The sequence below is a fragment of the Leptidea sinapis genome, chromosome 27, assembly GCF_905404315.1.
Source record: "Leptidea sinapis chromosome 27, ilLepSina1.1, whole genome shotgun sequence".
Lineage (NCBI taxonomy): Eukaryota > Metazoa > Arthropoda > Insecta > Lepidoptera > Pieridae > Leptidea > Leptidea sinapis.
The window spans coordinates 6501102-6624782 of record NC_066291.1 but is presented as its reverse complement, the minus strand read 5'-3'; the positions used below and the strand labels follow the sequence as shown (position 1 = coordinate 6624782).

The window sequence follows — 123681 nt, the reverse complement described above, 5'->3', positions numbered from 1 at the left end:
GGACGAAGCGAAACAAGTATGTAAGGATCGTAAGCAAGTGGAGAGAAGTGGTCTCTGCCTACCTCTACGGGAAAGAGGCCTGATTTTATGTATGTATGTATGTTAAGGAGTAACAAATATACAAACTTTCGCCTTTATAATACGAGTGTGATATTTGGTAAAAAAACCTCCGACAGAAAAGATCAGAAAATAGGGATAGACTGACAAACGTAAAACAATCCTCTTTTTCGTCAGAGTAAAAAAATTACTTAACTGCTACTCCATTGATGTCACAATCCAAATCGGGTTCTAAGTTCAACATACATAGCATTAATATTTTAAACAACTGAAATAAACACAGTTTTTTAAAATATTAAATATAGCCAAATTATAGCCTTTATCTGCAAATTGGTATTTTAAACAACACAGTTGGAGGTCGATGAAGAACATTGATGTCCAACAAGCTCAAGACAGCAGGACACTCAATTTAGCTGTTTATTATTTTGCACAGAAAAGTCGTAACTAAGTATAAACGGCGGTATTTTAATGATATGATTTGAAAATGATGCAGACGATCGTTATATCTTATATATGCCTTTCAATCCTGTCACTGTCGATATAGTCAGGGCACCATACTTGGAAACAGTGTTCCAACTTAGATCACCGCCACTACAGTTATTAAAAAGGACTGTTATTGTGGATTTTTTTCTAAAATCTTTGCTGTTTCTAATTACAAATCCCAGAGGCTGATGCAAGATGTTATCAACATGCTCAATAAAATTAAGTTTAGAGGGCTACACCCAAATCTCGTTTGCTTTAGACTTTAGTGATTGGTTTATTTAGGATACTGTATTACCTACTTATTGGATTGATCTTGCGCGTATACAATATGTGGAAGTAATAGGTTGTATTGACACTCGAATTGCATTGATTGAAACTCTAGAGTCTACAACGCTTTGCGACTGTAGCAGCTACTGGATGCATGAGAACCACTCCATCATCTGCGCTTGAACACCTACAGTTCTACGGTACAGGAAGAGCCAAAGGCAACCGCCTTAAGTCTAAGGGCAAATGGTCTATTTAAACCAAACATAGAAACCACTAGCTCCAAAGTTCTAAAGGGAATCTTGAAGGAAATACTACTTCTTGATGCATCCATGGACTTGTGTCCACCACCATGCCACCATGTATTCGATCGAAGATACAATATTCAACTTATACGATTTCTGGTATCTATGAAGTCAGAATATATACAGACGGATCTAAATTCGTACACGGCACTGGAGTCTTTTCAAATGACAAATATAAAAATATTAACAAAACTAGACAACTTAAACACAATTATAATTTTAATCACAGTTATAGAAACAATTTTCTTTGTTTTATATTGTATACTAACTAGTCGACCAGGCAAGCGTTGTTTTGCCATATAAATTATTTTTAGAGTTAAACCGAGTTGGACAATGCAACATTACTTTATTTTTATAAAATAAAATAATTTTTCTAAAATAAACGTAGCCTAAGTTACTCCTTATTACATCAGCTACCTGCCAATAAAAGTGCCGTCAAAATCGGTCCAGCCATTTCAGAGATTAGCCAAAATTAGAACAAACAGACAGACAAAAATTTAAAAAAAATTTATTTTGGTATTTGTACATACATACATATAATCATGCCTCTTTCCCGTAGGGGTAGGCAGAGACCACTTCTCTCCACTTGCTACGATCCTTACATACTTGTTTCGCTTCGTCCACTTTCAATATTCCTTTCATACATGCTCTTCGGTTTAGGGTACTCTTGACCTGGCATTTTTTCAAGACGTCCCTTATTTATTCCCGAAACGTCCGGCTAGGTCTACCCTTTCGAACACCTTCATTCACACTGGCCTTAAACACTTTATTCGTCAATCGTTCTTCATTAATTATCTCGACATGTCCAAACCATCTCACCATACCTTTCTCAATTTTTGTCACGACATCTTCTTTCAGACCACAACGTTTCCTTATCTCACTATTTCTTATCCTATCACTCAGTTAAACTCCTATCATACTTCTCGACGCTCTCATCTCAACTGCATTTATTCTGCATTCTTGTTTCTTCTGCCATACCCAACTTTCACTTCCGTACATGAGTGTTGGAACCAACACTCATGCACAGCCAAACGAGCCTTATTAGACACATTCTGCCTGTTCATAAAGGAGTGCAGAGCTCCATTCACACTTTTTCCTGCATTCACTCTTCTTTCAATATCACTCTCATACTTTCCATCTCTTGTAAATTTAGAAGCCAGATACACAAACTCATTCACCTGTTCAATTTTTTCATCTCCAATCACCATATTACAGTCTATCACTACCTCATCTCTTTCAAACACCATCACTTTCGTCTTCTTTACATTCATCTTCATTCCCTTTCTACCAAAAGCTCTATTCATAGCAGTTACCATCTCCAGCAACTCCTCGGCTGAAGATGCAAGTAATACTTGGTCATCAGCATACAGAAAACATTTGACGAGTAACTCATTCATTCTCAACCCACTTTCATTCTCTTTTAAATCTGTCAAGCAATTGTTCATGAACAGATTAAACAGCCACGGTGACGCTACACATCCCTGTCTAACACCTTTTTCGATATTAAACCATTCAGTGTATGCTCCGTTTATCCTTACACAAGCACTAGAATCTCTATAAAGAGATTGCAATGCTCGTATGACGACACTGCTCACACCGTTCGCGGACACTGCTGACCACAATTCATTCCTCACCACTCTATCATAGGCCTTTTATAGATCCACGAACGCACAATAGACCTTCTTGTTTTTAGCCAAAAACTTTTCGGCTATATATGGCTGGTATATGTACCATATATATATTCATATATACGTAGTAAAAAACGGTTATTTCAATATAACAAACAGACACTCCAATTTTATTTATATTTATAGATTATATTTTAGGTTATTGAGGTAGAAAATTGGCTCCAAATCGTAGGCGTAACGATACACGGCACACTGGGTCGTCCATTTTCTTGCATTTTGCTTGAATTTAGCTTGACACGCAAGCGCGTGTCTGAGTAAAGTTTATCAATTGGCTGACCAGTTTATAACTTTTAGGAATGGTACGATTCAAATGAGAAATATACATAGGTACGATGGCGCCTGACCGAAAATTAATATGCAAGACCCCTTGAAGACACCCCATAATTACACCCGCATACGACAGAAAACAAATAAAATAAAACTACGTTTTAAAAACCGACTTCAAAAACTGAAAAGTATGAAATAACTAAAAATTTAATTTAATAGGTACACCTTTACGTTTAATATTAATAAAATGCTATTTTGAAGTAGGTTTTTAAGACGTAGTTTTTTATTTTATTTTTTACATTTTAGTGTCAGTCCATAATTATAATATATAATCAACCGGAATGAAAAAAGCCGTACACAAAAAACAATTATATCATCGAGGTAGACAAATATTTTCATTAAAATTGTTCATAAAATGAAAAGTACTGGGCCAAACCATATAAATTTTTATGGGATCTATAGCCTAGATCTAGCCAAATGGCATCTATTCTGCATCGAACTATCGAAAAATAACGTAAATCGCATCATAGATCGAATTGATAACCTCCTCCTTTTTGAAGTCGGTTAAAAAATAATAAAATATTCTAAAACGATCCATTTCCTAGAGAACATTCGTTCAACGAACTTTTCAATACCAATCATCCCTTTCTCCATTTTTAAACTCATTCATTATTAATTAATTTGGAAATAAACTCATTTATTAAAATTAATTTCCAATTTCCCATCTGTCCTATGCAATATACAGTTCGTTCCCATCCAACAAAACAGCGAACTCTATTTACATTAATACAAAAGGAAGATAAATTATTTTGTTTATTTGGGAGATGCATTTTTCAAATAAATATATTAACAGATAAATGATGCTGGAATGTAATTATTCTTTATTAAGTGAGATTTTTGCAGTAGTCGAGGAAGAGTATAAGTTTGGAACGTTTCAGTAATATTCAGTTTCAGAGTCAGTGTCGGCTCTGTCGAGGCTCGCTACGGTTGTCGGAAATGTTCTGCGATGAGATTATGTTGGAATAGTGAAGAGATCGGCTTCGAGAGGTCGTGGTGAGTTCTGATACCTGATACCAAAACATAGTGTACAACAGTGAATTATTATTGTGATTTATAATTCATGATATTTAAGAAAACTTTTTTGGACTTAATATTCAAAGTTGCGGTAAGTTTTAATCGTGTGAGTATTTTAATTTTAATAGCGTCATAGTAATTTTTTTAAGTATTAATAACGACAATTTGCAATGAGTTATTTAATGTTTATCTCTAATAATAAGTAATTGTTTGTAATGAACACTTTGCAGTTGTGTGGATATTTTTCAGATTATTCTATTGAATATTTACGGGTACATATACGGGTCTCAAGCATAGAGCTTACACAGTTAAGGGTGATTAAATTGTCACATTATTTAAAATGCAGTTTTGACGCCTCCCGCCTCCAAATCAACTCTAGAAACTTAAACAATATTGAGACCGTTAACGAAAGTTTAAAAAAATTAAGATCACCACCACATATCGAAGTATCTATTTAAATTTTATACTGTTTTTTTAACCGACTTCAAAAAGGTTGAGGTATTCAATCGGTACTTTTTTATGTATGTACACCGATTACGCTGAGATTTATGAACCGATTTACGTGATTCTACTTGAATAGTTTAATGCGCAATTGTTGCCATTTGGTCCCATAGAAATTTCATATAGTTTGGCCCAGCAGTTTTCATTTTATGAACATTTTTTTGAACATTCATGTTTACGTGGATGGTGTTATTGTTTACGTGGGCGATGTAGTTTTATTTTGTGTACAGCTTTTTTAGGAGTTTTCACTTATGTTGATACTATAATATTATTATATACAAACAACAAAACACTAACAAACGTTAACAACGACATTTCATTATCTCACAAGAACTTGAAATAGTTTCGAACGACATTTTTTCGGAGTCGATAAATTTTTCCGTTTCCGTTTATTGGGATCTATATTGTACTAGTGGAACCGACAGACGTCTTAAATTTGAAAAATCAGTCCAGCCGTTAGGAGGAGTTCACTAACATACACATGAGCAGGAGAATTATATTATATGGACGGAATTGAGAATCTAAATCAATCTCAAATTCACTGGAACAACCAAAAACTTCATCAAAATCGGTCCAGCCGTTTAGGAGGTAGTTCAATTGTGAATCTAAACCATTCTCGAATCCACCTGAATACACACAGAAACTTTCATTAGATTCGGTCCAGCCGTCTAGGAGGAGTTCAGTGACATACACACGCACACAAGAATTATATATATAAAGATAAGGCCCACGGCACATTTCGGCCTACCCATAGCTACTTAAATAAATAACCATATAATGTCATGACAAAATAAAGCAACTAAATATGATAGTTTACCTGATGTACCTAGTCGAGAAAAAACCTACTGCGGTTTACAAAAAGTATACAATAACTTAATAAAGATTTAATTTAATACACCTCTTATGCAAAATACCTTAAATATTAATAAAATACTATTATTTATATATGCCACTTATGGATAGGTTTGAAGTCGGTGCCGAGCCAAGTATAATAGTAGGTAGTACCTACACTCGCCACGCGTAACTTTGAGCGGGATAACTTCGTCTACAACAAAACAACCCAAGTGGGCAGCCGTCGTAGATAATTACAGTAAGTATGTTTTTTTTTGTTTGGGACTATAAATAGGTAGCACATACAAATGATAGTATTTTATTAATATTAAAGGTTTAGGTATGCATAAGAGGTGTATTAAATTAAATCTATATTAAGTTACCTTATACTATTTAGTTTTGGAAGTTGACTTTTTTAAACGAGTTTTTTTATTATTATTAAAAATGATTGTACAGAGAGCAAGTCAACCCTTTCTTATTTTTTTCCTTCAGATATTAGATATATAAGAGGCAAATAGAAACAGGTTACTGCCATTTGATAAAAAAAATCTTTTTACTTGTAGTCCTTTTTGGTAGACAGTAGATTAAAATGTATAAAAAGTGAATTAATAAAAGTTGTGTAATCAAGATTATTAATTAATGCACTTAGTATAGAACAATCAAATTTCGTAAATGAATTCTTAAGTAGGAACTAAGTTACAGCTTAACTTAAACTTCCTAACCAGTTAATAAGTAAACAAAAGCAATTATTGTGAGCTAAGGCGACATTTAAAGGCTGTTTGAACTCTAATACCGCCTTAACTTTAGCCTGAGGCTAAGCTACACAAATAAAATTGAAACAAAATTTTATGAACGATGCGGGACTCGAACCCGCGAACACTCACGTTCCGTGCGAGCGCACTTCCAACTGTGTCAACCGTTCGAGTGACGTATCGTTTATAAAATCTTGTATGCTTTGTTTAACTCTCAGGTTGTGGCGAGAGGTCGCGGGTTCGAGTCCCGCATCGTTCAAAAAATTTTGTTTTCAGTTCTATTTGTATAATTAATCCCAGAAGTGAAGGTTATCACTTTAAAAACATAACAAATTGCTTAAAAGCTAAGCTATTAAACCAAGGCTATTTCTCAAAAAACATTAATATTGTTTCCAAGATATGTTGTTTAATCACTGTTTTTACAAAAGTTTTTAAATGGTGTACCTAGGAGTCTATCGCTATTCATCATCGATTAAAAAAAATCGGACAAAGTTGAGTCTGATTAACGAAGCAAGGGTTCCGTAGAACAGTATTCTTTGTTTTATTTTATTTATGACAATAAGGGACTGCGTAGGACGTTCAGATGGTAATTGATACATCCTGTCCAATACAATGCATTGCCGCTCAGGATTCTTGAAAAACCCCAAAAATTCCCAGTGGCACTACAATTGCACCCGTCACCTTGAGACATAAGCTACTAAGTCTCATGTGCCCAGTAATTTTAAAAGCTACGGCGCCCTTCAGACCGAAATACCTTCTTCGTTCCGGTAGTATTCTACGTGGACGGCCAGATCTTTTTCTGTCACAAACAGAGGAAGTCTCATTGTACCTATTAATAGCCCGGTACACAAACATTTTAGTAATACCAAGCTTATGGAGTGGTTTAAAAATTGCATTACGCCCCATACCTACTTTGTGTAATGCAATCACAGCGATTCGGTTCTCTTTATCATCCCACTCCATTTTAATATCGCAAAATATTGTATAATGTATTGGCGCCAAAACGAGAAAACTCAATGAACAATCATATAAAACTGACAGATTCCAAATTCAAATGTAATATTTTGTTTATTTTTAATTGTAGCAGTATTTATGGCAAGACTAGGTATAATAATGAATAAAAAATATCCATAAGACTTCCCTTCGCACGACACGCCACAAATTAGGATATCATCCCCACCATCTGGATGTGTGGCGGTCCTCCACAGTGCGGTTTTCAAGGATCTTTCTTCCTCGTACTATTAAGCTGTGGAATGAGCTTCCTTGTGCGGTGTTTCCGGGACGATACGACATGGGTACCTTCAAAAAAAGTGCGTACAACTTCCTTCCTTCCTTTCCTCTGGTGTTGCAAGAGAATGTGGGCGGCGGTGATCACTTAACACCAGGTGACCGTACGCTCGTTTGTCCTCCTATTCCATAATAAAAAAGACTATAATATAAAAAATTCTATTCTCAATACTTATATCCAAACAAGACGAGGAAGAATCCGAACAAGAAACGATACCACTAGTAATGGAGAGACGAAATTTACTCGTAGTTTTTATGTTGTAAATATTATTAGAAGCACATGTTTTCTGTACATTACACATTATAATGAACATCTGCTCCTACAGTGTAATATTAAAAGATTTTCCATGACGTAAATATAATAAGGAAAATGGAAATTTTCTTTCCCGTCAGACATCGGAACCTCTAGTGACACATTACTGTTCTAAAATTATATTAGAACAAATATTTTTAATTAAATGAGGATTTAGAAATGATTTTGATTGGGCGTTTTAGAAATGAATATCCGGTCGACCGAGCCTTCCTTGGATTTTTAAGAATGTACAAAACTTGAACAAAAGAGAAAAACTAATAGAACATGTGGATTCGAACCGAGGTCTTCTGCTTTCCGGATCACCCAATAGTGGCGAAATTTACCTTTGGATTGTAATGTTATTGTTGCTGTTTCTCATTAAAACACGGATAAAACTTCATTTTTTTAAATTAAAACCTAGCTAGATCGATTGAGTGCTCCCGAAATCACCTGTATACAAAATTTTATGAAAATCGTTGAAGCCGTTTCCGAGATTCAGATTATATATATTCAAGAATTGCTCGTGTAAAGATATAAGACTTAGATTCGGCATAAGAAACTCTTATTCTTTGTCGAAAATTTCACATGAAGTATTAGAAGGTACTCCCTCTCGTAAAAGTACCTAACAGGACTCTCTTCCCCAAGGAGGCCCAATGGGCAGCAGAACCACATTAGCAGGTGATCATAGTTCCATAACAGACATAAACTTATAATGCCAACTACTTGGCTAAGTCGAGTTAGGAAATCTTTTGTGGGGCGTTGTATATGCTTTTACAACAAGATCCCAGAAAATGTTCAAAACAAATGTATTATGATATTCAAAAGAATTGTTTAAAAACGTTAGTGTGGTAAAGGTTACTATATAATAACATAAATGACTTCCTTAATGATACCACAGATTGGGAATGGAGCGACCACCCTCAGGCTATTAAATATTAAGGTTTATTGTATTATTTGTGTAATATTTTTATTTAAAAAATTTCTCAGGTCAGATGCATACTTTTTGGAATGGGTGGTAGTTTTTGACATTCAGTAAGTGATATCACATCCTATTTTGAATAAATATATTTGAATTTGAATTTGCTCCTCTATGGTCATTATAAGTTAAAATTGCAGCAAAAGTACCGAGTAAGTAATCTCGTATTGTCTGTCACCTGAATGTAAGTTATTTGAATATGAATTGCGCGTCATCTGTCCTCAGAGCAACACATAACTCTGAATATTAAATAGAAACTGATTGAACAGAATGTTGTGAGTTGACAATCATTTATTTAAAACTTAATTGTATGTACTGGTAATTAAATTTATTTTATGTATGCAGTATATAAGAATATTTCTTATTATGTCAGTATCAACGATATTTAGAAAGATTCTTCAATACATATTAAAAACAAAGTCGTCCGTCGCGTCTGTCTATTCGCGATAAACTCAAAAACTACTACACCGATTTGCATGCTGTTTTCATCAGTGGATAATGTGGATTTTCGAGGAAGGTTTTAGTATATAAATTGTTGAGTTACATTTTTGTGAATATTAAAATATTTGATGGAGGTGTCGGAAAAAAATAAGCCATCTGCGAGCATTCAATGAAAACGCTCTCTAAGCCCTTTGAGATAAAACTAAATAACGTTTGGTGGAGTTGTATATCTTTTTTTTATGCAAATAAGTGACAAGACGAGCAGGACGTTCAGCTGAAGGTAATTGATATCCATTACAATGTAGTGCCCCTCAGGATTCTTGGAAAACCCAAAAATTCTAAGCGGCAATTGCGCTCGTCGCCTTGAGACATAAGATGTTAAGTCTTATTTGCCCAGTATTTTCACTAGCTACGGCGCCCTTCAGACCAAAACACAGTTATATTTACACATAACTGCTTCACGGCAGAAATAGGCGCCGTTGTGGTACCCATAATCTAGCCGGCTTCCTGTGCAAAGGAGCCTCCTACTAGTATATAGTCCTCCACTTTATATAATACTCCCACTCTTATATAGGTCTACAGAAAAGTCCGCGATGGCATAATATGTCTATATCTTAAGGATAACTTACTATATCCGTGTTAATCCTTTAAAAAAATGATAATTATATACTATATCAATCAATTAACATTTTGAATAAGTTAAATATTTTATTCTTTACACCATATAATTACTATACACGAATCTATCCCCGCACCGTCTTGCCTACTACAAACAAGGAACGGCAGTTGAAGGGTTTGATCATTCAGAAACACGTTTAAATTTCATTTTTAACAAATTAAACAAGATTACACATTTCCGATGCCTTTACGGCCGTTCTCAATATTCAGTCTATCTCTTACTTGAGATAAAAAAGGTAAGTATCGTTGACTTTTCTGTCCAAATAAACTTATCGACGGTAACTCACCTGATCCGTACACGCTGTTTGTCAATAGGACGACGTACCTATAGCTTACTTAACTTTGAAATTGCAATTCACGCGTCCCAATATAAGCCGATAAGAATGACTTATCGGGTATATTGGGACAGCTTCAGATTATTGACGGCTAATTACTGACAGTAGATGGTAGTAATTTATCTCTATTTGTAGATAGTGTATTGGGAACGGCCGTTAGACTACATTATCCCCGAATACTAAAATCATATTTTTTTCTATTGCCAGAACAGCGTCTATCGGTTTAGCTAGTAAAATAATAAAGGAATTATAAATTTATATGAACCATGTGTTCATATAAATTTAGATTTGTTTATGTTACGCCAGGTCCACCAGGTAGGTAGCACCGTTCTTAAGACGACGCATTGACGGTATTGCATCAGGGATTTCAACTTTTTTCAGCAATTACAAAACATTCGGAATTAATATTTTATGTTTTGTGTTGTTCATGAGCTTAACTTCAAATTGGTAATTGGTTTTACACGATTGGTCAACTATTACAGCACAAAAAAAATACTCAAAATCTGCTAAATAAAAACATAGATTTTCACTTTACAACTGAACGGAACCGATTTATGGCTCTTAATTTTATATACATATAAGTATAAACACCCTTTTCAAAATGGTAATTGGAATTTACATAATTACCAATAGTTTTTATTTTATACGAGATATACTGTTTTGGCGCTTACGACTTTTAATTTCAAGCTAGCTATCGCGTTTGTTTGTATGCAGGCGGCCCCCCTCAGTCCGTTTCTGACCATTGTCAGCGTCGGACTTGTGCCAATCGAGCTCCCGAGCATCGATAACCGTATCTTATTCTGAATAAAATATTACAAATTATTAAAAATGGGAAAAAAAAAGTTAAAAGTTTCTAAAATGAAGATGAAAGCTCTGTACATTGAAAAATGTAAGGATATGGTCAAGAAAAGGTAAGTAAACGTGAGATACATATTTCTTTTATTTGAATTATGAATAGTATATAGGCAGGTACCTACTAATTCCTATTCATAATCCACATACCTACTTATGTACTTGTTTACCTAGTTAGAAAGAAGGTAGATACCTAGGATAGGAAGGAACAGGTACATGAACAGTAAAGTACATGCCAAAGTAATGTGTGTGCAGGTACCTACCTACACTGCGTGTGTAGGTTAAAAATTATATAAAGTTTCTTTATAAGATGTGTATTTGGTATCATAAAAAACAGTATTTTGGTACCTAGTAGGTACCTTACCTACTCAGCGACAAAGACAATCACTCACAGAATATTTTTGAAGTATGTAGGTAGGTAATATATTTATATTTTTCATCATAATAAGGTAGGTATTTGCCTATCTACCTTCAGAAAAACCCTGTTCTACCATTCATCATAATTATAATGTTTATTTTGTATATTATTCCTACATGGGTACCTAAAAGTAAAAACCTAATATGAAAATTCTAGGAAACAATTGTCCGAACAAAGAAAAACTATGGAGTCGTCTCTGGATTTAGGCGAAACTGAAACGAATACAATCGATTCTTTAGAAGGGTATGTATGTAATTATCTACTACATATTTATCACACTGTGACTGCATAATAATAAGTTTAATTTATCTTTCAGTTTGAGATGGAATTAGATGATAATGATGCGCCTCCAAATATATCGCAATGCGAATCAGAAGCAATGGTAAACAAAATTTTATTATTCGTTTTATATCGTAGCTTTATTCGAACAAAGTATTTTTACTAGAGTGATTATTTTGGTCATGGGCTAGAATGCAAATAATCAATCATACATTTTTAATTTTTAGACAGAAGAAAATCAATATAAGGAAAAGGACCAGGCTCCAAACGTATTACCTGAAAATCAATGTGAAGAAAGTAATGCATTTCCATATATAGTTGAAGGCACATCTGAAGTAACGGTAAGCATTCTGCTTTTGTAAGATTTACATTGCATGTCCTTACAAAAGTAGGAAGATCATACAAGACCCACAATAAACAAATAAATATTTCTGTATCTTTCAGATGCAGCCTGAAATACAAAACTTGGGGCACCGAATAATAGATTTTAATCATTTCACATCAGAACTTGTAAAAATTTCTCAACACAAATCTCTGTTTAAATGCGGATTATCTACAATGAAATTAATTTCTGAACATCGAATAGGATTGCAATCTGAATACACATATGTATGTATGATGTGTAATTATAAAAATAAAATAAAATCGTCATTGGATGATGTGAACAAAGATGCTGTTGCGGGTATAATGGCCGCAGGTTGTGGTCATGCGCAATTAAAACAATTTTCAGCAGCAGTAGGTTTACCTATTATGTCAGAATATACCTATAATAAAACTCAAAATGATATATGTAGGGATTGGGAGGACACTGCTTGGGACGAAATGAAATTAGCTGGTGAAAGAGAAAGAGAAGAAGCAATTAAAGAAGGAAAAGTCACGAAAGACGGAATACCAATGATTGATGTAATTGTAGATGGGTGCTGGAGTAAACGTTCGTACAGAACAAATTACGCAGCGTTATCAGGAGCTGCAGCCATTATTGGCAGACGTTTCGGCCAAGTCCTGTACATGTGTGTAAAAAACAAATATTGTTGTATTTGCGCCAGAGCTCAAAAGAAACAAGAAAGCCCAAAAGAACACGAGTGCTATAAGAATTTCGATGGAGCTTCTACTGCTATGGAGTCAACTATTATAACCGAAGGGTTCAAGCAATCTATTGATATGCATGGTTGCACAAAGCAAGGAAAATGCTGCGTCAAATATTGTAAATATTTCAGAAGAACCAAAAACAAAAGAAAATTCTGATGATACTGTTGCTGACACGGATAAAACTGCTGATGTCGACAATTTTGCTTTTGTTGACGAAGATGTTGCTGACGCAGACGATGTTTCTGTCGTAGATAGTTCAGAATATATTATGGCTTTTTCTGAATATTGACCGCAAACTACCTACTATGTCCTCAATAATTTGATAACTTATTTAGGTAATCGTTACATTATAATAAGTAACAAAAATTAAATGACAACGAAATTTTTCTTACCTACCTCTTAATTTTGGTTTTTACTTATATATTATTATACTTACCTATGTCAGAATTTTATAATTATACTAAAATCTAATAAGAGCGGAAGCAGTCCTTAATTCTTTATTGCACACAATACAATACATAGGAAAAAGACAGAAATAGAGGACATGTACAAAGGCGAGCAAACAACCCTAACAAGAGTTTTCTTCCAGCAAACCTTTTGAGGCTAGAGAGAGGTGCCTTTAGTGGCAGGTTCGTGTACATACATAAGGTATGAATACAAAGGATTAAATGGAAAATAATTATACTTACTAAAATACATATAATACATAAATATCTATATATATATTTATATATATAAATATATATACTTATATAACAATATAGCAGTGAATATGAGATCCGGCGTTTGTATGTATATAAGTTTGTAGGTAGGTAGGTATGTTTAGTATGTGGGTATTTGTTCATCACTTAATGTTTATCATGCCGTCAAATTATTTTTATCGACATAGTACCACAAAAAATATCAGCTTGTCTACAAAAATTTAAAATATTCAAATCATTATAAAAAACTAAATAGAGGTAAGGCGACTCCACGACGTCTATGTCCCAGCGCGGCAGCGCACGACAGAGTAGCGCGCGAGTTATGACGCGAGACGGGCCGCTCGCGTGGCCCGAGTGCACGATAGCTGCTGCTAAATTACCGGGATATGAACTGATTGCGGGGAGCTCATGGGGGCGTGGCACCCGATTTCAAATAATTGTTTATCAATGCGTCACCTTAATGCTCTGCACTTCAAACAGCTCAATACAATAAATGTGTCAACACAATACCAAGAACCATACTTTTCACAGAGCAGATGACCATCACTGATGAGACCAGCTCTGTGTTTAAGGGGGTTGAACTTGAAAAATGCATGTACATGAACGCAAAGGATTACCTATTATCTACAACATCAATCAATCAATCAATCAATCATATTCTTTATTTGCATATAAACATGGTTATTATTATTATATATACATATATATATATATATATATATATATATATATAGTATATTTGGTATTATGATGGTACAATCTTACAGTTTCACATATTTCGCCAGATTTAAACAGGCATTCAATTTAATTTAAAACAATAATGGTTTAAGTAATTAAACACATAACAACATAAGATTGTGAAATATGTCCGCATGTCAGTGGCAATATTAATTTACATAATAAAAAAAATACATACTCACATTATAATCAAATAATAACAGACTGACATAATAATAAAATAATTAATGGACCACCCTTAACATTGAGGGGGATTAAAAATTTATAACTTAGAATAAAACAAGAATATGCAAAATGTTGACTATCCGCCGTTTTCAATAACCTACCTATCCTTAGTTTAACTTATTAGAGGTAGACAAATCTATCCTATTACGCTTACTTACATTTGAATAACCTATCGACATAAAGCATTGGACTATATTGGACGTAACTATGGATAGAAGTAGTAGGGATTCGCCGGTTCTGGCTCACAGTAGTAGGGATTCGCCGGTTCTGGCCCCTCGATTCTGGCTCACTTGCTCGTGATGCCTACTAAAAAAAAAAAAAAAGAAGTTTGGTGTCAAACTGGGGGTTTTGATGTATTTCCGAGCGATTGCGCTGATCCGTTTTTCGATATCTCTTATAGTTTCAAAGTTAGCTTTTTAAATTAAACAGATCCATAATCATTAATAATCACTGGTCATTTAGCTAATGATTGGTGAGCGACTCAATGTCTAAATTTCCATGAACGTGATACAGGTAATTTACTAATTACCTCTATCACATTCGTTACTACGATTAAAAAGACAGTTTCTGTATTTATTATTTATTTTTAAAACATGATTTAAATAAAGTATATAATAAAACATCATTGCAGATTGTATCATTTTCAAAATATTTGATGAAATCATTCAAACTCTTCTTATTAAACTTAAAGTATAGATACATTATGCAGTACTCGCCACACACTGCGGTATATTCATTCTGTACTCTTGCAGTATTGTAGTTATACATTCTGCAATTCCTTTGTAAAAACATCAGCTGGAATCCCTGAGGTGGACGACCATATGAATCGAAGTATTGTCCAATACCCTGCTCATCAATGTGTATTGCAACCCAGTGAGTGCCTGGCTTATTATCACTATCTAAATTGCTGACAATATAACAGGGCGTTACAACATATATCGGCAATCGGTTTGCAGCGTAAACATTATTTTTAATACTGGGATCGATTTTGTTCAAATAATTCTGTATCTCGATTGTATTCATATTAGTTGAGAACAGGGTCTTGTCAGTTGCGAGGATTGAATAGTTATGTGGATCATAATAACATAAGCACTCAATAAATAAGGCTTTAATGTATCTTATTCATGTATTTAAAACTTATATGGTTACAATAAAACAAAATATCATTACAAGCGATTCAAATATAAATCTATGAAATTATATTTTCATCAATTTTATTATAATATAAAAGCTGATTGAAAACGAACTTTGTACCTACATACTTACGTAGTCATTAGTACAATCTGGAAATGTTGACTCCATTAAACTATCAATAATTGAACTTATCATTTAAGTGCCATTATGTTTCACCACAATATTTGAAAACCAGTACTAATCATAAACAAATTTAGTTTTACGATATTTTAGTATAAAATGCTAGAACTGTTCAGAAACATAATCATTGAAGTGACGTATTCAGTCAAATAATTATATATTTTGTGCGTAGTGTAATTGTTGAGTGATTTGTTACAATGGAGGTAAGTTTTATCTATTATTCACTTTGAAATTTAAAAGTAATATCATTTGATATATTAAGATATGTATGTATAATACTATTCTAAAGCAGTCTTATTGTTGTTGTAGAATGCATTCAACCCAACAATGGAAGAAAATACATATAAAACATTTTACTATCCATTGTCTGAAGATAGTCAGGATTCATTAAAAGTTCCTCAACTTAAATCCTTGAAGAGAGCCAGCTCAAATGAAAATATAGATGCATTATTTGAAGTGAAAAAAAATAAACAAAAGAAAATATCATCATCAATATCCAGAGCACATGAGAATGGAAGTATTTACATTACAACTAATGCAGATGACGGAAGAAATGCATCACATTTGGTTAAAATAGAAATCTATGATCTCAATAAAATAAAAAACACGCCTGCAAAAGAACAATGGAAATGCGCTGATTATAGATTAAAATATTATACGATCGACAATAATGAAAGTTATAAGGAGACAAAAAAGATTTTATACAATGTTACGAAGAAAATTTTAGAAACAGAAAATTATAAGAAATATCATTTTAACAATAAGTAGGTAGCTATGAAAAATACATAAATATTAGTTCAGTTTAGTTATTAGTATATTTATTCTCTCATACAAGTAATATTATCATTTGGAAAATTTAACAACATCAAAATATTATATTAGAAATGCAAATTTATTATGAAGCAATTACGTGTTACAAATAATTTAATTACACATTGCTAATTGTATTAGTGAACAAATTAGGTAATGATCTTATAATTTACGGATTCTTCATATTTAAACTGTGTGTATGGGAACATTATGGTGTCATTTGATTTCTGAGTTCATTGCTAGTATACATACTTACCTCTGTACATACTCTCAGTAAAATGGATAAAAGTAAAATATTGTATAGCAACTTGGATGTTCAACAATGTGAAGTTTGTGAACAAGTTGAATCACGATTGGTTTTTGATGATGATTTTGATGAAGAACTTTGTAATGCTTGTATTCAAGCAGAATTTGAGGATACCCTCGATATGGAACTCTGCCTTGTATGTGATGAGGTTGAAAAAATGATCAAGTGAGTAATTTTCTTTGTAAATTATTTAATATAGATTTTTAATATATTGTTGATGGAATGTGGTTAATATCATTCACTTATGTTGTAGTCAACCTATTCTTCAAAGTGGAGGAGGTTTTAAGAGAAGAAGTGCAGTATTACAAGACAGTGAAGACAATGATACAAGTACAAAGAGAGGAAGACAAGGGGAACCATCCACATCATCGGGGCTCACCAGTGTGAACGATGAAATGGTGAACTGTTCTTTATGTCAAATCTTAATACGGAAAAGATATTATGCAAATCATCTTAGAAGTAACCTCCATAAGAATAACGTAATGCAATTACACAATACTTTAAAAAATGTCACAGTACATGAATCGGCTTTTGGTAATAGAATTATCTCATATAAAATTAAGAGTAAATCCAACCAATTACAAACATTCGAAACACCAGAAATGTTTTTGAATTCTATTAAAAATGAAATTATTTTACTATTTGAGGAATCTGTTCGATTGCTTACAATTTTTAAAGTTAATTTTATTCTGCACGCTAATTTTGTTCAAGAAACAAAAAATATTTCTAATGAATTTGAATTTCAAACATGTAGTTATACTATAATGCAGGGTGAGGATTTAAATTTTTTCTTTTCGTCCTTATGTGATATGTTGATGAGTAAAATTAGCACATTTGAGAAAAAAGATAGTGGTTGGAGTCTTAAGAAAATAAATGCATTAGACATGAATATAAACAAATTCAATCCATTACGTGGAAAATCATACATTGAATTACCTAAAGAAATCAAATTAAAAAAAAGTGTTATAAATGTACAAAACTCGGATGATTTATGCTTTAAATGGGCTTTGCTTTCTGCATTATATCCAGTTACTAAGAACTCTCAGAGAGTTTCATCTTACAGTAAATATTCAAATAAATTAAATTTTGACGGAGTTACGTTTCCTGTTAAAATGACAGATATACAAAAAGTAGAAAGGTTAAATAATTTAAGTGTAAATGTTTTTGGTCTTGAATACAATTGTAAAAAGAAAGTACATGAATTAGTTGGTCCATTGTATTTAACAAAATCACGGAAAATTGTTCATATCAATTTATTATTTATTTCGCACGGAACAATTAATCATTTTTGCTACATTAAAAACCTATCGCGTTTAGTAAGTGGTCAAATTTCAAACCATGAACATGCAATCTACATCTGTGACGGTTGTCTTTTACACTTCTCAACAAATGATAAGTTATCAGCCCATCAATTGAATGATTGTTGTCATATTAAAGTGGAATTGCCTAGTACAGAAAAAACTTTAAAAGATTGGTTTGGACAACCAATTTCAAACAATGTCTTAAAATTTGATACATTTAATAAGATGTTACAAATACCCTTTGTTATATACGCGGACTTTGAAGCTTTCCTTAATCCAATTCAGACATGCTTTAACGATCCATCAAAACCTTATACAACTAATGTTCACAAACATGAAGTTTATAGTTTTGGGTACTATATCAAATGTTCATATGATGATAGTTTATCAAAATATGAAACATATAGTGGTCCTCATTGTACTCATGTCTTTATGAATCAGTTGTATAAAGATTTAGAAGTGATTTGCACAAAGAATTCTTTTGTCATAAGTCCAAAGCCTTTGACTTCCAATGATAATGAAATTATTTCGCAATGTAAAGACTGCTTTATATGTCAATTTAATTTAAATGGTGAATGTGCATTATACTTTGACTCGCATACAGGACATTTTAGAGGAGTTGCGCACGAAGTATGTAAGACAAAGTTTAGAATCCCCTATCACATCCCAGTTTTTTTACACAATCTTAGTCAATATGACTCTCATTTTATTGTTCATGCATTAAATTCTATTGATGGGGAAATTGATATTATTCCACAAACGAAAGAAAAGTACATTTCTTTCACAAAAACGATAAAATTTAATAATCATAAAATTCAATTGAGATTCGTTGATTCGTTTAAATTTTTGCCTTGTAGTTTAGACAAACTTGTTCAAAATTTGAAGGATGAACAATTTCAAACATTAAAATATAATTTTCCAAATAATAATGATTTTTTACGTCTTAGAAAAAAAGGAATTTATCCATATGAATTTATGTCATCACATGATTCCTTAAAACTTTCAGCACTCCCTAGTCGCGATAAATTTTACAATACATTAACCGACACACATATTTCCGATGAAGATTATGAACATGCCAAGGATGTTTGGCAACACTTTCAGTGTCAAAATATGTCAGATTATTCTGATTTATATCTTAAAACCGATGTTTTACTTTTAACAGATGTGTTTGAAAATTTCCGAGCCTTATGTTTGCAAACATATGGTCTAGATCCAGCTCATTATTATACAGCACCTGGGTTAAGTTGGGATGCTATGTTAAAATGCACAAAAATTAAATTAGAATTACTTCAAGACTTTGAACAAATAGCTTTTATTAGATCGGGCATTCGAGGAGGTGTATCTCAATGTAGCAATCGTTATGCCAAAGCTAATAACAAATATATGCGAGAATATGATAAAGACACACCAAACTCATTTTTAACTTATCTTGATGCTAATAACCTTTACGGATGGGCCATGTCTCAATTCCTTCCTACAGGAGGTTTTGAGTGGGTAGATGTCACAACTAATTTTGATGTCCCTGATGATCATGAATATGGTTTTATTTTGGAAGTAGATCTAGAATATCCTATTGAACTGCATGATTTACATTCTGACCTACCCTTATGTCCCGAGAATATATGTATTGGTAATACAAAAGACATAAAATTAGTTCCAAACCTTCGTAATAAAATTAAATATGTGATTCACTACAGAAATTTAAAGCAATGTCTGACAATGGGTTTAAAATTACAAAAAATTCATAGAATTTTAAAATTCAAACAATGCGCATGGTTACAATATTATATAGATTTAAATACAAACATGCGTAAACTAGCCACATCTGATTTCGAAAAAGATTTTTATAAATTAATGAATAACTCAGTGTTTGGAAAAACAATGGAAAATATCGAAAAAAGAGTAAATGTAAAATTATTGAGTCATTGGGAAAATCAGGGTAAAATTCTAGGCGCACAAGATTTAATTGCTAAGCCAGAATTCCATAGTTTATCTATTTTTAATGAAAATTTGGTTGCAGTTCAATTACGAAAGACGAAATTGTTCCATAATAAACCTATTTATCTGGGATTTTGTATATTGGATATTTCTAAAACTCTAATGTACGATTTTCACTATAACTATATGTTTAAAAAGTTTCAAAACAAATTAAAATTATTGTACACAGATACTGATAGTTTAATATATCAAATTTTTACAGATGATTTTTACAGAGATATAAAACCTGATTTACATTTGCGTTTCGATACCTCTGACTATACAGAAAAAAATATATTTGGCTATCCAAAACTCAATAAAAAGAAGTTAGGCTACTTTAAAGATGAAAACAATGGTAACATATTTAATGAATTTGTAGGACTTAGATCTAAAATGTATGCATTAGATGTTGAGGGAAAATTCACAGCTAAAGCTAAGGGGGTTAATAAAAGTGTTACTAAGAATATGAAAATGGATAATTATAAGACTTGCTTATTTGAAAATAAGAACGAATATTGTTCAATGCTTAGATTTAAGTCGATAAAGCATAATATTTTTACTCAAAGAATAAATAAATCTAGTCTGTCATTTAATGATACCAAACGATACATTTTACCGAATAATATTGATACCTTAGCTTGGGGTCATCATAAAATAGAATAAATATTATATTAAATTTTAAGAATAAATTATTATAGTTTTAAAAAACCAAATGAGAGATTATTGTATTTAGATGTATAAGTTGCGGAGTAAAACATGATGTACTGTATATTGTTTCAATTATAGATTTTTCTGTTTAAATAAATGGTGGTTTAATAACAGATTGTTTCATTACTATACTAAACCTTAACACACATAGACGTAGTAGATAATGCATCATTTCAATCATCCATTCACTGCAATTGTTGCTGGTCCAAGTGGATGTGGAAAATCAGTTTTCGTAAATAATTTTATAAAATTTTTGAATGATTTCTGTGATACAAATTTTACCCAAATCACCTGGTGCTTTGATGAAATGCAGCCTTTATATAATCTTAACCACATTAATTATCTTCAAGGTTTACCTGATTTATCTATGTTTGACGGAAAAAATCCTCAACTTGTAATAATTGATGACCTGATGAGGGAATCAGATGGTCGTATTGTTGATATATTCACGAAAGGAAGTCATCATAGAAACTTAAGTGTGTTTTATTTATCTCAAAATTTGTTTCATCAAGGTAAAGGACAAAGAGATATATCACTCAACTCAAGTTATATAATATATTTCAAAAATCCTCGAGATAAAACCCAAATTCGATACTTATCTCGTCAAGTATTCCCTGAAAATCCGAAATATTTGGAAGATTCTTACAGAGATGCTACCAATGAAGCTCATGGTTATTTAATGATTGATTTGAAACAAGAAACAAATGAATTGTGTCGCGTTAAGACAAAGATATTTCCATCCGATGGATATTGCACTGTTTATTTACCCACAAAAGGGTTTAAATATGGTAAGAATCAAGAAATTTCGATCATTTATAAATGATGCATAGACGTTTAAAGACGCATAAAGATTTGTTAATTGCTCTACATAAACTGAAGCCAAAATATCAAAAAGCTTTATTAAAATCATGTAACAAAACAGAAATAAATTACATTTGTGAATGTATTCATAACGTACTGCGGGGTAACGTTGAATTGGCCGAGAAAGAAAAATCTAAATTAAAGAAATATAAAAATATTCTTCGAAAATTGGTAAGAAAAGGTACGAATAAAATTAGAAAAAATATAATTGTACAAAAAGGAGGTTCATTTCTACCGATAATATTGGGTTCTATTCTAAGTGGGTTGATTAATTCATTTATTTAAGAAAATGGATAATGCTAAAAAAATGTTACTTATTGAACCATCGTTATTGGAGAAGTTAAAACAACCCAAAGAAAATGATACGCCAAGATCTCGATTAGATACTGATATGCAAAATATCTTAAACAGTGACATAGAAGATCGAAAGAAATGTATTTTATATTTGCAAACCCTTCAAAGATATCTAAACTTCGTCAAAGAGGATCGACAACCATACCACATACCACTTATAAATGATAATGATTCATATATTGGTTTTAATCAAGGTCATAATGAAATCGATACTGATTATATAAATCATGATGTGAATAAAATAAATGTAGTTCCTTCTCAAACATCAGTGGAGGTTAACAAAAATTTTGGAGAAATATACACGAGCTCTGAAATACTGAAACTAATACCGAAAACATATGCTAAAAAAGGTGAACTTTTACTAAATTTGATTTCCTTGAATAAAAATAAAATAAGCTGGGATGAATCTGGTACCGTGATTATAGATAATGAAAAAATACCTGGGAGTAATATTGTGGACTTGGTGAGTGATACCTTGAGAGCTCTTCAGAAAAGTGAACCTATAGGTTGGGAAAAATTCGCAACAACTTTAAAGGAAATAAAAGTACCACTCACTTATATCGGGAACCCAAAGCGAGTGGATTTTATAAACCATTTGCAATTAAAAGAGGTTGCATCTAAATCAGTACCTGACGAAGAATTTTCTACACCAACAAGTAATAAGTACACAGGGAAACTAAAAAAAAGATCGGACTGGGAAAAATGGACCCCATATTAGAAATAAATAAAATTTATTATGATGCATCACATCCTGCTGGCTACAGCACTATTGATAAATTGTCAAAAGCAATGAAGGGTAAAATGGACAGAAATAGTGTCTTAAAGTGGTTACAATCACAAGAAACATATACATTACATAAACCTGTTCAAAGAAAATTTCCTCGCAACAGATATATTTTGTCTAATATTAATGAGTTATGGCAGGCCGATTTAAGTGATATGAGATCTTATTCTGAATATAATGATGGTTTCAAATACATACTTTGTGTTATTGATGTCTTTAGTAAATATGCGTATGTTCGAGCAATGAAAAAGAAAAACTCTGAAACAGTTAAGGAATGCTTTGAAAGTATTTTTGCTGAAGCTAATACTACACCTACACATATACAGTCTGACAAAGGAACTGAATTTGTTTCCAAATATGTACAAAAATATTTTAAATTAAAAAACATAAATTATTATACAACCAATAATCCAGATATTAAAGCAAGTATTGTCGAAAGATTTCAGAGAACTCTTAAAATGAAAATGTGGCGCTATTTTACACACAAAAATACTCATAAATACATTGATGTTTTACAAGATCTAGTGCATTCATATAATCATAGTTTTCATTCTAGTATAAAAATGTGTCCATGTGATGTTAATAATACAAATATAATGAGTGTATGGCAAAATTTATATGATAGAGAAAGTAAGATAAAAACATCAATTAGTATGGTGAATCCAAGAATTCACGTTGGAGATTATGTTAGAATAACAAAACATAAACATATTTTCCAAAAAGGATATGAATCAAATTGGAGTGACGAAATATTCATCGTATCTACCATAATACACCGATCTCCGTTTGTAGTATTTACTTTAAAGGATTTAGAAGGCGAAGAGATAGTTGGTACTTTTTATGAAAAAGAGTTACAAAAAATCATATTCGACCCCACTACTAAATACAAAATAGATAAAATAATACGCTCTCGATATACCGGTAACAGAAAAGAATTGTTGGTGAAGTGGAGAGGTTATCCAAATAAATTTAATAGCTGGATATTAGCTTCTACTTTGAAAAAAATATGAATAAAGATAGTTTTTATTTAACTTTACTAAGCAATAGTTCTATGGATTATTTTCCTGATAATACAACAACATTATTTTCTACGAAACTGCCAAAACCAACAATACTAGAAGGTGAATGGAGGGTTGGAGTAGTAGAATTTCAGTACCCATGCACTATGTTCACCGTTCAAGAACATGAAAACATTATTTATATAACAAAGTTGATGCAAGTACCCAATGAAAGTAAACCGTCATATGTTTATTACAAGACACATATTCCAGCCACAAATTACGATAACATAAATCATATTTTGACGGCACTGAATAACACTCGTGAAAAAATTAAATTTAAGTGCGATGAGGTTTCAAGGATTGTAGTTGCTACGATAACGGATGAATCCATAAAATCTGTAACTCTATCACCTAAATTATGTCTTCAACTAGGGTTCGAACCAAACAGGAACCTCGTTGAAAAAAATTTTGGAAAGTGTCCAGCTAATTTGCATTTGGGTTTACCGTCTCAATTATTTGTTTATTGTGACATAGTGGAGCCTCAAATCGTTGGAGATGTTATGACACCCCTTTTACGAATAATACCATTGGATCCCTCAAAATACATATATGGAGCGTACAAAATGCACGTTTTCTCTCCTCCCCATTACCTACCTGTGATGCGTAGAGAATTTGATACAATTGAAATAGATATAAGAACAAGCACCGGTCAAAAGATACCATTCCAATTTGGAACAGTGTGCATTAAACTCCACTTTCAAAAATTATAATGTACGGCAAACGTGATAATATTTCATGTCCATATGAACACTATTATACTCACCAGGCCGGATCGGGTATCGGAGTTATTTATAAAGGAGCACCGTATCAAAGAGGTCATGGAATCGGAAGTTTTCTTGGGGGGCTGTTTAGATCTATTTTACCACTACTGTCTAGTGGTGTTCGAACTATTGGTAAAGAAGCATTAAGTACCGGTGTAGGTATATTATCAGATATGGTTAATGCACGCCCCATGGAAGATTCAATAAAAACTCGTCTAAAAGAAGTCAGCTCAAATTTGAAACGAAAAGCTGATGCTAAAATAGATAATATCAACATGTTTGGATCAGGGTATATAACAAAACGAAAACGTCGTTCTGCGATCATTCCATCAGTGACTGCGAAAGCGAAAGCTATTAAGAAATTAAAATTGAATCAAAAACAAATCAAAGATATATTTACTGATTAAATATGTCATTTTTACATAGTCAGTCTTGTGAATGCATTAAGTCCGAATTGGATTTATTTGCATTACCATCAACTCAAACTAGCATTGAAAGTGGACTATGGATTCATTATAAGCCCATTTCATCACTTGCTGATGATGGACCAATAGAATTTCAAGTACCTGGGGCAGGTGATGACTATGTGGATTTATCCCATACTTTACTCCATATAAAAGCTAAAGTTTTGAATCAAGATTATACAAAACTGACAGTACCGACAGTTGTGGCCCCAGTTAATAATTGGTTACATACACTTTTCAGTCAACTTGATGTATATTTAAATCAAAAACTTGTATCGCCACCGAATAATACATATGCATATCGAGCTTATATTGAAACTCTATTGAATTATGCACCTGCTGCAAAAGAATCTCATCTCACTTGTGGTCTATGGTATGAAGATACAGCTGGAAAAATGGATGCAACTGATGAACAAAATAAAGGATTTATTAAAAGACAAGAATTGGCTAGTGAAAGCAAAGAAATAGAAATGATAGGACATTTACATGGAGATTTATTCAACCAAGAAAAATTTTTGATTAATGGCGTTGACATGTGCGTAAAGTTAGTTCGTTCTAGAGAAAATTTCAATCTCATGGCTTCATCAACTGATCATAAATTTAAAGTGTCTATTACAGATGCAACTCTTATTATTCGAAGAGCACGAATCAACCCAACTGTGCTACTTGCACATCAAAAAGTTTTATCATCTACCACAGCAAAATATCCAATCACGCGAGCAGAAGTCAAAGTTTTAACTATACCATCAGGCATTCAGGGGAAAACCCTTGATAACATATTCCTTGGTCAAATACCCAAAAGGTGTATAGTCGGTTTTGTGAATAATGCATCCTTTAATGGTAGTCTCACAAAAAACCCATTCAATTTCGAAAATTATGATATTAATACATTTTGTTTATACATAGATGGACAACAGATACCTTCAAAAGCCTTACAGCCATCGTTTGACAATAATATTTTTACTACGGTCTATCATACGTTATTCTCAGGAACAGGTATACATTTCCTAAATGAAGGCAATGGAGTATCAAGAGAGCAATATGCCAAAGGGTTTTGCTTGCTAGCCTTCGACTTAACACCCGATTTATCAGCAAATTCTTCAAGTCATTGGAATCTTATAAAACATGGTAGTGTAAGATTAGAAGTTCGTTTTGAATCAGCTCTTACACAAACAATTAACTGTATTGTTTATGCGGAATTCGATAATGTTATTGAAATTGATAAAAATCGTAATATTTCTGTAGATTACAGCAGTTAGAATATAATAATTAATGTTTGAATCGTTTGTATCCTTGTGTATTTTTTATGTTGATTAAATACTAGACTACCTTATAAATTTATATAATAAAAAATGTATATAAAATGATATTTTGTTTTATTATGGTGAAACATAATGGCACTTAAATGATAAGTTCAATTATTGATAGTTTAATGGAGTCAACATTTCCAGATTGTACTAATGACTACGTAAGTATGTAGGTACAAAGTTCGTTTTCAATCAGCTTTTATATTATAATAAAATTGATGAAAATATAATTTCATAGATTTATATTTGAATCGCTTGTAATGATATTTTGTTTTATTGTAACCATATAAGTTTTAAATACATGAATAAGATACATTAAAGCCTTATTTATTGAGTGCTTATGTTATTATGATCCACATAACTATTCAATCCTCGCAACTGACAAGACCCTGTTCTCAACTAATATGAATACAATCGAGATACAGAATTATTTGAACAAAATCGATCCCAGTATTAAAAATAATGTTTACGCTGCAAACCGATTGCCGATATATGTTGTAACGCCCTGTTATATTGTCAGCAATTTAGATAGTGATAATAAGCCAGGCACTCACTGGGTTGCAATACACATTGATGAGCAGGGTATTGGACAATACTTCGATTCATATGGTCGTCCACCTCAGGGATTCCAGCTGATGTTTTTACAAAGGAATTGCAGAATGTATAACTACAATACTGCAAGAGTACAGAATGAATATACCGCAGTGTGTGGCGAGTACTGCATAATGTATCTATACTTTAAGTTTAATAAGAAGAGTTTGAATGATTTCATCAAATATTTTGAAAATGATACAATCTGCAATGATGTTTTATTATATACTTTATTTAAATCATGTTTTAAAAATAAATAATAAATACAGAAACTGTCTTTTTAATCGTAGTAACGAATGTGATAGAGGTAATTAGTAAATTACCTGTATCACGTTCATGGAAATTTAGACATTGAGTCGCTCACCAATCATTAGCTAAATGACCAGTGATTATTAATGATTATGGATCTGTTTAATTTAAAAAGCTAACTTTGAAACTATAAGAGATATCGAAAAACGGATCAGCGCAATCGCTCGGAAATACATCAAAACCCCCAGTTTGACACCAAACTTCTTTTTTTTTTTTTTTAGTAGGCATCACGAGCAAGTGAGCCAGAATCGAGGGGCCAGAACCGGCGAATCCCTACTACTGTGAGCCAGAACCGGCGAATCCCTACTACTGATAGATTAGATCTTGTCATTAAACGGTGACAGCAATATATCCGTAACTGTATATTATACTTTAATGATAACGACCGTATATCGCTGACAACACTGTCAATACAATGATAATTCTGAAGATTTCCGAATTTCAGGCTTTGCAAACAATTTGAACGCGAGAAACGTTATACGTCCCAATAAACGCAATCATAAGCAAAATTTCTTTTTATAAACATACTAGCTGACCCGGCAAACGTTGTTTTGCCATATAAAGCATAATTCACGCGATAGTTTTATAAGAAATAAAATATTGCCTATATTATAGCCTGTACATCATTTTGTTCTATTGTCAATAGTTTTTGCAGCGCACGCAAAAATAGGTTTTCGATTTTACACCTTGTGATACAAAATAGCAATTTTATTACGGATCCCTATTTTTGAAAAAAAAAACATAGCCTTCCATAGACTTCCTCGATAAATGGACTACCCAACACTGAAAGAATCATTCAAATCGGACCAGTAGTACCAGAGTATAGCGCGTTCAAACAAACAAACAAACGAACACTGCAGCTTTATAATATTAGTATAGATTATTATTTAATGATGTGATTTTCTTTTGTGATAATTATTATTGATTTATTTTAACGGGCCCGACTTGGAGAGATAAAATGTAATTACAATATCTATGTAAATTATCCTTGGTAACAAATAAAGATCTTACTTACTTACTTACAATGATTATATTTTTAGTTTTTTTTGGGGACGATTAGACAAACGAGCTTACGGTAACCAGTTGTTAAGTGATCACCGCCGCCTGTTTATTGTGTATTTGTGTAATTTTTTAAGAAGATTAGCGAATTGTCCTGAGAAGTGCGTAAAAAGGATTTGTTCATCGTTTGGTTGTACGTGTACGAAAACATTCTCGAATGCCGTACTGTAGAGGAACGTCACATATTCCAATGATGAGGTAATAATAATATCATATCCAAGTTGTTGTGACGTGTTATGTCCAGGGCGTAAATGTGAACAAGCAATCTTTTTTATGAAAATTAGGGACGAGACGAGCAGGATGTTCAGCTGATGGTAAATGATACGAACTGCATGCAGTGCCGCTCAGAATTCTTGAAAAACCCCAATTAGTCTGAGCGACACTACAATTGCGCTCGTCACCATGAGACATAAGATGTCAAGTCTCATTTGCCCAGTAATTTCACCCTTCAGCGCCCTTCAGATCGAAACATAGTAATGTTTATACATTACTGCTTCACAGCAGATATAAGCGCCGTTATGGTAACCATAATCTAGCGGGCATCCTGTGCAAAGGAGCTACCCACTGGTTCCACAGTCCCAGTGCACTGTACAGCTTATATATAGTTCTTGATGCAGAATCTTATGAGGTAACTCTGAGAACATAATTTTGTAACAGTTTTGTATCATTCATCCGTAGACTTATAACATGTTACGATCACTTAAACTTCATTGTTTACGGCCGCAACGATGTCAAGCTGGGTCATCTCCTTTTGTTATACTCAGCCCTTCCTTCCTTCTTCCATCAAATTATATGCGGAATCCGCCTGATGGATAGTCCACGTGTCGACTCGTGCATGGGTGCTGCTTGTGGTGACTGTTCGATCTGTTATAGTTATTTAATCGTGCTTATTTCATGTTATTATTAATTGCGGAAGTAATCAAGATATTAATGTTTACGAATAATCTTTGTTCACAGTCAGTTCAACTTCTATAGTGTGTGTGTCACTACTTATGCTTAACAGTTTTGTTTTTGTCTTATATTTGACATGTAGACATATATCATCTAATCTTGTTATGTGTTATTTACCTTATAATATTTACTGTATTAAATTAATTTGCATGCTTAGTTAAGCCTGGCGTAACATGTGAAACTCTAAGATTATACCATCGTAACATACCATGTTTATATGCAAATAAAGAATTTGATTGATTGATTAAATATCAGGATATTTAAATGCTTTGAACAAAGTGTATCGCATATACTGGATAACCTAACAAACTCATTTGTAATATACTAAGACTTTTTTTTTAAATATTGACACACTTTTACACACATTATCTTGCCCCATAGCATAGCCTGTACTATGGGTACAAGACAACAATATATTTAATACGATATACTTACTTAAACATACATAAATACTTATAAACATCCATGACTCATGAAGAAAACATTCATATTCATCATATAAATGTTTGAACCTACCGCAATTCGAACCCGGGACCTCTAGCTCAGTAGGCAGGTTCACTTACCACTGGGCTACAGGGGTCGTCAAATTTTTCAGAATACTTTCTGATTAAAACGTCAGTGAGTCTGATTTTACATTCACTTTTCAGTAAATAAACTGGAAATTGTAGTGACTGATTAGCACTATTGGACATTGAATTTGATCTCAAGTAATTCATATCATAAGTAGTAATTAAAAAAAATGGCAGTTGTAGAGACTTGACAGAAGTTAAACTGAGAACTTTTAGTGTTCAAATAGTTTGAATTAAAATTATCAACATCAATCTGGTTTTCACATCTATTGACACTCCGAGCAACGCATGCATGCATGCGCATATGCATGTTTATATGATTTTTCATTATCACTACATATTATAAAACAAAGTCCTCCGCCGCATGTGTCTGTTCGCGATAAACTCAAAAATAACAGCACCGATTTTCACGCTGTTTAGACCAATGGATAGCGTGGTCCCCAAAAAAGATTTTGAATACATTTTTGTTTGGGAGCTTTCAACGAAAACCCTGTCTAAGCTTTTTGAGATATAACAAAACAATGTATGATGGAATTGTGTATCTTATATAGGTCTACAGAAAAGTCTGCGATGGCATATATCTATCTATTAAGGATAATATAATATATCCATTTTAATACCTTAAAAATTGCCAATTCAAATGCAGTGATACAAAAGCTGTTTACACATATTTGTGTAAACAGCTTTTGTATCACTGCATAAAGATCGTATTCGATCTTAATCCTAATCATTTAATTACTACAAAATATTATAAAATCTTTTAGAAATACGTTTTAGTTTCATTTTTAACTCATTAACTTTGATTACACATTTCCGATTGCTTTAGACTACATTATTCCCGAATATTTAAATTTTTTTTCTATTGACAGAACAGCGTCTTTCGGGTCACGTACTTTAAATACTTACAATTCAATTGAAATAAGAATTCAATATACAATCATATTATTTATGGATAGTATTTGTAATTACATATATTTAATTTTACATATTTTTTTACCAGATTCCTACCGCCGAATTCCACCTTCGCACGACACGCCACAAGTTAGGATATCATCCCCACCATCTGGATGTGTGGCGGTCCTCCACAGTGCGATTTTCAAGGAACTTTCTTCCGCGTACTACCACGCTGTGGAATGAGCTTCCTTGTGCGGTGTTTCCGGGACGATACGACATGGGTACCTTCAAAAAAAGTGCGTACACCTTCCTTAAAGGCCGGCAACGCTCTTGTGATTCCTCTGGTGTTGCAACAGAATGTGGGCGGCGGTGATCACTTAACACCAGGTGACCCGTACGCTCGTTTGTCCTCCTATTCCTTAAAAAAATACAATAGGCTTAGAGTAACTAAAGAAAGAAATAATAATGTTTGATTGAAATTTATCTAAGTATCGCGTAAAATCCGAATCGATCGTCGGTTTATGATTTGTAGTATTGAATTTTCGATCATTGTACATATTTAAATTAAGTGTTTTTATTTTGAAATTCAATTGGTGGTAGATTAATATTTTAAAATAATTTTAAATAATATAAAATTTAGAACGCCAAATTTAAATACTATGAATATATTTATTTTCTGTTATAAATTTTTTTATGTTAAAATTGTTAGTAGATATATTTATTTAGTACTCATTATTGTACTGCACAATGATTCTACAATTAAACAATTTAAATAATAATTAACACTATTTCAATAATGTACAGTATTTACATATAGAACTTTACACTAATTCCATTAATCTGTATATATTTACGTAATATAATGATAATGGTCTCTTTCAAGCCTATACCACTGATCGTATCGACATGAAACTACCACCATTGATGCGAAATTTATTTGAGATGGTTCATGGCCTTTCTTAGTTCATTTTTTTATTGTTTAATTTATTTCCTTTTAAAATTCGGGAACGGCTAGTTTTCACTTATAAGCCAGCTGTATAGCTAAAGATATACTGCTATAAGCATTTCGGTGACGCGAACTTACGAGGTTTAATCTATCTAAAAAGTGTCTTAGTATATGACTTTACATATTTATATTTTCAATTAGTTATTTACCACGTGTGCCAGTCATGAGCATGTCGGTGATGCGAACGTATAAGATTTTCCCCTACCAAAAATTTCCCAACGCCGATAAGGAAGTTTTCAATTCAAAATAAATTCTATAAATATTCACGTTTCTTACATCTTCAGTAAACATAATTAAACAATTTTTAATCTAACTTTAGTAAAACACCACAAGCTACAAAATCATCTCTACATATTTAGAAAGAAATAAATTTCCTGTCGTAAATAGGTTCAATTAACAAGTTCATTATTAGTTATATAGAGAAGTATTACCATACATTATTATAAAAAGTAAAAAAAACCATAAACACACGTGCAACGTGTGAGTTATAATTAACATATCATCCATTTTTATAGTACAGTTTACTGTGTTTGTTGGCATAACATAAACATGCCCGTGTTTGTAGTACATTCACAGTAAACAAACGAAATAGCACGATTGCACGCGTTTGTATTGAGGTGTGCGAATGTATTAAGGTGTATTTAGCACCTACATATACATTCAAAATATATTGGTGCAGTATAGGCGTGGCCTAAGACCGTTTTTATTTTCTATTGCTCCAAGTCTAACTATGAAAGCATTATATTTTATTGTTTTATAATATTTTTAATTGAATTTGAGCTGTGAACTTAAGCAAAAGGGGAAACGGGCAGGCCAATTAGCAAAGCTTACAGACGAGAGATGGACCAGGCAGGCAACCCGGGGGAGAGGTTTATAAGGAAGTAGAAACAGAAGAGTTCAGTGGGAGGCTCTTTTGCACAGGATGCCAGCTAGATTATGGATACCACAACGGCGCCTATTTGTGCCGGAAGCACTAATGTTTAAGCATTACTGTGTTTCGGTCTGAAGGGCGCCGAAGCTAGTGAAATTACTGAGCAAATTAGACTTCACATCTCAAGGTGACGAGCGCGATTGTAGTATCACTCAGAATCTTTGGGTTTTTTAAGAATCCTGAACGGCATTGCATTGTTATGAACGTCCTTTACTGTCATAAAAAAAGGAGCGGAGGAGGCCAGTGACTAGATGGGACGATAATACCAAACATACCAGAAGAAAAAACTGGTGCCAAATGCGCAATGAACGTCGACTATCTCGGCATCCGCTATCGTTGCTATTAAGGGTCGGTATTAATGTATGGAATGTGCACACGCCGTCAAAGAGGCTTCGATCTCACTCCGTCGGGTAACTCTAGCGTGATCTAATTGGCTTTTAATCAAAGAAAGGCCGTTTCTCTCGACTCGAAAGTTTCAATCTTTTAATTTTTGTTTATGAGAATAAGGGACGAGACGAGCAGGGCGTTACGCCCTACCCATTACAATGCAGTGCCGCTCAGGATTCTTGAAAAACTCAAAAATCCTGAGTGGCACTACAATTGCGCTCGTCACCTTGAGACATAAGATGTTAAGTCTTATTTGCGCAGTAATTTCACTAGCTACGGTGTCCTACAGACCGAAACAAAGTAATGTTTACACATTACTGCTCCACGGCAGAAATAGGCGCTGTTGTGGTACCCATAATCTAGCCGGCTTCCTGTGCAATGGAGCCTCCCACTGGTAATATATCTGCTAGTATTTCTTACAAAACAAACTCCGCTTCATTTTTTTTAAATTAAAGTTTTTATATTATTTTTTAATCGCTTATAAAATTCTCGCATGCCTTTATTTATTAACGGTGTGTGTGGATTGATGTATCAACGGTTGTCAATAACTTTATTAATTCACATTTTTTTTTTACTGTTGTTGTTGATTTGATTTAAAATAGTAGCAATGAGTTTCTTTTCTTGCCAATTCTTCTCATTAAAGCTCAACCTCAACAAGACCTCAACCAAGTGGTAGTGAATGTAAAAATAAAAGTAGCTTTTTATAGAAAACCAGTCCAAAAAACAGAAAATTTATTTTGAAATTTAAAATTAACATCAATTCGTATAGACGATAGATGAAACTTTTGACATAATATTATATAAGTGTCATTTCCTTGACCTACATGAATAAAGTGATTTTGATACATTTTAGGCAAATATATAAATGAAAAGCAGAATCTGCATATTTCATATCTTATATAGACTTTAAGTCTAATTCTAAATTCTAGAATAGCATTTTATATTTCTGAAAATCTGATTATCTTAAGGCATTCGCCCGTTTGTATTTAATATTTAATGTTGGCCGCTTCCTGATACAACTCTATTGTATAATTAAAAGTTACTCTCGAAATCCTGGAGAGGTGATATCGATCTTGTAATACAAAAGTATTATAAAATATCGTAGTAACCAGTTAAATCACTTGTATGGAAATTTAAAATCTATTCATTAGAAATTATTGGTAATTAACCTAATTAACGTAGGTATGTTGGAAGATCACTTATGAATTCGAAGCCGAGTATGAATAGGAAACCGAGGATTGCAAAGCGATTAAACAACGAACAGAGAGTTAAAATACAATGTATTTAGGCCCCCAAGGTTTTGGATTAAGTTTTTCTTATATAGAGGTTGAAAATTTATTCGTCATCAAGAAATTCTGCAAGATAATATGCTTTGTTTCAAAATTACCCCTCCTTTTCCAAGAGACCTCGAGGATGCTCTTTAACTTAAATATAATTAACGGATTAAAATAATATATTACTGACTATAAATATAACTGAATATTATTACAACTTGAAATAAACTTAATTTTTTCCATCGTTTAATAAAATTTGTAAAGATATTTTCATTAAACTAAGTATTAATTCTCGGCTCATTAAAAAGGGTTACCGGGAAACAGGATCTTTTGAGCAGTAACTTTTTTTATGAGAGTAAGGGACGAGACGAGCAGGAATTAATGCTGATGATAATTGATACACCCTTCCCATTACAATGCAGTGCCGCTCGGGATTCATGAAAAAAACCAATAATACTGAGCAGCACTACAATTGTGCTCGTCACCTTGAGACCTTAACACAGTAATGCTTCCAGATTTCTGCATTACGTCAGAAATAGGCGCCGTTGTGGTACCCATAATCTAGCCGGCATCCTGTGCAAAGGAGCATCCCACTGATAAACTACACATACAACTCTATTAATAATACTATTGGTATTATTTTATGTAAGTTAAACAGAAGTAACCTTCAAATTTTGTAAGGCACTGTGGATCTAACAAGTCGTAGTTGAGCTTTGGAATTAGCAAATATTGCTTACTAGGTTCAATATTTAATTAGGTTCATAACAAGGTAGGCTCTGCCTAATTCCATATACGATATCTGTGTGTGTGAGTATGACTTCGACAGAGACTCAGTGTTGTGTTAGTCAGTGCTCACACTCACAGAGACACGACATTCACCCGCAGGCCGCAGGCGGCAGCTCATCACACTGTAAATATAGAAACACGTGGTTGTTGTCGATCGCACCTTGTCATCAACAACTGCTCTTTCATTGTTATCTTTAATGGTTTTCCGTGACGTAAATATAATAAAGATAACTGAATACATATTTCCTTTTGTAAGACGTGGTGTCCTCTACTGGTCTACAATAAGTTTACTTATACTCACGTCATTCTTTCATAACATCTTCATTTTATATTTGATTTCTATATATTTTAAATTATGTAGTACATATTTATTACTAGAAGAGGGCTATTCGATTTCGATTTATAACCTAGGTCCTAAAGAATCATTAAGAAAAAAAATTAATGTTCTGTATGTTCATAAGCACATTGAGGAATTTTCTAGAAACTGTGACATTCATAATGTTAACACGAGAAACAAACATGAACTTGTTATGCCTACTACTCGGTTGGGTCGAGTTAGTAAGTCTTTTGTTGGGCGATGTATCTGCTTCTACAATATGATCCCAGAAAATTTACAAAACAAATGTGTTACGAAATTTAAAAGAATTGTTAAAAAACGTTTGTATGGGAAAGGCTATTATAGCACAAACGATTTTCTTAATGACACCACGGACTGGGAATAAAGCGAACACCCTCAGGCTCTTTAATTATAAATGTTTATTGTACGATATTACATTGTAATCCATATTTTATATTAAAAAAAAAGCCCGCTGAGTTTCTTGCGCCCATTCTTCTCAGGTCTGAGGCAGTCTCTTGTGAATGGGTGGTGGTAGTTTTTGACGTTCAATAAGTGATTTTAAATCCTATTTTGAATAAAAATATTTGAATTTGAACTGTATTACAGTCTTGCCTTAAAAATTCTATTGCAAATAATACTTATTACTTTAACAGTGTGTTTAAATTGAGTTTAATACATAAATATAAAACAATTTAAAATATCAAAAGCTTATTAGAAGTCGTCTTCATTGGCTGCAATACAGTCCTTTAAACGTTGAGGCCACTTATGGAAGTACACACTCTTTCAATGGGAAAATTTTTCACTGCTAATTCGATTTTACCACCCTATTCTTTTTTAAATTATCAGTTTTAGAAATGTCCAGTACGTCACTTATAGGCTGCAAATCCTAGTCATCTTTTGAAATACGCGACATCGTTCTAAGTGCTTCTTCATCTCATATCATGGCAGATCATTTTCTGTCACAAACAGAGGAGGTCTCATTGTACCTATTAATAGCTCGGTACACAAACATTTTACTAATACTAATGGACAGATTTAAAAATTGCATTTGGCTCAATACCTACTTTGTGTAATGCAATCACAGCGATTCGGTTTTCTTTATCATCCCACTCCATTTTAATATCGCAAAATATTGTATAATGTATTGGCGCCAAAATAACAAATCTCAATGAACTTTCATATATAAAATGACAGATTCCAAATTCAAATGTAATATTTTGTTTATTTTTAATTGTCACAGTATTTATGGCCAGACTAAGTATAAAATGTAATACAAAGTATTTTAGTAAATATGGTCTACGAAAAAGAGCACCACGAAAGCAGTATAGAAGAATCAGTATTTATCTGTGAAATGTTTCTTTATTTGGATTGTTGCTGTAGACAACAACACAATTATATTTTTTAATGAATTTCCGTTAAAACACAGATAAAAACACTAAATTTAAAATGCGGTCCAATTTGCCTGGAGACTAATGGACACTGAATTGTTTCATGGTGTTCACCTATTCCGTCTATCACACCTAGGTTTTTATGTAAGGATAGTTATCTCACTATCACACAGGGTTCGTCTATTACGGTAGTATACTAAGTTTATAAGTTGAACATGTATTTATTATGGAAGTTTTCCACATTGTTTTTTTTGTATTTGTTTAATTTTACAATATCTTGCACAGTTATTTATTTATTTTAAGACAGCTAATTATATACGCTATTTTAACGTTATATATATAACGTTATAACGTTAATATGATCTTAATTAATAAATTGATCTTGCTCTACTGTTGCTAAAAAGGACAACTATTAAATCCTTGACATCCAAATACGGTATTGGGCACCTAGACGTCACAATTTTTTTTCGCAGCTTACGTCACATTTATGTTTTTTTGTATTAAATTTAAAAAAGCATCAAATTATTTAATGAGATTAAATCATTTCAACAGAAACACAAATGAAAAATAACATTTTATTAACGTGTTCTTTTTTATACGCCTTATATTAGTTTCACCTCTATTTATGTAATCTTTGAGCACAACTTTCACCCACTTTAAACTATCGGATTGATTTGAAACTTCGCACATTTATAATGACATGATAATAAGAAATTGAAGGTTATATTATTATTAGCACATATAAATATGACGTTGTTATTGAATATTAATAAATATGGCTGTATAGGATTGAACCCTTTGCCTATCCTAATAATGGAAACGAAAACCAAGAACAAATAAATGAATGTCAGAAAATTTCTGAAAAATTTATGTAGTATTTATTGCAATAGTAGTAATAAATAAACAATAAAAACACTTGAAGATTATAAAAAAATATAACTGTGAATAATACAATTTGAAATATTTTTTTAAAACCATTGAATTGTAACGGCTTAAAAAAATATTTCAATTGACGTTTGTACTGAGCGTTACTTCCGTCAGAAAAAAATTCTGAGTTACCCCCAAGTCGCGCCTAAAGAAGTTTTACTTCAAAAATGCATGAGAATTGTTTTGTTTCATTTAATTTCGTAAACGTCCAAAAATATTTAGAATTAGTACTGATGTTATTATCTGGGCGTTGCTCACTGCTAAGAAGACTAATAACATTTTGTTAATGGTCCATGTCTTTATCTACACCCATGCTTTAAATTATCTATTAAAGATTCTGAAACAGTTAGCTTATTGCCAACATTAAAACACCCAATGTTCTAATAACTATTACATCATCCAAAAGAGTGCTGTAATGTTGTACTGAATTTCATAACACTCCTATGTTTTTTTTTATCCCTTCATGCGCAAAGAGTTTCAACATACAGCCACATTCTTATAGCTCGATGCGCGGTATCTGTATGAATTTCAAAAAAAGAACATTTTCATTTACGCGCGCTCCACACTCCCACAACGTCGCGCGCCGTAAAAAAAAGTAGGTTATTCGAATCCCCGCCATTTTTCTTCGATATTTTTATTGTTTTGTTTACAAAAAATGAGCGATTCATTTTAAACGCTGCAAAAGAACATTATATTCGAGTGAATTTTAATTATCGCACTATACAACATATAAATGACTATTAAAATAAATAATTGTTTCATTAATACTTAATTTATTTGTATATAATCATTAATGAATTATATTAGGTTACTACTAGGACTCGTGTTTTAATGTTAGCAGTAAGCTAACTGTTCCAGAATCGTTTAGAGGATTCATATTCTGGGTGTAGATAAAGTCTTGTATGCAACTGTTGATAATTAGGTATTAAAACACTCATGTGATACTATTATCACACTCGGCTTCGCCTCGTGTGATAAATCCACATTCGTGTTTTAATACCCCTTATTACACAACAGTTGCATAAATAACTATTAACACACATTGAACTTTTAATAATAGTGTACCAAGTGTGTACCTATATCTGTAGCAGTGTTAATAAATAAAGATTATTATTATAAACATTAGAAGTATGTACGCGATTAATTCTTAGAAATGTGCATTAAATAGAGAACAGTTGAGACTCAATCCCTAAGACACCATTCACAGTTAATTATAACCGCTGATATATTTGAAGGCGAAGTGATTCAACAATAATAGAACGCCATCCTTTTGTTTACATTGTCACGAACACGTGACATGTTCTAATGAATCTGATTTACATTCCATTGAATACAAGTGGGCTAATACTTCATGTTAATGATATTGACATTGTAAGTTTGTTATAGTATATAGTCGACGTTATTTATTATATACATATAGATTGATTTTTCACAACTGACTTCTACTATATACTATTGGACTGGCGGCTGTCAAAGTGCTTTTGTGCCTGTTTGATATTCGTCATTTTGGCGCTGTTGGCCATGTAGCGAGAGTCTGCGGTACTAAAGCTAGTGATGACAACCTATTGGACAACAAAGACGGTGACAAACTATTTACAAAAAAAAATGTGTACTTTATAATATTGATTCTTGAAGTATAAATAACACGGGAAACGAAGGAAGTTAATTGAAAATGCAAAAATACTTCAGAGTATTGTACGTTACTTCTAGCCATTTGTATTATACGTCAAAATTAGTTCTCTCCAGTGGTATTTATACAGGTCAGAGTTTTTCACCCACTCCTAAATGTTGGATATTAATTCAATTTACGTGTAATATTATTAATTACGAACTTAAGAAGAATCTAAATCTAAAAACATTAAAAAATATAATATGATATCTAAAATTTATTATTAAAAGTTCTTAAGTCAAGGTTCCAAAGATACTGGCAGCGGTCCCCCTTTGAATAGCTAGACTAATTCTTTGTCCGAGGCAGCTGCCAGCTCTTCGGTCTCCTATGATGACTAACCTTTTGGATATTTTCATAAAAAGCCTTATAGGCCTAGGACCCCACGGACCAAGGGTCTCAACACCGAATGGGACAAAATCATATTCGGACCCTTGACCCCTGTAATTGCATGCTTTAGGTTTTTCAGCCGCTTTACAAGGCGCACCAGCTCTGTTGTTGGTTCCATATAAATGGGAAGGGGAATATATTATAATAATATAGCTAAGCATATATTATGAGCTTAGTTGCTCATTATACACGACGCTGTGGGTTGCAGCCTGAGCCGTAGCCGAGGGCGTAAATCAGGCAAGTGTCTAGTGAGCAAGTTGCTCGCGAGTTTCATACGCACTTTTTCAACACACTTGCGAGGAAAATCAAACATGTATAAACAAAACAAATATCTTGAATATTTATACATCCAGATAGACTACGACAGCTGTGAAAAACGTCTAAAACAATTGAGTTTGGAGTTCTCCTCTATTTTGAGCGATTCACGCACACTAACACAAAGTGTCATACAAATCGCGAGTGTAAGATGTTGCTTGTCACGCACACTAAAGTATTAAGCCTGCCCTGTTTTCATCGATTGTCTAACAGCAAGAGGCTCTATCTAGGCGTATAATGTATATAAGACAAATATAAAAGAAAATTATGGGAAATGGCGCGCAAGTATTTTTGCACGCGCCAAATGTAAGGTGATTTATTACCATACAGCATACTTCTAAATTATAATTTTAATGCATACATTTTATAACAAATTATTGTAAATTATGAAAAATCCTACTAATATTATAAATGTGAAAGTTTGTATGTCTGGATGTATGTTTGAACTTCTTTAACGCAAAAACTACTGAATAGATTTTGATGAAACTTTACAATAATATAGCTTACACACCAGAATAACAAATAGGCTATATTTTATAAAACTATAGTGTGAATTATACAAAATATAAAAGAAGTGTGATTGTTACTAATGAATACAACTTGCACAATCTCTTATCAACTAGCAAGCAAAAGATCAATACAATTTATGTGGCAAAACAACGTTTGCCGGGTCAGCTAGTTTAATTATAATACATGGTTTTTTTCTTATCTACACACATTATTTATTTATTCCACAGACACATTTACACATTTGTTTATTCCAAAAATGTCAATGGATTATCAGCGGCATAAAACCTCTTTGCTGTTACAAAAAAAAACTGTATTACCCGGGTAAATTGAAAATGCTCTGTTTACTCTCTTATAATTTGTAGTTAGGTACTAACTTTACTTTGTAGGGAAAATTCTATTATAGTGTGTAATACTATTACGAACTTGTGTGTTATAGGCCCTAAAAACAATGTAATAAGACTCCACTGTACGAGCATGTGTGTTTAAAAATTCATTATAGGACAGATATTAAGGTCAAGTTTCTTCTGAAAGTAAACGAAATATTTGTCTTAAACGCTATTCTGGTGTCTACGTTTCCACGGTTCCGTCCCTTAAAAATAATAAGGGAACCTATAATAGGATTACTCAGGACCTATTCCCATACAAGTATATCAAGGGTAATATTAAATCATATTATTTATCTTTATACTAGCCATACAAAATATTACAATTGTGAAATTCGAAAGTGAAACATTTAACCATTATAGCACTTCGGAAATGGTCCAGCTTAAATACAAGTGGCAAGGCCATTGCCACTCTTATATCGACAGTTATTACAGCTTCATTGTTTAAAAATAATATCTTAACTACGTAGCACGTTCTTTGAAGTTGTACATGTAAAATAATGCCATCAAAAATATAAAATAACGGGTTGCACTCCGGGAACGCCGGCAGAAGTGAAAACTTGAACATTTACGTTGTGCATTTTTGAATACTTTGGAAAAGTTAGGGAATAATTTCGCACGAATTGCTTAATTTGTCAGTATAAAAGTACTAACATTTATGTGTATCAATACAATATTCATTTATTGCGTTATCGTACACAAAAATGACAATTTATATTACATAAATAATTTAACAATAATTATTTAACATTAAAAAGCTTATCTCTCAGAAAAATCAGCTTTCATTTATAATTTCAACGCCTCTTCATTACCAGCATCATCATCGCCAGTCTCTAAAACTTATACAATAGGTTTTAGTGGTAGCTGAAGTAAGAAACTAACAATTTTGATTCGAATCTATTTAAATGTCTAATAAAAACCGTATCAATAGTAGTTTTGTATTTCATAATATGGCTCATAAATTTTTCGCGCGTTTTTTATCCGCTTACCACCGTGCTTTCGTTGTAGCCTCACGCATCAAAAACCTACATGTGCGGTACATGTGCTTATTGTGATGTTATGAAAATACAGGTTAATTAGGAAAAACTATATTAATTTGTCCTTCCGAACGAATAACAATGTCAATCGAATATGTAATGGCAAAGATCGATTAAATAATTCCGAAAAATCTGGCGTTTATAAACTAAGTTGTGACATTTGTAACGGGGTATATATAGGTCAAACAGGTCGAAATTTCGAAATTAGATCAAAGGAGCATATTGCCGCATTTAGGAATAATCATCCCGAAAAATCACACTTAGCGAAACATTTAATTGATACAGGTCACTCACTCGGAAACAATAATAATTTTAACATTTTACATACATGTGAAAAAGGATTTCGCTTAAATGCATCAGAGATTTATTTACATTGTTGAATGAACAAACAAATTTAGTCCCATCACCTTTGTTACGTATCTCTTCCGGGGGTAATACGTCACAACAGCCGATTTATAGGTAAATGATATAAATTATAAACATATTACAAATATTACATCTATAATGCAGGTATAGGTATAGGTACATATATTTTTTTTATAAAGTATCAATCATTTTGACATTATAAGTTCAGGATATATGATTGCTTTTTGCTTAAACGCTTCAATCTGTTGGCTAGGAATTAGATCGGCTTTAAGCCAGTACTTACGTAGTAGCTACGAACCCTCTTATAATAATAATATATATAACTTATAATCATTTTCTTTCACTATCTCTTCGTCACTTTTCAAACTCAAAGTCAAAGTCAAAAAAATCTTTATTCTCTGTAAAACTTTATAAGTTATTTAGTGCAAGTCAGGATGAAGTACAAAAATGTTCGATTTGCTTATTTTTAACACTTTATACATACTAATTTTACAAGTAAACAGATGGGCGAGCGATCAGCAGTCACCATCCGTGGATGCGTGAGACAGGGGGATATTACTTCCTCTCCTACACCACGCCGGCGGTCTACTCTCACTCCTTCTTACGAATCGTCGACCAGGTCACGTGTCCTGACGCGAGTTTGACATTGAATACCCATCCAAAAATGCTCAACGGCGCTACAAAAGTTTTCACATCAAAAACCAAGCCTCGCAACTCAGTTCCTCTACCGTAAAGATTGTGAGATACATGTCGGTCTATTTATTTTGTCCCCACTTGAGGGTCCTCCTGTATTAAGTTATAAGGTAATTAGCTAACCAAATATCATCTTACAGTGGCCTTAATATAATATTAAAAATCTTTTATGGTTTAAATAAATAGATTAACTTAGCCATCGCATGAAAACACAGTATATCTTTTTTATATTTTTCTTTATTAAAAATACACACACAAGTAATACGTATAAACTTAATCAAAACAAATCTTATATATTTACAATACTACGACTACATAAATGAGTCGGGCTTTTGGTTACAAGCCTTGCCTTCTGCGCCGATTGGAACGCTACTTGACAATATGACATTGTCAATATGCGTATCACTCCGGCTAGGTATAAAACTGAATGAACCACATCAATGTAGATGTGGCGTTCAGGTAGATGCTCTTGGACGCCACGGGTTATCCTGCTTAAAATCGGCAGGCTGTATCAGTCGTCACGCCAGCATTAATGAAGTCATCCGTAGGGCATTTGCCGCTCTTAATATACCAGCTGTTTTAGAGCCAAATGGTATTACCCGCCGCGATGGCAAGCGTCGTGATGGAATGACGCTGGTGGCTTGGGCACGGGGAAGGGCGCTGGTGTGGGACGCTACTTGCGTCGACACTCTGGCTCCTTCTCATGTCCAAGTTACGTCAGTTGGTGCTGGGGCTGCTGCTTCGACTGCCGAAGACAGCAAGCGTCGCAAGTATGTGAGTCATACATCTTTGTGCCGTTTGGTGTCGAAACACTTGGCTCGTGAGGCCCAGAGGCGCGGAGAATGTTCAAAATACTATCTTAGCGCCTCAATAAGGCTACTGGAAACCCAAGCGCTGGCAGCTATTTCGGTCAACGGATCAGCCTTGCTATCCAACGCGGTAATGCTGCCAGTATTCTTGGTACGCTTCCACGTAATGATAGTTTCAATTTTATGTAGTAATACGTATTATATTAAATTATATTGTTTAGTTCGATGGCCATCTCTGGTTTTATCCACAACGAAGTTTAGGGGGTCGAAAATGGCCTGGACTATTTTGAGAAAAGGAAGGTACGACCGTGTCGCTTGACTCTCAGATATTCTAAATCAATCCAATCAAAATCAGGCAAATCGATACCTACAAAGTATTTCCCTTTTACTTAGATTCATGATAGGTGAGTTGTTATTCTCAAGTATCACAATTAAGGAAATGAAAACACAAGAATCTGTATTGAATTTCAACTGAATTTTAAAGATTCCAGAATTACAAAACATTCAAAACCAAATTCATGCTCTTTAATTATATTTTTTATAGTATATAACATTCGATCGATATAACACTGTAATCCATATTTTTATAAAAAAGTTTCTTGCCCGTTTATCTCAGGTCTGAGGCACACTATTTTAAATGTGTGATATAGTTTTTGACGTTCAATAAGTGATTTTAAATTCTATTTTGAATAAAAATACTGGAATTTGTGGTACTCGATTTTTACTTGTGTTTAGATGACATCAACACTGGCTTTTTTTTATGAAAATAAGTGATAATACGAGCAGGACGTTCAGCAGTGCCACTCAGGATTCTTGAAACCCCCAAAAATTCTGAGCGGCGCTACAACTGCGCTCGTCACCTTGAGACTATATGTTAAGTCTCTTTGCTCAGTAATTTCACTAGCTACGGCGCCCTTCAGACCGAAACACAGTAATGCTTACACATTACTGCTTCACGACAGAAATAGGCGTCGTTGTGGTACCCATAATCTAGCCGGCATCCTGTGCAGAGGAGCCTCCCACTGGTGGCTTATAGGTTGCGATTGAAATAATTACTATAACTGTTGTATATTATTATGTTTCGTCCCGTATTTGTAACGAGTAAAGTGAAGTGAGGAGCGGGTTACGGTGAGGTGGCGCTAGTGAAGCGGTGTGAAGTGTGACGTGAGTAATGGATGGGTGAGGAGTAAGTAAATTATTCTGTAGTGTTAAAAGTGTTGTTAAATAGTTACGAGAGTATATATTTGAAAGTTGAAAGTTAAAAGTTATAATTGCAAAATCTGTAGAATAGGTAGATGTGATGGAATACTGTTTTTATTTTCCGTGCCTGCTTTACACATTATTGAGTTATCTTCATCTTCGTAAAAGCTGAACGATACACACATTACTGCATCAACAGTATACAAGAATATTGACACACCTTCAGGCCGTTAGGCGGAATCAATATTAATTGCTCTAATCAAGAAGGGCGTATCAATTGTTTGCCGAAATAATTATCTTGTTTGTATTCCCTTGTTTTCATTTTCACATTTTTCCACTGAATATCGTCAGCATTTATATTCAACTTACACAAGTAAAAAATCTTCTATCATTTATGCTTCTGGAACGGTAAACATTGAGTCTATAATAAAATACATCCATTGTCTTCCAAACGAAAGAATGCTTTGAGAGTAATGGTTTGTACATTATCCGAGTTATTCTTGTTAACCATTAAAATGTTTATTCATTCAGTGACGAACATAACGGCCAAGTTCTGTTACGATGTTTTTACGGATATAATTTGACTCAATTTGTCATTTTTCTTTAATTATATAATATGCATCTACATACGAGTATTTCGAGATTTTTTTTTAAACTTATGTATATATTTTACATAAGTTGATTTTGACTTAGCAGAACTTCTTATGTGGAATAGCACAACACATGTGTTAATGTGACGCCAAAGAGTTTAATATGTTCTATGATATAGAGCAGAGAACATATTTTTTTTTTCAATATTCGCATTTGACAGGCGTTTGAAAATTGAATCATTATTTTGAGTTTTTCAATAACCATTAGTCATAAGTGACATAGTAACAGTATTTTAATATTATGATAACAATGTGAGATTTGTTGTCATTATGGATATTTGCATGCAATGTTATTCAATTTCACAATTAATTACCCGAAACTGTACCTGAATTATCAATAAATAAATTGAAATCATTTATTAAACGCAGATTCATGTCGAAGGCTTATTACAATATTAATGGTAATGTAAACGATATTACAATTTGGAATTAAATAGTATTATAGTTGTTAATTTTTACAAATTTTATGGTTCAACCTTGCGTTATTTTACTAGATTGCATTACTTTTAAAATATATATGTATAAACTTTTGTGAAATTAGCATGTATTTAAATTGTGTTGTATTTTTAGTGATCGTCCTTGATGAGCAATCTGTTGATTTTATGTCAATAAAGTATTTTTGACTTTGCCTTTGATTACAATTAATTTGTCATTGTTATTTATCTTTGTATTATCTTTGTGCTGCAGAAGAGGGCTATTCGCGCGATTTATAACCTAGGTCCTAAAGAATCATTAAGAGAAAAATTTAAAGAAATAAACATTTTGACTGTTGATTTCAATACATTTTTGATAATGTTTTGTATGTTCATAAGCACATTGAGGAATTTTCTAGAAACTGTGACATTCATAATGTTAACACGAGGAACAAACATAAACTTGTTATGCCTACTACTCGGTTGGGTCGAGTTAGTAAGTCTTTTGTTGGGCGATGTATATGGTTCTACAATATGATCCCAGAAAATGTACAAAACAAATGTGTTACGAAATTTAAAAGAATTGTTAAAAAACGTTTGTGTGGGAAAGGTTATTATAGCATAAACGATTTTCTTAATGACACCACGGATTGGGATTAAAGCGAACACCCTCAGGCTCTTTAATTATAAATGTTTATTGTACGATATTACATTGTAATCCATATTTTATATAAAAAAAAGCCCGCTGAGTTTCTTGCGCCCATTCTTCTCAGGTATGAGTCTCTTTTGAATGGGTGGTAGATTTTGACGTTCAATAAGTGATTATTAGTCCTATTTTGAATAAAAATATTTGAATTTGAATTTGAATGCAAAACACAGCTATTTTCAGTTATCGCTGAAAACCAATGCCTGAAGAAATGATTATCCGGGCAATCACCGATGGTTCGACGGATACGATTCTGAGCGCCGCTTAAACATTACTTAATAGCCCTAGGATAATTAATTAATAGTACATCACTGCAGTGGCCAGCAAAAGAGGCAGTGACGAACATGTAATTGCAAGTCCATTAATGCCTTGTTGTGGCGAAGGGTTATATAGTTCTCAAATAAATCGCGGAAATAAAGACTAAGCGGCTCTTGCCACCTCTTGAATTTCAGCTAACGTAAAAGTAAGTTCATAACACTCATTATTATCACTTGAACTTATTTTATCGAACACATTTAGGTACTTTTCAATATCAATGACGAACAACGAACAACAAAAACCATTATTATCAAAATGATTTGAGTTTTCTTTAGTGTTAATTCCGTCAATATTTGTCTTTAAACAATTCGACACGTATTTCGCCTCTACACGAGGCATCCTCAGGACGTGTTGACTCGCCAAATTCGGCACGAGAGTCCATTATTTCGATTTATCTCGAGGAATTGTCAAAATAATACTCAGATTCCAAGCATGTTTAAGAAAATAATATACTTATAGCATCGGACAAAATAGCTGTGAATAATATTATTGTAGAAGAGGCTTCTTCATCAATCCTTGAAGAAAAGCCTCCCCGTCGAAGGCAGGGAGCAACGTGGTCACCCTTGGAAAAACCAAGTGCAATGGGATCGGGTCAGCCGGTTTCTCTTAGACCAAGAAGTCTGTAAACGTACCGGGTCAAAGTTAGTTGAGTTCGTTGCCACCGTTAGGTATTCCTGAACTCTAATCGCGATAATACGAAGCTCATTTAATTGAAATTAAAAAATTTAAAGCAATATAACTGCGGGCCGGAAAGGTTTGACGTAACGAAGTCGAATTACACACATCAAAAAAGTCTAAGCAACATGTACTAATTTAAATCTTAGGATGGTTTTTCACATTATAACGTTGCATTTTATTTTTGAAATAATATTTTTAGGGTTCTATGATGTAAAAATAACAGCTGTTGTCTTTATAAGTTCTTTTAATAACAGAAATTAACAATATTAGAATATACTGCAGAAACTAAGGTACATAAGCAACTAAACATTTTTTTAACAAAATGATATTTCTAAAGAAAATGAATTTATTATGAAAGAATAGCATAATTTAATACAAAGTATGGCCTCCTCTGCTATTCAGAACTTGTCGGCAACGATTATTCATTGAATTAATGAGACTGTTTATTTCATCTTGCGGTATTCGCTCCCAATGGAATTGTAGCAAATCCTTTAGCTGTTGGGTTGTTGTCACTCCGTCCAAGTCCTTCAAAACACATCTCTGGAGCATGTCCCATGCATGCTCGATGGGGTTGAGGTCTGGCGATTGTATAGGCCAGGGCAATACCCGGACGTTCTCCGTTGCCAACTATTGACTGGTTCGCCGAGCTGTAGTAAAGGTTTGTGAAAATGGATGGAGATAAGGTCTGAGAATATCCTCAACGTAATTTTCAGCGTTCATTTTTCCATTTACAAAAACGAGCTCAGTTCGCCTGTTCTTCATAATTCCCGCCCATACCATAGCTGTTGATCCGCTGTATGGATGAACTTCCTGAATGCACCTGAGCCTTTCAGTATTTCCGAGCCGACGGTACACTCGGACCCTTCTTGTATCAGGACTAAACCCGAATCGCGACTCATCGGAAAACATAATTTTATCCCATTATTCCTGGGTTCATGTTCTGCGTTCTCTACACCATTCATTTCGACGAGCGCGATTCCCGTGATGTTTCGGTGGGCACCTAATTGGGCTTCGAGCTCGTAGGCCGTACTCATGCAGTTGATTTCGCACAGTTTTGGGGACTTACATCAAAACCACTTGAATTTTGTAGCCTCAAACTTATCTCTCGAGCGGTTAACATCGGCTGGCGTCTTGGAGTCAGTTGTATGTCACCGGTCTTGCCGAGGCCTGAATGCTGTTCAGCGGGTTCCCTTTTATTATTGTAGCGCTGCCAAAGACGACAAATAACACTTCTATGTATGCCAAAATGCCGAGATACCTGAGATTGATTACTTCCCGCTTGCAACATCACTACAGCTCTTTGCATTTCATTTGCCGTCAAATAACGTCACTCCATGACGTAAAGAATATCTAATAATTCAATTTTGTCGCTACCTTTATTTAAATGGTTGGTAAAATTATAAAATCAAGACTAAACGTAGCAATAAAAACGCACTTAAATTCAAAAAAAATCCCTTTCATTTAATTTTATGAAAAATACAAAACATAATTGAATTTTTTTTTACAACCAGCCAGTATGTCATCAATAACAAAAAAGTTTACATATCTATGCACTTTGAGTGAATAAAGACTTAGAAATTAATTAATATGAATGGTAAATTTGTAATATCATGCATGTTGCTCAGACTTTTTTGATGTATGTATGTGTTGTAGTACCTCCCGTAGCAGTGGCGTAGGTGTAGCACAGTGGTGTAGCAGTCAGCGTAGGCGTTGTGAGGTCAGATCTGTAGTAGTCGACTGCTCGACACGGATGTCGAGACAGCAATATGGTGCGGAATGTGGTACCGGGCCTCAATGCCCTAATGAAGTAGACGGGATCCCGGTCGCAGCCGTAGAATGGGAGCACTTTAAGATAGTCAATAATTAATTTGTGTACAATATAATTATACCGTGAGAATGGGAGTCTTTAAAACATTACTCATTTATGTATTTACTATTTACATAGGACATTAACAACGCTTATATATATTATAACGTAGAGAAACTAACAAACTTGTGGACTGTATATTTTATACAATTAAAAACTTGGTTCCGCCCGCAACACCACCGGTGGATTTCATAAGATCTAATGTTCGCCGGCCGGCAACCACAAGAAGAATCACGTGTGAACGAGATAACTCCCATCTCCCTATCGGAGTAAGTCCAAGGTACGTGGGCATAAATTGCTGAGGTATAATTCTGTGGTATTGGTGTTTTCGAGGATTCATCATTAGGAGAATAGTTTAATACTCGAGTTGCCATTAAAATACCATAGTAATCACCTTGTACAAGTGCAACAAGTTATCCCAATTCCGGAAAAAAGTGGTAATTTGTTGTAGCAAGGTCCGGGAAGTGCACGGGATATCACAGACGTTCCAATTCCAGTTCCTCTCGTTTAGCGGCCATCTGCTGTGCAGTGTTTGGTCTAGCGTCGACCTGAAGCAGCAAATGCCAGCCTGGGTTGTTTAGCTGCTAGTTCTTCCATCATGGCTTACAGTTGCTGACTATAAATATCTGCCGTCATCTGTAGTGAAAAATGCCGGCACTAGTCCACCAGACACTCTCAAGTTTTTTTTTCTGAGTCAATTTTTGCTTGGGAAAGGATTTGGCTAGTTATCCCGGATGCAGCCATTCCAACGAGCATTTATAGTACAGTATCCATGTTTCATCGCAGCTAATGATCCAATTTAAAAAGTTGATGAATTTATCGCAGCAGTAGGCACATGTTTGCAGCTTTGCTTTACTCAATTCACGAGGGCCATGAAATGGTAAAAAAGCCTGCTTTTTACCTTCCCGTTTGGCTTCGGGTAGATTATAACAGTTGTATCACTGACAATGAAATTGCAGCCAAATGTGGAGTGGTTTGTGATGGATCCGCTGCCACGATAGAACTCTCACTCGTAAGTTAAACGATATGTCACGTTTTTTACTGTACGGTATGAACGACGCTGTGTGCCGGACAGCAAAGTCAATATACTTAAATAAGAAGATTGTTAATTCAGACGATAAAATTAAAATGACATGGAATATAGTGTAATAGTGAAACAGGTAAATCCAAATTTAGAAATAATGACATAAAATTAAAAATAAATGGTAATATTTTATCCAATGACAGGGATATTGCAGACATATTTGACAGTTACTTTTCTAGTATTCCCAAACTTGTAACACAATCATTGACTTCTTCAGCTTATAAAGCAACTACATTATTGGAAAAAGCAGTTCCAAAATGTGAGACAAATTTCTATTTTAGCTATGTCAGTGAAGACATTATTATTAAAACATTTAAATCACTAAATATCAAAAATAGTGAAGATATAAATGGAATTTCAACCAAAGTCTTGACTGCCATTATTGCTTCTATTGCTCCTTGTCTGGCTGTTATATTTAACAATTGCATTGACAGAGGAGTTTTTCCTGATCTTATGAAATATAGCAAGGTAATCCCTTTATTTAAGTCAGGAAATAATAATGATCCAGCAAATTATAGGCCTATCTCTATTCTGCCCGCTCTAAGTAAAGTCTTTGAAAAACTAATGTTGACTCAGCTTACATCTCACTTCACTACACACGGGCTTCTTCACAACAATCAATTTGGTTTAAGAAGAGGTAGATCAAGAACTGATGCCGGTATCGTGCTTCTTAAACACATACTACAGGCCTGGGATTGTGCGCAAAACGCAATTGGTGTTTTCTGTGATTTGTCAAAGGCATTCGATTGCGTTAGCCATAACACCCTCATAGCTAAGTTAAAACATTATTGAGTTCGAAACAAAGCTCTTGATCTTTTACAATCATACTTATCCAATAGAGTCCAGATTGTAGATGTTGCCGGTGAGGAGTCTTTGGGTTCATGTATTGAGCTGGGTGTTCCACAGGGCTCTATCTTGCGTCCCTTTTTGTTTCTAGTGTATGTAAATAATCTACCATATTACGCTACCAATTTGTGCGACATAGTCCTTTTTGCTGATGACACTTCCTTAATTTTCAAAGTGGATAGATCGAAAGAAAACTTTGATGATGTAAACAAATCACTTTCATGTATATTAAATTGGTTTAACATGAATAATCTTCTGCTAAATGCCGATAAAACAAAATGCATTTAATTTACTATGCCAAATGTGAAACAATTTCCAACTAATATTTAACTCAAGGAGGAATCACTTAGCCTTGTAGATTCTACAGTATTTCTGGGGCTTCACATTGATTCAAAACTAAAATGGTGCCCCCAAATAGAATCACTTGCAGGTAGACTTGCCTCAGCAGCGTATGCGGTTCGAACAATCAGACAACTAACTAACGAATCGACGGCTAGACTTGTGTACTTTACCTCCTTTCATAGTGTTATGACGTATAGGCATTCTGCTATGGGGTAACTCAGCAGATATCCAAACAATCTTTGTTTTACAGAAGAGGGCAATTCGTGCCATATATAATATGAAACCTCGCGACTCATTGCGTAACCGCTTTAAAGATATTAATATATTAACAGTAACTTCCCAATATATTTATGAAAATTTATTGTACACGCATAGAAACAAAGATAATCTGCTGAAAAGAAATTATATACATAACATTAATACAAGATACAAGAATAAATTGTTGATTCCAAGATACCGACTACAAATACTTAACGATTCTTTCATGGGAAACTCTGTGCGTTTCTATAACAAACTCCCAAAATCAATTCGTCATTTCAAATCTTATAATAAAAAACAATTAATTAAGGAAGCCTATTATAGAATAGATGATTTTATAAATGCCAAGATAGCCTGGCCAGATGTCACTCCATCTCGCAATGACAGCTTGACAATACCTTAGGTTCTTGTAAAGCGGTGTAGAGCTATGACTAGTTTTTGTATAATATAGTGCAATAGTATAATTATGGATACAACTTTGTATTTTTGTATATTAGAATAATTTATTTTGTGACGATTCAATGTGATCCTCGAGATTTTATTGAATAAAGATATTCTGGTTCTGATTCATATTAATATTTTGACACAGCGAACTTATCTCGAGATTTAACGAGAGGTATTCAATGAAAGTTTGAAATATACGATGGAACACGCAAATATTTTCCAGAACCATTTATCTTAGATGAGATGTTTACTAAACAATTACTCTGAAAGATTCATGTATTGCAATGTGTCTATTAATAAATAGAAATATATTCCAACTATTTCAAATAAAAGTACATACACAGTTACTCTGTTATTCTTTTACCCGGATAAGTTACGGATTTCAGCACTTGATACGTCATTAGATTCGTCTCCGTAGAGATAGTGACATTGGGTATATTATTTATTTTCTTAACTTTCTCTCACGATATATATTTTATTATTGGTGCCGATATTTCGATCTAATTTCATGATCGTGGCCGCGGCAGAATTGCGGAGGCGGCGAGAAACTCTTGACACATCAAAACTAGACACTTAATAGTAGGTACATCAATCTATAAGATACATAATAGCTTTATGGGTAAATGTATACACTTCTACAATAAAGTCCCAGCCACTGTTCAGGCATTATCTATAAATAAATTTAAATGTTTTATAAAAAAATGGCTCTGTCGTAAATCCTATTACTCCACTGCTGAATATCTAAATGATCGGACAGCCTGGGACTAGATTGTGATTATTTTATACCGATAGAAATGACTACAATATTGTATATTTTTATTGAAAAGAGCGCAAAAAAGAATGCTGCAAGAGTTTCTTGCGCTGCTTCTTCTCTCTCAGAGTGCCATTTGTTTCTGAAGTGGTAGTAGTATCTAGTAGTTATTAGTAATAACATCAAAAAGAATTCTAAAGGAATCAATTTTGAGAAAATAAATGCCTTTTATGCCTTTTATCCACGTGACCTCTAACGGCCGTTCCCAATATTCAGTCTATCTCGTACTTGAGATAAAAATCGTAACTGTCGTTGACTTTTCTAGCCCAATAAACTTGTCGACGGTAACTCGCCTTATCCGTACACGCTGCCTGTCAATGGGACGACGTATACGCTTACCAGCGATAGAAGTTTGTATGGAAATTGCAATTCACGCGTCCCAATATAGGCGATAAGAATGACTCATCGGGTATATTGGGACAGCTTCAGATCATTGACAGCTAATTACTGATGGTAGAAGGTAGTATTTTATCTCTATCTGTAGATAGTATATTGGGAACGGCCGTTAATCGTTTTGGTCTTTGATTACCTAATTAACGACACACTTTACTGACGACGTCCATAATTTCAGGTATTTTGTTGCATTTGTACTGCAATCAAATTAATAAAATATAGATCGGGTACTCACGTCATCATAATAACAAGGGTATATTATTTCCTACGGGAATAGGAATTTATCATCTACTAATTACTAATTCCTCGATCTCAAAACTTCTTTGAAAATGGAAAGTCACAAGTGAGTACTAATAGTATGCTATCCTTTATAGTAATAGTATCAGTTTTTCAGTTTTATAATAAAGTCAAAGTCAAAATAATTTATTGACATACAATCAAACCAGTTACCAGTAATATAGGCACCAGCGATCCACGACCAAAACTTATGTATCCCCTGTATTTTTAAATTTTCGCTATATTGTAATTTTGGTTGTTGGTGAGAAATAAAAGCTATTATTATATACAACACAAGGCTGAACCATATAATCCATAAAAAACATCTATAATACTATTTAATTCTATATTGCAATATCGTTTACGTAATCTTCAATACTGTAATAAGCCTTCGACATAAGTCTGCGTTTAATAAAAGATTTAAAATTATTTATTGATAATATACTCGCTGGCCACCGGTGTGCAAAATGTTAATTGGACGTAGTTCCTGAAAAACTTTCCAAGCCACCAACATCACATTTTAATGAATTCGTGTTTAAAGTTTTGTAAATATTAGTGTATTCCATACATGTGGGTTGGGCTACTAAGTCATGATGTCATACAAAGAGTGACAGTAGGGCTGCCATTTTTTGTCAGTCCGTTAATATGAATCACGTGACCAGTTTGAAAGAAGATATTATGTAGAAAAAGTATAATTTTTTAAAATTACTAATATGATCATAGATAGGTATATGAAAATGAAATTATATTTTATTATTTATTTATATTTTATAATATTAAAAATCTTTTATGCTTTAAATAAGTAGATTAACTTGTCCTTCGCATGAAAACACAGTGTATCTTTTTTATTTAATTTTATTATCTCACAAGTAATGGAAATGGACAGGTCATATGATAAGAGAAAAGACAGAGAAATGGGCAAGACTAATAACTGAATGGCAACCACTAGATAGCAAAAGAAATAGAGGTAAACAGCCTATGAGATGGGAAGACGACATCAAGAAAATAGCGGGGCAACTATGGACTCGTATAGCAAAAGATAGGACAGAATGGAAATCTTTGGAGGAGGCCTATGTCGGAAGACAAGCTGTACCACAATAAAAACCGTTTGCCGATAGCATTTAGAGGCACTTTTTTACTATTTTAGTACCTAGTATGTAAAATTTGTACAGTAATAAAGGCTTTTTTATTTTATTTATTTATTTTTATCTCACAAGTAATACATATTATATTAACCTAGCGGACCCGACAGACGTTGTCCTGTACACACGTGTAAAATTTGAAAAATCGGTTCAGATGTTAGGATATCACTAACATACGCAGGAGAATTACATATGTACTGTATTGAGAATCAAAAATATCATCAATATAGGTCCAACCATTTAGGAGGTAGTTCAATTGTGTATATAAACCATCCTCAAATCCACTTGAACACATACAGAAAAAAAACTGAAAAGTATCAAATAACTAAAAAATTTATTTAATACACCTCTTATGCAAACCTTTACCTTTAATATTAATAAAATACTATTATTTTTTTGTGCTACCTATGGATAGGTTTTAAGTCAGTGCCAAGCCGTAAACAAAATAAAACTTAATATTATAAACAGCTTACTTACTGTAATTATTTAGGTTGTTTGGCCACGCGTGCCTGTCCGCGTGGGTTGTTTTGTTCTAGACGAAGCTATCCCGCTCAAAGTCACGCGTGGCGAGTGTAGGTACCTTTATAATATTTGGCTTGGCACCGACTTCAAAGCTATCAATATGTAGCACATACAATTAATTGTATATTATTAATATTAAAGGTAAAGGTTTGCATAAGAAGATGTATTAAATAATTTTTTTAGTTTTTGAAGTAGGTTAGTAGGTACTCTGGTTTCCCATCAAAACGTATAAATCTTTCGCCTTTTGAAGTAGGTTTTTTTTAACGTAGTTTTTTTATTTTTTTACGTTTTAGTGCCAGTTAATAATAATATATAATCAACCTGAATGAAAAGTCCGAAAAAAAATCGATGACGAAAATTTTCATATAAGTTCATAAAATTAAAACTACGGGTCCAACTATGTAAAATTTTTATGGGACCAAATGGCATCTATTTCGCATCAACCAAAAGAAGAATTACCTAAATCGGATTATAAATCTCAGAGTAATCGGTGTACATACTTAAAAAAGAAATACCGATCGAATTGATAACCTCCTCATTTTTGAAGTCGGTTAAAAATTCAGTCGAATCGTCCCAGCCGTTTAGGAGAACTTCACTGTCAACACATGTACCGAAGACTTATATATAGAAGAATTATATTAGATTGTTTAGTGCAATGGTAAAGTCAATCTATTTATTTAAAACATAAAATATTTTTATTTATTATGTAATAACCTAATACAGAAGGAACCTCAAGTTAAATTTAGTCCCTAAATAAATTGATCGACTTGGTATTACATGGATCTCACAACTTTATACGGTAGAAGAACTGAATTGCGAGACTTGGTTTTTTTACAAGTTATGTTTTTGAAGGCATCTCATTTCTGTTTTCAATTCCACTTTCTTCTATTCAAGACTTGTGACTCACAAAGTGCCACGTAAACTTACAACACACACTAACTAAATAAATAACTTTGTGTTCTCATATGTAATATGTGGGATTACAAAGTTATTATGATAACAGGACCAAAATTGCAAACTATTTTGGTTTTCCCTTGATTAATACACTTAGTATTAATTTTATTCATAATTTGAAGCTTCTATGTCTTCTAAAAGTGCAATACAATGCCTCCTTGTTTACTGAAAATTCAAACATGTAGCTTTCTAAAAGGGTTTCTAAAAAGCTAAAAGTTTTCGAGAAAATAATGGTTCGGCCGTGTCGCTTATTTCTGCTCGACTTGGCTCATTGAAATACTTGATGCCTAAATTAGATTCTCGTCTCTAAAACACATAAACGGCTTCGTATTTATTGTTGTATAGAATACTCAAAACAAAGTGTTAAATTTATACTAAAGATTGCCTTAGTATTTTTTAGAATACCGGATTGTAGTACACATGCCGTATAATTTATAAATTGGAGTGTTCTGGCGCACCCCAGTATCAGCTCGATCTATTTGACTGCGTGCAACGCAGAGCAGCTCGAATTTTCGGGGACCCAGTGCTCCGTGAATGGCTGGATCACTTGGCGTAGCGTAGAGACATCACTTCATTGTGTATCCTTTACCGCATTTATCATGGGGAGTGTTCCGAAGAGCTGTTTTAACTGATTCCTGCCGCCGAATTCCACCTTCGCACGACACGCCACAAGTTAGGATATCATCCCCACCATCTGGATGTGTGGCGGTCCTCCACAGTGCGGCTTTCAAGGAGCTTTCTTCCACGTACTACAAAGCTGTGGAATGAACTTCATTTTGCGGTGTTTCCGGGACGATACGACATGGGTACCTTCAAAAAAAGCGTGTACACCATCCTTAAAGGCCGGCAACGCTCCTGTGATTCCTCTGGTGTTGCAAGAGAATGTGAGCGGCGGTGATCACTTAACACCAGGTACGTTCGTTTGTCCTACTTTTCCATAAAAAAAAATATATAAATAGTTTCTCTTTAACTTCTGAGGTTACTCGTAACAAGACTTAATATCACTACGTAACAAGCTGATGTATTTTTCAAATAAATGTCATGGTATTGGTAAAATACCGTCCGTTCTTTTGGCTATACCAATGATGATGTATCTTTATTAAATCCACAGCTAAATTCCTGGCGATCTTACTTTTACTTTGAAGCAATTTAATTGCATTCCTGTAATATTCATTGAATTGGAAAACTGACACTTTTGTCCTTATCAGCCTTGGTATCGATCGATATGTATATCAAAGAGAATGTAAATACTCCGTAATAAGAGGCGGGATTGCCTAAGTAAAAATTGAAATTTAGTTTAGTATGAAACGTGCAGTAATTTGACATTAGTTTGAAATAGTAGTAATTACAGTATTGCGATCGGCCACGAAGTATAATCTGGCTAAGTTTGAAAGTAAACAGTTGCTTATAATGTAGTGGATCTCCTTTTTTACAAGACTGTAGCCGTAATCTGTTAATCTGTCATTGACTGCACGTTTCATACAATTGAGTGAATCGCTATTTTCTTAGGGCCGTTTTCAATAACGTATCTCCAGTAACGGTAATTATATTAATAATAATTATAGTCCATTGCTTTAGGTCAATAGCTTATTGAAATGTAAGTAAGCGTAAAAGGATAGATTTGTCTATTTGTAAGTTAAACTAAGGATAGATAGGTTATTGAAAACGGCCTTTAGAGAGTTTCGCTAGCCTGATGTATGTATTCTCTTCCTTCAGAAACATTATTTTTACTGGAATTGGTGTTATTGATGTTTTGTTTAATGTCGTATATTATGTGTAACCATTCTGGATCAGTATCGACAATCACGTTTCAACAGTATTGTACACTTAAATTATTTGTCAATATTACTTAGCCAGAGTTCATATCTACAATAAAGCCTTCATTTATTTGGAAATATTTTTTGAAAAATATAGGTCTTTCAGTTGGCCAGTGCCACTACAACTTTCTGAGTGCCCTGATATGGTAATGAGTGAACATTTTGCCTTAGTGGGTGATATAGCCCAATTCAATCAAATCAAATCAAAATTCATGTAAAATCACTTAATTCATGTAGGTCACGGAAATGAGACTTATGAATGTCGAAAAAATAACATTTCTTGTTAAATTTACCGCCACTTCGTAAAGGTTTGAGCTGATGAGAAGAAGAGACTCACTGCTACTCTTTTAAATCATTTCAATTACAAAATAATTAAGCGGTACTTTAAACATGTCGTAAATATTGTTTCAGCATTCGATAAGTAGAGTTACTAAAATAATTTAATGGTAAGCCGTAGGTGTAAAGATATGTTTCATAAAACAGAGAGCAAGCGGCACCGGATGTTTGTATGATTTAATTAAAGGAAGATAATATACATAAATATAAACGTCAGCACCTCACTACATCATGCAACACATGTTTTGTTTGTTTCCAAACTCTGATAGGCCCATAGACATATACGTCAAGATAGAGTGCCGTGAAGCAGTTATGTGTAAACATTACTGTGTTTCAGTCTGAAGGGCGCCGTAGCTAGTGAAATAACTGGGCAAATGAGACTTAACATCTTATGGCTCAAGGCGACGAGCGCAAGTGTAGTACCTCTTAGAATTTTTGGGTTTTCCAAGAATCCTGACCGGCACTGCATTATAATGGGTAAGGCCAATCAATTACCATCAGCTGAACGTGCTGCTCGTCTCATCCCTTATTTTCATAAAAAAAAGAGTCTCTTACTGTTAAATAACCGATAAAAACAGGCCAGGAATACTACTTTAATGTAAGGGATAAGCTACGTCTTACGCTCGCGATTTGTATGACACTTAGCTAGTTCTAAAGTCTATTCTTTTTCGATTTTTTCACAGGTGTCATAGTAAATCTAGACGTATAAATTATCTAAGCCTAAGCATAGAAATCACCATCTTTATTTTAATGCGTTTATAGACAAGGATAATACAATACATATCATACGCGTCTGTCTGTCTGTCTGTTCGCGATAAACTCATAAACTACTGCACCGATTTTGATGCTGATATCACCAATGCAGAGCGTAGCACGTCGCTAATAAGAACGTGAATAATCACAAACTAATGCTATTTACACGATATTACAGACGTATCGTTACCTAGTGATAATTGATACTTATTTACACCGCAAATCTGTAAAAGCTAATCTTTTTCAGCTTTTCCGTATACGAGATAATGAAAGAAAATTGGCGCCAGTTGTTAGCAAGAGAGAGTAGTGAAGAATTTTACAAACCAAATAAGTCGAGTTTCATTTGCTTGAATCATTTCCTCGGGCTGATTTATAATAGGAGTTAAAGTATGAAATCGCCGTAGTATTTTATTGGGTACTTCGCATTGAATTAGCACCTTCATGGTTTAAAATTTTTGAGTGAAACCTTTTTCACATGGTACCTATGTCGTTGTGCAACATTCGAGTATCGATTTTCAGTTGTTTTTTTATTCAGCTTAGACAAGAAAGACTTCGAAAAGTTAAGTGATTTTTGAATACTAGTTTTGACGCGGAACTAACGCGGCAGAAACAGCTCGTAATATCAATGTTGCGTTTGGAGAGGCTACTGCTAATGAACGCTCCATGCAATTTTGGTTTAAGCGCTTTCGTGATGGAAACTATGATTTGAAGAACGAACTACGTGGAAAGATATGGTGGAAGCCGATCCGAGCCAAACTACCCAGGATGTAGCGGCATAGTTTAATGTTACCTTACCAAAAATATTGACTCATTTGCGTCGAATCAATAAAATTAAAAGATATGAAAAATAGGTGCCTCATGAAAAGAAACGCGTGTTGTTACTTGTGTTGCCTTGTGGAATCGATACATAAATGGAGGAATATTGGATCTAATTGTAACATGCGACGAAAATTGCTTTCTTTGCGATACCCGTAAGCGAAAATGCAATGACTGTCCCCAGGTGAAACGCCGCAAATGCGCTTAATGCATAAAACATGTTTAAACAAGAAAAAAGAAACATCTTTGTTTATTTTTCTGTCTGTTCTCTGTATAATCAAATAGAAACATAATTAATGCTCCCAATATTGTAAGCCTTAAAGGCAAATCGTATTAGAATTGGCCTGAATAAACAGTGCCTGGGAACTAGAGAATGCTATTAGAATGCGCCATGTCACTCGGAATTCACGAGATTGATTTACAATTCACAAGCTGTACGTGTTTCAGTTATGCTTCATCAAACTTACTGGAATCCATACGCAACACTTAAATAAATGTTTATATTCGTATCAAGATCAAACACCATAAAACATTTAACAAAATAAACAACTGACTGATGTTGAGTTATTCGTAAATTTGTCGCATACATACTTATAGCAAATTTAAGACTTTTATCGGTATCTCATGGATACCATTGACAAATGGGACCACGTGGGAAGCAGCAGCTTTCAAATATAAAAAGAATTATCAAAATCGGTGCACCCAGTCGAAAGTTCTGAGGTAACAAACAAAAAAATACCGACGAATTGACTTTTTTGAAGTCGGTTAATAAAATTTTTTAATATGTAATTCGATACGGATTAATTAATAAAAATTAAAACACCCATGAACCGTTCTTATTATTGAATGATAGGATTATTATTAAAGTTACTATTATTTTAGTTAAAATTAAATTCCATTCCTTGGTCTATGGATTAATATCGTGATCAATTACAGTTGTAGGAAACTTGTCAAGAGCGAATTGCGCGAAAGCAAATATGTAATGATACCGCTCTATGATAACTCTCCCCTTAATCCTCTATTACTAGTATCTGACTACTGGGTCCTCCACTGTGTACTTTTCAAGGAACTTTTGCCTACGTTTTGTCTCATTTTTCCTACTATTCAATTAAAAAATATATAATAAAGGCTGGCAATGTAAAAAATGCGGCCAAGTACAACTCGCCCATGACGGGTTCCGTAGCAACAAGTAACATAATATAAAAGTTGTTGTAGTTCGTTGTTACTACGATCGATGTTTTAATAATAGTATATTTTTTTCAATTAAAAAAAACTACTTACTAGATCTCGTTCAAGCCAATTTTCGAATTTTGCATGGTAATGTGCATCATATATTCTCTTAGTTTTGAAGTTACAGGGGGTTGCACATTTTACACCACTTTGGAAGTGTCTCTTGCGCAAACTATTCAGATTTAGAAAAAAATGATATTAGAAACCTCAATATCATTTTTGAGTTCTATCGATACACGTATGGGCTTGAAACAAAATCTTTTGAGTTTCAGTTCTCTGTAAGGGGAACCCTCAAAATTTATTGTTTTTTTCTATTGCTATGTAAAATCCAGTTCACAGAATACATCTACGTACCTACAACAGTATAGTTCTTATAGTTTCGGAAAAAAGTGGCTGTGACATACGGACGGACAGACAGACGGACATGATGAATTTATAAGTGTTGGTAAACAATCGTATCACTGCGGGTTCTCGTTTATTCATATTTTAATGTTTAGCATTCCCCCTCCAGACTATCTTTTATCGTTATTTTGGCAGCAGACTGATAGGGCGATAATGTCCTATATCAGTTGGATCGCCTTTTTTGTAGAGTACAATCATATTTGAAAAGGTGTGCTGCCTGACTCTAATATACAGTCAAAGAGCTGCGTCAGAGGACGTGCGAGATATTTACAACCTATTTTTATTGTATCATTAGTAATTCCATCGGGCCCTGGGCATTTTTCTGTTTTTGTGTTCCTTCTATTATTTCTAGCACGTCGATCATTTTTATCTGTGAGACATTATTTTATTTGTACACTTTTGAGCTAGACAATCATAAATTTTTTTTAAATTGTTTGCGGTTTTATTTGTCGGTTATATAATAATATTGGTCCTGTTATATGATAAATTATCTGTTTTATTTATTTGTTTAATCCATAATATCTTGTCATTAAATGCTTTTTTAAAGCGGCCATTAGTGCTAATATATTTTTTCCAATGAGGTTCTATATACACATTGTTTTTCTAGTTGCAGCAGAGACAGAGCAGAGACTACATTCTCTCTTTATGTTCATACATATGAGTTTATGTAAAGGTTCTACTTTTTGGTTTAGTTTCATGCAGTTGTTTTCTCCATGTATTTCCTGGTATAGGCTGATATTACACTAGGTTTAGTGGTGTGTTGTTCAAAATTTTGTGCAAAATGTATACTTTTTTCTATACTTTTACATTGTCGTAGTTAGCTTGTATAGTGGCATCCACCGTTTCTTGAAGTTGGTCTTCGTGCCATTGTAATATGAAAGAAAGAAAGAAAGAAAGAAAATATGTTTATTGACAAAAATGGATACATAAAAATTACAAAATTAGCAGCGCTTTCCGCACTAGGCAAGCCTGTATCGCGGAAAACAAGTGAACATACAAATACAATTAAGTAACAAAACCGGTTCATGAGTGAGCTTCAAATTAAATTTTTAAATGAATTCTGAAAATATTTGATAGAAGTACTCCTTTCTAAAATTATTATAATATGTTAGAAGTAACCATTATCTATGTGTTTAAGCACGTACAAAATATTTATTTATGATTTGAGTAGTGATCTGACAGAGTATGTGTGAGTGTGCATGTGTGATGTGTTTGTGTGAGTGTGCGTTTTGAAAAAATCTTAGTGGGTTATTTTAAGCAAGTTTTCGGTAGAGTCGTAGTCTAGGGAATGCAGTATATCCTTCGTTGTCTTTTTAAATTCATATTTAGACAAATTAGTAATATTTTGGAGCTTATTTACTTGACTAAATAAATAAGGAAAGGCAAATGCAGGAAAACGTTGAGCAAAACTGGTTTTTACAAGATAATGAGGGATTTTAATTCGTCTAGTATTATTTTGGGATAAATAATTTGTCTGGAATGTTTTATGGTAGGAAGTTATGGCTTTTTGAATATATAATTGCCTGACCGTAAGAACCTTAGCCTCTTTGTATAGCGAATAAGTAGGAAAACGGAATCGTATATAGTTTATAAGTTGATAGAAATATCAGTCTTGTTTTTCAATGATTTTCTTAAACGGTTTGAGTATTTGTACGGCTTTTGCTAATTTTTTGTAGTAGAGAAACTTCACACTTAGAATTTTTTATCTAGATTCTAACTTTATTTGAAGACTCTGTAGGAGCATATATATATCATAGACTTGCAGTATATTTACCTGATTTCCATATAAATGGAATATAAATTTAGTCTTAGAAGTGCTACTTGTTTTGATAATAAAATAATAATAGAATGAAATTAAATTTATGTATATTGTAATTGGATAGGTACCTTCTGTACTACACTATCTATATACATCAAATGTACATCTTACTTAGCTTGGTTGCATTTTTATTGTGCAGAATTGACGGAATTAGACTTTAAGAAAATTTTACCTATGAACAGAATAAAATGTTAAGTGTTCTGCATGTAAGGCAAAAAAGAAAGCTATGAATTGGACGACCACCTCACCCACACCTAACTTAGTCTCATCCTTAAACGTTGACACTGAACCTTTATCTAGATAAATGTATACAAAAATTGAGGACTTGAGGCAACGTGATGATCTCAATTTTGCTATCTTGGAGGTCTCATGAACACTTAGTAAATATATATGTGCCCTAGCAAATCGCATGAGCACATGTGAAGAAAGGTTAGCTCAAGTGGAATAGGCGAAGGTTACAAACCTCTCCTCCCTGCCGTCCAACTTTCTCGAAGAAAATGCGGTACTGCGTGGAGGTGGAAACTTAGCGCACCAAATTTGACGACCTCGATCAAGCCTCAGGAACTTGCAACATTGAGATCCAGAATGTGCCCAAAAGAAAAGGTGAAAGTCTTATACAGATTTCTTATCAGGATCATAAACGTTGAACTAAAGGACTGTGACATAAAAACTGTACATCGTGTTGCGCCAGGTGTGGCTACAGATCGCCCGAAAAATATTATATTGCAATTCGCAGAAAACGTGATGATTTTATTGCTGCCGCACGTGTGCGGGCTCTCTGACAGTTGATCAATTACTCATTTAATAATTGTTTTTGCTATATTTAATACTCTTCTCTTTCACTTATGTCACTTTAATATAATTTTGTATTTATACTTTTTTATCGCAGTACGGAGCGCGAAATTGGTTTTATGTATAATCTTTATTTTTTTCTTAATCATCTTTTTTGACTACCGATAATGGCTCCAATGCCTTATCTATTTACTATCAAAACTGTGGAGGCATAAAGAGTAAATTTGAAAAATTCAGACAAAGTGTTCCTTCTAGCAACTACTATATTATTGTGCTGGTAGAGACCTGGTTCGGGTGGTTATGACATATTTCAACGTGACAGAAACCTTGAACTCTGTCGAAGAAAAGGTGGCGGTGGGGTTTTGGTCATGGTGAGGAGAAAAATTAAAACTATTTGGTTGACTGAGTTTGAAGCCCTGGATTTGGAGGAAATATACATTCACTCATCATCTCACTCTCTCTCCCTCTCCTATCAATACTTGTTATTTTGCACCTGCAACTCACTCCTATGCATATATAAAATTCTTTGATAAATTGCATGACATACATGCTAGATCAGGTTTTTTAATTACATAATTATGGGCGACTTTAGTTTACCTTAACTCACCTGGTCATTCTCTCCAGAAGTTTTATTACAGTCTGCAAATACTGAGTCATCTAAATCATTTCTGTATACCATTTGCTTTACGAACTTAAAATAGATTTATGTTTTGACAATAACATTGCGCGGCTTTTGGACCTAGTCCTATCAACACTTCCCGGAAGTGTTTATTTCTCCATTGATCCGTTGCTTAATCCCGTTCCTCATAGATTTTCTATGTTCTTTTAATAAGACACTATAGTGTCATCAGCTACTGTCAACCGAAGAGTTATCTTTACTGCAGATTACGAATTAATAAGTAATGCTTCATGCTTCTTCTTCTACAGAAGATGAGCAAGACGAACTCTTCCCGCCAAAAACTCGTAGCTGCCTCGCGCGACCCGCATACAAACACACTTTTATATAATATTCCTGGCCTGTTTTTATTAGTTGTCTAACGTATAAATATCTAAGGTTATTTTATTGTGTAAAGTTGTTGTAAAGAGGTTACTTTCTACACAGAGAGCAATGGAAAGAAGCATTCTGAAAATAAACATAAAACATGAAATAAAAAATGAGTCTATACGACAGAAAACAAAAGTTTCAGATGCACTGACACGAGCCCTGAAGCTTAAGTGGCAATAGGCAGGACATATTTCACGATACACTGATAATCGATGGACATTCCTAACCACAAGATGGATTGATCCAACATTAGGCAAACGAAGAGTCGGCAGACCAACCAAACGGTGGACTGATGACTTAATAGAGATTGCAGAAAAAAGACTGGATACATAAAAGCAATAATAGAATACTTTGGAATAAACTGGAGGAGGCCTTTACTCTAACGAAATCCACAACTTAAAGAAATAGAAGCATAAGCAACTAATCTTATTTACCCCAAACAATAAGAATTTTATCTTACCTACTAATAATTTGTTTTTTTGTAAAAAGAGTTATGGAATCAATGAGGCTTTATTATTATATTATTATTATTAGTGTGGAGGTTTGTTATAAAAATTAATTTAACTATTCTATTCTAAAACACCTTAAAAAAATTGATAAAATATAATATAGATCACACCAAACGATTAACAAATTCATTTCTCAAAGATCAGAGATTGTTTCAGAACAAAACCGCTCCAGTTAATGACAACGAAATGCTTCATCCATTAATTAATTAATGATTATTAGCACCGTCGCCATTTATAATTAATGCTCAATTTAATTTCCCCGCCTTGAGTTTAACTTAATGCTCGTCAATATATTTATTTATTCGATTAATATCAAGTGTTTATTGCTTGTATATCTGTTGGGAGGTAACTCGCACAACATTACTAAGCGATTAAGTAAACTTAATTTTGCAACTTTACCTCAAATTATTTTTTTTATTACAAAACATCACTGAATTGAAATGCTTGGGAAACATTTAAAGTGATTTAATGACAACGGTACGAAAATCCTTAACCTTAATATTTTTTTAATATAAAAGTTACTTGTGAAATAGAACCTTTTCTATTTGTGCTATATTGTCATGATTGGCACATAACTATATGTGGCTAACATACATTATTTTAGTATACATTTTATATTTATCATTTTATTATTATTCATATTTATATACCCATTAAAAACAGAACACAATCAGTCATTACACTAAAACACACAAAATTCAGACATTCATTACTCTCATACAAAATAATTATAATATTTATTATTTTATGACAGAGTCGCGGTATACGCGTAGTATGCGTACCGCGACTAAATAATCTGAAATATGCGGGTAGACAAAAATATTTCTGGTCACATCATCTTAACAAAATAATTAAATTTATTTATTTATTTAGGTTCACCAACAGATTATACACTATTACTAGCTTCTAAAAATAACAAAATAAGTATAAATTATGGTGTAAATCCAAATACAGGCATACCAGCATGCATTTTTGAGTTGCACAAGTGCGGGGTTGCAAGTTTACAATGAAAAAATATTGTATTGTACTATTATAATGTAGAAGTGAACAAGTGAACAAGTGAGTAAATGGCATTCAATTTATTCCAATGAAAGCATAAGCTCACGCATCTCATAACTGTAATTTAAACAATATTCTTAATGGATTTCTAAATTATTGTTGTATTGAATTGTGTAATTAATGTATTATATAGTATCAGTGTTTGTGTAAGTTTTTTATATAATATTATGCACTCCTTCTTAAAATGGCGTATTATAAATAGTGAGTGTTGGTGTTTTTCTGACAAAGGTACTATACCCAAATTATTTCAGTAACATAATATTCACACCCCATACGCTAAATATATATTAAACAAACGTTAATTACATCTATAAAACAAACGTTAGGTATTAACTTTAATTAGTTTTATACCAGTAGGTACGCGGTAAGGTCCGGTCTATTACTTTGTCGACGTTAGCGGCTTCAAGTAACTTTATCGCGCGATGCAGACACAACCAACCTCACAGAACTTAATTACAAACGTTTCCTGACTCTTGATAATTACAAACCGTTTTCTTTCATGAATTCTGTACTGACTTTAAACGATTAGAATATTTTATGTAGAGTTTTAATTTTTTATTTATTTAATTTATATAGGAAGACCAACAGCATCTCTATATATAAAAATGAATTGCTGTTCGTTAGTCTCGCTAAAACTCGAGAACGGCTAATTTTGGTCTTGAATTATTTGTTGAAGTCCAGAGGAACGTTTAAAAGGTGAATAATTATGAAAATGCTCCGAATGAAATAAAAACAACACTTTTGTTTTCCTTTGATGTGTGACCCCATCGTTTAGAAATCGAATTGAAACAATAGTTTAAAATGAATAAGTAATTAGAAAAAATAAACTAAATTTTAGCTAATAGTTGGTAGATCAACAACAGTTGTTTACTTCTAACTATCTATCAGATTATTTTTGTGTAGATTGATAAATCTTAAGTTTTGTCACAAATTAAATTTATGAACCATTAGAATCCATCTTCTATGTCGATCGATACTTTAGACAAAGACATGCATCCTATCTATCTTTGTCAGTGACGATTACCGCTACGTGCGCGAGAACTTTATTTACCGGAGAACGTTATACATTGTGATAGTGACATTTCAATTCATAAAAAAACATTATTATAGCCAATTAAAGGTCCTCACGGATAGCAAATTACTAGTTTAAAATAGTTTCGAACGTATAGTATAAATATTTATTACTTTCAACGATAGTGGTATAAAACATACAGAAGTATGCTCAATTTAGTCGAAGAATTCGTAACTCAACATCTGCCTGGCCAATGCTAAGCTCGTGCAGAATAGATCTAAGCCTACTCCCTTATCAATTTTATTAATGTTACTGCTCACACACCACAAGTAGGAATTTTGAATGTATTTGGATTTTACTAATGGTGTTTGCATAACAGGATTGAAACGCAAAAAACTTACAGGGGTATTTAATTTTATCGAACTTAATAGCTCGGGACAATCAATTAAATTGGAAGTAATTTTCAAGAGGAAATATATGTCGGCTGTTACTCTTTTCAAGGAAAGAGGGAGTATATGAAATCGTTTGCAAATATTACAATAGTTTTCTTATTTAAAGGAAACTATTAGCCGATACCATAAATACATAATAAATTTAAATTGTATTCTCTCCATTCGTCTAATATATGCATCGTATTGTGGGTTACACACCTGGGAAACATATTCGTGTATACTGCGTACGAATGTGCAGCAAAGAATTTTAAATGTTTTGATGTTTTTGAACGAAGCGCAGGTGCATTATACAAATCTCAGGGCGCTCGAAGCTTTCTAGACTATATGTTCAATATGATCATCAAAAAACAGTTTAGAATCATTAAAAAGCTCCAAAAACAAGCTTGACAATATTTTTTGTTAATATTTGACTTTTTAATTTATAAGCTGATGAAATAATGTTATATTTACGTGTGAAAGTAACTACAGAGAGATATATCGAGCGACGTTCAGTTCCGTGGTTACTTGGAAGAGAAGGCCCAACTGGTCTCTATAAACCTTGGTGTTCTCAGTAAGGCGAGACAGTGCTTCTTTGAGCCCCTGCCTGCAACTATACCTAGTCTTTTTTATTGAAGTAGGCATTACATTGCGGAAATCCATAATTACCAAAATGATTTGACATTTCTTTGGTGTTAATTCCGGCAATATTTGTCTACAAACAATTCGACACGTGTTTCGCCTCTACACGAGGCATCCTCAGGACGTGTTGACTCGCCAAAATCTGGCACAAGACTCCAGAATTGTTTAAAGACAAATATTGGTAGAATTAACACTAAAGAAAACTCAGTTCATTTTGGTATACGAGTACCTAGTCTTGCCGTAAATACTGAAACAAAGAAAAAAATATATGGCAAATAACATTTAATACTTTGACAGAGTTTTAGTTAAATACATAAATATAAAACAATTTAAAATATAAAATGCTTATTCGAAGTGGTCTCCATTGCCAATACAGTCCTTTAAACGTTGAGGCCAGTTATCAATAGAAGCAAGCACTCTTTCCATGGGAAAATTCATCACTGCCAATCGTACGGATTGTTTTAGGGACTACAAATTATCATGGCGTTTAGAGCAAGTCGTACTCTCGATTAAGATTACTAAGACTAGACGACGGCCAGTCTTCAGCTCTGATGAAGTCCGAAACGTTCGATTCCAACCAAGACTGCGTAGACTGAGCTTTATAACCCGGCGCCGAGTCTTGCTGGCAGGACCATTCAATAACCAATGAACATTGTGTTATTAAGGGGTTTCACTATCTTCTCAACAATGTTTTGATACCTTTTTCATAAAAGTATGGCTCAGTCACTTCTTCGCGACATGGTTCTAGGTGCTATCTTCATCTTCATTTGCTTTCGGACAGGATTTCTTCGAATTCTTTACCTTACTGCTTTGACCACCGTACGAGCACTTCGTGGATAGCAAGATCCTTTTCTGTCATAAACAGACGAGGTCTCATTGTCCTATTAATAGCCCGGAAACATTTTACTAATACCAAGCGTATGGAGAGTTTTAAAAATTGCATTTGACTCCATACGTACTTTGTATGATGCAATCACAGCGATTCGGTTCTCTTTATCACCTCACTCCATTCTAATATTGCAAAATATTGTAAAATGTTTTGGCGCCAAAATGAGAAAACCAAATGAACAATCATATAAAAATGACAGATTCCAAATTCAAATATAATATTTTGTTTATTTTTAATTGGAACAGTATTTATGGCCAGACTAATTACTTATAATTGCGGAAATTCAGCCTCACATGTAGTACTGCTCTCACCTCTTGGCGGGCGCTCCCCAGTACCAGCTTCTTCCATTTGAGCGCATACAACGAAGAGCGGCTTGAATCAGCGATAACCACGTCATTTTCGAACGGGTTGATTCTTTGGCGTTCCGTAGCGATGTGTGTTCTTTCAGCATCGTCTACCGCATTTAACACGGGGAGTTTTTTAGACTGATAACAAATTATTGTAACAACTAGTTTGACTTCTTGCGAGGCCCCAACATCATTCTGGAGCTCAGATGCATAAGGCTAGGATATATAATATATATAATCTGCCTAAACTATATTTTGTGGTTTACGAAGATAAGCGATTCTAGTTCTTTCTACAGCCCTGACACCTGTAAATTTTATCCCATTTCTTTTCTTATATTTAAAAGTGTATAATATCGGTTTATGAATACTTTTTAAAAATCTGATGAATCAGAAAGCTTTATTTTTACTCCACAATCTCTGTTTTTAATTTTTTCCTCTTTCTTTGCGATTGATGACAATTTCTTCAAGGTTCTTATGCTCCTAAAATCATTAGATTTTAAATAATTACGAAACAGGAGTTACGCCTTTATGGTCCAAACAATTTGATCAAAAATTGATTCTATCAAAACTTGTGGTTTTGTGGAAGTATATTTTAAAATTAAAAAAAAAATAGTACTCGATTACTACTGTGTGAAGATTGCTGATTATTTTACTGGGTCATCATAAGAGGACCCTTATGGGGGAGAAGGGTTATTATGTAAGTGTCTCTAACACGAAATTAATCTATTGAATTTCAATAAAATTTCTCCAGTATTGTTTCACGGACTGTTATTATATTTTCCTGTGAGATAAGAGCGCCCCGAGTCATGGCAGTTGAAAATTAACATTAAAACATTTCCTATTGAGTAAACAAATGCTAAACAACGGGCAAGGCTCAGCGTATTTTGAATCTCATGAAATTTGTATTCCATTTGAAATTCACCCCCATTATCATTCCGAGGGCATTTTCATAATTTCGAGAATGTTGTTATATAATATTTGAGCGTCCGTTGTCGTCCCCAACCTGAGTGTTCGTAATTGACGTTCATAATTTTCGCAGATCTTTTTTTTATGAAAATACGGGACAAGACGGGTAGGACGTTCAGCTGCTGGTAATTGATACGCCGTACCCATTACAATGCAGTGCCGCTCAGGATTCTTGAAAAGCCCAAAATTCTGAGCGGCACTACAATTGCGCTCGTCGCCTTGAGACATAAAACATGTTAAGTCTCATTTGCCCAGTAATTTTATTAGCTACGGCGCCCTTTAGACCGCATCCTATTCAAATCTACTGACTTGTAGTGCCAAACGCGGCGAGTCGTGTGGTCTGCAACGTGGGCGTCGAATAGGTACTGCACTCCTGACCAGGTGTCGACAGAGATCTGGTAACTATCTGGATGTGTAGTCAGCAGAAGATCTAATAAGAACGGCATCTGGCTATCCACATCCGGGAGCCGCTTTGGCGACTCAACCAATTGGGACAGACCATACGCTAATGCAAAATTATGCACAGATCGTCCTGCGTAGTCTGTGGTGCGTGTCTCAAGTCATTCAGCATTTTACCCGATTGGATTCATGATTGCACCAAGGAGTTCGGGCACCTGTCAACCGTTTTAAATGAACAAATATCAAACCATTTCAGGACGGAGTTGTGACGTCACAAACACAAACATAATAATACACACACACTACTTGATAGCCTCTCTAAGCTTTGAAGTCTGTTGATAAACAATGAAATTTCCACAAAATATGAAATCACTCAAGCATTAAACACTTAAACTTTGTCGTAGTCATTCAATTCCTTTTCAATAAATTTGAATCACTCATAATTTGATTTAACAAAGTAACATTACATTATCATCAACTTTCTTTCACATTTTATTAATTTTTGTTTTATTTTAAGGGAGAAATAAGCAGTTAGATAGTACAATACTATATATACGATATACAATACTCAAACAATGAAGCAGTACTAATGACAATTAATGTCCTCATTGGAGGTTTCGCTCAGTACATCGTGCGCCTACAAGTTGTTGTAATGCTCTTTGGGCGACGATTGGGTAAACATTATATTAAAACATTAAAGTTATAACTAAGCATAAACCAAGAATATATAAAATGTTTACAAATAGACATTTTGCTTACGAATGGTTTGTTCGGACGTATAACATTTCCCGCGTTTATTTCCAAGGCAGCTTGTCATTCGGAAAACTTCAGAATTATCATTGTATTGAGAGTGTTGTCAACGATATTGTAAACATTTTGCATTTTCTTTGTTTGTCATCAGTTTTAACTTTATACCAAGTTATATGTAGGGCCGTATATCTACGCCTTCTGTTCCTATAATGTCTACGCAGATAATAAGAAGCAATAAAACTATTTGACATTCGCGTCCATTTCGTGTGCGACTGTACCAGTCAGGTCTGTTTGTTGGTCAGGAGAGCACTGAATGATATAAACTGACGGTTGCTTAATACGTATCGTCAGGCCGGAACGTACGCACCGACGGTCGGTGGAGCACTGAAGTCTGAAACCGACCTTTAGGTCAGTTACAGAAACGAGCGCCCAGACCTTTGAGAGTAAACATATTCTCTAATGTTCAATAACATTCACAGTTACAATTCAAAGTTAAATTATTGCAATTTGATATTTGAGTACTCGTTATTATCTTGACGGTGGCGCGACACGCTCAGTTCAAGCCAAGAGTAATAGGCGACACAGCCGACGAGTTAAATATTAAATTCTAATTCAAATATTTTCATTCCAAATACCTTTTAAAATCACTAATTATTGAACATCAAAAACTACCACCCATTCGAATTAGTGTGCCTCAGACCTGAGAAGAACAGGCGCAAGAAACTCAGCGGGCTTTTTTTTTTATAAAACTATGGATAACAATGAAACATCGTTACAATATACTCTTACAATTTAGCCTGAGGATGTTCTCTCCATTTTCAGCCTGTGGCTATCATTAAGAAAATTACTTATGTTATACAATAGCCTTTACCACACAATAATTTTTTAACAATTCTTTTAAATTTGGTAACACATTTATTTTCTAAATGTTCTGGGATCATGTTGTAAAAGCATATACATAGCCCAATAAAAGACTTACTCCAACTCTTTGCAGCTACTTTTTCCCCCTTAGCAACTCATCATATATTTTCCACAATCAAGCACGCCTTGATTGAGAACGACCTCGTCAGGACCCGTCAGAGGTGGGGGGGAGTCTAGGGTCGTAATGCGGGTACTGCGGTTTCTGTGGGAGCTGGGGACGGATTGAACGAAACTCAGGATTAAGTGGAAGACATCAGCCTCCCCGCGCGTGCCTGCTCTGTGTTGGCCTGTTACAACACAGTTATCTCAAATACACAAAATGTAATGCCAGAGAGCACCAATTATTACAATGAGCCACAAACTATGCAGAATGCAGCAGCCATAACGTACACCGGTGTACGTGCTTCAGTCAATTTAATAGTTGTGCAGTGTCTGCGAGCAGCTCCATGTCGATATTGCTGTGACGTCATAACTGTCAGGTGTTAGTTGTAACGACGCTCCGTGATGTGTTGTGATCATGATTGCTATAAAGCTGTGCTACATTTCATTTTTATTAATTTTTTATGAGTTATAAATATTGCAATAAACTACAAATTTTATAAAAGTCCTAGGAAACCCTATAGGATCAGCTATTTTTAAAATTTGTATACTATTATTAAATTAATATAAAAGAATCACTATTGTTGGACACTGGCCGTATATGATAATAGAGTTTCGATGACTTTTTTTAGTTTTATCCCATAGTATTTGTGGTCCCTCAATATAGCCGAGTCGAAATAAGAAGTATATACTTAATATGATAAGTAGTATGAACATTTTAGAACATGATTTGTCATTAAAATAAATTAGATATTCAAATTAATAAATCCAATTGAATATCTGTTTCTTTCGACAGCAATCATATTTCAAAAGCTTATTATTTATTGCCAGTTTTATTTTTAAAGTGAGAAGGCTAACGGTGGATGCGTAGCGAAGTGGCCTCCATTCCTCATTCTTCGAGAATTTTGTAAAATAACCCAAACTGATGTTGGTCGACGTATTTATCAGTGCAGATCCGAATTGTTTTACAAGATTGTTTCAAAACATATTTCGGAGTTGTGACCAAAAATTACGTTTTATCGTGTACTATGCTTTTCTTTGTTTTGTTCGGCAGGTCATTAATCGGCGCCCGCTGTCATTGTCATTGATATTTATCAAACGTTTGTTGTAAAGAGCTTGTGGGTATCCCTGTGTCCCGCGGGTCATATGTTGGCCGTAGGTCAGTAAGGATTTCTAAGCTACCAAATAATAGATACAAAATCATTTTAGCCGGTTATTTAAACTTCTTCTGCGGCTTGATCACACCTATTATCCAAATTACAATGACTATTGATATTTCAATATCAATAATGAACAATCCCCATATTGAAGGATTGGCGAACAGACTTAGTTCTGTAGCATACACGGTTAAAAAGATCAGACAATTAACTGATATAGATACGGTGCGACTAGTTTACTTTAGTTATTTCCATAGTATTATGTCCTATGGGATATTGCTATGGGGCAATGCTGTCGATATCAATACCATCTTTGCACTGCAGAAGAGGGCTATTCGCGCTATTTATTACCTAAGTCCTATAGAATAATTTAGGATAGAATTTAAAGAAATAAACATCTTGACTATTGCATCTCAATATGTTATTTATAATGTTATGTATGTGCATAGGCACATAAGTGAATTTGCTAGAAACGGTCATAACCATAATTTTAACACCAGGAACACACAATACACTCATAATGCATACTACTCGGCTAGTAGCCTACTAGTCGAGGTAGTAAGTCTTTTGTGGAACGTTGTACAGTCATTTCTATCGCTATAAAATAATCACAATCTAGTCCCAGGCTGTCCGATCATTTACATATTCAGCAGTGGAGTATTCAGCAGAGGATTTACGACTGAGCCATTTTTTTATAAAACATTTAAATTTATTTATAGATAATGCCTTAACAGTGGCTGGGACTTTATTATAGAAGTGTATACATTTACCCTTAAAGCTATTATGTATCTTATGAAGCCTACTAGAATTAGTTACAAGCAATCCCTTATTTCTAGTGTTATAATAATGAAAATCACTATTAAGAGCAAAAAATCACTATTAGAGCAAATAACACTATTCCTAGTATTTAACTTAGGACAGTTAATATCTGAGTTTCTTATCCATAAATTCCTTAACTCTATAAAAATTATAAGCATTTAGCCAACTATATAGCTTATTCCTTAAATAATCAGGAATTTAAATTCCCAATGCTACTCGGTAACTTATTATAAACACGTACACAATTACATAGATAACTTTTATTATATTTAGTAATTTTAGGACATCATGTAGAAACGAGTCTTTGTGGATCACGTCAGATTATTATTGCATTGGATAGCTTGAACATTAAAATTTTTGTCTACCTAGATATCATCCTGTGACAAATGAGCAAAATACGTCCTTAATATACTCGTAGTTCAATCATAATTTATATTTTCTGAAAATTCGAATATCCGTGACCGAAACTATCGGCAACAATCGGATAATCCGAAATAATTTCTCCGAAACTGGTAAATTATTTTTCAGTATCCTCGAAATTCCATATATATAACATCCCTAGAATTGAGAACTTTGTGATTTTTTGTAAATATTTGTTTTTTAACACTTTTTTACACAATATAAATGATTGCACCAACCGGGATTCGAACCCGGGACCTCTAACTTAGTAGTCAGGGTCACTAACCATTCAGCTATATGGGTCGTTAAATAAATAGTTGTATTATATATTTTCCTAGTACCCTACACACGTCCTACCAACAATAGAAATAAGGAACAAACTAAGTTAAACATAAAAGAAATGTGACAGCCCTGACAGAATAACTTATGACTGGATGGAGGCGTAAAGGCATAAAAGGCATTTATTTTCTCAAAATTGATACCTTTAGAATTCTTTTTGATGTCATTACTTATACTACTAGATACTACTACCGCTTCGGAAACAAATGGCGCTCTGAGAGAGAAGACACGTCACTACACACGTCCTACCAACAATAGAAATAAGGGACAAACTAAGTTAAACATAAAAGAAATGTGACAGCCCTGACAGAATAACTTATGACTGGATGGAGGCGGCATTTCTAAAAACATCAAAGGCTATGTGACAGCCCTGACAGAATAACGTTTGTCTGGATGGAGGCGGAATTTGTAAAAATATCAAAGGCTATAAAAGAAATGGAAAGAGAAAAATATAAGAAAATATACATAAACTATAAGAGAAAAAAATAATCACTGGGCGTCATTAATAGAGCACGGCAATACTTCAAGCCGGCCCACATACTAGCGCTCTACAAAGCGCAGGTCCGACCACACATGGAGTATTGCTGCCATCTCTGGTCTGGCGCACCCCAGTATCAGCTGGATCCATTTGACCGCGTGCAACGTAGAGCAACTCGAATTGTCGGGAACCCAGTGCTCTGTGAACGGCGGGATCACTTGGCGTTGCGTAGAGATGTCGCTTCATTGTGTGTCTTCTACCGCATTTATCACGGGGACTGTTCCGAAGAGCTGTTTAACCTGATTCCTGCCGCCGAATTCCACCTTCGCACGACACGCCACAAGTTGGGATATCATCCCCACCATCTGGATGTGTGGCGGTCTTCCACAGTGCGGTTTTCAAGGAGCTTTCTTCCACGTACTACAAAGCTGTGGAATGAACTTCCTTGTGCGGTGTTTCCGGGACGATACGACATGGGTTCCTTCAAAAAAAGCGCGTACACCTTCCTTAAAGGCCGGCAACGCTCCTGTGATTCCTCTGGTGTTGAAAGAGATTGTGGGCGGCGGTGATCACTTAACAACCCGTACGCTCGTTTTCCTCCTATTCTATAAAAAAAAAGAAATGTGACAACCCTGACACAAAAACGTATAGCTGAACGGAGGCAGCATTTTTTCAAAACATCAAAGGCAATAAATAAAATGTGCCGTCCATGACAGAGTAGCGTATGTCTGGATGGAGGCGGCATTTCTCAATACATCAAAGTCTATAAAAAATGTGACAATCCTGACAGAAGAACGTATGTCTGGACGGAGGAGGCATTTCTCAAAACATCAAAGGCTATAAAAGAAATGTGACAACCCTGACAAAATAACGTATGTCTGGACGGAGGCGGCAATTCTCAAAACATCAAAGTCTATAAAAAAATGTGACAATCCTTACAGAATATCGTATATCTGAACGGAGGCGGCATTTCTCAAAACATCAAAGGTTTTGGCCCACTGTTGGTATTTACACAACCTTTAACCACAATCTAACGGTCTTTCGTTATTTACGTTAAGTATAAAGGGTTCGTCTAATTACATATTTTCATAACCTTTATCAAAACTCTAAGGTTTCCTAACCGTACAATTTTAGAGCCCTTAAAAATACAAACTCTAGGCGGACCTTGAAGCGCGGCCAGGTATCAAATTATTGATTGCAGCTAAGTGGAAACTTCTAAATTCTATTAAATACGTTAATTTATTTTTGGCCTAAATATAATTGGACAAACACCAATCTTATCGCTTGATTAAAATTGCTAACGCACGAGAGCGATAACACTTTATTGCTTTGATAATGTTTAGCATCCATTACCGAAACAGTAAGCTTTAGATGTCAAATATAAGTTATGATAGTGCAATATATGTACTTACTGTTTTTGAGGCAAATGGTATTACCCGCCGCGATGGCAAGCGTCCTGATGGAATGACGCTGGTGGCTTGGGCACGGGGAAGGGTGCTGGTATGGTACGCTCTTGCGTCGACACTCTGGCTCCTTCTCATGTCCAAGTTACGTCAGTTAGTGCTGGGGCTGCTGCTTCGACTGCCGAAGACGGCAAGCGTCGCAAATATATTGTTCTCAGTGAGTCACACATCTTTGTGTTGGTGTCGAGACACTTGGCCCGTGGGGCCCAGAGGCGCGGAGTTTGTTTGTTTATTTATTTATTTATTTATTAAGGCTTACCAGTAGATACATAGTTTTACATATACGAAAAGCTAAACATTAATAAGTGTTACTATTTAGATATCTAAATTAAAGGTAGGCACATCGTTACTAAACTAAAAATCTAATGCTAAAAACAAATTAGAAAAATAACAATAATGAATTTACTACTAATACTAATACTAAATAGTTACTAATCTATATTTAAGCCTTTTAATGACAAGGACACCGGTTTTTTATAAAAGTTAATATTTGAAAATACATCGATGTTATCATCTAATTTAAATATTTTATTATAGCTTATATATATGAGTTGAATGGGAGAGTTTAATCCGTAGTTATTTCTATAAAATTTAATAAATATTGGGGAATAAGTACCTATTCGACAATTAAATGACGGTACACAAATACCAATATTTTGAAGAATATCTGGACAGAAACTATAGTATGTTATAATACTATCTCCGCGCCTCAATAAGGCTACTGGAAACCCAAACGCTGGCAGCCATTTCGGTCAACGGATCAGCCTTGCTATCCAACGCGGTAATACTTCTAGTATTCTTGGTACGCTTCCACGTAATGATAGTTTGAATTTTATGTAGTCATAGTATTTTAAATATAGTTATAAGATTTGTTTTGTTTGAATAAATACTTACGTTAAATAATTTTTTTAATTTTATTTATTAGCCTAACGGATTTCACTGCTGGGAAATGCCTCCCCTGTTTTACTCTATTTATCACGATCCTGTGCCAGCCCCGACTAGGTCTATTATACGCATCCAGATCCCTGATTTTTTTTTATGACAATAAGGGAGGAGACGCGCAAGACGTTGAAGTGATGGTAATTGATACGTGCTGCCCATTACAATGCAGTGCTGCTCAGGATTCTTGAAAAACCCAAAAACTCTGAGCGGCACTACATTTGCGCTCGTTGAGACATAAGATGTTAAATCTCATTTGCCCAGTGATTTCACTAGCTACGGCGCCCTTCAGACCGAAACAAAATAATACTTACACATTACAGCTTCACGGCAGAAATAGGCACCGTTGTGGCTCCCATAATCTAGCCGGCATCCTGTGCAAACGAGCCTCCCACTGGTGAAAGATTATATATTTTGAAAACATGAAACTTTTTAGTGAGAATCCTAATCGATATTCATGTATTTATGTTTATCTGTACGTAGCCACAAATATTGAGAAACAACATTCACAATCGATTGTGTGAGGAAGAAACATAGCCAGTTAACTCACTAAGCCATCAAAACATAACTTGTAAAAAAAACTCTCGCAATTAAAAAGTTAAGATCCATGTATGGTTATGGTTTCTAAAGTGGATTTGATCCAGTTCAGTTCAGCCCTGTTTCACTGCGACCAATGTGATCTCTTGTGATAGCCACTGTTAGCTATAGTTCACTGCTAAGATTGATTCTTTTCATGAATCGTATTATGTCTTTTGCAGTGAGCTGATGTATCTCAAGTGGTTGAATAATTGGACTTCTCAAAAAGATGCTACGTTTACGCATTAAATGACCACTGTGAACGGCTGGATCATTTGGCGTTGCCTAGAGACGTCGCTTCACTGTGTGTCTTCTACCGCATTTATCACGTGTTCCGAAGAGCTGTTCAACCTGATTCCTGCCGCCGAATTTCACCTTCGCACGACACGCCATAAATTACGATATCATCCCCACCATCTGGATGTGTGGCGGTCCTCCACAGTGCGGTTTTCAAGGAGCTTTCTTCCTCGCACTACGAAGCTGTGGAATGAGCTTCCTTGTGCGGTGTTTCCGGGACGATACGACATGGGTTCCTTCAAAAAAAGCGCGTACACCTTCCTTAAAGGCCGGCAACGATCCTGTGATTCCTTTGGTGTTGTAAGAGAGTGTGGGCGGCGGTGATCACTTAACACTAGGTGTTATGCTCGTTTGTCCTCCTATTCCATAAAAAAAAAACATTCAGAGAGAATGTGTAGCGGGGTTTCATCTGCACTATTACAGAATGTACATGCTTTGCAATCTCTGAGACCTAAGAATGAGAGGTGTTTTTTTAATCTGCAGTGCCCCTTGAATGTCCTGGTTAGAATTCGTAAGTTTTCTCTACTTAGCCCTAGTGCCTCATTCACAGCCTTTTTGTTGAAGACTTAGATTAGGGTTTTGGAATGGGTTAAGCCCGGAGTGTTGCTCCAGAGTTTAAAGCACTCTTGATGTATCAAGGATGGAAGGAGATCCATGTAATAATGTAATGTAATAATGCAAGTTGGTGAATTTGTCTAGTACCTACTTAAGGGTCCTTCTGTCTTAAATTATTACATAATTATCTAATCTAACTACATCTAATCCAGTGTCCATATCAAGATTGAAAATATTTTATGTTTTTAATAAATATTGACCTTGGCCGTCGCCTGAAAAAAGAGTGTATTTTTTTTATTAAAAACACTAGCTGACCCGGCAAACGTTGTTTTGCCATATAAATTATTTTTAGAGTTAGACCGTTTCTTGGACATTGCTTTATTTTTCTAAAATAAACGTAGCCTAAGGTACTCCTTATTACATCAGCTACCTGCCTATAAAAGTCGCTGGATTAACCGGAACAAACAGACAGGCAGACAAAAATTGTTAAAAATGTTATTTCAATATTACAAACATACCCTCCAATTTTATTTAAATGTATAGATAATTCACACAATATTTTTATAAATTATAGCCTATATGTTATTCTGGTGTGTAAGCTATATTATTGCAAAGTTTCATCAAAATCCATTCAGTAGTGTTTGCGTTAAAGAAGTTCAAACATACATCCAAACATACAAACTTTCACATTTATAATATTAATAGAATAATGTATCAGTCATATATGTAAATAATTAAATAATTTAGTTCTTAGTCTATCGTATTTCCAAATTGGGAATTCCTGTGCCTTAGTTCTTCCAAAGTCGACATTATTTAGTTGTGACTCTCGAAAGTGTTACGTAAACTTGCATCACAAACACCAACTGCATAAATAACTTTGTAATCTCATATATAATATATGGGATTACAAAGTTATTTATTAATTAGTGTATTTTGAATACTGGAGCAAAATATTTTTGTTTTTTCTTGATTTAAATACTAAACACCGTATTTTGAAGCTTCTATATCTACTAGAAGTGCTTTAAACTTTTGATTATCAGTCAGTGTCAGTCAGTGAATGACAAAATTAAGAAACTTTGACTAGTTATAATTCTTAAGGTACTGGTTCAAATTAACTGATATTTGAAATATACCGTGTTTATACAATGTCTGGTCTGTCAGGCTTCTATTTTTATGCACAAAGAAGCTATATGGTTTCGAAAATGACCTGAACTGCTTGGAGAAAAGGATGGTAAAGCCGTGCCGCTTGTTTTTGCTCGACTTATCTTAATAGTGATTTTCATTATTATAACACTAGAAATAAGGGATTGCTTGTAACTAATTCTAGAAGGCTTCATAAGATAATAATGCTTTAAGGGTAAATGTATACACTTTTATAATAAAGTCCCAGCCACTGTTCAGGCATTATCTATAAATAAATTTAAATGTTTTATAAAAAAATGGCTCTGTCGTAAATCATATTACGCCACAGCTGATTATCTAAGCTAGAGAGCCTGGGACTAGATTATGATTATTTTATAGCGATAGAAATGACTGTACAATATTGTATATTTTTATTGAAAGGAGCGCAAAAAAAGAATGCTGGGAGAGTTTCTTGCGCCGCTTCTTCTCTCTCAGAGCGCCATTTGTTTCCGAAGCGGTAGTAGTATCTAGTATGTTAGAAATGACATCAAAAAAAATCTAAAGGAATCAATTTTGAGAAAATATTTATGCCTTTATGAGATACTTTTAAACTACTCAAAAAATAGCAATCAACTTCAGACTGTCATCACAACGGAACTGGAATATTATAATATAGACTGTCTAACACAACGACGGAATATTTACGAAGTAAACTTAAATAGGGATTAATCCCCAAAAAAGTATCAGAGAAACCTTACTCGGGTTGCGACTGACGACTCTCACGAAAGATCAACATACTTTCATCTGATTCATTGCAGATGTTGTGTTCCCACAGATTGCTTTCGCTTATTCCCTTGAACATGTTTTACCAGAATAAGTAACAATTATTATTGTATTAACTAATTTATTCTTTTCAGATGGCCGAAAACAAGTCGCCGTGTTCGAAGGAGCGGTGCACACAATAAACTTACGAACATGTATAATGAACAGATATTTTATGTGAATTCATCAAGCGACTTCAACCGCACAGTTAAAGAGAATGTGTTTGTGTTGGGAAGCAATTCAACGGAAAACGAAACTCAATATTCTTTGCAGCACGACGAATTTATATTCGACAGAACAGATGTTAGAGCTATATTTATCACGCTGTACACGATAGTATTCTGTTGTTGCTTTTTCGGTAAGTCGTATTTTAATTAAGAATTATGAACTTAGCTTATTTACAATATATATCTATGTGTGACACATTTCCTTACTATTTGACACAAGGCTCCGTCGGTTGATTGTGCCTATCCCTACCAATATAATAAACTAGCTGACCCGACAGACGTTGTTCTGTTCATAATAAAAAAAAACTCTTGCAGATGGAATTTTAGAAAATCCGTTCTTAGATGACCTCTACTCGGTGAAAAGAATATTCCAACCAAATTTCAAGTCTATAGCTGTAATGGTTCCAGAGATACCGTGATGAGACTATATACGTGGAAAGTTCTTATATATATAGATGTGAATGTAAGTTTGTTTGTTACGCTTTTACGCCGGAGCTTCTGAACCAATTTTGATGAAAGTTTGTACAGCGATAGACTAGAGCTTATGAAAGTAAAATCCATGGTTCCCTCGGAATTTGTGAAAAACAATTGAAATTCATGTAGATGAGCTACAAATTTACCGACAGTAGATTTAGTTTTACATAGCAATCTTCGTCGAAATAACATTCATATAATATGTTGAGGACGGGAGCGAAAACGGGAACCAGAACTGGAATAGGACAAGAAAATTTCAGTTCCAAGCTTGCTTATTATTTTTAAAAAGCCTTTATCTACGCGAACGAATTCGCGGAAAATACCTAGAGTAGAAAAAAAATATTTTCAAAAATCACACAGATAGCAAACTTTATTGCATTTTGAAAAAATACTATCAATTATTGTATTGTTAGTTTGGTAAAACGCGTTGCTAGTTCCGGTGGCTGTAGAAAGCCCAGAAAATAAGAAAAGATGTATACCTACACTAGAATATAAGACAGAATACACTGTTTGTATGTTCAGAGTTCGTGTCGCGTCAGGGACAAGGCTGCCAGTACAGCTATTGTTAAAGACTTCAATAAACGTATGTTGGCACGTTTGAGAAAGAGTTGTGAGTGATTTTTATACGATACACGCACACAGCGACATGCTCTCCCGTCACTATGAAATTAGTCGATATATCGCCTTGTAGTATAGTGTGAAGTGACATCTATATTCAAGTTATTTATTTAGCAAGTGGCAGTTTGAACTATAACACCAGGTAACTATGGTAACCAACAATGGTAACTAGGTAATTATGGTAACCGTCACAGTAGTACATAGGTTTGTGTTTATTTATTTATTTATAAGGATTCACCAGTGGGTTACCACTGGTGAATCCTTATAAATATATTACAGTATTACTAATATACTAATATTATACTTAGTTACAACAACCATTCTATGATCTAACGAATTTATACACTTGAATAAAATCTACCAAATAAGTTGAGATATACCTACTAAACAAATCAAGAATATTATTTAATTATTTACAATTCTTTTTGACATTTTAGCGAAAAAAAGAATTTTACATAATCGCGACATAGGTGAATTATCCCCAAAATATTTCTGCGAAATAGCTTTTCAAATAAGCTCAGGGGCTTACTTGGGCATAAAGGGACTCTAAAATTAAACATAGACACAAGAAAGGAGCTAAAAATACTGTATGTATAAACTCTGTTATAAGAAAAGTAGATCCAATAAGTCCCTTCGGTCTTCCAGAGTGTGTATATTAAAATATGTAAGCATTTCAGTGTATGTTGCGGGTAATCTAGATTTTCCAATTGAGACAGCTAAGTGGTAAAGAAATCACTTTTGAATTCTTTCAATTCTGAGACAATGGCATGCATAGTGGGGTCTCCAGACGATACTGTCGTATTCCAAAATACTGCAACCAAACTTGTTTAGGATTATTTCTGTGTGATAGTTCCTAAAATCTTAGCCATTGCAAATTACAAATCTCAGCATTTTGGAATAAGAATACAGTCTATGTGCGGTATAAATGTATGTCTATTGTCAAATATAACACCTTAATCCTGAAAAGTATCTAATGTACTGAGAACAATATCATCTAAATAGTATTTAATTGTAATATTAGGTTTGCATTTTGTAAAAGTTACATGAAAACATTTATTTTTATTCAGTATCACACTATTAAGTTCGCACCATGCCTTGCAGGCAGGCCTGAGTAGCTTGCTTAGATTAGGCAAATATCACTGGGACCATTAACGATCTTATTATTAGCAAACATAAATGGTGTGCAATATTTTAGGCAGTTTGGAAGGTTGACAAATATATTTAATAAAAGTGGACCCAAATGTGATTCTTGGGGTAGTCCTGGTGTAATTTCATATTTTACAAATCCATAAGCTACTACTTAACAACAACTGTCAGGAAGTTATGTGTACAAAAAATTTAAAATTGGTCCAGCATGGACTTATACAGATAACTTTAAGAGTTAGATGGAAATTGGGACTGAATCAAATAGATATCTTTATTTAAATTGGTAAAGAGCATCTAATCTTTTCCTCTTATCAAACGCGTTTGTTAATAATTCTGAAAAATTACAAGTTTGTGCAAGTCAGCCTACCATTTGTAAGGTGCTGGTAAACAAGAACCATGTGTTTCAAGTAGCCATACAGTAGTGAATAAATAGAGCCCGCAAATACAATGAAAGTATGGAAATTATTGGTCTGTAGTTCGTAACCCTTTTTTTTATCGCCACTTTTGAATATTGGTACCAGCTTGGCAAATTTTCCACGTTTTATGAAATACTCCCGTTTTTAATGAGTTGTTAAATATTACTTGTAATGATAGCGCAAGTGTCTCAGCACAGTTGATGAGGTATACAGGTGATATTTGATCAAGTCCAGCACTCTTAAAACGATCGAGATATTTCAGTTTCGGAATTATTGATCAAACTGTATAGACAATAGACACTGACAATTGAATTTAATATTATTTAGGTTATTTAGAAATTCATTGTTATCATATTGATTGTGATTGCTCTGAACGAAGGTGAATGAAAAGTGTGATGAGCTCCTTCATAGTTATATACTGTTCCGCTTCTGCAGTGCAACTCGCATGTTTCAATGCCATCGTTCTATAAACATCTTTTAATCTGTCTTTCTACAAACAGGAAGACCCAGTGCTCTGTGAACGGCTGTATCACTTGGCGTTGCGTAGAGACGTCGCTTCAGTTCTTCCTCCTTCCAATCCTTTTTTTGATCCCGAAGATACCGTTTTTCAATGTTATTATTATTACAATTAACGATAATAAGATGTTAATAATTAGTATTATACAATAAATATCGTACATTTAGTAAATTAAGCTACGTGCAGTGAGTGTAAGAAAAAGATGAATTACATTATTATTATTATTATTGTGTGTCTTCTACCGCACTTGTTACGGGGAGTGTTCCGAAGAGCTGTTTAACCTGGATCCTGCCGCCAAATTCCACCTTGGCACGACACGCCACAAGTTAGGATATCATCCCCACCATCTGGATGTATGGCGGTCTTCCACAGTGTGGTTTTCAAGGAGCTTTCTTCCACGTGCTACAAAGCTGTGGAATGAGCTTCCTTGAGATTGACGATACGACATGGGCACCTTCAAAAATTCCTCTGGTGTTGCAAGAGAATGTGGATGGCGGTGATCACTTAACACCAGGTATCCGTACGCTCGTTTATCCTCCTCTTCCATAAAAAAAACAGGTTCTGGATGATACTCATCTGATATAAACTGTATCTTCTATATAATTTACTCAAGCATAACAAAACTGATCAATCTTTATTTGTTTCAGGAAATCTTCTCGTTATTCTTGTGGTGACTCTGTCGAGACGGCTGCGATCTATCACAAACTTCTTTCTGGCCAATCTAGCGGTGGCCGATTTATGTGTCGGCGTGTTTTGTGTCTTCCAGAACTTGAGTATATATCTTATACCTAGGTGAGTCATTAGTTATGTAAACAGAAGATCTAAAAGAAAACCTAAAGGCTGTAAATTGTTCACAACCGATGTTCTATTTGTTTATCTTACAAAATATATCTAAAGCGATCTAATAATCGTAAATTAGACGAGTGAATCACCGCCCAAATGTCTCATAAAAATCCAAACTGCTGGAACTTTTTTAAACAAATAGTATCATTTTTATTTCTATTTCAATTTCCAAGTTAATTAGAAAATGCAACTGAAATCTTACGATTTAGCTTAGCTTGTCATTTATATTTATATATTTTTGTATAGGGATAATACAAACCCTTTGACTTCACCGATAATGTATTTTTATGAGTCAGTCATAATTTGATCCCCTCAGCTCAATACATCATTAATAATGTTCAAGCTTTATTTAAAATATGTTTACTGGGGAGATTTACAGGTCAAGCTCGAATCATGCAATTCCGCCCCGTTATAATTCAATAATTAATGAAACACACAAGCCTGATGTCACCACGACCCATAACCCGTTGTTCGTTAGGGATATAATGTGGCACACACACCAATGGGCTCAGCAATGCTCGATTTTGACTTATTTTTGAGCTACGCTACCTTTTACATACAGGAGTACTACTAGTGTTGAACTTACAACCCATATACTCCTTTATTTGATAAAGTTATATGAATATTGGACAATACTAAAAAAGCACCACATTTTTTTTTATAATAAAAAATAAATTCTGACTTCAAACATATATACCTATCACTACTTATATTATAAATGTGAATGTAAGTTTGTTTGTTACTCCGATTACACGGTCTAAACCACTGAACCGATAATCATGAAACTTAGTAATGATAATTTACCCTTTTATCGCGAATAAAAGGCTTGGCGGGGTTGATATTTCAACCGGGGGTGGAAATTTGAAGAATTTGTATGAAAGTTCGTTATTATCAAAGATAACACAATGAACATTTGTATTTAGGCACTTAAATAAAAAATAAATAAATATTTGTTCTAGCATTTTTAAGATTTAGACCCGTGTGGGGATGAAAAAGGGGGATAAAAGTTCTATAGTTGGAAGCTTTTAAAAATGTATTAACCACAGCAGATTGTTGTGTATAATTTGCAAATTGAGTACATTAAAAATAAAAATTGCTGCCCAAGTAACTATTGCACGCGCACGAAGTCGCGGGTAGTTATATTATAAAAAAAAGGTTGCTGATCAATTACTTATGATCAATTACCTGGAACCAATACATTTTTTTCCATTTATTTCAAAACAAAGCATACAATAAAATTTCTACATCTTAATACCACGAAAACCCCTAAAGGGTTTATCTGGGTAACTTCTAGGTTATTTGGTATTAACATTATTACATAGGGTGTATAATTTAATGTAGAGGAAATTATTTTATTATTTATTTAAATTTACCTGTCTTATCTACACAATGTGTTCTGACATGTAGTAATAAATATTTAGGAGAGTATAAACTACTTCATCAATGAAAATAGCCCATATAGTGGGTCAATTCCAAAATCCTACCAGTGTGTAGTTATTTTTATTTTTATCTTAGTAAAATTCACCTTAATTTGTAAAACAGCGGCGGCTTAAGTTGTACGTCCTGTAGGGGCTCAATGTTGGTCTTATTTTATATAAAAAAAGCTGGCAAATAATTGTTTTTTTGTGATTTCCGAAGAGTGAAAGTTTATTTTATACAGTATTTAAGCACATCTGTACGCTCTATTTTAAAATTATGCGAAAACTACATTATTAATATATATTTTTTTCTAATTTCATAATAATAATCCTCTCTCTCTAGCACTCTACTCCCTCGCCAAGTTCTTACCCTTATTTTGTTTATAAGATGGTTTATTTTGCATTGTCTTATAGCTTGTTTCAATAGCTTTCTGATACATGCACTCAAATTATCCTAATTATAAGCAATCTATTGCTACACGTAAAATAATACGCTGACGCTGACAGAACGCTGCGCGAGCGCCAAAATCTTGCCAGTCTACACCGTACCGCGCGATCCGAGTTTCCCGAAAAAAAAGGTTACATTAATATAAACAAATCGAAGATAAGAATATCTAATCAACTCTTATATTGCCCTGATATTGCTATATTTTTTTTGTGTATTCTTCGGGTTACGAGCGCAGTGTCATATTATCGGGATCATATCATAATAATATAATATTACTATAGCTATAATATCATATTATATTTAATATTTCTCAAAGTTTTTTAGAAATTTATTAGACTAAAATGTTTGGGTGATCTTGATATTTCAATACAGTAACATATCTTGGGAAACCTTTCGTACAGTAAAAGGGTTGATTTTCCCATTAGGACAAACAATAAGGATTATATAATAGGTGGTAGGGAATAGGGAAAAGGGAACCAATAAATGAAGGATTAAGCTGAATCGCCAACTTTGAATACCTTTAATTAAATTAACTTAATAGTTAAAGCTAATAAAATGCTTATTTTGAACGCCTGAAAACTGTATGATTATTTAAAACATAAAAGAAAAGCTCCACTAGTATCATGTTTAAAAAAATATCAAATTACTAAAAAATATAGTTGAACTCCCTATAGTTGAACACTGAACCCTAATTATGAACATTTGTCACCCAATAGTTGAACTAAAAATTTAAGAGTGAAGAATGCGTAAAAATGAAGCTACCCACTAATTAATATATGAGTGATTTTTACATGAAAATGATACAAAATATTGGCAAAGCTTGTTTATTAAAATAAAAAGTATCAAATTATTATCACAAAATATTATTTAGGAACTGTTGTCACCTTTCCATAACAAAACAACATGTACCTACTAGGAAAATATTTACATAGATACTAGGCACCTTTACAACAATAACAACTCTGCACTTATAAGTAATATAATATATATTTGAAAAATTAAAAAAATATTAAAAATTACTCTTCTACCAATTTGAGGTTATGGCAATTTCTTTTCATAGCTAACATCGTTACTTTAGTCAAATCTTTGGTGGTTCAACAAAATATGTTAAGTTACTTACCTTCGTAGAGACTTGATTCTGAATAATTTTTTCTCCGAGTCACACTACAGCACCTGTCCAACATAAGTAAGCGGTTTCTTTTATTTTTTCCAAATTGTAATACAACTAATTATAATACACTATTAAAAATCTATATTTTCATTAGTTTTATGTCAGTCTTTCGTCACACTCATTGGTATCATTGGTAATAGCTACATCAACATTTTTTTCTTTAGTCTTTGTTAGTCACAAGTTTCTTCCCTTTCTTTTTCTTTTCGTTAGTTTTTATTTGTTTTTTTATCTTAATCAGCTCTCACTGTATCTTTCGGTCAAATATATTTTTCTTTTTATGTCTTTTCCATTTCTACTACTGGTGGTACTATTTTTTTGTTTTATGGAAAAGGAGGAAAAACGAGCGTACCTGGAGGAATCACAGGAGCGTTGCCGGCCTTTAAGGAAGGTGTACGCGCTTTTTTTGAAGGTACCCATGTCGTATCGTTCCGGGAACACCGCACAAGGAAATTCATTCCACAGCTTAATAGTACATAGAAGAAAGCTCCTTGAAGACCTCACTGTGGAGGATCTGTGCCACACCTCCTCGTAAGGATGAAATCCTAACTTGTGGCGTGTCTTGCGAAGTGGGAGTTCAGCGGCAGGAATCACGTGATTTATATTATTTTATTATGAAGTGAATTACTGACTGCTTTCACTTTGTAGTTTTTTTTGAGTTCGGGAAGTGTCAACATTACATTAATTTTAGCGTCCATTGCTTTAGAACATTCGGGTGCAGATTTATAACTGTTTATGGCATCGTTATGCAATTTTCTTTCATGAATGACATCCGTATTCTCAGACAATCTTTGATTATTCTGTAGGTACGTGTACGCTAGGCCTTGAAATCTGATCTTGCTCTGCGCTTTTTTTTTCTCGTGGTGTTCGTTAGGTGCAGTTGTGCACTCACAACTGTAGTATTGTAATAATATTCTATTGCCATGATACACTTATCATGGCAATAGAATCGCTTGTTTTGATGCAAGAGGCGTCAAGTCGGTTTGAGGTGTAGTCAAATATCTTTATTTGTATCGTTATGTAAACCGTATCTGTAATAAGTGATTCCTTTGCCTATACATAGAAATAGATTTTATTAAAATCATCGCTTCCCTGCATGCAAGCTAAATTTGTTTGATCATCATCATCAGCCGGAAGACGTCCACTGCTTTACAACGGCCTCCCCCAAAGATTTCCACGACTATCGGTTTATACAAAATTAATATATTTGTTTAAAATTCTTAAATACCTATAACCAAAAATGTTTTCAGACTTTCATGTTATACCTATGCAATACATTCATTCAATTTTAGGATACACAGCTAAAAGTTGAACGAACAAAATGTTGGGGATATTTTTTGGTTCAGCTTTTGGTGATAAATCCTAAAGTTGAACACTTTAGATTTCATACTTCATAAAAACCTATAAATCTAGTTCAACTATTGGTTTTTAGTTAGCAAAATTAGCTAGGATTGTTTTAAAAATATTGTGTTCATTTTATGCTCTTGATAAATTGCATATATTCTCCTTTTCACCATCAGATGAATGGCGTTAATTTATAGTGTAAAGTCGTAGATATTAAAAGCATTACTTGTACATGTACAGTGTTTTATACACTAAATATGTTAAATAACGTAAATATGATTTGTAGTTGGTTAATTGTCGTTGTGCGGTTCTGGCTAGCATGAGTCCTTGACAGGCGAGGGGAAAGATTTTCCATATAATGTATATAAGAATAAATGTAAGCGAACCTGACGCGTCACTGACGATCTTTTTAAGGAAGCGGGCATCTTTTGCTCCACTACCCTATATAGATATACCTCAAGCAGTATTTAATAAGTTCGCTACTAATAATAAATATCTATACTGTAAGTATACATTTATACATTAAAACTCATTATATCCAAACATACAGCTAGCGTATATGTGGAACAGAAACAGCGGGCCGGCGGTGAGATATGATTACGGTTCTTTTATGTTAATAACAATGCGCTCATTGCTCTTCACAGCAAATACGAAATATTTCCTCCTTGTTTGTTCACTTATCTACCCCTCAGGCTTCTATTAATAGACGAAAGAAAACATACAAATAACATTACATTTTAGCATATAATTAATTTGTGTATTAAAATTATGTGCTCTTATCATTAACCACTCAATATGGCGAACGGCAAAAACTACTACATTCCCGCCCTTTTTGTGTAAACCTTTGTATATATATTGTAATTGAAATGATTTGTAAAACAATGAAAATGTAAATTTTGATTAAAAAGAGTGGCAATGAGTTTCTTGCTACTTCTTCTCAATAGCTCAACCCTTTACGAAGTAGCGGTAGAAATTTTTTTCGACATTCATAACTGTCATTTCCGTGACCTGAATAAAGTGATTTTGAAGTTGAATTTGAAATTTATAGTGTTCGAATCTGTTCAAAACTATACATACATTATTCGCCTTCATAATAATATGTTCATATTAGCACTTTCTAGAACCAGAAATAGAAAGAGGCGAGTGTTTTTGTCATGAGGCCGATCGACTTACTTGGTATATCTAAGTGACGAAATCGCCTTACTCGGTACGCAAGGGCTTAAAAAGTGTGAAGCCTGTTATCAGCGTAATAAATGAACCTAACTGGCTTCACTCTTGGGCTCAACAAAATCAATAATTGATGAACAATTACTGAGGCCATAATATTGTGTCGGACCGGTTTATAATAGGTACATTGTAATACTTAGATCATTTATACGTCTGATAGACTATGACAGCTGTGAGCACGTCGAAAAAATATTGATTTTAGAACTTACCTCTATTTAGAGCAATTCACGCACATTAACACAAAGTGTCATACAAATCGCGAGTGTAACACGTAGCTTGTCACGCACACTTAAGTATTATACCTGGCCTGTTTTTATCGGTTGTCTAACAGCAAGATAATCTATCTAGATTAGACTACATTAACGATTCATGTAGAACAGTTTATAAACTCAATATTAAAATCTCTTACAAAATAATTTAGCCTTTAAACTATTGTATTGCGGAGTAAATATTAAAATAATGAAAATTTATTTATTTTAAGGATGTGGGCTCCAGGATGGATTAATAGCCATTAAATATTTTTAGATATTATCCCCCTTATAAAAATAGTCTGCTAACTTAAAGCATTTCTAATTCACACTCTGTCTTCTTCTATTGACCTAAGTCATAATGAGAAAGAACACTCCTTAGCGGCTGTTTTAAGTAAGCGGACCATTATTGGGGTATTATATTATATATTATAATAAGGGGTATTTATTTAACGAACTTAGTAAGCAATTGAACAAATTAAAGTATCTACACAGTTAGCAGAATAAACATAATAATGAAGGTAGGTGTACGGTTTTAAAATGTTTACATAACGTGCCGGTTACAAACTGTATCAAGGGCCGGTAATGATTCTCGTGCCATACAAAAAAATAGGTCATTATTGAGTGTGAACAACATTTTGCAGTATATGCGAGCAGGACAGATAAATCTTTGAGAGTGAAAATAGTTAAAGTAAAATGTTGAATGCTTTACAACTACATTAGGGTTAAGAAGTATTGTAATATTTGATATATATATGCTTTCATAAACTTTTACCGTGACTATACTTAGTAGTTTGTATATTTTATATGGATTTACATATTTATTAATTACTAAATAATAGATATTATTATGAATGTGTAATAGTAATGGAATTAAAATGGAAATGGGCTCGACATATACAAAGAACAAAAGACGAAAGATGGTCCAAAGTAGTAACGAACTGGTACCCTATAAATAGGAAACGAAATCGAGGCAGGCCAAATAAGAGATGGAGCGATGACATAGTAGAAACAGTAGGAAAGATGTGGACAAGAATTGCAAGAGACAGGAACAAGTGGAAATCAATGGAGGAGGCTTTTACCGCTAAAGGCGGTCCTTATGTCGAAATTAACAACTAATTATACTAACAAAATTGGTATTTTTTTTTAAATAGTGAAATACTAACACATATTAACAAATATAATTTATAAGTAAATATCTTAATGTATAGATGTAAGGAAATAAAGCTATAAATAAATAAAAAATAAAAAATAGTAATGAAATAAATGTGTTATATAGAGTACTTAGCTCACGTAAGCCATTGCTGAGTGTAAACCTTAGCATAATGTTTTATTTCATATTTATAGTCATTTGACAGCTGAAAATATACTTAACTTAAGCTAAGACAGCCGAATACAACACTTAAGTTCGTATTTTATCATACTCAGTAAAGTTTTACGTCAGTAAAGTCTAAGTTCGTCCAATAGATCTCAGGCTAAGAAAAAAAGCGATTCATTCGATTGTATGAAACGTGCCGTCATTGATAGATTGACAAATAACGGGTATAATCTTGTAAAAAACGGAGATAGCCAAAATCCACTACGTTTTAAGCAACTACTCGCTTTCAAACTTAGCCGGATTATACTTCGTTACCATATTGTAATTACTATTTCAAAGTCATATGAGTGCACGTTTCATACTAAACCTACGTAGTATTTACATCCTCTTTTTTATTAGGGCCCAAAACCGAACACACACGTGCATAATAATATTACACACTTGTGAATAATAGAATTATCCCTACAAAGTTAAATTAGTACCTAACTGAATATTATATGAGAGTAAACAGAGCATTTTCAATTTAACCGAATAATACAGATTGTTTTGTAACAACAAAGAAGGTTTTATGCCGCTGAAAATCCATTTACATTTTTGGAATAAATGATGTTCCTAATGAATGAAAAATCATTTATTATCATCAAATTATTTCCTCCTTATAATTCACAATTATTTGTTAGAAAGTATATGCATTTTATTAATGAAATTATAATTTGAAGTAGGCTGTATGGCTATATGTAATGAATCACCTTGGCTTATATTTGGCACGTGCAAAAAATAAAACTTGCGCGCCATTTCGCATAATTTTCATATTTTGATTGTATCCCAATGCAATACATCTTTGTTTTATTTCTCGCAAGTCTGTTGAAAAAGTGCGTATGAAACTCGTGAGCAACTCCCTCACTAGAACATCGGCCAATTTACGCCTTCGGCTGCGGCTCGGGCTGCAACCCATGGCCTCATGTACAATGAGACTTGTGCCATAATATACTATTTTCATTATTATTTCATTTATTCAGGATATAAACGGTCACAATTCAAAAACTTTAGACTATTTTATTTAATGAAGACCTATAGTTCCATAAAATAATTTTATAACTACTTAATAACTTACAATGTGAGTGCTTTGTTATAAATAAAATAATATGTTTTTAAATGCAAATAAAGTGATAAAATATAAAACTTATAAAATACAAAATATATTACGATCTGAAGATAAATTAGAAAGATTTACTTATGCTACTTATGGTTAGACATGGCTTCTTTAATCATAATTTTGAATTTTGCAAACGGCAAGTGAAAAATATCTAAATTTCCAAATATTTCATTAAAAAGTTTACAAGCTCGTCCGGTATAACTATTACTAGTGTGACATGTATGTGCTCTTTTGATGGTAAACACATCTTTTTGAAGAGGGCGTCTTTCAGGTCTGCAAGGAACTCTAAAGTTAATCTTATGTAGTAGTTGAGGAACTATTATTGTTGAGATAATTTGTTCTTAATTTATCTAGGCAAAGGAATAAGATTCAATTCAGGAAAATAAAGGTATAAATGAAATTAAACAGAAAAAAGCCTTTTTGAAGTTAGGACAGTAATAATTCAGAATGTCATAATGCTTACCAGTTTTAAAATTGGATTAAGTCAATAAACAAAGGGAAAATATCGGAAAAATTTATTCACCTTTGTTTTAAATTTTATTTTTATGTATGTTCTGATAGGACACAGATTGATCGTAATTTTTCCGATAGATCGGGAGATAGCCGTTTTTATATGTTTTTGAACGTTTTCCGACAACGTAAACATCATTTACCCGTGACATATAACGGCCATTGAAACGAGCCAGCTGGGACCAAATGATTTACTGCAGCTTCTATTCAAACTTATTTAGAGGAAGCCTGTTTGGCCAGAATTATGAGTTCTGCGGAAATTGCTTTTTTCGGAATCATTATTATTTTAGGTAAATGTGAAGATTTTATGGAGAACAAACGAAATTTTACCAGATACCAGTGAGAGGCTCCTTTGCACAGGATGCCGGCTAGATTATGGGAACCACAACGGTGCCTATTAAAGGGAGCCGTAGCTAGTGAAATCACTGGGCAAATGAGACTTAACATCTTATATAACATTGAAAAGAGCGTAAAAAAAAATGCTGGGAGAGTTTCTTGCGCCGCTCCTTCTCTCTCAGAGCGCCATTTGTTACCGAAGCGGTAGTAGTATCTAGTAGTTATCAGAAATGACATCAAAAAGAATTCTAAAGGAATCAATTTTGAGAAAATAAATGCCTTTATGCCTTTTATGTGATGAGCGCAATTGTAGTGCCGTTCAGAGTTTTTGGACTTTTTAAGAATTCTGTGCGGCACTGTATTGTAATGGGCAGGGCGTATCAATTCACGCCCTTCAGACCGAAACACGATAGTATTTACACATTACTGCTTCACGGTAGAAATAGCCGTTCTGGTACCCATAATCTAGCCGACATCCTGTGCAAAGGAGCCTTCCACTGGTAATATAAGTATAAGTCACGAGCTCTTATTTAAAAATCTGTTACTACCATATCTAGTATAAAGTTTTGGTAAAAAAAAACTTATATTTTACGTTGTTCACATTATACCTACATGTATGTTGAATCAACCGTTATAACGAGTGTATTGTCAACAGTTGGGTGTTCGGAGATTTCCTGTGCAAGATGTACCAGTTCGTCCACTCTCTCAGCTATACTGCGTCAATATTCATTTTGGTTGTCATTTGCACAGAGAGATATTTTGCCATCATACATCCCATAACATGCAAACAAATATTAACCTCGACGAGACTCAGAGTAAGTAAAAATATATGAATTATACGACAAGTTTTGAATTAGTTAATTAGATAACCAATTATTAATTTCATTATGAGTAACGTGACATTATTTTCATCATTCCAACATGTGTCAATACTATTTATATCTTAATATATATAAATTACGTGACACGTTGTTTGTCCGTGATGGACTCCTAAACTAATGTACGGATTTAAATGGGGATTACTTCATGGAGGACTGTTAGGTCCAACTTGAGAGATAGGATACTTTTTATTTCGATTTGGGACCGATTATTATTTTTATTTCCAATATTTGTTTTGTATCAACATATTTTCTGTGAGAGAATTTATTGACGCACGGTTTGACAGTTCTTCTGTGGAACAATTTCATTATAACAACAAGGAGCATACGTTACGAAATAATTCTTGATGTTACGAAAACTTATTGACAAATACATAAAAAATTGTATTTTATTTATTATGTACAGTACAACGTCTGTCGGGTCAGTTAGTATACTATATATTATATACTGTATGTATGTACATATATACATACCGCCGAGATAATCGGTAACGCTTATACCTAGTTATACCATAAAAACTGAAACAAAGAAAATACAAAATTTTCTATTGCAAATAACATTTATTTATTTTACAGTGTGTTAGTTTAATACTGCAATATAGTACATTATATGCTGCAAATTAGTATTCCCATGGAAACAGAGAAAGCACGCACTCTTTCCATGGGAAAATTCTTCTTTGCCAACCGTACGGATGGGTTTAGGTACTCTGAATTATCATGGCATTTAGAGCAAGCCGTACTCTCTAAAACTGACCATAATACAGCGGATACGACGGCCAGTCTTCAGCTCTGATGAAGTCCAAACCTTTCGTTTACAACCAATACTGCGTAGGCCGAGCCTTATGATCCGGCGACTCTTGCTGGAAGGACCATTCTTGGTTATTGAACATTGTGTTGATAAGGGGCTTCACTACCTTTTCAAGAATGGTATCTTGATACACTTGTGCCGATGTTTTGATACCTTTTTCACAAAGTTGTGGCTCTGTCACTCTTTCATAGCTAATACCTCACCAAACCATCACTAAAGTCGGATATTGCCCTCGTTACCTTATGTCGACTAATTGGGAAGCTTTCTTAGAGCTTTCAGCATAAATACGGTCCTTTTGTTTTTTAAAATATCGCTCAATTGTAAAACAAAACTCATCCGTAAACAATTTTTTTCTGTGACCTCCCTTTGCGTACCGCTTCATTAGTTGTTTCGATTTTACCACCGTATCCTTTTTTAAATTATCAGTTAAGAAATGTCCAGTACGTCTCTTATAGAAGTCCTAAGTCTTCTTTTAAAATACGCGACATGGTTCTAGGTGCTATCTTCATCTTCCGAGATAAAATCTTTTGCTTTCGGACAGGATTTCTTCGAGTTCCTTCCCTTACTGATTTGACTACCTTTTTCGTACGAACACTACATGTACGGTCAGATCTTTTTCTGTCACAAACAGAGTAGGTCTCATTGTACCTATTAATAGCCAGTTACAAAACATTTTATTAATACTAAGCGCATGGAGAGTTTTAAAAATTGCATTTGGCTCCATACCTACTTTGTGTAATGCAATCACAGCGATTCGGTTCTCTTTATCACCCATTAAAATGGAGTGCCATTTTAATATCGCAAAATAATGTACAATGTTTTGGCGCCAAAATGAGAAAACTCAATGAACAATCATATAATAATGATAAATTCCAAATTCAAATGTAATATTTTGTTTATTTTTAATTGTAACAGTAGGTATTTATGTCCAAACTAAGTATATAGCTAAAATAAATGTATATAATATCTCCATAATCCATCTTATCTCCCAAATAATAAGCCATAATGTTTTTATTGGCAGATCATTTAATAACTAGTTGAATGCAGAATTAACACTATCTGGCAATTTTATGATTGTTTACGATGAGAAATTATTATATCTACTGCGTGCCAACTTCCGTCTAAATCCATGATACTTTATTATCTGATCTCGTTACATCAATAGCTGGAAAAATAGTTTTTCAGGAACTTGCTAACGAATCTTTTTCGTGTCCATTTTGCGTAAAAAATATTATTTTTACTGTCCATGCCTCTCAAAAATACATCACGAATGGCCGCAAGTAACACCAGGCACCAGGATTGTTGTTGTGACAGTAACGTTATCATTCATACTGATAACATCAACTAGTCTAGCCATTAATATAGTTACAACCTAATAACTTTTTTTTTAAATTCAAATCTGAAACGCAGTTATTATATCAGAAACTTTGATCGTTTTCTGCCATTTTACATAATCTTTTCGAGGCTAATACTATTAAATATTGGCCTTGTACAAAGTGGGGATGGAGACGTCGGTCATTTTGAAGACAGTGCAAAAGTTAAACTATCAGTATTTTGTTTGTATGTCGTGCTGTAGATAGATATATCAATCATACCTAACATATCCTCTGCCGAAGAACGTAAAAGATCGGGGCAACCGCGTGCTGTTTTAACAATAAAGGCTGGTAATGTAAGAATTCACCGAACTTATCAACAGAAATAAAAAACCTCGCCCCTTTCGCGTGTCATCAAGGGAAACTTAACTGAAGCCATATCGTCGACTATCAGAACATGCCTTAAATCCATAATAGAATACAGTTAAAGAGATTGGCTTGAACGAAACGCTTGATGTCATAGCTCTAAAGAAGCTTCACAAGTGGTTGGAAGTGAAACGTGGTCATCTTTGTGTGTCAGTCATTGGTCTAGTAGCGGGTGGCAACGTGTCATAAAACTTCAGTTTTCTCAAGAAAGAGTGAAGACTTTATCCAAATTGTAACAAGAAACTGCCTTAAATGGTGCTGTGAAAACACTTAGCAATACACGTATTATAAAATGTAAATTAGTATTTCTAGCAAGATGTTGCACTTGATCACAAGGAACGAACTAGCACGGCTCGAAGTCAACGTTCCAGACTTTATAAAAGCTAGTCTCGCCGTCGTCTAGCACTGATAGAGCTGAGCTCCTTGGTCTACAAATTATAGGCAGTTTTAGAAGCCATAGTCTGCTCATACGACAAGTCACTTTAGTAATCTCCAGAACAAGCAGACTATATATATTCCCATGTAGTTCCAAAGATTTTGAATATAACAAAATAAATACACGGGGCACAAAGTTTTGCACTTCTAGCTAATTGGAACTTTTTGAATTTCGAATGTTATATTTTTTGAAACGTTGCAACCTTCATAGTAATAAAATAATAACTTCATAGTAAAAATTGGCGGGAAATCATTTGTGAATTGTTTTTTTATCACAGATCAAAGTTCTACGTACGAAAATGGAATCGAAAAGATTTTAGAGCGATGATTATTTATGATTTTAAAAGTTTTCTCTCTCCGCAAGACTTTGCCGCTCGTCCTCAAGATGCTTTTGGGAGAGATGCATTTGATAGAGGTCGGGTTTCTTTACAAGACGAATTTCGTGAAAGGCGACCTTCAACTGATGTCAACGAAAATAATGTTGCTACTGTTAAGCGGCTAGTTGAAGAAAACCCGCAGATTACCTATGAGAAAATTCGAGGACTATTATGGATTGGTATTAGCCGAATTCAGAAAATTTTACACGAAGAATTGAAAGTTCGGAAACTTTGTTGTCGTTGGATCCCTCATGAACTGACAACGGAGCAGAAGCGGGCTCGCGTGGAATGGTGCTCACAGATGCTAATGAAGTACGACCACAGACAGTTTAATGCTGTTTATGATATTGTCACAGGAAACGAAACGTGGATTTATTGAACACTTAACACACTTGAACACTTAAAAATCTTGTGAATGGGTGTTTGAAAATGAGAACAGGCCAACAAAAGTGAGGCAGTGAGGTGTTGGTAAAAAAATTATCACAATTTTTTCTCAGCTACGGGTCCTGCACAATTCCTTCAATCAGCACGTAGAAACCCAGCCTTCAGATCTGTAGTCCTCTTGTTTTAAAAAATGGTTCAATCGCATAAAAAAATGATTAAAATGTAAAGGAGGGTATTTTGAAAAGCAATAAACATAATATGTTGGTTATAACATGTTGTTTCTTAAGTGACGCAAAACTTTTAGTGTGACATACGTATTTTGTGAGCTCGCAACAACTTATCTTACTACCTGAAAGTGGTTTCAAAGAATATTTAAATGATCATTTTTATAATATGTGTCTAATTGAAATGTGGTGGAACATTATGAAAATATAGACTCGCGACACCGATATATCGGATATCACACCGACGGCTGCTCAGCCGTGATATCCGAGCCGGCCGCACTTTTTTATAACTTTAATAAATAAACGAAAAATAAAGAGTTTAGAGTTTTCTCATCCATGTTTTCATTAGTCAACTGATGTCAACCCGCGAGCTGCGTATTTAATTCAAGCCACTATAGATAGTTACTTTCAAAGTATTATTCACGTCTCGTCTGCAAGTCATATTTTCATATCCGTTCTACTAAAATGTATGCTTAATTAAAAACGGCGATAGCAATAGGGTACCAATGAGCGTAATTGTATACCTTTAGGGCACAGTAAAGGCCCGAAAGTTCTTATGTTCGTTGAATAATAATATTCTTTATCTGTGTATAATGTAATTTTAAATATTTATGAAAGACTTTTTCACATTCTGTTTGTGATTTTTTGATGATAAAACAAAGAGACAATATTTAATATTTAACACGTCATACCATTGACTTAACAATTGACACGTTGTTTCTTTGGATGCTTTTATCAGTTGAACCTTAAGTTAAGGGCGTAAGGTTTGATTTGCGTTAATATATTATAATATTTATTTATCAGATGGTGATAGTTGGTGTATGGATCACTAGCGCAGCGTACAGTGCACCCAAATTTATTTGGGTCGAAACAATCACAAATGATCTTGGCAATGGTCACTTGGAAACAATTTGTATTCAACACAGAATGAAATACAACTCGGAAGTGTTCGACATGGTCAACTTTGGTCTACTGTACGTCACTCCTCTCTGCGTAATGACGGTCAGTATATTTTGTTTTATAACCTTCTTATTTATATAAAAATCATCGAAAAAAAAAACCATCAGAAAAAAAATTGCACTTGCCGAAAACTTACGATGGATACCGTATCCATCGTAAGTTTTGTGTGAAAAATAATTCGTAGGTACATTGCTCTCAAAAAGAATTAAAAATACTTAATACATAGGTACAAAGTAACATAAACTAATTATAATATTTATACTTGCACCCTTTGAGTTTAAGTTTCGTGCACGTACAGCACGGGCGTCTACGAAATTCCATGCGAGTGCGGCAAAAGCTACATTGGTAAAACGGGACGCAATATAAAAACCAGAAGTTTATAATGTCCCACGAAAGTTTTAATATTTTAATTATAATAATACAGCAATACATATATTTTAGGCTAATAGAATAAGGTTCGGGATTTATCATAAAAATATCTTTTAAATTTATAGAATAATAGTAATTTATAACTTTTATCTGGACAGTGGTCATATAGACGTTGGTAAATAGGGGTTCAAAACCGCGGCTACCCTCTGAGAGACTAAATATAATAAGGCCGATATATATCTGCCGCTTCTGTGTGTTCGTATTGTCTATCAGTTAAGTTAATAAGAAACAACGCAACAGGTTGCAGGATCACATTAAATTTGTTCCAAGTATATCATTAGGAAGGTTTATTGACGCATGAGAGAAATTTTATAGCAAATCGTCACGATTTTCGGTTACGCGCCATTTTGTCTTTGTTGTCAATATGACAGTGTTGACAGATATCAGGTGAAGTTTGCAGATACAATACCAAGTCGCTAGTCGTATCTTTTAATTTTGTTAATTTAAAAGTATGAAAAATTATTTTTATCTATTACTAGCTGACCCGACAGACGTTGTTCTGTATATAATAAATAAAATAATGTTTTTATATGAATTTGTCAATAATATATCATAACATCAAAAATTACTTCGTAAAATATGCACCCTGCTGTCGTAATGAAATTGTTTCACAGCAGAACTGTCAAACCGAGCGTCAATAAATTCTCTCATAGAAGTTATGTATGGAATACATCAAAGGAAAAACAAATTTGTTGTTTTTATTTAATTTAGCAGCATTTTCCTATTTATCCACCTTTTAAACCTTCCCTGGACTTCCACAAATAATTCAACACCTAAATTAGCCAAATCGGTCCAGCCGTTCTCGAGTTTTAGCGAGACTTACGAACAGCAATTCATTTATATATATAAGAACGTTTTACCTACTCTATTTGATTTAAGAGTGACCGCTAGGTTTCTCGTATGATCTTCTCACTAACTTTTCCGAACATATGGTAGAATCAGTCAAAAGAAATATTTAAATAGAAAATTCAAAAGCGCGTAATTTAAGCCTAATTGAACAAAGTTTATTTAATTTTGACTTTAAGTTACGGCCAATATTAATATTATTCATTTAAGTTATACAGAATGTGTATTTTAAGTAATAGATTATTATTTATTAATTATTGAGGTTTTTAATTTATCATTATTCTATTATTTCTTCCAACTTTACATAAAGAATAGTTAATTTTTCTTATTGCAAATTGTAATGTTGTTGTTTCTCGCCAACGATGAGGTCTGCAAATCTTCACAAACTTTGGACGGCTTTCCAAATTGAAGGAAAGGGTTATTCGTTCCCCGTTCGTTCGTTTTTAATAAAAGAAATTCAATAAGCAGGTAGATTTTATATACTTATATATACCTACCGGTTTCACCACTGGATCATTTTAAAGATTGAATTAGAATCTCCGTTAGTATTAATCGTGTTCCATATCCATGAAGTACTTACTCACTTATAATAGAAAAGTCTTGGCGCCAGTTTTATGTTAGGTTGTGTGTATCTAAGTGTTGTTTTTTGTATACAAACGCTTGAATTGTTGTTTAAAAATCAGAACGTAGCATAATTGTTCAGGAATTGCTTCTCTATCGACGCTCCTCTCGGAACGTCCGGCCATTGCCTGGTTAGCCTATCCGACGCCCATGTCGCATATAACCAGCAATTCGCCGAGTTTGGCACTACAATCTAGCAGATTGGGATGGGATGCGTTCCTTTTTTGCATCCTAGGGCAAGGGGCAAGGTTTGTTTCCCTTCGGATGATCCTAGTACTTGCGCCGGTATATTAGCCAATGTGATACTACAGGGCATGGACATACCAAGCTCTGTATTACCGATCAGTGGCAGACCACAGCCTTGGTTCGATGCATCAGTTAAAGCAGCATCTGACTGTAAAAAACAGGCGTATCGAACTTGGGTTGCGGCGCTGGGCTCAAAGGATCCGATCTGCAAAGTTTTAAAGAGGAAGTATAGACATACTTCCAGAATTTTTAAGCGGCAAATCGCCCGTGTGAAATCGAAGCACGTGGTCAAAATCGGCGAGCAGCTTTCCAGTTACCCAACTGGAATACGCCAGTTCTAGTCTTTGACGAAAGCTGCTCGTGGTAACTTCAACCAGCCGTCCCTGCTGCTATTGCACATGAGAAATGTCATTCTTGGCCCATACGGCAAAAGAGACAGCTGATCTTCTGTGCGCTCTTTTTGCCTCCAACTCGACCCTAGACGACAGCGGAAAAACAACGCCGACCATCCCGCACTGTAAGAGCTCTCTGCCTGAAGTACAGTTCAGACAGAAAACTGTTCGGCGAGTTCCAAGCCATTCCTCCAATCGTGCTTAAAACGTGTGCCCCTGAGTTGAGAGGGGAAGTCCCTGACTCATAGAATATATAGATAGATAGCTCTTGTCCATCCGATCCAAAAAAAAGGAGACAGTTCAGATCCGAAACTACAGGCCTATAGCTATTACCACCCTGCTCTCCAAAATCATGAAGAGCAAAATTAACCGCCAGCTCTTGATATACCTAGATGGTTACCAATTGATCAACGACCGACAGTACGGCCTTCGCCATGGCCGGTTGGCGGGCGATCTTCTGGTATACCTAACACATAGATAGACGGTGGCTATCGAAAGCAAGGGGAAAGGCCTGGCAGTTCGCTTGGATATAGCGAAGGCCATTGATCGTGTAGGGCACAAGGCGCTTCTCACAAAACTTCCATCATTTGGGATTCCCGAGAGCTTATGCAAGTGGACCTCCAGCGTCCTCACTGGGCGCAGCATACAGGTACAGTTGTCGATGGTTATTGCTTGAATCCGAAGCCCGTGAATGCTGGAGTGCTCCAAGGCTGTGTGCTATCACCTACACTGTTTATCAATGATATGTTATATTTATCAATGATATGTTATATAGCATCCTAAAACAGTTAAATGAACTTGATGTTCACAAAGGGGCAGGACCAGATGGCATTCCACCGTATTTCGTGTCTAGGTGCAGCCTAGCTTTAAGTTTTCCACTTTTTCTTATAATAAATAGGTCTCTTTCTACTGGTATATTCCCTGATATATGGAAAACTGCCAAAGTAGCTCCTATCCATAAAAACGGAGATAAAGACATTATTTCGAATTATAGGCCCATCTCAATTCTGTCCGTATTTGCGAAGTTATTCGAAGTATTGCTCTATCCGTATTTAAAGAGCCATACAAAACAACTTCTCGTACATGAGCAACATGGATTCGCTCAATCCCGTTCAACGATCACTAACTTGGTTGTATACCATAATGAAATAGTAAATGCAGTTGATGCTGGTGTACAAGTAAGCGCTATTTACATGGACTTTGCAAAAGCCTTCGATAGAGTTACCCATATTATTTTATTGCAAAAAATAAAGTTATATGGAATAGGCGGGACGCTTTTGGAATGGTTTAATTCCTACTTATCGAACAGAACTCAATACGTAGCGGTGAAGGGCTTCAAATCCGACAATTACGCAGTGATCTCAGGAGTACCTCAGGGTTCTCATTTGGGGCCATGGCTGTTCAATTTATTTATTAACGATATTGTATCTCACATCCAACACAGTAGCACTTATCTCTTTGCAGATGACCTGAAGTTATGCAGAACTATAACAAGCCCTTTAGATTGCGATTTATTACAAGAAGATCTTAATGCAATATACAAATGGTGTACTAGTAATAAAATGATATTGAACACAAGTAAATGTTACTCTATCACATTCACTCGCAACCGCGATATACTCAGAACTCAATATAGCATTAATGGTTTAATTCTAGAGGATAAAACTGATATTAGAGACTTAGGGGTTTTTTTTGATAACAAATTAACGTTTCTGCCTCATATTGATAATGTTATTAATAAATCTTCCAAAATGCTAGGCTTCATCATCCGTAACTGTAAAAAATTTCGCAATCCAACAACTAAAATAACCCTGTATAATGCTTATGTGCGCAGTAATCTAGAATACTGTAGCATCGTTTGGTCTCCTCAATACAACATTCACCAATTAAGAGTTGAACGCATTCAAAAACGGTTCTTATGGCACCTTGCTTTTTCTTGTGGGGTACATAAGCAATTGCCATCGTACTGCGATAAGTTGAGACACTTTAACTTGAAAAGTCTTTCTGTTCGACGACAAATGCTAGATCTAATATTTTTATACAAAATAATTAGAAATCAGTTCGACAGTCCATCACTCGTGCACTCCATCAGCTTACGAGTTCCCCGCCGAGTACCAAGGCGTGCGCAGGTCGGAGCTGGCCTGTTCCATCAGCCATTTGCCAAAACTAACCTTAAGCAATTTTCTCCCATACCACGTCTATCAAGAACTTATAACTCCATCTGTGGTGAAGTAGATATTTTTAAAGATTCTTTACCTGCTTTTAAAAAAAATATTACGAGATTGTTAGGCGCCAAAATATGATTAATATTCTTCTTCTTCTTTTTTTTCCTTCTTTTCAAATTCATATCTTGATTTTATAATTTTTGCTTTATTTTATATAATTGTTTTATGTGCATGTTGTGACACCTTAATTTGTTGTACATTCAACTCATTATTTGATATATTTTAAGCATATTAGAATGTAACAACTACTGGTTGTCCTATAAATAAATAAATAAATAAATGTTGGGCAACATACATGGCTATGTAGACAACAGCAGTGGGGATATACACGGGCCATGCAGGTCTCTCTCAGGAAATCGTCGACCAGTGCCGGGAGAAAGTTATGAACGGCTGGACACTAGGCGTTGCGTAGAGACTTCGCTTCATTGTGTGTCTTCTATCGTATTTATCACGGGGAGTGCTCCAAAGAGCTCTTTCACCTGATTCCTGCCTCTGAATTCCACCTTCACACGACACACCACAAATAAGAATATTATCCTTACCATCTGGTTGTGGATGCGATCCTCCACAGTGCAGTTTTGAAGGAGTTTTCTTCCACGTACTACAAAGCTGTGGAATGAGCTTCCTTATGCGGTGTTTCCGGGACTTCAAAAAAAAGCGCGAACACCTTCCTTAAAGGCTGGTAACGCTCATGTGATATGTCTGGTGTTCCAAGAAAATGTGGGCGGCGGTAACTTACCACCAGGTGACCTGTACGCTCGTTTGTCCTCCTTTTCTAGAGGGCTAAATAAAAAAGCTGAATAGCTGTCACTAATCATTCAATATTATTAATATAGTTATACAATTTGACGAGGTTGCTCAATTAAAATTCAATTTCAAGTTCAAAATAAGTTTTTGAAAACACTCACTGAACAAATACCAGCCATTCGTAAACTTATGTCTCAGACCAGAGAAGAACAGGCAAAAATACGAAGGCTGCACTAAAAGTATTGGGAATGGAATATTTCCACTGTTCCTGTCATATTAAAACCTACACTCGCCACGCGTGACTTTGAGCAGGATAGCTTCGTATTCTTCTTCGTCGAAAGCAATTTATAATATTAAGTTTTATTTTGTTTACTCGTACTAATAGATTCCATTGATATAAAATCTGTCCATAACATACATACTACCTACTACTGCCGAATTGTAGACCTCCCACTTTTGAATCGGTTTATAATGGGATATGTGATTCAAATTAAAATCATAATTTTACTGTCACAATTTGTAAAAGCACGTTTCGCTGAGTTTATTAAAATGTTCACAATTAATATTGGACTCATTAAAAGGATGCTGAGGATGAACTACACTCATTACTCGTAAACATTTTGCAAAGTATATACATTTAATCTTGGTCAATAGGTTCAATTGTCAATTAATTTTGTTACGTTATTAATTATTTATCTTTACTTATTAATATTTTTATTCCTGCTCGGATGCTGTGAATAGTCATATTTGTGATAATTACGAGTTAAATTATTGAGGTTGGATATTAAACAAAAAACAAAACTTACAAACTGATGTTTATAAAAGGTCCAATAATAATGGTAGTTAAAGTAAGAGATTGCCGTTTTATAGTAGTAGGTACTTCGAATTGACATATTTCTAGAATCTTTATGGTTTGAGATTTTTGAGTAAAACTTTTTTCACATGGTAGATACATATGTACTTATTCTTTTAAAAGTGTGCAACATTTGACTATCGACTGTCGGTTGTTTTCTTATTCAGCTTAGACAAGAAAGATGGATACTTCAAAAATTCGAGTGATTTTTGAATACGAGTTCCGGCGCGGAACTAACGCGTCAGGAAGGAGAGGGGACTGCTGATAAACGCACCGTTCGAGTTTGGTTTCAACGCTTTCGTCATGGAAACTTTGATTTGAAGAACGAAATATGTGGAAAACGATCCGATCTGAACTACCCAAGAATGAGGAGCATGGTTTAACGTTACCTTACCAACAATATTGACTCATTTGCGTCTAATTACATATAATAAAATTAAAATATATGAAAAATGGGTGCCTCATGTTTCAAAAACTTGTGTTGCCTTGTTGAGTCGATACAGAAATGAAGGTATATTGAATCGAATTGTGACATGCGATGAAAAGAGGATTATTTGCGATAACAGTAAGCGAAAAATTTATTGGCTGACCCCAGGTCAAACGTCGCAACGTTGCAGCTTATGAACCAATGTTTGGCCAATAAAAAGGTAATGGTAACGTGATGATGGTCTCAGCATGGTGTTATTCATTATAGCTTTCTCCTATCTGGTCAAGCATAACGGCAGATATGTACTATGCCGAGTAACGAACAATGATAGCAATAATATCAGTGAAACAGCCACGTCTCATGAACCGATCTTCACCATTATTGCTCCATGATAACGCGAGACCTCATAAAGCAACTGTTTAAACTCTACAGGAACTGCAATTAGAAATCATTTATCACCCTCCGTATTCTCCAGACTTTGCTCCAAAGGACTACGATGTTTTTCGCGATTTGAACAATTTCTACGTGATAAAAAGTTCTCTTCTCAGGAGGCAGTACAAAATGCTTTCACACATTTTGTCGAATCTAGATTACCACAGTTCTATCCCAAATTAAATTACCTTCCTATTTTATGGCAGCAATGTTAATAATTGTATTTATTTTGATTAAATAAATATGTTAAATTTAGAAAAAATATATACGGCAATATCATACTTTAACCCTAAATAAGAATAATAATAAAATCACTGAGAAAGAATGAAACCGACATTGGTATGTCAGAATTGCTTTTTAGATATGGACATTAAACAGCTGGTGACTTCTTGGTGAAGTTTCTTTTAACGGTTAACAAGTAAAAAGTATCTGGTGGAAATAAGGTACAGTAAAAGTGCTTTCAACAGCTGGGTAGTGTAGAGGCACTACCCATTAATATTCTCGTATAGACTCAGACCGAGCTTGACGCCCTTTATGGGAAGGTCCGTAAACTACTGACGACATACCGTATTCACCATCCACGTTCATCTTTTATGAGATTATAATATATCCCACGGTAATGTGGAGGCCGCGGTTTTCTAAGTGCTAAAAACCTGCATAATCGTGAATGTATTTATTTATTAACTAGGCACTTCAACAGAATACATATCTATACTAATATTATAAAGCTGCAGTGTTTGTTTGTTTGTTTGAATGCGCTAATCTCTGGTACTACTGGTCCGATTTGAATGATTCTTTCAGTGTTGAGTAGTCCATTTATCGAGGAAGGCTATAGGCTATGTTTTTTTTTCAAAATTAGGGATCCGTAATAAAATTGCTATTTTGTAACACAAGGTGTAAAATCGAAAACCTATTTTTGCGTGCGCTGCAAAAACTATTGACAATAGAACAAAATGATGTAGAGGCTATAATATAGGCAATATTTTACTACTTATAAAACTATCGCGTGAATTATACTTTATATGGCAAAACAACGTTTGCCGGGTCAGCTAGTATATTTATAAATTTAACATTATTTACAATTATAATATGCACACCTATAAGAGAAACGCATAGTAACGCAAAGTAAGTGTTTTATAACTGAAATGAAATGATGAAATGAAAGTCCAAATGAAAGTAAATGTGATAATCAATTTAAGTTACTAGGTTAGTTTATAGTTTGACTTAAAAGTTTGTTAGTATTTTATTTTTAAGTAAGCCAAGAGAGTCATTGAATATACTGTGATACTTTGTACTCAAGATCGCTTGAATGTATGGGGGGGGGGGGGTAAAAAGATTCTTGGACTTTTTTATCAGGCTCTCTGCGGGCTTGATATAGACTCAATTTCGTCTGTGCATTGGCTGCGATTGGGTGACCTCTTTGAGGAAACTGAAGGATTTACCTGTGCAATTGCTGATTAAGTTATCAAGACGAATAACTTAATAATAATGATGGCACAGTAGACATATGTCAGGCGTGTCAACATCCTGCTGAGTCCATCACAAATATTATTTCCGGTCGTTCTCGTCTTGCCAATGGAGAGTTTTTGCACAGACACAACCAAGTAGCCAGAATTATCCATTAGCAACTTGCTCTTTGATACAATCTTGTGCATTTTGAAATCCCGTATTCCACTATTTTTGGAATGTCACACATCGTGCGGAAGTTCCTCAGTCTGTCACCTCAACCACCAGCAGAATAGGAAATAAGATTCAGTTGTAATAGATTGTATAATAATAATAATAAAGAAATAAAATTTAGAACAAAAAAAAAATATAACTATTTATTTTCTGCTTCTTCAAAAGATCTTAAAATTAAAACGGTACATTAGGGTTAAATTTTTAACAGCTGGTATTTTGTGAAGAGCTGGTGACTGAAGTAGTTTGACCCTGTACCACAGATTACCAGGACCTCACCCTTTTTTTTCAGTGGAGTTATAGTCCAATTTCTGTAACCACTATTTCAGGATAAGCTTGCATTTAGTTCAATTGTGATGGTATTTTTTTTTAATTCATTTATTGCAGTAGCGTTTACAAATTTCATGAGTACAGTCTGCCAAACTACGTAAGTAGTTTGTCGGCAGCAGCTCTCGTGTAAAGATAATACTAACAATACTACTTACAATAATACTAAATTTACACTATTAACCTAAAACTACTATTAAACCTAATGTACAGCATTAAACTTATTTCGTATTTGTAAATTAACACGGCATAGTAAAGTTAAAATAATAAATTAAATATTAAATAATCTAAATTAAAGTCATTTCATGAGCACGGTGAGAGATAGTGTTTTGTGAGAATTGACATGGATGGTGAACCTTGAATACATAAGAAGCGTTGTTTCTATTATAGAAGGCGGCTATAGTGCACCCAATTCTTAAGGAATGTGTACACTTGGTTCAGTCCAACTACCGCCCGTGATCTTCTTGCATATCGCACTCTGATCACTCACGCCACCTCACTGACTTCACATAAATTGGCCCAAGCGTTTGAGATGAAGGGAGAGGTGTTGGCAGTGAGTTTGGAAATAGCTATCATCCTATGGGATTCTCGAGGATTGCAGATGGGTCACTAGCTTTTTAGCCGATCAGATCATCAAGGTGGATGCTGCACTTGAAACCCTTAAATGCTGTAAAAACGAGTATTGTTCTCACCTCTGGGCGGGCACTCCCCAGTACCAGTTTTTTTTATATTTTTATTTCTTTCATCTGAACGTATAAAACTAAGAGCGGCTCAAAGCATCGACGATCAATTCATTTCCGATCGGCTTGATTCTTAAGCGTTGCGTAGAGATGTGGGTTCTCTCTTCATCTTCTACCGCATTTACCATGGGGAGTACTGTTCAGGTTGGTTCCGGCGGCCGAAGTCCACCACAGGACGTTACATCAAAATTCTATATATAGCCCGCATCACCTCGGCGTCTGGCATTCTACAAACACGTGTTCTGCCAGATACTTCGTGAAATCAATTACCCGCTGCTGTTTTCCCAAACCGATACGAATTAGGGACCTTCACCTTTTTGTCACTGCTTGTGGTGGCGACATGGGACGGGTCGTCCCAATTCCTAAAATATGGTTGAGGGAGGCGATGGCAGGCTCATGCGTCATGCTTGTGAACGGGCGCTGCTTGTGCTGGCAGTATGATCCTGTTGCCGGAGCTTCGGTTTCAGATTCTTAAAAGTTGTGCGTATATAAATGTATGGATATATACATATCTATTTATTTATAACCGCTTATAAAATGCTCACAGAATACCTTTATTTATTTATGGTGTATGTGGATAATGCAGCTACTGTACTCAATAACTTTTGTATTAATTTACATTTACTTTTTTGACTTACTCGTGTAAGACATTGACTATTTGACGTTTGAGTGTGTTTGTTGCATCATTTTACATTTTACATATCATATTGTAATTGAAATGATTTATAAATCGATGTAAATGTAAATCTTGATATAAAAGATTGGCAATGAGTTTCTTGCTACTTCTTCTCATTAGCTCAACCCTTTACGAAGTAGCGGTAGATTCAATAAGATTTTTTTTTGACATTCATAAGTGTCATTTCCGTGAGTTACGTGAATAAACTGATTTTGATTTGATTTGATTTGATTCAAGAAAAGAGCTTACTGGGAGTAAGCTTAACGACCGATAACGCATCTCTTGATACTTCTTGTTACAGATTTCCATGGGCGGTTGCCTCGCTATTGCCCATCACGTCTTCATCTTGCCCATTGCCCCTCTATTATAAAAAAATATATAAATTGCTGACAACTTATTAGGTTTTTACTCGAATTCATCGTTATCAAATATTTTATTTTACATTTCAGCTCAATGTTGTATCTTTATTAGGCCATTATCAGTATCATCTAAACCACGCTTCGTGTCCGTTTTAAAATACAGGGACAGTGGGTGTTACGCATCATGTCTGCTTTCTCTTAGCGGTAACGTAGCGATTGCGGAGGCGGTTAATTCTGTGAACCAAACTTTTGGGTATTGTTTATTCTGAAAACAATTCCTTAGAGACCAAGAATGAGCAAGGGCTCATTTGTATTAATTAAAAGAGTATGTTCAGTTAGAGGTTATATATAAATCAATTTAGAAGGTTCGCATAATTAACTGTAAAAACTTTTCTTTTCGTTTCAATAAGTTTAAGTAAATAATTTAGTATGTATTTATTTATTACTTTATTTAGCATTGACTTATTATTTTTGTTACGTTGTTACGAGTAAGTCAACAAATTTAAATGAATACAAAACATAAGTTATTGAGTACAGTAGCTGCATCATCCACACACACCGTAAATAAATAAAGGTATTCTGTGAGCATTTTATAAGTGATTATATATAAAAAAACGGTCCTTCTGCCTTAAGTAATAACGTTATTAGCAAACCTACCAACATCTTATAGTGACCATATCAATATTAAAAATATTTTATGTGTTCAATAAATAGATTAACTTGGCCCTCGCATGAAAACACAATGTATCTTTTTTTTAAATTCAAATACAGTGTATCTCGCAAGTAAAAACATATTTTAATATAATAAATTGTTTAATGCTCCACTCACATATTTTTTTTTCAGATTATTAATTTCTCAGATCGATCTGTAAGAATGATATTGCCAAACGTTCTGAATTTCAGATCGGAATATTTAAGATTATGATTTCAAAACATGTGTATTCCCCTTAAGTACATTTTATTAGAACGGTACATATACTCGAAACAGATAATGAATAAATAATTTTCTCGCCGTAATGTGATTAAACTCTCCTTTTTTCTGTTCATATTTAAAGGATGTAACCAATGTTTACTTTTGCATTTCTTTTTTTTTATTATGTTGGGGCAAAAGCAATGCGATTATTCTTCTTCCATAAAGACGTCGACGACATTTGCAGGGAATCACGAGTCCAAAGAGGATGTAAATACTACGTAATAAAAGGCGGGAGGGACTGTCTAAGTAAAAATTAAAATTTAGATTAGTATGAAACGTGCAGTAATTTTAGAGTTAGTTTGAAATAGTAGTAATAACAGGCCACAAAATATAGTTCGGCTAAGTTTGAAAGCTAACAGTTGCTTAAAACGTAGTGGATTTCGGCTATCTCCTTTCTTTTTACAAGATTGTAGCCGTCATCTGTCAATTACTGTACGTTTCATACAATCGAGTGATTCACTTATTTCTTACAGAGTTCCGCTAGCCTGCACGAGACTACTAATCATTCTGAATTCTTAAGATACCGGACTCTACATTATGAATGCAGAGAGCCATTCCGAATGTGAGAGGCCAACCTTAGTCATAATTAATTAATACAATATATTCATAAATAGAGGATGCCTGCGCGTGAATACTTCGAAAGTCGACAATAATTAGGTTTAATTAGCTTTTCATAGAAACGCGAACAATATGGGATTACAAAGTTATTTATGCAGTTGGTATATTTAGACTACTAAAAGTAGACATAAATTACAAAATCATAAATAGAGGATGCCTGGGCGTGAATACTTCGAAAGTCGACAATAATTAGATATAATTAGCTTTTCATAGAAACGGGAACAATATGGGATTACAAATGCAGTTGGTGTATTTATACTAAAAGTACACATAAATTGCAAAATATTTTGGTTTTCCCTTGATTTATACACCAAACACTAATTTTATTCTAAATTTGAAGCTTCTATGGCTGTTCGAAGTGCTTTAGACTTTTGATGATCGGTCGGTCAGTGTGTCAGTGAGTGAAAAAATTAATAAACTTTGACTAATTATAATTCTTATACTACTGGTTCAAATTGAATCAAATTTGAAATGTACAGTACATTGTCTGCTTCTATTTATTTTTGGAGTCGGTGTCAGCAAAGGTAGGTTTCTAACTACATACATAGTTATAGGTTCAACGTGACTAGGCGAAAGGCGAGAGCGGAGCCGCGGCGACAGGGCACCGATTTCAAAAAGTAAAAATAATTATAATAACATTATATTGATTATTAAGTTGTAAAAGAATACGCAATCATTTTTTAATGTTTAGTGCATATTAAGTATATTAAGTATAAGTAAGTGTTACGAATACGTTTTTTTTGAAGTTGCTTGATTTTTTAGTAAAATTCATTTCACATACATTTTGTTTAATATTTGTTTTATTCGTTGGTAGTTTATTTTTCATAGCTTAGTTAATTGTTATTAGTCAGTAAGTACGAATAAATTGTTAGCGTTCTTTGGTAAGAACGCATTGTTGAAGATCTCCTCCATCTTAGTCCATGTCTCTGTAGTGTCACCCAGATTCAGTTTAAATTCAAATTCAAATTCTAATATTTTTATTCAAAATAGGGTGTGAAATCACTTATTGAAAGTCATAAAACTACTACCACCCATTCCAAAATGAATGCCTCAGGTCTGAGAAGAATGGGCGCAACAAACTCAGCGGGCTTTTTTTTGTAACATTAACAAAGTAACATTGTACAATTAAACTTATCATTTAATAGCCTGAGGGCGGTCGCTCCATTCCCAATTTGTGGTATCATTAAGAAAGTCATTTATGTTATCAAATCAAAATCAAATCAAAATCACTTTATTCATGGAGGTCAAGGAAAAGACAATTATGAATGTCAAAAGTTTTCTTTTCTTTTACATTACTTCGGAAAATGTTAGGCTTTAATGACAAGAAGTGGCAATAAGCGTTTTGTTAATTTTCACTAGAGGAAATATAGAAAGAAAAACACTTATTTCACAAAACACTCACAGTATACACTTATAATAAGATAAATGTACAAAACAAACCAAAAAAAACGTATTTAAATAGTAAGTGAATGAGTATTGGAGAGTTTCTGTGCAATGCAGGAAATGGTTCACCGACTCAGGATTATCTGTAACAAGGCCGTGGCAATGAAACAGCACTGATTTTCAGTAGTTCGAGGTCGTTCCTCTAACTGCCACAGCTTGTATCGGCATACTTGGCGTCGATATAATGAGCGACGTTCAGTTCCGTGGTCACTTGGTAGAGAAGGCCAAACTGATCTCTAAAAAGTTTGGTACACCAGTGTAAGGCGTAAACTCAGTAAGGCGAGACAGTACTTGTATCTAACAACAATATAATTCGGCCTCTCATGGAGTACAGTACCAGTTTCTTTTCATTTTTTTTCATTTGAGCGGATTGAATCATTGACTATCATATTCATCTCTGATCGGCTTGATTCTTTGGCGTTGCGTAGAGATGTGGGTGGTCTCTGCATCTTCTACCGCATTTATCACGAGGAGAGCTCAGAGGAGCAGTTGGGGTTGATTCCAGCGGAATTCCACCACCGGACACTACGTCAAAATGCAAAGTACTACCCGCATCACGTCGACGTCTGGCATTCCACATCCACGCGTTTGGCAAGAGATTACTTGTCTCATACAGTCAATTTTCCTTTTCCATTTACACACTGTTCTATTCCACTTTGCTAGTCAAGCTATTATGACTGATATTATAACTATGAAATCTTTAATACCATAATATTTTCTAAGAGTATTTCAACCAATATAATGATGTTTTGGTCATGGTACATACTCACCTCATAGAAGGAATTAGTATACCCATAATGATTTTCTTCTAAATTTACAAATTTCTGTTTATAGGTAATTCTGGAATCCCTAATTTGCCACTTCGCTTACCTCGTTAATGAACATTTTAACTTAATAAAGATATTAAGCCGACATGCACATCAGAGTCAAGTTACTTGAAGCTTAAACGAAATACATTTTCTTGAAATTTGAACGACTCGTCACACACTTCGACACACCACCTGGGGACTATTAGAAAGACTACTAGAAAATACAAAAAGTTGCAAGCTAAAGATTAACAAGTAATACTTACAACAATATTACTGTTGCTTAAACTGCAAATAATTTGACCAATCTTTTTTTTTTTATGAAAATAAGGGACGAAACGAGCAGGACCTTCGGCTGATGATGATACTTCAGTGCCGCTCAGGATTCTTGAAAAATCCTTGAGACATAAGATGTTAAGTGTCATTTGCCCTATAATTTCTCTAGATACGGCACCCTTTACACCGAAACACAATAATGTTTACAAATTACTGCTTCACGGCATACATAGGCGCCGTTGTGGTACCCATAATCCAGCCGACATCCTGTGCAAAGGTCTCCTACTAATTTGCAACTTATACGATTTCTATTTACTAGTATTAATGTATTTTGTTGCATAATGAATTTATCCTAACTAGTAATATTACTACTAATATTATCAGCAAGCCAATGGAGAGTAGAACACAGTTGTTGACTGCAAGAATGTGCCCCACTATTGCTGCTTTTTTTAATGTCATGTGAAATTGCTTGAAAAATACGCTCGGTTTTAATCGATGGCATAAAGAACATTCAAAATAAAAGTCAAATAAAAGGTTTATTTGACTTATATTATCTTAATATATATAAATTACGTGACACGTTGTTTGTCCGCAATTGACACCCTAAACTAATGACCGGATTTTAATGGGGATTGCTTCATGGAGTGCAGTTTAGTCCAACTTGAGAGATAGGATAGTTTTTATTTCGATTTGGGGCCCATAATTATTTATATTCACTATATTTGTTTTGTATGGACATATTTCTATGAGAGAATTAACTGACGCACGGTTTAACAGTTCCGCTGTGAAACAATTTCATTATTACAACAGGGAGCATTTTTTACGAAATAATACTTGATGTTTTGAAACATTATTGGCAAATTCCTATATAGCAGTATTTTTTATTATTATTTACAGAACAACGTCTGTTGGGTCAGCTACATTTATATTTATTCATTAAACTAAGCGATTTTGAACCGTTGGTATATTTCTTTTAAATAACTGAATCTACCATACATTCGGAAAAAGTGCAGCTCGTGAGAAGAACATACAAGAAACTCAACGGCCACTCTTCTCAATCAATAGAGTAATCTACAATGGCTGTAATATAATTAATTAGGTTTGTCATCCATTATATGAATCGCGTTCAAAGTTAAAAGCGCTTTAAATATCAAATATTTCATAAAACGTCATAAAAAATAAACTGTGTAATATAAATTATCCTATTCTAGTTGCAGCAACCTTTAGGATGTTTTGTGAACATGATAATAAAAAGTAAGTACAATGATTTATAACGTATAACAGGTCGACTTGGCACCACAAGCAGCACCCGTTCAGGAGCTGATGAGGCATGGACCAGCCGTCGTTCCCGAGAGGAGACGACCGGGCACACGACGCCACCGCAGGCATTTTGTAGAAGGGTGCATTATTTTCAAAGCTGTTATTTTATGCCCCTTCTGTAAATTTATCGCTGACGTCTTGTTTGCAACAGTAATTCATCTTTTTCTTCATCTGCTGACGAATTCTGACCGAATGACGAATACTTTACATTTTCGAACAACGAATACTATAATAATATGTGGTCCCTCTTTAGCTCAGTCGCTTATGTTGAAATATTTTACTAGTAGTAGAAATTTTAATATATAATATATGTAATAACTTTGAAATGCGTAAGGTGAGGAGGTCCTCACCTTATATATATAGCAGGTGCTACCCTGAAATCGGAAGGACATAGTATGAAGCCAGAGAGAAAAAGGCAAAGAGGAAGCTTTACCGTCGAAGTTCTTTATTTGCTAGAAACATTCAAGAAAGGCTGAAACAAATTTAAGAGTTGGCTCTGTATGTTTTATCTTGACAGACATGCAAATATTCCAGTGGTTTCGTTTTATAATAATATAACCTAATATAAATCAATAATTACTGCTACATTTAATTTGACCAACGTACAGCCATACCTAAAAGATTTAAATGAAACTTTTTAATGGAACAGGTGATACAAACGAGCGTACAGGTACCTGGTGTTAAGTGATAAAAGTCTCTCAAATTCTCTCGCAGCACCAGAGTAATCACAGTAACATTGCTGGTCATTAAGGAAGGCGCACGCCAAGCCAAGTGTAATAGTAGGTACTTACACTCGCCACGCGTGACTTTGAGCGGGATAGCTTCGTCAACTTCTTCGTCGAAAGCAATTTATAATGTTAAGTTTTATTTTGTTTAGTGCTTGGCACCGACTTAAAACCTTTCAATAGGTAGCACATATAAATAATAGTATTTTATTAATATTAAAGGTAAAGGTTGGCATAAGAGGTGTATTAAATTAAATTTTTAGTTATTTGATACTTTTCAGTTTTTGAAGTCGGTTTTTTTAAACGTAGTTTTTAATATGAATATATAGATAATGTGGATGTAATTTTTAGGTGCTTTATACACGTATTGCAGTAGGGTTGTGGCAAAGTTCGAAAGGCCTCAGGCAGATGGGTCACGGTCAGTGCTGCGCCACACAGTGTCCACGAACTGATAAACCATCGGGCAACTGCGAACCGCAGAGAACTTTTGTCGGAACACAAGAAACAAAAGTACGTATAAATAATGAGTGAATGGATAAGCCTTTATTGCAAACAGTGTAAATATTATTACAATATATATAATCTAAGTATTATTCTGAGCTCAGTAATATTCTAAGCTAAGTAATATTCCAATAAAAGTGATATTATTAATCTTCTACATCGTTCGCTTGTCTTTCGTCATAGGCCTCCTCCAAAATTTTTAATTGTGATCTGTCCAGAGCAGATCGTCTCCACTTTGATCCAGTCACTTTCTAAACTCATCTTCCCATCTAGTGGGTTTTCTTACTTGTCTCCTTTTCCCTTGTCTTGGATACCAATATATACTATTTTTTGTATATTATATTGCTTCTCAAGGTGTGTCCTTCCCATCGCCATTTTAATCCTTTTATAGTGTGGTCTATCCTTTCTAATTTCGTTTTAATCTTGATTTGTTTGATCTTACCTTGTCTTTCCTTTTGATCTTTAACGTGCTTCTTTCAATGATTTGTTGACGCTCTTTAAATTTTTGCATATTTTTCTTTGTTAAGGACCATGTTTGGCATCCATATTATGTCATGCAAAGGTTATGCACAAATGTTAATGCACGTATAAAAACTGTTATCAAACATTTATAATTTGATACTTTAGGCTAAGATCACAAAGAAGGTTCCGTTTGACAATCATATGCTTTTGAATAAATAATTTGTTAATACTAAGCTGAGTTAAATTACATTTGTTACGAAAGTCATAAAGCAAATAGTTAACTAGGAGTAACCGCTTTGCAGTGTCGTGAAACAGAATATAATTATTGTGCAATGGTTTCGGGTTCTGTAATTGGTAGCTAAAACTGACGAGACTTATAATAACGAGAGTACTGTGTTCCTATGATGGTGCAAAATATTATTTCATTTTTAATGATGTGCATTAATTACACAAATTAAATTTAAAAACAAAATTTATGAACGATGCGGTACTCGGAACCGCCAACTCTCGTGTTCCATACGAGTGCTTGTATGTGTTGATAAACTCTGAGGTTGTGATTTCATCTATAGGATCTACTTTACAGTTGATAACCTGCTCAACCCCAATATTTGCATATTAGTAAATGGATTTGAGATGTCGCTCTTTCAAATCTAAACTATTTGTTGTATTTTTAAGTGATAACGATTATCACTTTAAAAAAATAACAAATTGATGTACATTCATTTGACGTGCTTATTTTTTTCCGTTTTCTATAAACTAAGTATGAATTGAGATGTTATACAGGAGAAGCGGTTTCAACTTGTATTTCTCTTCAGGGTAATCAGTCATCAACATCAACAGTGAGGTCGACCGCATCCTCCCACAGCCATGAGTCGAGGAACTGCCGCCACCTAAGCCACCTGTCGAGGAACGTGCTGCGAGCTCGTCGAGGCGTGGTGCGGATGTTGATAGTCGTCGTGCTAACATTTGCCGTCTGCAACCTGCCCTTCCACGCCCGCAAGATGTGGCAGTACTGGTCCAGCGGTTACGAAGGCACGAGTGACTTCAGCGCCCTCCTAACTCCCCTCACGTTTCTGATAACGTACTTCAATTCGGGCATTAATCCGTTACTGTACGCCTTTCTATCAAAGAACTTCAGAAAAGGGATGCGAGAGTTACTCCTGTGTAGCTTGCATGCCAAGCGAAAAAGTGAAAATGTAATATTACTGAATAGAGTCGGCGGTGTTGGGTTGCGGAGGAGTTCAACGAGATCAACCCGCGCCAACTGTAGCACGATCACCATGGCACCAAACGGCCATGGAGAATCATGAGGGTTACATAGACGTGGCCTGCTTTGCCGTGGGGTCACCTCCGATGTATCCTGATGGACACAGAGCTCCGGCACCGACGAGGTGACCGACAGTAGTAGCCTCTACACCGTATCTACCATAACATGCGAGAAACATTTATATGATTAACAGTGAGGTGAATAACTTACCAGTAGGAAGCTCCTTTGCACAGGATGCCGGCTAGATTATGGGTCCACAACAGCCATGAAGCAGTAATGTGTAAGCATTATTGTATTTAGGGCACCGTAGCTAGTGAAATTACTGGCCAAATGAGAATTATCATCTTATGTCTCTGGTGACGAGCGCAATTGTAGTGCCAAGAATCATCAGCTGAACGTCCTGCTAGTCTCGTCCCTTAGTGTCGAAACGCTCTCGCCGCCACTCGAGCTTTACGAATGTGTTTAGACTGTTACGTGATACATTAGTGTTGTGTTTGGATTTTAGTATTATTTATGAAACTTATAGAAATTAAGATTATTAATTCACATTAAAATGTGCAACTGTTATAAAGTTAAGCATATATAAAAACAGAACTTGTTATATACGACAAAATACTTATCTATACTAATATTATAAAGCTGCAGTGTTTGTTTGTTTGTTTGAACGCGCTAATCTCTGCTACTACTGGTACGATTTGAATGATTCTTTCAGTTGGGTAGTCCATTTATCGAGGAAGGCTATAGGCTATGTTTTTTTTTTCAAAATTAGGGATCCGTAATAAAATTGCTATTTTGTAACACAAGGTGTAAAATCGAAAACCTATTTTTGCGTGCGCTGCAAAAACTATTGACAATAGAACAAAATGATGTACAGGCTATAATATAGGCAATATTTTATTACTTATAAATTTATCACGTGAATTATACTTTATATGGCAAAACAACGTTTGCCGGGTCAGCTAGTTGTACATAAATCTGATAACAGTAGACCTTAGATAGAATTTAATTTATCAAGATGCTAATTATAAAGTTTGTAAATTATGTGTTGTAAATACATTTAATTCAATCTGTAAATCATTGTATGTATAGTTTTTATTGAAATTAATTCAAATATAGATTATTGTTATTGTATTATTATCTCATTGACCTAAAAATATCACAAGAGGAAATTTAAGCATACTTTACCAGTGGGAGGCTCCTTTGCACAGGATGCCAGCTAGATTATGGGTACCACAACGGCGCCTATTTCTGCCGTGAAACAGTAATGTGTAAGCATTACTATGTTTCGGTCTGAAAGGCGCCGTAGCTAGTGAAATTACTGGGCAAATGAGACTTAACATCTTGTCTCAAGGTGACGAGCGTAGTTGTAGTGCCATTTAGAATATTTGGGGTTTTTCAAGGATCCTGAGCGGCACTGCATTGTAATGGGCAGGGCGTATCAATTACCATCAGCTGAACGTCCTGCTCGTCTCGTCCCTTATTTTCACAAAAATCTTAATTTAAATATTTCACATAAACTGTGTAATTTATGTTGACACTTACCATTAGGCTCCAACTGCGTGAGCTAAGGATCTAAGGATATAATTATTGGTAGTTAAACTGGTTCAATGATTTTGGAATTTTAATGGACTTTAGATTGCGGGAATAGTCAAGGCGTAAACAAAATAATTGTTTATAGGAAACAAGCACACTAACCTCGATATATCCAGGTGTTCCAGATGGAATGATCACGCGTAGATGAAGTCTGCACCTTTACCAGTGGGAGGCTCGGCTAGATCGTGGGTACTACAACGGCGCCTATTTCTGCCGTGAAGCAGTAATATGTAACCAATACTGTACCATGCGAGTTGATTGCGTTTTCAGACACTTCTTTACTCCAGCAACGTTATAAGAGTACTTTCTTTCGAAGTTTACTGTATTCTAAGCTCTATTTTGAAAGCAGAACGGTATATATTTTAACAGTGTATTCTGTTGCTTACACAATTTAGCAATATGCTCTATCCAATGAATTACATAATATCTTCTCTAATATATAAAATTCTCGTGTCAT

General features: G+C 34.2%; 1 protein-coding gene across 3 annotated transcripts; it reads left to right on the top strand.

Annotated features, from left to right (window-relative positions):
- The first annotated feature begins 4034 nt into the window (after positions 1-4034).
- LOC126972810 (trissin receptor-like) lies at positions 4035-122760 on the top strand. 3 transcript variants are annotated; one of them, XM_050819880.1, is made up of 7 exons: positions 4035-4117; positions 83120-83382; positions 87070-87214; positions 97094-97253; positions 102088-102285; positions 119753-119911; positions 121180-122760. In XM_050819880.1, exons 2-7 carry the CDS (start codon positions 83178-83180, stop codon positions 121672-121674), a joined length of 1362 nt encoding a protein of 453 aa, XP_050675837.1. In that variant the 5' UTR covers positions 4035-4117; positions 83120-83177; the 3' UTR covers positions 121675-122760. The 3 variants fall into 3 exon arrangements, with proteins under 3 accessions (XP_050675837.1, XP_050675835.1, XP_050675836.1); XM_050819878.1 differs by having other exon boundaries at positions 4036-4229; XM_050819879.1 differs by having other exon boundaries at positions 4036-4244.
- Positions 122761-123681: the final 921 nt, after the last annotated feature.

What these genes read in the sequence shown, in the direction of transcription:
- LOC126972810 (XM_050819880.1), top strand. Translation starts at nt 83,178, where the DNA reads ATGTATAATGAACAGATATTTTATGTGAATTCATCAAGCGACTTCAAC. An exon ending in AGTATATATCTTATACCTAG is followed by an intron (nt 87,215 to 97,093) that starts GTGAGTCATTAG and finishes TATTGTCAACAG; the next exon opens with TTGGGTGTTCGGAGATTTCC. An exon ending in TAACCTCGACGAGACTCAGA is followed by an intron (nt 97,254 to 102,087) that starts GTAAGTAAAAAT and finishes TTTATTTATCAG; the next exon opens with ATGGTGATAGTTGGTGTATG.